Consider the following 144179-nt stretch of genomic DNA (forward strand, 5'->3'; position numbering starts at 1 on the left):
CCAGAGCCAAGGACCCCGTGTGTGTGTGTGTGTGTGTGTGTGTGTGTGACCAGAGGAGGTGCTTACCTTATCCAGCTGAGAGAGGATGAGGGTTTGAACTGGGGCAGGTGTGGGAGGATGGGAAATGATGCTGTCTATACATGTTTAGTAGGAAACGAGGATTTAGAAATAGACTGACTACTGGTGATAATGGAGGAGGAATCAGGGCTCTGGTGGGGTGTGTGTAAAGGAAGTCGATGTTGGGGACTTGCCGCGTTGGAGGCGGCGCTGGTGGGACAGGCAGCAGGCCTAGGGCAGGCATTTCAATATCCCCCAGAAGCCAGCCTCTGGGAGGGCTGAGTCCCACTGTCTTACTCTGAGTGGTAAGCCCTCTCGCTCCAGTGGCTGTTGTTGGGACACAGGATTCCCACAGCGTGGACCCAGGCATCTCTGGGGGTCGGGGTTGGGACCCCACCCCTCACCCTAGTTCCCGAGTGTTAACATCTCCCTCTCCCCGCTCCCTGTGTGCCGGGGGTTCCCTCTGCCACTTCAGCCCCGGAACGCGGGAAGCCCCCGCGCCGCCACGGTCCTCGCGGGTTGCAAGCCCCTCCCGCTCCCGGCCCTGGGCGCTCGCGCCCCTCCCCCAGCAGCCCGCGGGGCGCGGTGTCGGCGGGCGATGGCGGCGCGGGTGCCGGCGGGCGCCCTGGCCCTGGCGCTGTGGGGCTGGGCGCTGTGGCCCGCGGGGGCCGAGGACGCCATGGGCCCTCACGCGGCGATCCGCCTGGCCGAGCTGCTGACCCCGGAGGAGTGCGGCCATTTCCGGTCGCTCCTGGAGACGCCCGAGCCCGACATCGGGGCGGAGCTGGCCAGACTGTCGGAGGAGCGGCTGGCGCGCGCCGAGCCGCGGGAGCCCTGGAAACCGTCGCAGGCGAGCGCCGGGCCGGGGCGGCGGCGGCGGCGGGAGGCGGCCTCGACGGCCGAGTCCCCGGGGGCCGCCGGCGGCTGCCGGGAGGCGCTGGCGGCCTGGCTGGCTGCCTCGGCCCCGACCCTGCCCTGGGACCGCGTGGCCCGGGCCCTGCGGCGCTGCGGGCGTCCGGACGTGGCCCGGGAGCTGGGCAAGAACCTCCACCAGCAGGCGACGCTGCAGCTGCGCAAGTTCGGCCAGCCCTACCTGCCGCCGCCCGGCGCCGCCCCCGCCGCCGCGCCCCCGGGCCCCGCCCCCGGCCCCGCCCCGCGCCCCGGCCCCGCCCCCGGGCCCGCCCCGCGGCCCCGCCGCGCCCTGGCCGCCGAGCCCGACTGGGACGAGCTGGAGCTGGTGGTGGAGCGCCTGCCCCAGGCCCCCTACGAGCGGAGCCCCACGGGCTGGGCCGGGCCGCTGGCGCTCGGCGTCCTCACGGGCTTCCTGGGGGCGCTGGGCACCGGCGCGCTGCTCACCCTGTTCACGCTGTGGTTCACCGGCGGCGACGGGCCGCGGCCGGGCAGCCCCAGCCCGCCCGCCACTCCCCTGCCCAGGCGCCCGGGAGGCGGGGCGCCCGGCTTGTGGGAGACGAAGCCGCTGCTTGACCCGAGAGGGCTCGCGCCCCCGGGCCCCCGCGCCCCCGCGGCCTGGGCAGCCGCTGGGCTAGAGCCTCCCTTCCCTGGGTGCCCCCAGCTGTAAAATGGGAGCACAACCTTGGTGGAGCGCTGCCTTTGACGTATTATAAAAATTACGAGATACACAGAGGAGCGAGCAGTCGGTGGTTTTATTTCCTTGGAGATGCCATGTAGCCCGTGGGGCTGCCAGTGGGAGAGCTGGACTCCTTGGTGCCAGCCTACAGCGGGTGGGAGGCAGGCCCTCCCGACTTGTCAGCTTTAGTCCCTTCTTCCACTAAAAGAGCTACCATTTATCCAGCACGAACTGCATGCCAGGCCTTATGCTAAACAGTTACCTACCTTATTCCTTATAATCCTCAGAACCCAGTAAGGATGGTATTATCTCCTTACAGTCAACGGAGATAACTCTGGTGGTCACTAGTCGGGTTTTGGAATCTTTGGCTCCCTGACCTGAAAGTCTGAGCTCCAGAGGGAGTGGCCTGGGGTTAGTAAGGGGGCTTGGGATACATATTGAGGACCAAAACAAAAGATGCATCCCCCTCCCCAGTCCACTCAGGCCTTGCTGGTGTGTGCCCACTTCCAGGGGCTGCTGCCCCCCAGGTGCCTTCCCCATTCAGATGAGGCCTCCCACCCACCTCTGAGCTGCCGAGGCACTGACAGTCCATCCAAGGAGCTGGAACAGGGTGAGCCTCGGTCCCCTGCCGCGGAAGGGAGGAGGAGCTGTGTGGCGTCCTGCTAGGTGGGAGCGTTTGACTCCCCGCCCACCCTGGGATGGAGGACTCCGGTGTGAGAGCAATGACAGAATGACAGGCCAATTCAAGAGGAGAGTTGAAAACAAGATTGACGTAACCCTTTATTGCAAATTCTAAAGTAAAAAGATGTACAGTACAAAGTAAAATTGAAATTTCAGACTATAAACTTCCAACCCACTTATACATTCTCATTTCTCAAGCATTTCTGCCATTTCCGCAAAAAAACAGAACAGGGAACAAGTCGAGGGGGTGAGGAAAGGAGATACAGCAAGGGGAAAAAAGTATCTAGAATAATCACAAACCCCAGAAGCAAGTGAAAGGAAAGACATTTTCTCGACCTGCTGTCCTGGTGATGAGAAGCGGGGGTGGTTGGAGCAGTGCAGTTTAAAATGGCTCTCAGAATAGCAGCATTTATGGTACCATTTCATCTTTCTTAAGTTCAAATAACACTTTGCCCTTCCCTAGTGCCTTTGCCTCTGTATCTCAAAATGCTTTACAAAACATTTAGTTAAAGCCTCACAACACCCCTGTGAGGTAGGTCAGTATTATTATCCCCATTTTACAGATGGGGAAACTGAGGCACAGAGAGGTTAAGTGACTTGCCCAAGGCCACACAGCGAGCCAGTGGTCGAGCTGGGGATGGAACACAGGAGTCCTGTCCCTTTCCTGGAACCACTGGACCACACTCCCCTTTACCTATATACATTCTTCACACGCATACACACCACACGTGCACACCCGCCCACCCCACCCCACTTAGCCTCTATGTACAGCAAACAGCAGTGGGGGACAGGGGCAGGGGGTGCCTCAGGAGTGTCTGAATGGAGGAAATCTTGGCAACCTTGGACAGGGAATCCAAGAAAGCACAGAGCTGCACGACAATGTAGTAGACTCTGGTGCCAGCCTTGGGCCCCTCCAGCCCAGACTTCCTCTTTCCTCCTGACGTCCCCTCGGCTGCCCAGTTGCAGCCGATTGTTTAGGGGGTGGGGGTACCTGAAAATGAACGAAGCTTTTTGCAAAACTTTGGGCAACATCTGAGAAAAGAAAAGAGGCATCACTGCAGAAGATGCCCGGGACTCAAGTCACCAAGCCGTAACCCAGGGCCGTCTCGCCTCCGCAGCAGGCCTGGAGGCTGGGGGCCGAGGGGAGGAGGACGGGGACTGACCTACCAGCCATCTTTCTCCAGAGTGCAGCTACTGGAGCAGACCAGCCTGGGCACTTCAAGATCCTCCTGAGAGTGTTCCTGGACCAGGAGACAGGGCCGAGACAGAGATGTCCCCACAGGGGGGCAGAGGGAAGGGGCGGGACACTCCCCTGCGGCTCGAATGTGGGCGAGCCCAGCCCTGGTCTGCGGGACTGCCGTGGGGGCGATGAAGGGCCAGGGCCAGGGTTCGCTAGCAGAGTGGAGGCTGCTGGGCATCGCGCACGCCCTAGCTTTGGGGTGCTGGGGTAGTTTTTGTCCTTAACGTCCTGGTAGAAAAGGCAGAAGCAAGGCCAGTCCAGCTGGGCTGACTGACGTCATCTCTGGGGGCTCTGCCAGGTGGGCTGCCGAGGGTTCTATGGGCCTCTGAGCACTGGCCCATTAGGGGAGGAATGCCACACGCAATGGAGGAGTGGGGATTTGGGGGAGTCAGAACCTTGCTTTTCTCTCTAATCTCTACTTCCCAGCCAGAACTCTGCTTTAGACCCTCTGACTTCTCTCCTTGCCACTCCCCTCCTTTCCCCAAATGTGCTAAGGTCCCAATTCCCAGACCCACCCAAGACTCAAGAATTGGGATAGTCAAGCAACAAATGCACACCAAGACAGGCTTCCCTTGTACAGTAAAAAGGGCAATTTTTATTTTGTTTCCTTTTGGCTTATAGTAGTGATGTACTTTTTAAATCACGTCTCATTTAGAGCAGTGTTGGCCTCCATGCATTCACTAATACACTAATCTTCACTATTGGTCTTTTAACAGGTTTACATTGGTTGCAGCGAAAATTAAAAGGGCTCTGGGCACTGTTACTCCAGGGGTTTTGACTGGGAGTTTTCATTTATTTCTCCCCAGTCAACTTCTAATGCCAAAAGTGGCTCGTTTATTAGAAAGGGATGACAGAAGGTCGTGTTGATTTGGGAAGTTTTTCCTGCTCTCATCCTCTACTTTAAATGATTGGATCTCCTCCTGCCAAGCAACAAGGAGGTCAAGGAAAGAAGAGGGGAGAAAAGTATTTTTCACACACATATCAGCAACCATGTCAGCTGCTGCTCAGTGGCTTTGGCTCTGCATTTTAAATTAACAGCATCACACGTGACTTTTTGCTTTTTATTCTTTTTTCAAGGTGGATTGTGGAGTATAAATACTGCACCAAGGACCTGGCTACAAAAAATAAATATTTATATTTATATATTTATATATATATATGTGCAGTGATACTGTGGCTGCTGCTGCTTTTTGATTGGCTTTGTTAATATCTGGCAAAGCATTGCCACTTACCCACTTAGTGAAGATGTACAAAAACGTCATCATTGGTTCTTTCAGTTCAATGCCTGTTAACTGCGGGTGTAAACTGCTGGTGATGGTGTCATTTACTACCAAAGAAGTGTGGAGCAGGGGGGTGAGTGAGTGGGTGGGTGGAGGGAGAGTGGGTGAGGGCAAAGTCAGTGGGAAAAGTTAAAAAAAAAAAAAAAAAAAGAAACATCAAATAGAGTAGCGGTGGCTTTGTCCCTATGAAGTTGGTTGATGGGTGTCGGATAGCGAGGCCCATGTATTACTGAGGAGCTAGCCTGCTGGGCTGGGATCAGGATCTGAGGGAGGAAAAAGGTCAGATCTCAGAAAAATCTCATCATTTGCTCTAGTAGCTTAATGACATCACTAGCATGAGCTCTCTGGGTACCGGGGTTATCTTACAGCTCTGTTGCCCATCTCAAGACGTAAGAACAATTATGAAGTTTAGCCAAATCTTGCATAGAGTGGTTTAGAATTTATTGCACATTGGAAAAAAAATATATATTTTTTCGTTGTTTTGGAAAAGACCATTAGCAATAAAAAATTTTTTGTCTGTCTGTCTGGTTTGGGGATGTACATTGGCTGACAGCATCTAAGTTCTAAGAACAAAGAAAAGTATAAAAAATAAAAATAAACATGACAATGGCATAAGCCAGAAGCCATTTCCTATTTAATTAGTTAATAATTTGTATTTACAAAAAGGCATGCTGATAAAATAAAATTATATATTACAGTATTTATAATTCTCTTAAAAAGAATAACCGCATGTGTCAGCTTCTGTTTTGTACTGTTTACAATGCAGCCTGTACATGTTACTATACATTCATCCTAGCAGTTAGCAGGGTCACCAAAAGAAATGCCTTCACAATCTGGTATCAGGTGTAGTACAAAAATTCTACGGATGATGCCGCAGAAGCAGGCTTAAGAGAGCTGGACAGAATTTCTAGTGGTCCAACAAGTTGGAAAGCTCTGCTTACTGACTTGCTGTGGTCTGTTCTATGCAAAACTAGTCAGGTGGACTGTGAAATTACATCCAAAGTGCTTCTACTGCAAGGCAGATTGGTGTGTCTGATAGTGGGTTTTCCCCCCTCTCTATAGGATGGTTCAGGAAGAATTTATTTTGATTTGGTTCACATGCTAAAATTTCTCCTTATTCTTTGTTTACACTTCTTGACACATTACAACTGCAGCATCTTGGCTTTGAAATCTAGTCAGCAGATGACAAACCCCTGGACTAAAAACTGACTTCCCTAAAGCAGGAGATGGAATGGAACATATGATGCTCCCCCAAAAGCCCTTCTCCAGCAACAATGGGCAGGTCACTAAGCAGATAGCAAAACTGGCTGACAGGGAATGTGCTGGGGGAAGCTGGAACATCCTAAAGAATTACAACGAAATCACTTCTGCGTGAAAACCAGTGCAGTCAAGAAACCAAGTAGGCTTGGTTCAGAGGCGGCTCCACCTCTACCTCAGGTCCCACCAGTGACTATTTATACTAAAAGTAAATTTAAGAACCCACAGCCATAGCCCCAGTGCTGCTGCCCGCCCCCGCCCCCGCCCTGTGGGTTAGGGAAGCCCTGTTTGGTGGGAAAATGTGATGGAGGCAAGAGGTATCATGCAGTGTGTGAGCTTGTGACAGCCTCTCTCCAGAAGAGAGAGGCTAGTTCAGAATACCTGAACCCCTCTCCTTATCGACCCAAATCCAGAGAAAGCCACAATGCAGAAGGACATGAGACGAAATGAAGTGAGCACCCCTTAACCCCCAACGAAAGGTTGTTTTAAGTTCCCCAAATTATCCCCCAGAGATAACATGCTACTTTGAAATAGCACTTTTATCTCTACTCCAAATAAGTGTCAATTCTCCAGTATGAAGGCTACACACTCATCATAAATTTCGCAAGATACAAATGAACTTTTGTTTTGTTTTGTTTTGTCTTTAGCCCTAGGATTTGGTTTTACATGACATTATTAATACAAGCCATTCAGGATCAAAGTCTCCCAATGTACGGGACACAGAGTAGCATTAAATAGTTCATCTTTCGAAATGTGCAATGATGGCTGTATGTTAGAGATGTCTGTTAAACATATACACACAACGGATCCATCTGCTTGTTGGTTTGGGTATTTTTTTTTTGTTGGTTGTGGTCAATTGGTTGGTTATGTTTCCCTACCCAGAAGGAGTATTGAAATATTTTTAAGAATTCATAAAGAATTGTAGTGGGTATGGAATTCTTACCATTTTCTCCAAATACAGTGAGCGGTGCAGGGCTGGGTCCTGTCCAAAGGCTGACCCAGTGCAGGGGCCAGGATCAGGAGTGTCCTGTGGTGTATGGTTCTCATGCATGACTTCTGATCACGGCATGCCATCATGCAAATCATTTCTACGCATTGAACGAGCACAATGTTTGTAATTGGCCTGAGCAAGTCCTCCTCAGCCTGAAGAAACCTGATTGTTTTCCCCCCACCCATCTCCAAACCACGTGAAGCCCATGTGGAGAAGATGCGGTTTACATCAAAGAAACGGACAATTAGATGACATGGGCTAAATGTGAGTGTATGTGTTTTTTTTTCCTTTTGCTGCTTAGCTTAACTAATGTAAGAATGCAAATATAGTTTGCATGACCAAACAAACTTTTAAAGTGATGTTTTCTGCTTCTGAGAATCTACAAAATGAAAAAATAAAATCCATTTGGCTGCAACGGAAATATGCTGGTCCCGGCAGCCTCTCCTCTGTTTTTGTATCCGGTTAGTTTTGTCCTAAGTTGCATTGACTGATGTGGAACATGCAGTAACCACCTGCCCAAGCATTAGAAAATCTGTGAGTCCAGGGAGCAGGGTCCTTTGCCCTTGGCACGTCACTGCTCAAGATGCAACAGTGTTACATGGTAAGCAGACTACGTTTGGTATTGATCTTCAGGTTAAAGTGTCTCCACAGCTGTTCTGCATTGATAAGATTCAGGAAATTTGTAAACAATCTTTCACTTGCAAGTTGTAAATCTGTACAGTACTGATTTTTTGCTTCCCTCTAACACTTGGATTCTCTGACCTGTTTTTGTCTTTTGGCTCTTTCCCTTCTTCCTTCCTCTGCCCGCTGCTGTTTCTCCTTTTCAGGTTTAGTTACACTGTCATAGGATGGGAGGGAGGCTGTGGAGGGGGTGCTCTCTTTTTTCTCCCGGTGTGTGCCTCCATTCTCTAGCTTGTTGGAAGTTGTCTTTTTGCAAATGAAGCCCCGCCTCGCTAAATGTCCCCGGTAGGCACGCTGCAGGACCACCGCAGACACCTCCTCCTGCTTGCGTCGCAGAGTGGTCGTGATTGGTTCGTAAGACACTTTGGAAGGATTGGATGCCACGAACCGCTCCTCCATCTGCTGCCGAAGGATGTCCAACTCCCCGCTGTCTCCCAGGACCCGCTTGGTGAAGGCAAAGAGGATGTCTAAGCAGTGGATACGATCCCCACTCACCATTGGCAGATCCATGGCGATGAGCTCGATGGTGTTTGGCTTGGGCACTCGGAGTGGGTGCTCCAGGGCATCTGCAAAGTCTGCCAGCTTACAGTACTCAATGAATTGCGTGGCATCGGGATCAAACTTCTCCCAGATCTCATAGAAGGTCTCGAAGTCGTCCTCACTCAGAGGGTCTGCACTTTCCTCTGTGGCTACACTGAAGTTCTCCAGGATAATGGCAATGTACATGTTCACAACAATCAGGAAGGAGATGATGATGTAGCTTACAAAGAAGAAGATGCCCACTGAGGGGTTCCCGCAGTCCCCTTTAAAGCCACTCCCTGGGTGCTCCTTATCCAGGCTGCAGTCAGGGGGGCGGTTTAGGATGGGCAGCAGCAGGCCATCCCAACCAGCCGAAGTGGTGATCTGAAATAGGCAGATCATGCTGTTGCCAAATGTCTCAAAGTTGAACATGTCATCGATGCCAGCCTCGTGCTTCACGTATGCAAAATTGGACATTCCAAAGATGGAGAAGATGAACATGACCAGGAAGAGCAGAAGGCCGATGTTGAACAGGGCAGGCAAGGACATCATTAAGGCAAAGAGCAGGGTGCGGATCCCTTTGGCGCCCTTGATCAGACGCAGGATGCGCCCAATACGCGCCAATCGGATGACTCGGAACAGAGTGGGGGAAACAAAGTATTTCTCAATTATATCAGCCAGGAACATTCCTAAGAAGAGGACAGAAAACAAAAGGTTACTGAGACTGGAGATTTCCCTTCTCTTTGTTTCATGTGGTCCTATGGAGCCCTCAAGTTCAAAGGGCCTTATATAATAAGGGCCTTACTATTTAATCGAACTCTCATAATAAGAAAAAATTACATTTCAAACTTAAAAGTAGAGAAAATGATAAAAATGATAAATGACACCTTTGTACCTACCTCCTGGATTAAACAGATGCTAACATTTTTATCAAATTTGCTTCCTCTCTCTTCATCCCCAGAAGCAACCACAATAACTGAAGATAAAGTCTATCATTCTAGTGGGTCTTTATGGTTTTCCTATGTAGGAATCCATAAATAATCTAGTTATCCTACTGCATTTAAGAAATTATACTGTGTGTGTATACACATATATATATTTTAAAGATTTATTTATTTCTCCCCCCCCCCCCCCCCCATTTCCCCCGTTGTCTGCTCTCTGTGTCTATTCGCTGTGTGCTCTTCTGTGTCTGCTTGTATTCTCATTAGGTGGCTCCAGAAACAGATCCTGGGACCTTCCGGAGTGAGAGAGAGGCAATTACTCTCTTGTGCCACCTCAACTCCCTGTTCTGCTGTGTCTTCTTATTTTCTCTCCTCTGTGTCTCTTGTTGCATCACCTTGCTGTGCCAGCTCTCAGCATCAGCTGGCACTCCCGCACAGGGTGGCTTTCCCGCATTGGGTGGCACTCCTATGCAGGGCCACACTCCTGCATGGGGTGACATTCCCACGTGGGCCAGCTTGCCCTCACCAGGAGGCCCTGGGCATTGAACCCCGGACCTCCTATATGGTAGATGGGAGCCTAATTGGTTGAGCCACATCCGTTTCCCCTGTGTCTATATTTTTACCACTTGCTTTTGAGACTTACTATTATGTTTGTGAGATTCATCCCTGGCATTAAAATAATTTTAGATTATTCATTTTCATGGCTGAAAATGAATCCATTTTATGAATAGTTCCTGTCTGTTTTCCTATTCATGGACAATTAGTTTTTTTTTCCCCTTTCCAGATCTGTGCATGTGCAACTTTCCTAAGTGCTACTGAACTGCTCTTCAAAATGCTATCACATTTCCATGCCCACAAGCAATGAGTGAGGCCCTGGTTCCACCCCACTGCCTCACTACCCTTTGGTTCCACCAACTTTCAAGTATCTTCTTCCTGGGTCTGAAAGATCATTTTTGGTTTCTTGTTGCCCCTCCCCCTCTACCCTACCAAACTGGCCTAGAAAACTAGTGAAATATTGCACACTGGCATCCCATGTGTGGTTCACTGAGATCATGCTGGCTCGACACCTTTCACCTTCCCCAGGGAAGGCTTTTGGGATTAAGGGCAGATCTATGAGCTGTGCTTTCTTCTTCCTGAGTGAACGGATTATTACACTCTTTTTTACTGAGTTCTCTCTCCTGTGCAAAGTTTTGGGCCTTTTATGTTGGTGAAGCCTTTGGTATTGATGGGTTTGGGATAGACAGGAAAAGGTGACAACTGAGGGTTATGCCTGTTTTAAGTGTTAATGGGTGAGGGTAAAGGGGTCACCTTTATGACCCCTTCATGGTCCAGCAAAGTGTGTTGAGATGGAAAAGCCAGCAAGAGTCAGGGCAAAAGCCAGGCCAGAAATGAAGAACAGGCATTTCAATGGAGTCTCTCCCCCTTGTCATATCTCTTAGGAACCTACATATGGTGATATGTAGCAGAGTGGAAGACACTTCCAGCCAAGGAGAGAGAATCCTCAATAGACAACGTAAAAAAAATTCAGAGAGATGGCAGTAAGGGAGATACAAGAAAATATTAAACAGACCCAATGTACATTTAAGTCCCTGATTAGATAATCATACTCAGCTTCTTCAAAAAGAACAAATTCAGGCCAGATTCCAGAACTGACTGAGATTACTGACCGACCTCCCCACTGCTGTGCTAGTTAGAAGCGTGGCCTGCTTTCTCTCACGGGGAGATGACTCAAATACCCAGGATGCACGGGATGGGTGGCCACTGCGTGGGAGGCGCCCTGCTGAGAAACATCTTCTGTGTTCCCACAGCATCCCGTACAGCGCCCTAACCCAGGACTGATAAGGAGGTGGGATTTACTGATTTACTCATTTGTCTCCCCCTTAAAGTCCCTGAAAGTTTCCAAGAGTGGGGTTATGTTTTATTCTTTATATCCCTGGCACCCACCACACTGCCTAGCACATAGGAGGTATTTCCTAAACATCTGTGGAGGGAATGCATGGGTCCATGTCACAGCATATATATGCATATTTAGGTGCAGAGACAGAACAAGGTGGGGGGGTTAACCTTGTCTGGGGCTGAAATGAGTCAAGAAGGGGTTAAATGGACAAGTAAGCCTTAAGAGACAAGATGATGCTTTGTGTACGGTTTTTTGTTTGTTTGTTTGTTTTTGGAGGTACTGGGGACAGGACTGAACCACTGAGCCACATCAGCTTCTCTGAGTTAGCTTTTTCATTTGTTTTGCTTGCTGTTTGTTTTTGTTTTTTTTCAGGAGACACCGGGAACCAAACCTGGGACCTCCCATGTGGGAGGCAGGTGCTCAACCACTTAGGCCACATCTGCTCCCCTGTGTAAGATTTTGAAGGATGAATATGAATTTGTCCTCACAGAGAAGGGGAGAGAAATGGGAAAAAGAGCAATTCAGATAGCGGGAACACCAGTGAAGGGATCCTCTAGGAGGTTCAGGGCTAATGTTACCCTCATCTCCCTTTAGTTATAAAGAAAAAGAAAAAAAGAGAGAGAATACTATACTTACGTTTTATTAACGATACTTAATAAAAAATCTCAATCATCAAAAGTAGCAGCATTTTTCCTCTTCATTTTAGAGTACCGTCTGAGAAGAGAGGGGATGGTTTGGACTGTGGGTTTTCTATCTCACCCAATGATGGGTGGGCAGAAAAAATTCAAGGAGTGGACAAGAGCAACACTGACCATGTGTGTTTTTTGGGGGGAGTAAGAGCGAGGACTTAAGCAGGTGGCTGGGCTCAAGCACCAGTGCACTCCCAGCCACAGTTCTGTCTCGCTGGGCCTCAGTTTCTCAGGCTACCTGAAGGGTTGTTGTGAGGACTTCATGAATTAAAGCATGTAAGGCACTTAGAATTGTGACTGGCACATAGTATGTGCCATGTAAGTGTGAGGCAGCATTATTATTACTTGGAAAAAAGGGTGCTGAGGTCAAGTAAAGGTGGGATGGTATGTTGAAGTTAAACAGGATTCTTTCCTGCAGGACGGCCAAGAGGTTTCAATCAGCTAAAGTGTGCTGTGATACTCCACAGGGAAATGCATTCAATATACGGTGTTTCCCAAAGTAATTTGATCACAAGATTCTTTTCTTGGGGAGAAATTTGTGGGATTAGTGTTCCTTTATCAACATCCTTTTGGAAATGCTGCTCTGGTGGCGAGAACAAGAGGGTGTCACAGGCCAAGGGGGAGGGCTAGCTGCCTGCTGGAACCCGTGGTCACCACCTCACTAATTCAGCCTGGTCACCTGAACTCTGAGGGTAGTTCCCACAGCTCTTAGGCACTCTCCCTTTGCCAGAATAGGTTATTCAAACCTACTTGGAACCAAGGTAGAGTTTCACCATTTCAGTTGCCTTTCAGGAAAGTAAGGATAAGTTAGAGCAATCAATAGGGCCACATTTCCTTTTGTCTACCTGTCAGCAAGGACATCACCCCCTTAGATGCCTTTAGGATGGAGGGAAATGCTACGTAGTTGCTGTTAAAAACACAGACTTTGTAGTTACCATTCCCCCCCTTATGATCAAGGTCTTTTTCCAGGTGCATTGCTAGTTGGCACTTGCTAATAATTCCTTAGTGCCAGCCAGGGAGGCTAATCCCTGGGAGTCATGGCCCTCACAACAGGGAAGGTAGTGCATTTACATGCTGAGTTTGGCTTAAAGAGAGGCCACATTTGAACAAGAAGGAGGCCCTGAGTTACCTCAGGAGGTAACGCTTAGGCAACATGTAATACTAGGCTAAGTTTCAGTTTCCAAAGAAAAGGTTCATAAGTACAATCAATATTAAGGGCCCAGCACAATGGTCCATCCTTCTTCACTAGGCACTGCCTGTGTACTTGGGGGATTCTTGCTGTTCCATTAGATAATGTAGCAGAACCTCTGGGATGGGGATTTCAAAGTAAGTCAGGAGGTCACTCCAGAGGTTACACTTATGCATGTCTCAGCAGGATTTCATTGACTGCCAAAGTAAATAGTGCCTCAAATAGTGGGGCTCCGGAGGGTTCCAGAGACATCCAGATACCATAGGTAGAGGAGACAGCTCAGGAGTTTGGTGCCCTGCCAGTGGGTCTTATCTTGAATTTATGCTCCCCAGTGTGACAAAGTTGGATTCGTTTGTGGTTTCCCTACACATGGCTCTACTGCCATTTCTATTTGAACCTGTAGTTAGTACTATACTTGACAGGTTTATGTCCAAAAGATTTAAATCTTTGGTCTGTTCATGTGCCAGTTGAGCCCTAAATCTCAGCAGAGTTGCCACACCTACTCTCCAGTTCATTGGACTCACCCAGGACAACTAACAAGGAGATGATGATGGAAAACACCCATCCCAAGGAACAGAGAGAATCTGCAACTGCAAGCAAAATAGTCCCATCCATCTGCCCTGTGAGAGCTAAGCTCCTCTCAATTAGAGGTAGAGTGGGCATCACTGTTCCAAAATCCTCAAGATTGGGGAATGAACAATGGATTAAAGTAGACTTACTATTATTCATTATTCCATTTAGCAATGGAAGAACTTTTATTACTGATGTGGAGGCAGTGGTCACTGGAGATTCTGAGGGGAGGGAGAGGGAAACATAGGTATAACGTGGGGGCATTTTGGGGACATTGGAATTGTCCTGTATGATGTTGCAATGACAGATACAGGCATTACATATTTTATCATTACTTACAAAATTGTGTGAGACAGGGTATAAACTATAATGTAAATTATAATCCATAGTTATATGTTCATCAATTTTAACAAATGTATCACCCTAATGAAGGATGTGGTTCATGTGGGAAAGTGTGGGAGGAGGAAGGAGTGGAGCATATGGGAATCCCCTATATTTTTTATGTAACATTTATATAATCTAAAGTTACTTTAAAAAACAAAAACAAAAACATGGACTTCGGGATCAGATAGGCCTCAATTTGCATTCTGCCTCTGCTACTTCCTTGTTGAGTGACCTTGGCCATCTCTACAGTGAAGATAATAGAATAGCCTATTTCTGGGGACTACTGTAAGATTAAATGAATAATCTCTCAAAATGTACCTGGCATATGGTAAATTCTCAGTAAATGGGCATTTCCATCATCATCATCATCACTACCACCACTACAATATTTCTAGATTTCATTAGTATCAAATCTAATACTCTTACTGTTACTTTTTCCACTTTTTCCTTCTATTGTAGCCATATATTTGACAAATTTCTTTTACCTTTTTTTAAAGGTAAAGTAGTTTTTTCTTAAAAACTATTTGGAAGCAGTAACCAAACCTAATCTCCCCACGCCCCCCTAGAACCACAGAATTTACGATCCAGGACTACAACGAATGCTCGATAGAAACCTATTCACTGTATTACCTGTTAGGCAGGCCCACATGATGACTTAGGGGCACACATGGGTTTAAACTATGAGGGGAACCTGCCTGCACTTCGGACCTTGTGGAAGTTGTTGCTCTCCAAGGAATGTCATCCCCAAGGCCAGTCAGGTCCCCTGAGCCCTCCCTTCCTGCCCCACTCACCCACAATGGAGAGGATGACTACCACGAAGTCAAAGATGTTCCAGCCAATGGTGAAGTAGTAGTGCCTCAAGGCAAACATTTTGAGCACACACTCACAGGTGAAGAAGATGACAAAGACCAGGTTAATCCAGTAGAGAATGTTCTCCATCTGCTTGCTCTGAGTATCTGTCTCTACCATCATTGTCACCATGTTAAGGCAGATGAGCATCATGATAACAATGTCAAAGGCTTGTTGAGTGACGAAGTCAAAGATGATACCTTGGATTTTGTTCTGGGGAGGGAGGGGAGGAAAGATAGAACAGGATTCATGACAGGCTGACCAAGCAGACCCTGTGGAAGCTGACATCCTGTTAATCAAGTACTTTCTGATGGCCCACTCTTCCTGCTCTACCAGGAACATGGAGAGAAAGCAACATCAATACTACCTCACAAAGTTTTCTAAAATCGACATTCTTCTCTTTTGCATCTATGTTATCACACACTTCTGGGTTTCTTCCTTCCTTTCTAGCAGCCCTCTTTAGTCTTATTTGCCACCCATTTCTTCTCTTACTTGATCTCTTCTTTCTCTACACTTCCTTTTCCCTGCTTACATAACATATTTATGTTTATAACGTATTTATGTTTCTCAGTTTTTTTCTTCTCCGGCCCATACTTTTCTCCTCAACTCCAGTGTTGTATTCCCAATTGCCTACTTGACATCTCTCCTTGAGAACTACTAGGCATCTCAAATTTAACATGCCCAGAGCTGCACCCTACCTCAACGGTTCCTGTCTTGGTGTTCCTCATCTCAGCTATTCATGCAGCCCCTCAAGCCAGAAATCTGAACATCCTCCTTGTCTCTTTCCTCTCCTTCATCTCTCATCTAATCCATTGCTGATCTGGTTGATTCTTCCTCCAAAAATGTATGGAGGAAGAATCAACTTCACTCCACCTCTTTTGCCCCCAGTCTAGCTTAAGCCACCATATCTTTCATCTGGGCTTCTGTAAGAGTCTCCTAACTGGTCATCTTGCTTCTTTCCTTGCCTTTATTCAATGCAATCCCCACAGAATAGCTTCTCACTGGGCTTGCAAGAAAATCCTTGTTTATTAATCTGGCTTAAAAATGCCTTTCACATTTTCATCTTGCTCATCTCATGTCCCCTCCTCTAGCTCATACCACCTGGTCCCACTAATCTTTCCTGCCTTTAAGGTCCTTTTTACTCTCCCAGGACTCTCTTCTCTCTTTAGCTCTTTGGATACTTCTCATCTATTCAAATGGGCCCTCATTAGTGAGGCTTTCTCTGACTACTCTATTGAAGAAGCCTCCCTCTACTCCAACTCTACTATTCTCTTTCGTGGCCCTGCAGTGAGTTTTTTTCCCACAACATTCCACATTTTATAATAGCTGTTTGCTTACATGTACTCTATCTCCCCATATATGTTGTAGATTCCTTGTTGGCAATGTCTAAATTTTGTTCATCATTCTGTGCCTGATGCCTGGTATATAGTAGGATGGCTATAAATATTTGGTGAATGAACAAGTGAATGGCAGCAAAGATTCCATATGGTTCACAAGATTACTTTTTCCTTCTGCTGTCCCCTTCTCTTGGTTGTTCTTGATTAATGTTTCCTACCACACTAAACTTTTAGGTTCCTACATGCAAAGTATTGAAGAGAATTTTATAATTAACTCTAACATTAAGAAATACAAAGAATATTTTCTTTTCTTTAAGATCTCCCCTGAGTTGTTTAAGTACTTAAGCACTTGGGCTGGTACTTATATTCAGGATTACATTAACTATAATTTTCAAATGGTTCTACAAAGCCCTACGATTTCCTTTTTCTTAGAGGTTGGGAGGTGCGAAGGTAAGAAGTAGGGAGGGGGAAAAGTGGGGAAAATATTCTGGGACTCCTACTTTTGATTCACACAAGTAGCTCTACTTTTATTTTTACAGATTGGGTTGCCAAGAAAGCTATTATTATTTTTTTCTTTTTTTAGGAAGTATTGGGGGATTGAACCCAAGACCTCGTACGTAGGAAGCAGGCACTCAACCACTGAGCTACACCTGCTCCAAAAGCTTTTATTTCAAGGGCATTGTGATTTCTTTAAAAAAGTTGCTTTAAATAAAAGTTACAGGAGAAGGAAATGTGGGCCTGGCTTTTGGGGTTTATATCCCCACTCAGCTAGAAATATAGATTCCGTCACAGAAACAATAGGACAACCATGAAAAGAAAGGTAAAGTAGAATCTCAGCCCCAAATCTGTTTCTCAAAAGGGTCAGTTCAAGAGAGGAAATCAAAGCATCTTCTCTGCTAGTTTTAACCCCATCGGGTCCCACAAACAGCCAGAAGCATTATTTTAAATTCTAGGCTCATTCTGCAAAGACGCATTGTTGGGTAGAGAAGCTGAGAAAATAATGGACAAATCCTCTCTCATATGGGTGGCAAAAGAGATCAGTTTTCCTTTTCCTTTGTTAATCTTTGGAAAGGAAAGCCTCCCCAAGGAAGTCTCAGAGGAAAGCTCGGGGGTAGTGGAAAAGCTACCACATACCCGCTTCATCAGATCTTTTGGATGGGGTGGCTGGGTGAGGGTTGGAGGGCACCAGGCCATCAATCACTGACCCCTTTCCTTCCTTTTCAGAAACCCCAGCTGTGTCTTTCCCCAGTTGGGTTCCAGCTCTGCCCTCAGCCTGTGCAATGCACTTACCAGGGGCCGGGGAATGGGCTTCTGTGGCTTCTTGGAGCCCAGCTTTTTCATGGCATTGTAGTACTTCTTCTGTTCTTCAGTCATGAAGATGTCCTGACCTCCAAAGTAAAGGAGGGAAGAAGAAAATGGGTAATTAAAACTGCTCTCATAAACCAAGGGTTTGGACCTATGGTAGATCTAGCCTCTTTCCTTTTCAGAGTTTGCTTAGCTAATAGTTGTCTTAGTTGTCCCAGAATGTAGGCCTGGGACAACTATTCTAATTCAAGGAGATAACTGCCTGTGTCTTTAGCTTGGGATTACTGAGATTTGCTAGTCTCTAGGCAAAAAAGAAATGGACTACCTAATTACAGAACCCTCAGAGAAGACAACTTGAGAGCACTGACCGTGAAGCAGTCACAGCTTCTCAAGGACTAAGAAAAAATTTTGGTCTGCTTTCCTGATAAAATTCTAGAAAAAGTTATTTTAAAATAAAACGTATGTTCAAGTCCAGGCTAATGACCCATTTATTTCAGGTGATAGTAACAACGTAGAAATTCAGGTACAAAAAAGCAATTTGGGGAGTTCCTTTGAGTTTGTAAGGAAAGACTTGACTTACAAAATGAATGACAACAGTAATCTTTTCAATTTGCCTCGGAAAAACTGCTGATCGTCTGGGTGCAATGAGCTTTCTAAGGATGGTCTCCAAAGTCCCAATTTGTTAGTGGCACCAGAGATTAACACGGGGAACTACAACTCTAGACAATTTCTACTTCTCAGCATAGCTATTCATCTTTTGCTTCTTTCCTTTTTATCCCTGTTCCTAGTGGCACTCTCTGATCCTACCTAGCTCTGGTGGGAGGCCAAAACCAGTAAGACCTCAAGAATAAAAGAGAGCTAGTAAATGTGATAAACACATGCTGCAAAATCCAGCCAACAGAAAAGGCTCGTTGGAGCTAATGTACAGTGGGACAAATGTCACAGTGAGTGACAATATGGACTTCAGAAAAAGGAAGACAGACATTTTTTCTTTAGAGCTAGGGACAGAAGTGCCTCTCATCTGGGTTGACCTCCGACCACTGGCAACGAGGGGAGACCTATCTTTTTCTTTTGTTGATTGAAGTTATCAATGATGACACCAATGAACAGGTTCAGGGTGAAGAAGGAGCCGAAGATGATGAAGATGACAAAGTAGATGTACATGTAGATGTTGTCCTCATACTTAGGCTGTTCATCAGGCTGTTAAAGGACAGGAGAAAAAGGGAGAGTCATCTCTGAGCTTGAGGATCAGGTGGAGGATTCTGACACGCCAAGGCCATCAAGCCGTAACGGACCACTCGAGCGGCTGAATAAGCTACAGCGAGGGCTCTAGCTTCTCTCTATCTGTCTTTTTCTCCACACTGGCAGTTCTGGCCCTGAGAAGGCACTATCCCTGCCATGACTTAATGTGGAGATTATGCAGATCACAAGGTAAGGGGCAAGGGAGGACTATCTGTTGGGAGTCACACTTTTATTTCAAAGCAGGATGGAAGAAAAGATCAATTGGGGCCAGGTCAAAATCAACAACATAATCATCTGCAGCCAATGTGAGAGAGTGATGAGTTACTGAGAGGAGGAAAATGATAATAACAATTTAAAAAGCAATGAATGTCCACATGGAAACTACAACTCCTCCATTCTTCTCTCTCCCTCTCTTGATGAAACTCACCATGCTGCTTGCTTTGTGACCAGCTAAGAAGGCTGTGGGTTCTCTGTGTACATCCTTACCTTGCGGGAATCTACAGCTGCATACATGATGTCCATCCAGCCTTTGAAGGTTGCCTGGCAAACAGAGGCCATCATTAGAGTGTGCCTGTTAGCAGGTGGATGGGAGTTGAGGCAGGGGTCCCAAAGGCCAGGCTTAGTTTCAGCAAGAACACAGGACAGGGAGTTTGGGCACAGCCTCACTTGGACACAGAATTTTCTCTTTGTTAATACAGGTCCCAAAGGGATTTTGTGTAAGTACCTGAAAAAAACTCAAAGTTTGGCAAAGAGACATGATTGTAACTGGGAAATTGGCTCAATACTTTGACAAGAAGCCTTTAAAAGAGGCCTGAGAAGGTTGCCTAAGGATAGGGTAAATTTCTACTTCTGAGTGAGCACCAGGAATCTATGGAGGGAGGTCAGAACTTAGCCTTCCATGCAGGAGTCATTGAAAAAGAAAATGGTGTTAAATAAGCAATGGAGGTCTAATTCACTATGGAGAACCACTTAATATTTCCTAAATTTCATTTGCTCAACTAGCTTCTTAGATTTTTCAGGGTATGGGCAGTGCTTATTTGTCTGATGGCCATATTACTAACAAGTGCAGCGCAGTAATTGGTTAAACATCAATTTTTAAAATATTCCCAACCACTGTATGATGTAGGTGAGATTATAATCATAATAAAAATACGTAACAGATATTAGCATTAATTGAGCACTGCTACACGCAAAGTATTGTGCTAAGGATTTTAAACAAAGTACCACCAATTCTCTCAACAACCATGCAAGGTTAAGTATTATTGTCCATATTTAAAAGATAAAGAAATAAAGACTCAGAAACGTTGAGAAATTTGTCCAAAGTTACATTTTGGTGCCTGACTTAAACCTACATCTGTCTGAGTCCAAAACCTGAGCTTTCATTGTATCACACTGTCTTGTCAAGCATTCCAAAAAATCAGTGATAGAGGAATACCAAACTAGGTACGATGGAACGAAATTGGGCAAAAGAGAATTATCTTCATAATTAGAGTAAATCATTTCTTATGGAGGCATTATTAATTTGAGACCTTTCTCTGGGGTTGCGCAGACAAAAGCAGCAGCATATCTTTCCCATGTTCTTGCCTTAACTTTAGCATAGCTCTCAAAATTGCCACCAGTTTTTTTTCCCTCTATGCACTTTTTCTTTCTTTGTTTACCCAAACACTCTGACCAAAGGAGAGAAGATGATCTTTCTGTAACTTTAGTATGCTGCAGGAATCTTTATTTGTTGCTAAGTTGAACTCTGCTTCTGAGCACAAGATTCCCTTTCAGTGAGAACTGGTAGAAATTGGACAGAACTTGGGAAAGATTCCTCTTGGGAACTGGTTTGGGAAATGGCACTGCTCTCTTGGGTCTACTAAGAGTAATTCTGTTTCTGGAAACAAGGTTGAGAAGGAACCAAATGGGATTTTGGCTAGCTGTCTAAATTTCATAGGACTGAAAAGGAACAATACTCACCACTTGGAGAAGGGCCAGATATCCTGCCCCAACATTGTCAAAATTGATCTTCACATTCTTCCATCTGATTTCTGTTCTGTTTCCTTCCATTAGCCTTTCACACTCAGTTTTATTGTTGACATCTTCAATCTCAAATCGGATTTCAGAAGTCTCATTAAAGCAGTAGTGGTACTTCCCCGCAAACAGGTTAACTCCCATGATGCTGAAAATCAGCCAGAAGATGAGACACACCAGCAGCACATTCATGATGGAGGGGATGGCGCCCACCAAGGCATTCACCACCACCTGCATTGGAAGGGGAGGTTGCTGAGTGTTGGGAGAAAGTGGGAATAAGCACATTCTTTTGATTTCCAGGAGGGGAATGACATTGTGCGGCTTGTTCTGACTATGGAAACATTATGTTTCCTTTGGAGTTGGAGTAAACTGGACAGATTCGCAGGTAGGGCCAAAATTTTCCAAGTCTATGAACTATATTTTGGGGCGTGATTTAAACAAATTACATCTTTATTTCAACTAACATAAATACCCCTGCCCAAGTTGACCAAAGACATCTCTCCTCGGCACCAACTTGGGATAGAAAAAATCATTTTAGTCCAGTCTCCTTCCTGAGTCATAAAATATGGCCGCATGGGAATAGCTAAGTAATTTCAAGCTCACCAGTTGCCTTTCAATAGGCATTCCCCCTCTGCAAAACAAAGTATATGATTGTTCCAAATCAGAGAACCACCCTTTGGGCTTAGCAGTCAATCAGTCAACAGTACATAAAGTCTCTTTTATGACTATGCAAGGCCAGTTTTCTTATTCCAGGCAGTAGCTGAGCATGCATATTTTGCAGGCTCAAGAAAATAAAAAGCTATATTCCCTCTACCAAACAGCATAAAATAAAATCTGAACAGATGTGCTTTTCACTCAGGTTATTTGTCAGCCTTAAAAATTTTTTTTTCTTCCTGACTCTATATGCTTCTAAATCTAGGAGTCCCCTGCTTGGCGGACCAGCCACTAGACAATTGAGGGCAGGCTAATGCGGAGGATTCTGCTCAGTCCAGGGTTTGACTTGATCCTTCACAATCTATTAGAAAAAGGAATGACTTAAGTTTTTTTGAGAGTTTTGGGTGGCTAATAGCACTGCTCTTGCAACCCCCCAAACTGGCATATTGCTAGAAATCACTGACTACAGTAGCACAGGAATGAAAACACCAAGGGAAAAAACCTCTCAGGAATCAAAGTTTTGGGGTTGTTTGTAACTTTAGGTAAGAATAGACAATTTGGGCACTGTTGCAGCAGTTTTTACTACAGGAGTTCAAATGCTTAGAAGAACAACAGTTCAGCTGGTGGGAGAGAAAATAAGGCTGGTACTCAATATCCTCATTTTTGCCCTGATTCTCACATGCTGTTGTCTTAAGCAGGAAGGCTAAGGCCCAGAAAGGTTACCTGAAAATGGGAACAATGTTTCTTCTTTTTTTCTGGTATGCTAGAAATGATAAGTGAAGTCTATCTAATGATTTATTGGAAGGAGGTGACAATTATCACCAGTTGCTGCATCAATTTTTCAGGGCCGCTAACAGACATGTGCCTAGCACAGCACCCAAAGGGTCCCGCTGAGGAAGGAGCTTCCAGGTTCTAACTCAGGTCCTAACTAAGTTCTCCTTCTGCTTTTTGTCTGAGATTGCAATGTCACTCATTGGAACACGTGGCTGAGAAGAGCTATCTGTTCTGTCCTATTAAAAAAGGGGCAACGATATGCTACTAAGGACTCACTCTTCCTTTTAGATTAAAATATTAATTTTGTGTTTCTCCAATTTATATGTGAAGGCCTTTAGATTGAGAGGCAGTTATTTCTTAATTCTTAGACCAAGAAATCTCTTCTAGATCTAATAGCTCTGTCATAAATTTTTGAGCAAGGAAAGCCAGAATATCTGAAATGTGGAAAATCCTCAACATTTATTTTGGATAATAATATTAGTATTTATTTATTTATTACCAAATTCTCTAGGTGATCAGATCAAAATTTTCTCTCTTCATCCTGTAGTTGCTCCCCCTTTGGTGGTGGTGCCAAAAAGCAATGAAATGTGCAAAAGAAGAGGCAAAAGGAGAATGATCCACGAATGGAATAATCATTTCCCAAATAATAAGAGAGTAGATTATATAAAGATCCAAAGGCTCAAGTCCATGTGTCAGCATTTTGCAGCAGAATTTATGTGGGAGATCACGATCTTCTATTAGACCATCAAAGGTGTATAATAGGGAAGTAGGCCCCAAAAGCAACCGAGAAATGTTTTGTATTTCAATTCAGAACCTACCTCCTCCAGAAAGTCTTCTGATATACACAGGATGAACTTAGACTTCTATACAAACCCAGATTAACCTGCCCTATATGGTTTCTATGTGTTACAGTTAAATGTGGGGTAATATTTATAGCAGGGAAGAATAATTAGTTAATTGACTGAGTGATCTTTTCACATTTTTATACTCATGGCTCTGATCAAAGGAATCAATACCCAAAAATATATACTGAGCCTTGATCTGACATGACATAAAAATCCTATAAAGTCTAAAGCACTTGTAAACTACAAATGTACTTTTCATTATTATCAAAGAAAAACATTTTACCTTAGTTTCATGAATAAAACAGTAAACAGAGTTGATGAAATGTGCTAATTCTTCCTTGCTGTGAACATTAGCTGACAAGCTGCAATATGTTGAACAGAAATTGTTTAATTGTGCTCTGTATATAACTGTCTTTGTGCTGTTATTCTCAGCAACCACAGACAAGAAACGTTTTGAACTCTCACACTAGTTATTTTATAAATGACAACTCAAGTTTCCCTGGATAGTCACTTAATAAACTGGATCTCTTCTTCTGCACTCTAATAACTTCCTAGTTATTATTCCACATTGTCTTTATGAGGAAATTCATTACCATTTAAAAACTAGATAGAAGTAATATCACTCAAAGCTGGGTTCTATCAACCTATAAAAAGTTACTTTTTTCAATGGAATTTTATATTTAGTTTGACTGACTGATACAAATCTCATTCAATTGGTGGAAAAAGTCCAATGGATACTAAATTCTTACAGCTTTTCGGTCTTCTCTATACTGCCTTGTACATTAATGTTGCTCAATAAATAAGATCTGTTAATTAGCATCTAATATCTGGCAGAGGGAACATGCTTTAATGGACAACTGTGTACTGACAACAAAAATGCATGCATGTCTCATAGCATTACTATTATATGCCCTCAAAAATTTAATAGCACAGCAAAATCTTTAAATGAAGATTACTATGGAGGAGAGAAAAGCAAAGAACTACATGAAGTATTCCTTTGCCAATAGCACGACTATGTCAATTTTCTGCTCTTTGGTTTGAGGTAGGAGACTTAAGTCAGTGTCCCAGGACAGGCAGGGCTGTATGTTCCCTCTCAGGCGAAGGTCTGAGCCTCTACTGGAGCAGCACAGTGACAGTTAGGCCCATCTGCATTGATGTATTTAGCTCATGAAGATCTCTTAGTAAAACATTTCTAAGGGTAATCTCTCTCCATTGTTGGCATTCAGAAGAACCCAAACCAAAGAATGAAAAACAATATGCATATGCCCCAATAGAAAAAGAACATGTAAGTAAAATGTACGCACCTAATTCTGTTTATTGTTGGGGAACTTACTATAAGTGTGGCAAAATCCAACCTTCTCTTCTTGCAGTTATTCTTCTGCAAAAGGGCTGGCGAACAGCAGGATGGGAATGGATCCCTGAGCCTTCTCCACCTGCCCAAGCAGCTAAGGGCTATACTACTGGCTGACCAGAGTCAACCAAATGTGGCTGCACTCCTATGCAAAAGCTTAGCTCACTGAACATTGACTCTCCGAAATTCCAGCTTTGGGTTCAGACCTTTTCTTGCCCATATCACCTTATTTGAAAAAAATCTTCATGTAGGCATTTCACTTTCTGGAGATTTTCAAAAAAAACTTTAGTGCTCTGCTCATCCATTCCGGACAGCTGAGTCCCTAAACCTCTTGAAGGTAAACAAGGAAAAGTTTCTTAGGGGAATGGGAACCAAGAGTCCAGGGAAGTGTGGAAAAGAGCTAAAGGGAAGACGCATAGCCACCAAAAAGGCTCCTGCGTCTGGAATATTCAAATAATTCCTCATGAGGAAACCGGCACCAGCTGGTTAATGAGGACACAGGGACAGGACTGACAGAAATCAACATCTAGATGAAGAAGGTTCATAACAAATGTCAGTTGGGCATTTCCCCTTGGCCTTTCCTCAGGTATTACCAATGTCTTGTGAGGAGCTCCAGGATCGCTGTTACGGGATGGTGGAGGGCCACAGGCTACTGAGCTCAAGTGGGGTGTTCAAAGTATCATCTTCAGTAAACTTCTTTTAGCTGAATCTTGTCTTCAGTTTCAGTCACCGAAGTGGATTATCATCTCTATCGCAAAACTAGTATGATAAAAGATTTAACTAATTCCTCTTGAAATGAGTAGGAAGGTACAGGGGGAGGCGGGTAGAGAAGAGCATTTTAATAATATTTTCAAAAACACCAGGGCCATGTAAAACACTGAGTCCCCTACAATACTCTCTCTCTCTTTATTTGGCCTGAGCCAACAAAGACTTTATTGCACACATTCTGAAATCTCTCTCATCCATGGGAGAAAGACTTGGAATCCCAAGTTTGTTTGTTTTAATTAAAATAAATTTCTGCTGCTGTGGAACCATCTTTCCTGCAGATGGTTTCAGATAGGTTGTGGAAAGCCTACATTCAGTAAACCGAACTGTGACTGTGCTACAGAAGAAACAATTCGTTACAGAAAGCATTTGCCTGAATAACTGAAATAGAATAAAATTTCCAGTCCCAATGAAATTTTCACCTTCCTATACAACTGTGGATGGCTTCATGGAATAGTGACCAGTGATCACAAGTGAGGAATGAATGAAGCAGCACTGTCCTGGTATCTAGTTTCTCCAATTAGTCTTGCTTCACGTGAACTATAGCAACAGTTTAATTTTTATTCCTCTATTCTGAGATTTGCACATTTAAAACCATATCCTCTGGTTTGCTCTCCTGCATGTATTCAACATCTGAATTGAAATGAGTTTTCTTGGTCTCGTTAAGTATAACAGACCTCTCTAATTACTACAGGACAACTATGACCACCAAAAGCTGGTTGTCCACTCAGTATTAGGAAATTGACTTTTTGATGTGTTTGTGGGTGTGCCTGCACACACACACAATTATCTAAACCAAAAAAAGGTAAAAAAAAGGCACCAGAAGAGGAAGCCTTATTTCTAGGTTGGCAGGGTGACAGTACCCTGTATTCTTTGGATTTGGGTGGAGTAGCCCCAATAGGAGGGGTCAAGAAATTTTAGGAGAACTAGCTAATATTCAGTCATCTAGCATTGTACCTGGTTGCTAGGATAGGGGGCCATATAGCATGGGCAGAGGGGTAGAGGGTGAGGAGGAAAGCTTTGCTATCAGACAGAGGCTGCCAGTCCTTATGGGACTGGGCTGAGAACAACAAGGTGCAAAAAGAGGAATCAGAATGGAAAGAAAAGCATTTCTTCTCCCAGGGCCATGCCAAATTCTGCTCCATCCCCACTTCCAGGCCTGTCATCTTGTATTCAAGCCCCTTCTTAGCAGCTTTCTCAGTGACCCCAAGGCCACAGACCCCACCTGGTTGATGCCCCTACACAGCACTCTCCCTGCCTTTAGCCTATGCTTTTCATTGGGTCTGTGGGTTACAATTCCCCTTCTTTGCACCTGGTGATTCTCCCTATTAAATCAACAGCCCAGAAAGCCGCCCCAAATGCTACAGGTAAGCCAGGCCAAATGAGAATAGCCAATGTTAACATGTTCTGCAATGGCAAGTTGTTGGGGGTGAGGCCAGTATCAATGTGATGAGGCAGCTTAATGCAACTCCCCTTTGCACAGGGCTGGTGCGGGAGAGAGAGAGTGGAGGATCAAATCAGCAGCTGCATCACAGAGTTCATGTTTGAATGATCTTTCCACCATGTGATCAGTTCTAGCATGCTTAAACAGTTTCCATTGGCATGCAGAAGGATCAGCTGCTCTTAATATCTTACCCTCATCCCTTCAAATCGTGATAAGGCTCTTAAGGGTCTCAAAGCTCTTAGGGTCCTAAGGGACTTTATGGCACCTAGTTCCGAGTAGCCCAGGGCATTAGCTATAAGGCTGACTAAAGAGACCTACACGGAAACAGAAGAGAAAAACAAAAACAAAACAAACAACAACAACCAAAAAAAAAAAAAAAAAGAAAGAAAAGAAAGAAAACAGAGGTTCCAGAATGTTAGAATAAAGCCCCTACCACTGATTACACAGATTGGGCCCCCCACCCCCAGGGAGAGCAAGTGGGTAACACCAGCTGCCTATTTCAACTTGACTCAAACGACCTGGAAGGAAAGGTGGTTGAGAGGCAGAAGAAAAAACACAAAGGGAAGAGAAAATTGAGAGAAGGCGGTAGTACATACATAACAATTTGGAAAAGGGAAGAGGCTGAAGGGGAGGGAGTGAGGAAGTTCCATTGGAAGGAGAGGAGCCTGAACAGATGACAAGAACCTTACCCTCGCCCTTTACAGTCTCTGCTGGTCCCAGAAGTTCCCATTAAATTAAGGCAGACAAATTTAAAGGTACCTATGGAAAAGAATACAGATAAATACACACACTCCACACAAGCTGCCCCCTCCTCAGCTCATTCACCGTTGGATTTCCAACAGACAAGTTCTTACTCCTGGTTGACAAGAAATCATTTGCTTCAGAATTTGATGAGTTACTACATCAACAAATGAAATATATTCAATAAGGACCACAGCTGGCTTTGAAGCTCCCAAGAAGAAAAGAAGCAAATGAGGAAATGCCTTGACAAAGTTTTGGCTCCAAAAGACTCAAGTAATTCTGTATCTCACTTTTAACTAGAACCATGATCCCTTGATGGCCATGAGAATTTGGGTGAGTCTGGACAACTGAATCCATATTTGTCCTTCCTTCTGGAAAAGCCCCAAATGAGTAAGGTCTACCACTTCCAGGACAATCTTCTATTACCCTCATAATTAGAATAACAGCTGGAAGGAATCTTAGAAGGCTAAAAAAAAAATTAGGGGAGTGGATGTAGCTCAAGTGGTTGAGCGCCTGCTTCCCATGTACAAGGTCCCAGGTTCAATCCCCAGGACCTCCTAAAAAAAATAAAAAAGAAAAAGAAAAAAAAAATTTATAGCTGAGGAAACTGAGAACCATTCACAAGAAAGAATTTGCCTGGTGTCACATCAGCAGCTCTGGGGCCAGGACTAAAGATCCACACTTCTAACTCCCAGGCCAGTGCTCTTTCTTCCATGAGCATATCACCTCCCTAATAGGCATGGTAGATAACAAATACCCCAACAGGATTATTGATGTCTGAACAATCAAGAACTGAATATTTTGCTAAACTGGGGAAAAGATGCCTGCAGGTGCCCAGGCCTAGACCCTTGGCAAAATGCTTTCCTGATTTTTCGGAGGCAAACTACCTGGTTCTACAAGAACCCTCACAGCAGCTAAGGTGGTGATCCCGAATACTGAATACCAACTACCTTAGGGCTGCCTAGGTCTGACCTGAGAGAGACAGAGCTCCTCAGAGGGCACAGGTCTGAAAAGAGCTTGACTTGATCAGGTTCTAGGATGTTTGGGTTCTGGGTTCCCTCCAACAGTCTCTCTCTTATACTGTATCACAAATCCTAGGATAGGTTAAGATGTTCCCAACCATGGTGCTTAAATTCCCGCTACTGGGAAGTGGTAGCTGCAGATCTGCTTGGTTCCCATTATTGATGATACTGTAGGGCAATTTTAGAGTGGGGGAGAAAAGAAACAACCCACAACTTAGTTTCATTTGTTGGTCTTTTTCTCTCTATCCTAGGGCTTTAATTCTTTGATTCTGTATCTCCAAACTACACAAAGCTTTTTTTAAAAATGAAGATATAAGCAGCAGGACATGCGGTAGGTAGAAGAGGAGGGTGGGTGATGTGGTGAGGGTGAGGGACGTGAGCCTTCATCTATGCCGTGCTCAGAATTCTCAGGCTAGGTATCTTCTCTGGAGTCCTTGGCACAGTGTCCAAAGCAAATCGGGGAATAAATGATGTTGTTTTAGGCTACTCGTGTTTGAAGGAGAGAAGGTCCAGAGTTCAATCTCCGCCTGAAACAAGGGTCTCAGAAACCTCATTAAGAACCTAGTACACCAACCAATTATTTTTCTCTCCAGCCTTCATTATCAGTAAGAATCTATAACGAGGCGTCTTTTTGCCTCCTATTGCCAAATGCAGTCCTAAATACTCTAAAATTGCCAAATCCTTTGTAAGACCTTAATAGGTACATCTGAAGGTAAACTTTTTCAACTCAACCAAGTACCTGGGTTCAAAAGACCCTTGAGTCAGCTTCATTCTGTGAAATTATACCAAGTAAAGGCTGGAAAAATCCAAGCCTGACAGGCTTCGAGTGGCTAGAGGTCTCATACAAGGTAAGGGGACCCCAGCTTTTCAGGGTGGGTGGCTTATCTGGTAACAATTAGGCCTAAGGTGGGGATAGTGGTGGAAGAGGTGCAGAGGCCAAACCAGAGGTTGCTGTGGACCAGCTGGCTCCAAACCAGAGAGAGAATCTGCAGTACAACTGATCAACCTGGCAGGATCTCCCAAGGCAGGATCCGATGCGGTTACAGCTTAGTAGCCGAGGGCTCTTTTTAAACCCTAAGTCTCCATTTAAACCCTTACTGGAGATACTGAGAACACTGCTTAAAGGGCTTTAAGGAAAGAACCAAACCTGGAAAAAAAAAAAAGAGTTGAGGAGAAGAATTCAGAGTATGAATGGCTGCAAGCCCTGAAAAAAGGGAGAGACACTGCAGTGCTGAGTAGTGTTTGAAGTTCCCATCCCTGGAACCGATAGGCTGGCTCACCCAGAATAGGATAAGGTGAATTTCCCTGGGGAAAAGATGAAAAGGTTCTTTTACAGAACAAAACTTCCAGTGCAGCCAAGAACCTGAGCAAAATAAAATGTGGCCCATTTAACTCGCATGGCATATAAATGAAGAGAATTCACCTCGAAGTTGTCTGGATTACACATGTGACTCTGAAAAATGCCCTTAGTAGCAGTTAATAAACTTCAAAGAAGAACGAAAAGTCATCAGGAAAACATGGTGATGAATAACAGATTCAAACACCAAGTCACCAGTGGATGAAATGGGAGGGAGAATCTTACAGAGAAATTTTACCCAAATGGACAGCAAAGACTCTGACAGTTCCAGCTGTTCAGGTATCAGCCCACGTCTCATTCGCCACCTGCAACTCAGAAGTGGCAACCAGAGAAGATATTGTGCTGCACCCCACAGTAGCCATGGCTGTTCCCCCTTGATACACTCTGCTCCATGCTGTGGCTCTTTGTGTATGCAGCTCATCTTTTTAAGCCCTTACAGAGAAGTATCCAGATTTTATACTTCCTGTATTCCCAACAGCTGGCGGGAACCTTTGCATGCTGTGGGTGCTCAATAAACATTTGATGAGTAGTGAAGAATGAATGAGCAGTTCTGTCTGAGACAAAAATTCGATAGAAAGGAGGTTCCTGGGAGAGCCTTGTTCCCAGAATGCTGGATTACCACAAGCCTGGAATTAGGCCAGAGCTCCCCTACAAGCTTAGTGTAAAGTCCCAAAGGGCTGGAGTCATGCCTGCTTGTTGCTCTGTAATTTCCTATGGTTGGAACATGCTACGCAGATAATGGTATTTGATTTATATTGTTTACCAACAACTGGTAGAAGACAGAGGCATTCTTCAGAGCACTGCTAGGCCCCACAGCAATATAGTCATCCAGCAACTCCCAAAGGCTAAAGGGATTTATGGAAAATTGTCAGTTGGCTACATGCATGCCTGCTTATGCTTCTTTTTATCCTCCTGCCACCAAGTATAAAAATGTTCGCAAGGTAAGTGGTAATGTGTAGGATGCTAATGCTTTAAGCAGCCATTTGGGCACAAGAGGAATGTGGGACACCTGATCAATATCCTCGAATTCTCGGGTGAAGTGGAAGGGAGTAATTCAGGTTAGGGTAGAGTGGAGGGAAAGATCAGAGTAGGGAAGACTTCTTCCAAATCATAGCTTCTAGGGCAGTTGGGAATGTGGCAGTGGAGCTGTTGTCTCAGTTCTTCAAAGGTCCAGGTGACAAGGAGCTTCAAGGACTCCCACAGGTGCCCCACATGACTCTAAGTGGTCCTGAAGAGTCAGAGTGAAATGAAGACCCTCTGACACTTCTCCTGTTCTCTAGAAAGAGTTGGCCCAATCTCACCTTAATTCTCTGGGCTTTATCCCAAGCCCATTCCTTAAGTGTTAGCACTTAAGCTTTCTGCCTATGGGAGGCAGAGGTCCTCCCATCATAAGGGTGTATCGAAAATTGCTGAAAGGCGTACTGAAACCTCTTGCTAGGGTTTCATGCTGGCACCCTCCGGGGCTGCACCTATTTGGTTCACTTTATGGGCAGAGGGTGAGCTCCTCAGGCCACTTAGACATTTTTCCCAAAGGCTTGCTTTTCGAAAAAGAGAATGCAAATGGGGGCATAGTGATAGCTCTTGGAAGGAGTTATTAACCATGGAAGTTGCAGGCACTGTATGGGGAAAGTAATGCAATTTATAGATCAGAAATCATTGTTTGTGCAAAGTGCTCGGCTCTTGTTACCTAAAAAAGATTCCCATGCTGTTCTATTCTAGATCCCAGAGGCACTCTATAGGTCGTTCATAATACAGTAATGCAACCTATATTCTAAATGTATCAACCTCGCCTCCAAACACTCCACTTCCTGGGCACTTCTCTGCCCTTAGAAGGAAATGAATTCATAAGCCCCAATCCTGCAATTCCCATTCACACTCCCCCTTCCCATTTTCCTTTAAATACTGGTTGCTGGAAGAAAAAAGCCTTAGTTATTACACAGAATAAGAGACAAGTCATCATTGTTAGTAAAGCCGACAAGAGCTGATGGGGTGAGAAATAGTTATAGCTGATGCAGTTTCCAACCTGAAAAATAACAGGAGGGAATGGCCATCAAGCCTCGGAGATGGTCTTGGAACCTGGAGAAAAAAAGATTTTTTTCAAGTTTGATCATCTCTTTGGAAGATGGCAATGTGTGGGAAGAGAGGGACTTTTCTAAGATTGCTTTCTTAAAATGACAAGGGTTAGGCCTTTTTAACTTTATTTTGGTATGAAAAGCACCCCCTCTCCCCCCCCCCCCGGATGAGCCTGGGACCAAGACTTGAGTTAAATGGATGTATCCATGGGAATGGCTAGCAGAAGAGTCCACAAAGAGCCCACCACCACCTCTGCCCCAGCAGCACCCACCTCACTCTCTCACCCTTCTCCTAGCAACAGAAACAGGATGTCCTGCTGGTCTGACCTTACCAGGGGCTTTGAGAACAAGGATTACTAATCTTCCCATTCTTAAACTCTGAATCTTTTAAGCCAATCCCACCAGAATAAAGAGTTGGTTGGTCAGTCCCTGGAGTAAATGCAGGGACTTCAGAGCTCCCATCTCAAAATTAAGATCTGAGTGCTCTGAAAGAAACTTTACCCAAACCCACATCTACATCTCCTTATAACCTGGGCCCCAGGCAACTCCAGCCATCAGAAGATTGATCCCTGATTCTGCTTTCCTGCTAGAAGGGGCGGGAAGTAGAAAGCGGACACGTACAGCCACAATGAGGAAATCCAGCCAGCACCAGGCGTTGGTGAAGAACTTGACGAAGCCATAGGCTGTCCACTTGAGCAACATCTCCAGGATGAAGATATAGGTGAAGACTTTGTCAGCATATTCCAGGATGGTACGAATGGTCTTTCTCTGTTCAATATAGATGTCCTCAAAAGCCTGAAAGAGAAGCAGCAGCTGCCAATTGTGCCTAAAGCCAAACAAGCAAACCTGGAAGCACTGCCATTCTTGGGCAGTTTCTCCCACATGTGGCTGGCCTCCAACCAGCTTCCTGTCTTGTTCACTTTACCCCCCTGCTATAAAACCTTGGTTTTTTTTTTTGTAAACAACTTTATTGAGATATGATTCACATGCCATGCAACGCACCTGTTTAAAAGGTACAGCTCAATGGATTTTACTAGATTCAGAGTTCATTCATCATGGCACTCAATTTTAGAACATTTTTACTATCCTAAAAAGAAACTCCACACCCCTTAGCTGTTACCCCCCATCACGCAACTCTCCCTAGCCCTGGGCAGCCACTAATCTACTTTCTGTAATCTACAGATTTGCCTATTCTGGACATTTCATATGAATGGACTCACACAATATGTGGTCCTTTGTGACTGGTTTCTTTCACTTAGCATAATGTTTTCCAAGTTCATCATGTTGTGGTATTTACCAATATTTCATTTCTTTTTTATTGCTGAACAATATTCTATTGAATGTATATACTATATTTTATTTATCTTTTCCTCTATCAGTTGACACTTAGGATGCTTCTACTTCTTGGCAAGTGTGACTAAAGCCACTACGAACATTCGTGTACAAATTTTTGTGTGGACATTTGCTTTCATTTCTCTTGGGTATTTACCTAAGAGTGGAACTGCTGGATCACATGGTAACTTTATGTTTAACCGTTTGAGGAACAGCCAAATTGTTTTCCAAAGTGGCTGTACTATTTAACATTCATACCAGCAGTATATGAGGGTTCCAATTTCTCCACTCTTGCCAACATTACGCTTATTCTTTTTATGACAAAAACCCTTTCAGCCCCTTGACACCACAGACAGAGGGTCACAGGGGTGGGAGATGCTCAGGGAAGGCAATCTTAGTACTACTTTCTTTTTCTGGTATTCTTGAATGAGGAATTCCCTGATAAGAAGGGATGGGCATTCCCATTTGCAGAATGGTGGATGGCACAGGTGTGCTGCTAAGAAAATTCCTAAAGCTTGAGAAAAAACTGTAGAGGTGGAAAAAAATCCCCTGTCACTCAATGGGAGCTGCTTGCTCTGCACAGTTCCAGAAGGAAGGACAGATTTGGGCTGCCTGTATTCTCATCTTCCAAAATGGAAGCACACAAATATAAGGTGTTCCAGTTTCATCACTGGGCAGTGGGGACGGAAGACAGGGGTTCCACTGTCCTTCTCAGGGTCTTGGTACAAATAAATCCTCTCTGCACAATAAAAAAACCTAGTAGTTGCCATTTCCACTTCTTAGAAATCCATTCTATAACTCAAGATATGTGAGATGCCCAAGACTGAGATATCACTGGGGTCTCAAATGCCCTTCTGCTGAAGTCTCATTATAACCACATTCCAGTCTTTTCTTGGCCATATTAGCTGTGGCTTCACTTAGCTATTCTGCTAGAGCATAGGGTGTTTAAGTTCTGAGCCAAGAATCCTCTGTTTAGTCAACTATGACAAATAAAAATTGTCAAAGGTAAACAGTAAAGAAAGCTCAAACTCTTGTTTCACTGCTGCTTTTATTTTATTTATTTCTTGGTAAAGATGGGAGGAGAAGGATGGGGCATGTTGTCTGTTTTAAGTTTTGTTTTTTATTAGATTTGAAGGATAATGATGACAACTATAATACAACACCTTCCTCCAATCACTGCCTTAGTCTGCTCTTCCCTTTTCTCAAGGATAGAGACGCACTGTCAGCTTGGGTCCCCCTCCCCAGTGCCTCAGGAAGTGCTGAGTGAATGCCAACGGATGCAATAAATGACCCAGTGGCAGGCAGAGAAGCCTGGCTCCTCCTCACTTAGGGTGATAGTTACCAAAGTATCTTCTTTGCCTCCTATTTAAATCCCGAGACCATATATATAAACATTCCCGATTTCCCATGACTGAACGTGTCCTCTTTGTCCTTGGGATCTTTTCTATTGTGCATTACCCCCTTTCTCACTCTCCTATTATTCTAGCCCACATGCCAGTAAAACTTCTCAAGCTACTGGGATCTTTATCACTGATTTTGGAGATTCTCCCTTGTTACATTTTGTATTCCAGATTAAGCTTTGATTTCACACATGGATGTGCCCTCCTTCTCTAAAAACAGTTCAAAATTGACTTCTTCACCTTTCCCTTAATTAGAAAATGGAAAATATGTGGTGTCTCTAGTTCCTGCTGTCCTCAGATCCACTCAACGAGAAGATAGCTCCTCACATTAAACTCTGTCCAGATCTCCTGAGTTATAATACAGCTAAAAATAAAAACAAATGCCAAGGTAATTAGTCCTGACAGGGGAGTGGCTGTGTGTTTAGTGCCCAGGAGGCTTCACTGACTAATGATAAGCACTTACAACAACGTGAATATAAATAACCCTTGTATTAGTCATCTTACTCTCCAAATCCAGTAGGGTGTCAAGGAAGAGTGGGTGGGGGAATACCACCTCCCTTCCATCCTGAGCAACTAAAAAGTACAGAACAAGGGATTTTGGGTGTTAGGTGAGAGAAGGAAGTTCATTTTAGGAAGTTGCTTAGAGTGGGGCAAACCAAGCAATAAAGACACTTGGTCATGTGTGTTCATCCTGATGAAAAGAGGATCTAAGGCTTGAGAGGGATCGTGCTGAGCTTAACAAAGATCAGGATGTAGACAAATATGGATTCTAATTCTGAAGGTTCAAAACATCCGCCCAGAGCACTTTAATAGACCGTTACCCTGGGGATCACAGTCAATCTGTGTTTTCAGAAAAATTAGGCTTGGGCCCCATCCAGCCTCTTCCCATTCATTTCTCCAAACCCTTTCCCAGTCAAGCTCTCATCATACTCTCCCCTGGGCCTTACCAGGGCACCACTGCTGAGCAGGATCATGAAGATGATGAAGGTCTCAAACCAATTGTGCTCCACAATAAGGAAGCAGGTTTTCCGCAGGATCCACCAGGACTTCCCTAGCCCTTCCTCAATGTTGACCTGGCAGCACTTGAACCGCTGGACACAACCTGGCACCAGTGGGAGAAGCAGGTCAGACCATGGTGCGTGTGCCCCGCCCAGACCTGCCCTCTCCTCCATCAACCAGGCCCTATCAGGTGCTGCCTCACCCACAATGTGGTGTACAATGGCTGAATCAGAATGTGGAGTTCAGACATGGAGACTGTGGTAGGGTTGAGACTCTACTGTGAGACGAGCAGGGCAAGGCCTTCTGGAGTCTGGAAGATCTTTTACAAAGAAGCAGTGTGTGGGGTGGGGTGGGGAAAGGGTACGCAGGAAGCAGGCACAGCCAAGACAGAGGAGGCCTTTCTAATGGAAATCAGATGCCAAGTGAAAGTGAAGGAAGAGTAGTTTGAGAATAGAAAGTTCCTATTGGTCAGAATCGAACAGGGAAACAAGAGTTCTTAAGTTCCCCGCTTCCTTTTGTGCAACCCTTGACCCGGACAGAAATCTGTCTGTGAACAGTGTAAGTACCACATGCTCATCCCCTCTCTTTGCCCCTTTCACCTTCTGTGAAGCAGGCATCTGGATCCAAGTATTCCTCAGGCTGTTCCACAGGAACTTCTTCTACTTCTGGTTTGATATCAATGGTGCTTCCTTCAGAGGAGCTAGTATCATCCAGTTTCTAATTATATAAGGAAAAGGGAGATCAAGCAACTTTGCAGCAGCACGTTCACTCAACACTGACAACTCTAGCTCCAGTAGGGGCGATGTTCCAGCTATAATTCTGCTCTACAACTCTTTTTATAAATCATCATTGTCCAACTCATGCTTGGTAAACAATACCACAAGGGCCTCAAAACTCTTCTCAGGATGGGAGTTTAATGTTAAAACCCACCCACAGATGACATTCCAAACCCCATGTGGCTGCAGGTTGGTCTCAGGGATATAGCTCAGAAGGATTAATGGCAAGGAAGTACTCAAGGATGTACTCTAGCCTCAGATCCAGAAGACCCAAAAAAGATGGAATTAGGTCCAGAAACACCTCAGGAATCTAGGTCATCTAGGCAAGGCCTAGAATGATATTGGAGGGGGAGGTGGGTTTGCAAAGTGAGTTGACTTGGAATCTCTCTCCCAAGCCCGCTGCTGAACCAATCCCTGGGGCTGACAGAGCCTTGTTTGCTCTCACACAGGATCAGGGTTGCTCACTAGGCTGCTCTCTAGGCTGGGCCCTTACATCTTTGCTGCCTTCAGGATCCGACTCGCTGCTAACGTCCTCTGTGTTGAGGTTCTCAAAATCAGACTCGCCTACTGCAATGGGCACCCGCACAGTCAAGTTGGGGTTGTTGATGAAGGACATGTGGTCCTCGTCAATGATGTATTTCTCCACGCTGCTGCCAATGCCACTGGTTGTGCCATTGCCATTCTTCTGGAAGTCACCATTCCGGTGAATGTCTGCACCAGTGTGGTTGGCGATGCAGTTGCCCTTCTTCTCGTATAGCTCGTCCAGAGGTTTCACTTCATCGGCCTCACGCTGCTTGAAGTGGGCCTGCATGAAGGCGTGCACCTTCAGTTTGATCCAAGCCACACCCTTCTTGATGCGGATTACTGAGATCTGTAAGTTGTTCATTTCCCCATCGTCGTCTGTGGCTGCCAGGTTGTCTGCACTGAAGGAGCTCAGGAGCAAGGCCAGAAATAGGTTTAGTACCTGCCAGTAGGATTAGAAAAAAAAGACAATGAATGGTAAGTGGTGTTAAGAAAAGTTGTCCACTAAGCTCGGGGCTGCACAATGGCAACCTGCAGACTTTCTGTGACTGACTCGGGAGTTTCTGTTCTGTTTTGTTTGACCCACAGAGTGTTTCAAATGCCCATGTCACTAGGTGGGCATTTGGTTTCGTTTGGGTTAACATAAAAGGAGTTTAGCACCTCTTTTCTTGGTTCTTTTATGGCTTTAAATACATTTTTGTAATTACTTCTTTTATAATCAGAAAAAGCAAAGGCTGTATGCATTTTGGAAGAAAATTCCCCAAAAATGAAAACAAAAAGGTGAATATAGATCTTTGGGGAGGTTCAAAGGGTGTGCAGATACCATGTGCTCGTGAGCAGGGGCTAGGCTAGAGGGCAGGACCCATGTTAGGGAAAAATTTGGCTTGGAGAGCCATACTTTCTTTTTCTTTCTTTTTCTGTTAAAGCAGTTTAATTGAGATATTATCACACACTATACTGGAGAGTCATACTTTCATACAACAAAGTCAAGAAGGTCAAATTGAAATATATGCCATGTGGTATTTTAAGAACGAATATTGTTTTCCTAATATTTATTGAAATAAAAGTTTTAGAAAAAAAAAAGGGAAAAAGAAAAGAAAAAATAAAAAAAAAACAAGAAAAAAAATGTTTTAGCAAGACAGTGATGATGACTTTTGTGTTCTGCTGTGGAACCAAGTGTCAAGCCATCAAAGACAAGCTTTATTTATTTTTTAAAACTTTTTGTTTAATTTCCTATTGGACATTAAGATTAATTTTTATTAAGACTTACTTTTGAAAAGTGGGAAAGGTGCTCACTTCTTAATTTACACTTGACCCTTCCTTTGTAATACTTCTGAAAATGAGTAAGGCATTCATTTTAGGTAGAGATAATATATGTACATATTGGGAGGGATGGGAAGAATAAATGAACTATATGTGTTTGGATGATCTGGGCCATTTGTAGAAGCAAAAAGGAATAATGGTTGGTAAATGGGAGTGATGTGGAAGAGGCTTTGAAGGCCAGGCTGAGGAATTTGAGTTTTATTTAATTGGAACCACTGTTGGTTCCTGAGTAAAGGAGGCACAGATGATAGAGATTTGAGGAAGTCACTCCTAGTAGCTTCATATAGACAGACATGGCAAGTCAGGAGGTTGTCACATGCATGAGTTGATAAGGGTCTGGATTAGGCTATAGTGAGTTCAAACCTTAGCATGCACAGCAAGCTCTTGGGGGCGTGCTTGTTAACAATGCGATCTCCTTGGCCTCACCTGAAGAGATTCTGATTCAGTAGATCTGGTGCAGGGCCTGGGACTCTGCCATTTTTTAATGAATATGAACTGGGTGAATGTGATGCAGGTGGTCTCCAGACCACACTTTTAGAAACACTGGAAAGGTTATAGAATGGAAAGGAAGGGGCAGGCCTTAGAAATACTATGAAGAAAGACATATAAAGAAAGATGTATTTAAAACACAGCAGATATTTGCCAGGAGTGGAGGGAAAAGAGATGGAAAAGACTCCAAAGTTACAGGTTCCTAGGGACTAGACAGGTAGGGGGATGGAGCAAAGGGAAAACTGGAAAGGTGCCATTGGGGGAAATGAAGAAGTAACAAAGCAGATTTCTGCCATGTTCTTAGGTATCTGTACAGTCCTGGGGCGATGTTCTTGAGACAATGTTCTTGACACAACTGAGAACAGGAGATGGAAGAAAAGGGTGGCAGCCAGTGCTGGAAATGTCGATCACCCTCTGTACCACAAGGCAACAATTGCTTTCAGTGAAGGAGTGGAAGGACTGGGAGGATTAGGACCGAGGGCAAGGTGGCTGGGAACGGAGAGTGGGGGGATTAAAGAAACATTACACTGGCTGATTTTATAGCCCAAAAGGAAGAGGGCGGCATGGCTGGTTCAGGGGCTGGTGAGTGGGAGCCTTCTACTAGCATGCTTCTCCATGGCAGTGAAGTGAAGAGAGCTAGTTCAGATCACTTTGACAGGGTTCATCTGAACTTGCCTTCTTCCAGCCCTCCTTGCTCTATACATGCAAGAGAGATTTGGAGGTCTGATCTATAATTTTAATGTCCATATGTATCACCTGGAGATCTTGTTAAAAATGCAGATTCTGAGTCAGCAGACCTGGGGTGAGGCCGGAGATTCTGCATTTGTAACCCAGTTCCAGGTGATCTTGCTACTAATTCTGTTTACACTTTGAGAAACAAGGCGTTAAAATCTCTGTGGATGAATGTTCTGTATACGGAGGCAGAAAATAGCAGGCTGACAGATTAGAGTAAAGCAAGAAAGTTATTTGCTATTTACACAAATTAAAAAGAACCCTAAAATGGTTTAGATCAGTGGTTCTCAATGGAGGCAATTTTGTCCCTTAGGAGACATTTGGCAATGTCTGTGACATTTTTGATTGTCACAGCTCGGGGTAGTGATGGTGGTAGGGGGTGGTTTGCTACTGGCACCTTAGCAGGTAGAGGCCAGGGATGCTGCTAAATACGTTACATGCACAGGACAGCCCCCTCACCCCAATAAAGAATTATCTGGCCCCAAATGTCAATAGTGCCAAGGTTGAGAAATTCTGGTTTAGATGAAGGAAACTTTTTATAGAAGAAGGAGCACAGACTTTGGAGTCAGGCAGATCTAGGTTCAGATATCAGCACTGATATTTACCAGTTGCCTGGCCTTGGGAATGTCACTTAACTTTGCTGAGTTTTGTTTCTTTAACTATGAAAAAGAACTGGCAGGTTGTAGAGGTTATGACATAGTAAGCACTCTATAAATATCAGTCCCCTCTCCTTCATTTGTATCTTAGTGTTCCTGGGCCAAGAAAGAATAAGAACAGACATAGCCATGGAAGGTGGTAGAAGGAACAAGCAAATTGGGTTTCTGGGCCAAGGGTAGGATGTTCAGGCTAAAAAGCAAAAGATCTACAAATTAGTACTAACCACCAAGTTGCCAATAACCATGACCATCATAAAGACAATGAGGCACATGGCCTGGCCTGCCACCTCCATGCAGTCCCACATGGTCTCGATCCATTCCCCGCACAACACTCGAAAGACAATGAGGAAGGAATGAAAAAAGTCATGCATGTGCCAGCGAGGGAGGGTACAGTCCTGGTTGATCTTGCAGACGCATTCTTTGTAGTTTTTTCCAAAGAGTTGCATCCCCACTACAGCAAAGATGAAGACAATAATGGCCAGCACCAGGGTCAGGTTGCCCAGGGCACCCACGGAATTTCCGATAATCTTGATCAGCATGTTCAGGGTGGGCCAGGATTTGGCCAATTTGAAGACTCGGAGCTAGAGGAGGAAAAAACACAAACAAAAACTAAATGATACTCAACCATTTTCTTATCAAATGGCTAAAATAAAAACATTTAAAACTAATAAGATCAATTTAAATTTATTGAGCACCCCTGGGAAATTCCCAGGACTTTCTACAACAGCATTAGACTAAAAAAGAAGAAATTGAGGCAAAGATGAGGAAAAACGGATGAGGTTCACAGTAAGTGAAAGAATTAGAACATGGAACCAAGAATGCTGTCTCTAATTCCATGTATTAATATTATAGTCCCTGAACCAATCTGCTTTTTAAAAACCAACCCACGAGCATACCACTTTCTATCGACTTTCTCTCCTTGACTTTGCAAGGGACATGTGAAGGACAATGTGATTTGTAGGGAACCAAAAGACCAGTATGGTAAGGACAGTGAAAAAAATCATCTCTTTAAAAAAGCAACTATTGGAAAATTCTGATTAATCTCCCTTATTGCTTGCCAATAAATAAGCAGTGGCTGAAATGAAACTTTTGTAATATGCTTGGAATAACTTGGAGGAAAAGCACAACTTCCAAATAGGGGCAGTTCCACATATATAAACATCTCATAGAAAGGGGCTATACTGATACTAATTCAGGGGACAGAACTTTTAGTACAAGCCAATCATGCAATTCTATATTCTGTAATGAGTTGGTTTACAAAGTCCTGGTGAAGAGTCTAAGATTTATAATGCACAGAGCCCATGGTAGCTTGGTCAATGGAATAGTAATGAGATTATCATTAGATGTCTTATGTTGATAAATAACTCACACATAACATAGTAGGAATTTTATTAGAAGGCATCAGCATTAACTTGAACATTATTTTCCTATTGAATACTTGAGTCTCATGGGAGAGTTCAAGGCTTACCAAGTGTTGCTCTATGTGTTTATCTGGGCCACTCAAATTTTTTTCCATTCTGAATGGCTTTTAATTTATTAAGAATATTATTGTTAACGCTTCTGTCTCTCAATCCTTCCTTGTCTTCTAGATAATAATACTCACAAAATGTCTACTGTGGGTTGTAGCCTAATCAAAGAGCCGTCAGCAAAGGTCCCAGAAACTTGGCAGATGTTATTTTTTGGCCTGAACTAAGTGAAATCTGTTTTAGAAAAGTTTCACTCAATTCCAATTCTCTTTTTTTAGATTTGCTGAATATCCCAAAGAAAAAGCCTTAAATCCTTTCGGTTGTCAGTGCTTAGGTATTTTCCCCACGGGGAGAGAAAACCTGAGCCAGTCCTGATGCCAGAAAGCGGTATGTGAGTTTTGTCTGAGGGGTTACCCCCAAGGTAACCCGGCATCTCCAAGGGCTTCATCAGGACATCACTTATGCCTGCTGTTTATGGGCAGCTCTTTCGAGGGCATCATTAACTACTTTTTCAGAAAGTCATTTTAGTATTTTAAATATAAACTTCTTAAAAAACATTAATTAAAAATCCTTCTTAGCTAATGATATGGAAAACAAAGCCACTGTTCAACAACTAATTTCAATGTAATTGTCAAAATATTATTTACCCTTATTTTCTGGAAGGGGCCACCATGACAGAGGAAATGAGAAAAGTCATTTTTTAGCAAGGACAAAGTCTTGTCATTTCAGGGAGATGTTCAGATAAAGAAATAGGTTTGCCTCACAAACACAAATTAGACCTCTGTAATACCCCTCAGGAGTCCTTCCTCTTTATCTAATAAAACCATTATTTTTGGAGGAACTTCCTAAAATTAATTTTACTAGCTAAGCCAAATAACTAGCCAAGTGGAATAAAGCTAAGAATTTTTCATCAGCAAATTAACTTGCATAAAATCCTCTCTAGCAGCTACAAGATAGAAAATGTAAAAAAGAAATTGGAGAAATATGGAATACCAATCGGAAAGAGCGCAGCACCGAAAGCCCCTCCACGTCTGCTAGCCCCAGTTCCATTAAACTGAGGGAGACAATAAATCCGTCAAAAATGTTCCAACCTTCTTGGAAATAATAGTAGGGATCCATGGCTATGAGCTTCAGGAACATTTCTGCTGTGAAAATTCCAGTGAAAACCTAAAGAGGTGGAGGCAGGGGGTAAGAGAAAGAATAATAGAAAAGAAAAAGCTTTTATTATTCCCTTCATATACAACATGCTTGAGAAGGTAAAAGAGCCAGCCTTGGCTGAAGTCTGCATTTCAGGATATTGTTCTTTGGTTATCCCATGACTACTCCCAAAACTACACGATGCAGGAAAATCTTCTTTTCCTCTTGAATGAAGTCCCCAGCCCCAGAATTCCCATCTTAGTTGGCAAAACCACTCAATTCACATTGTTCAAGAGAGCAGTTAAAAAAATGTTCTAAGTAATGGCAATACCACCCAAGGTGAGCCTTTTTAAAGGATCAGCAATCATTTGAATGTGCTTGCTCGGGATGTTTGCTTAAAAAATCACTTGTTATGCTACAATTACATTAGAAAAATAAAGTGTTATTCCTAATTTGACATTGTGTGTCATATCAAACCTAGATATATGATTCAGGATTTCTTGTTTTTTTTTTGAGGTACTGGGGCTGGGAATGGAACTGGGACCTTGTATGTGGAAAGCTGGTACTCAAACACTGAGCCATATTGGCTTCCGAGTTGGTTTTTTGTTTATCTGCTTGTTTTTGTTTTTTTTAATAGGAGGCACCGTGGTTGGAACCCAGACCTCCCATGTGGGAAGCAGGCGCTTAACCACTTGAGCCACATCTGCTCCCTTGATTCAAGATTTCTTCCTTTCAATCGTAAAAGCAATAGAGCATTGTCAAAAGTATACAAAATGTAGGAGAAAATATCCATACTCTTACCACCTTTCACACAATTAACATTTTTATGTATTCCCACTCTGACTTTTGTGAAGCGCATAGAGATTTTGAAAGAGTTGTAAAACCACAGAGTATATATATTATCTTGGATCTAATTTTCCATATATCATGACTATCCATGAAGATACACAGTCTTCCTAATTCCCATTTTTAATGGTTATATAAAATTCTGTTGGGTGACTGAATCTTGAAAGAATTTTCTTATTGTTGTAGACCTTGGTGCTTCCTTCTAATTTCTCACTGTGAAAATGAATTACGTAATACGTATTTCTAGATTTGTAGCTTATGGAGCACAAGATTGGGATCTTTGCTATGTTACCTATCTCCTACTTTTCTGCCTGATGGAGCACCTTATGTTTCTCTGTGCCTTCTGAATCCTGCAGACCTTAGTAACACAGAAAGTCCTAAAAGAGTGTAAAATCCTATGAAAGCCAGTGTTGACAACAAGACTAATATCCTCATTCTAGGTTAACCATGTAACATGAGACTCTTACTGAATATTACTACATTTTTAGGGGAAAGGAAATTTTTAAAACTTTCATAATAAATTAGTACTGGGAAGTGGATGTGGCTCAAGCAGCTGGGCTCCCACCTACCACATGGGAGGTCCCAGGTTCGGTTTCCAGTGCCTCCTAAAGAGGATGAGCAAGACAGTGAGCTGATGCGACAGACTGGTATGGTGAACTGACACAACAAGATGACACAGTGAGAAGATGCAACCAAGAGACACAGTGAAGAAACACAATAAGAGATACAATAAACAGGACGTGGAGGTGGTTCAAGCAATTAGGCGCCTCCCTCCCACATGGGAGACCCCTGGGTTTGATTCCTGGTGCATTCTAGGAAAAAAAAAAAGAAAATGAACAGACAGCAAAGTGCAAACAATGAGGGATGAAATAAATAAATAAATAAAAATAAATAAATCTTAAAAAAAAATTAGTACTTGTTACTAAATACCAAACTAGTTACCAAGTTTACATAGAAAGGAGTTTAAGGAAAATGATGATACGGTCTAAGGACTGAATTAAAATAGTAAAAAGTACTGAAATTATAGATGCTGTTTGAAAATATACCGAATGAATGGATAACACTAACGAAACAGAATGACTTGATAGAAATATATCAAAATGGATATACTGGGCTATATGCTTTTGATGTCTCTATATTTTCTGTGATTTCCCATTTTTCTAAGTTGAAGAAGTAGTGTTTAAAATTGAAAAAAAATTCCCCATAGAGATCCAATTAAGAAAAAACAATGTTCATAGTGCAAGCTAAGCTTCTTTAGATATAACTTTCCTCTAATGAGGGTAGGGAAAGCAAGGACAGCTAATCAATCCTGCCATATATTTCACCCTTGGCATAAATGCATCAAAGGTTTCTCTACATAGAAAGGTTAGCCCATTTAATGTACAACGTAAACCAAGTGAAGACTGAGTACAGCATGTAGAGATTGAGTTTGTTATCTGATTAGTTCCTGGTGAGCACACAAGACATGCTCAATAACAAGTGCTTGCTGATTGATGGTGGGTTACCTATGTACTATGAGAACTCTGGTTCCTAAGAGAAAACTGGCAATGGCACAGTTATGCCTGTCAATGGGATGAATGGCCTCCAGATGTGCGGCAGGAACTGCCTGTGACAGAGGTCATCAACATGCTGTTTCTACACATGGTGTGCTGCCATCAGCCGGGGTGTGGGCTAAAATAAATTTGTAACTATTAGTTGTGTGAAGGAATTACTTTTTAAATATCAAGAAGAGCAGATTTTACATTATCCCTATGATGTCATGCTAATGTGCACTGATAGGCTTCTCGAGGAGGAGAAGAATGGGTAGAATTAGAAGCAGCATATCAGCATTTGTATTTAACTGCCACTTCTGTGAATGTCAATCAAATAGTCACCTAAGAATTTATGTTCTAATGCAGCAGTTCTCAAAGTGCAGTCTAGGATCCCTGAGGTCCCCAAGACCCTTTCAGAGGGCATGAGGTCCTCCCTTCTCCAACTACGATTCTGCTGAGGCCAAGCGTTCTTCCTATACTTCAACCGAAACAACACATCTCAAAAGACTGAATGCAGAAGTAGATAAGAGAATCCAGCTGTCTTCTATTAAGCCAGACATTAGAGAGATTTGCAAAAATGTCATTTTTTTCTCACTATTTTTCTTCCTTGGAAAATGTAGTTTTTATCCCATCAAATGTTATTTGTGTTCATTTGCAATGGGTATAATATTGTGATTTTTAACAAATAAGTGAATATTTTACTTAGTTTTAATTCCAAACATGATAAATACCAATATATGGCCCACATAAACAAAAGTTTTTTTAGCATTCCTTAAGGGTATAGGGTTCCAATGCAAAAAAGTTTGAGAACCACTGTTCTAATGGGCTGTTCTGAACTCACAGAACAGCCCATTAGGTTGGACAAGTTCCTTGGCACTGGCATGACAACTTGTGATGTCAGCCTATCAACTAAAGGCTACAGTATCCTGAGATTGGGGTATTTCACTTGGGGATTACTCTAGGGTTTGGGAAGGGTTGGGGAGAAGTGGCATTCCTCCTTCTGCTATAAATGCATTTTCAGACAAAATTCAAGCTCAGTGGGGCATGACTGGGGTTTAGCACACTCCTCTCTTTGTTCTCAGAAGGCAGCTAATGAGTTTCTGTTCTGTAGTGGACCCTCCCTTGAAGTTAATGAAATTCGATTCAATAAACATTCACCAAAGCCCATAGGAACCACAATGGAGACATGAAAGAAAAAACATCAAAAACAAACCATAAAACAAAAAACAAAACCAAAAAAACCCACAACAATACATGACCATAAAAAAGAATGGCTGCTTAGGAACTCAGTCACCAGGGCATAGGGTGACCAACACTTCCCGGTGTGCCTGGAACTTCCTTGGTGTTAACACTTAAAATTCTACATCCCAGGAACCCCACAGGCCCCTGGAGATTGGGACTCTTGGTTACCCACCAGGAGGAGACAGGCACAAAAACTAAAATGTCATGTAGTAAATATTATAATGAGGTAAGCAAAGGGGCTACAGGGATACGATGAAAGAAAAATAAAAGCCTGAAAAGAAAGTTAAGAAATGCTAACATTCATGTGTGTGTTTGGTAAAGGATTTTTCTTTTTTCTTTCCTTTTTTTTGGCTTTGAATCTTGGAAATTACATCTCAGGTAAAGGCCCCGCCAGTCCTTCCACATCTCCTCCCCAAACAGTGCAGTCCTAAAGGTGCCCACTGGAGGGGAGATCTGGTGCCAGTGTCAGAGTGCCAGCAGGCTGAGGAGGGTATTCGGCTAGAAGGCAGCCAGCACAGGGTGTTGAGGCCCCAGGGCGATGGGGAGGGTATCCACACTGGAGGGGACTAGGGACCTGGAAGACAGATCTAGAGCTCAAGCAGGGAGATGTCAGAGCCCAAATGGGTGAGTAAGATATTCACACAGAGTGGTGGGTATCTGAGGATGTAGAAACAGGGGAGTGACCTGGTACTAGAATTAGCCATCGAGTTGGGAAAAGAGAAGTTCCAGGAGGAAGTGGGGCCTGGTGGAGGAAGTGAATGCCTTAGTGCAAGGGTTCTAAACGAGGGGTCCATGAACTTGAAGCGAAATTCAAAAACACATTTTTCTTGTGATTCGGGTGTAGTATATTTATTAAACAATACACAGTGTGATGTGGACTTAGTAAGGGGTCTGTGGTTTTCATTTGACTGGCAAAGGGTTTTGTGGAACAAAGAAGGTGAAGAACCCCTGCCTTAGTGGGATGAGGACACAGTCTGGGTACAGGGCTGGCAGGCAGTAGAGCCTGGGCAGGGGGAAAAGAGGGTGGCCTGGAGTGGGGGGCAGAGCTTAAGCAGGATGAAGACAACTTTCATGTTGGGGGAAAGACTGGGGGCTGGAGGGGGTGAAGAGGGTGTCCACTCATGGGCAAGGCCTGCTGTGAGGCATCAGAGTCCATGTAGGGTGAGGAAAAAGCAAGGATGTGTGCGGTGGCCTAGTGTGTGTGGACAGAGCCTGAGCGTGTGAAGAGTGCATCTACATGGAGGAGAGGGTTGGTGTGGATGCCGGAGGCCAAGCAGGGCAAGAGGGCATCCAAAGGTATGGGGGACAGGGGAGGCCAAGCTGGGGAGGCAGGGCCTGGACTGGAAGAGGGGAGTTTCCACAGTGTAGGAGGGAGCAGTGGCTGTTTGAACAAATCAGTAAATATATAAAAGATAATGGCAACTAGGTTTCTCATTGTTGGAGAAGGTGTCAAAATACAGAAAGGGAGAAAACCAGAATGCATCTTACAGTACTAGATTAGAATTTGAGGGGAGAGTGTGAATACAGCTAGCTCAGTATCACAGCCAGCCTTCTCCTCAAAAGACATGGAGCAGAAATATTCCAATAACAACATGCCTACCTAGAGCCCAGAGCTTGACTTCTAAATGCCATTGTCCACTAAAAGAACCAGAACTTCTTCAGAAATGGCTGATTCCAGGTCTGGGGCAAAAATAATAGAAAATTAGCCTGGAACATCTTGTGGGACCAGAGGGCAAGGAAGGGACAGGTCAAAAGGACACAGAAGTAGGAAGTGGATGTGGCTCAAGCAGTTGGGCTCCCATTACCATATAGGAGGTCCAGGGTTTGATGCCCAGGGCCTCCTGGTGAAGGCAAGCTGGCCTGTGTGGTGAGCTGGCTCACGTGGAGTGCTGCACTGTGCAGAAGTGCTGGCCCATGCGGAGAGCTGGTGCAGCAAGATGACGCAACAAAAAGAGACACAGAAGAGAGACAATAAGAGACACAGCAGTACAGGGAGCTGAGGTGGCGCAGGAAAATGATCGCCTCTCTCCCACTCCAGAAGGTCCCAGGATCAGTTCCTGGAGCTGCCTAATGAGAATACAAGCACACAGCAAATGGACACAGAGAGCAGACAATGGAAGGAGGGGGAGGGAGGGAGGGGCGAGGGAGAGAAGGAAGGGGGGAGGGAGGGAGGAAGGAAGGGAGGGATTGGTGAGTCTGATTTAAAGTTGTTACTGGTATAAACAAGTGTCAATTTAAAAAAAAAGGACACAGAGGCCAGTTTGAAGGGACTACGACTGACCGAGTTAGGAACAGTTTAAACATCAAAACTAATAATAGTAATGGATTATCACCTACTGGATAAAATAAAAAACCACAAGTCCATACTAATATAAAGAAATAAATAAACTGAAAGTTCAATGAAGAACAGGAAATTTAGATAGTACTTATGCATTGTAAGGGAAGAAAAAGTGACTTCACAGGGGTGAAACTTACAGGTACCTCCTGAATCGTGTGATAAACTGCACATCACCAGGAATAAGACAAATGGAAATCTTGGGCCACCTCGAAGATGTAGTAAGAAGAGAGCCTCACTTCTGTGATATTTCTGTCCAAGATGCAGAACTCAAATTGAGCAACATTCTACAAAATAATTGGCCTCTAATCTTTAAAAATGTCAATGTCATGAAAGTCAAGGGAAGAGAGAGGACCTCTCGAGACTGAAGATTAAAGACATAGGAACTGCATCCCTTGTTACAAAGGACATTATTGGGATTACTGGAAAAGTTTAAATGAGGCCTGCAAATTAGTATGAATGTCACTTTCTTGATGTCGACGGTTATACTATGGTTTTGTATTTGTTTGTAAAAAAAACACACACACTAAAGTGTTTGGGGCGATGGGGTTATGTCAGCAATATAGTCTCAAAAAAAAGTTTTTACACTACTTGAAAGTAACTTTTCTGTAAGATAGAGATTATCTTAAAAATCTCATGTAAACTCAGTGTTGTGTTCAACTGGTTGTAAAAAATTCAAGAAAAGAATCGTTACATTCATTTACTAAGTAACACAAATTTGTGAGAGTCACAGCTTCCCTGGGCTTCAATTTTCTCTACAAGACATGGGGATGTGGGACCAAATGACCTTCAAGTTTCCTATTATTATTTCCTATTGCAGGGAGGGCAGAAGAGGAAGGGATGGTCTGTTTACAGAAGACTGCTCTCATCTTCCCTCAAAAACATGCATCTACGACCATATAATATATTGATTTTCGTGGTAGATGAGGATTATGGTTAATAATACAAATACAAGAATGTTCCTCTATTACAGGGTGTTAAGAATATGGTGATACATGGGAAAATACATCTATGTAACTTACAGACTATAGTTAACAATACTATTGTAATATTTTTGTAGCAAAGGCAAAGAAGGTACTGTATCAATGTTAAAGGTAAAAAAATGGGATTTAGTTTTATGAGATGTGAATATGATTTTTTGTTTTTTGTTTTCCATTTTCTTCATTAACAAGGAGACCTTGATGATGTCATTTAACTAATTTGTGCTCACTTATTCATCTTTTGGAACACTGAAGAAACAACTGCATTCATTTTTAGGATTAAATAAGATAAATGTGCCTGAAAAGAATTTTACTTCCATAATTTAAGTTACCTTTTGTCTGTTATTTTATTTTTTGAAGTTGAAATAGTTTAAAAACAACAACATCTGTATGTCCCGTGGACAAACAAAATTTAATTTGTTATCCTGCTTAAGAAAAGCCTCCCTCACATTCCAACCATAAGGCAAGCAAACACTATTTTGCAAACTCGCCAATCACACTTTTTCACATCTTCTTATTCTTAGGTTCAGCAAAAGGCCCTATCCAAATTGCCAAACCTTTGAAAATTCTCCTACTGAATTCTATTTATATAGTGCCTAAAATTTGCACCTTTAAGTATTACAAAACTTCTGTACAGGTTCTCATTTTATTCTTTCACTATCAGTGACATGGTATTATCTCTATTTTATAGATGCAAAAACATTTCTGCACAGAAATCAATGACTTACTTAAGGTTAGGTTGTATCTAAAAGAACTAACACTCAAATCTTGACTTGGAATTCAGTGTTCTATCTCTCACACTTAGCACTGTGTAGACTGGCAGCAAAGTATATCTTTGTTTCTGATATTGCCCAGATGATGTACTGATATTAGTTTCTCTGATGTCTAGCATCTATTCCATGACCTGCTTTACTCCAGCACCTCCTCTCAGGGCATAACATTGCACACTTAATATCGCTCAAACAGAACTCTTCATCTAAAACTCCAAATCTGTTCCTGCCATCTCCATTTTCTGCTCAGTTATTAAACTCTCAGCCCTAAACACCATTCTTGACTTCTTTCCCTTTCTCTCCACATCCACTCCACTGGCCAGTTCAAAGTATCCTCAACCACTTATTACATTCTTTGTTGCTAACTGTATGTTTACCCTGCCCTCGACTCTGGCCACCAGAATGCCTTCTTATTTTAAAAACTGGTTCAGGTTGGCTTGTCTCCTGGAGTCCCTGAATATTAACTGGACTACCTTTTCTTCTCTCCTCTTTCCTCATTGACAGTCCTGAGCAAAGTCTTCTGAATGCTCACAACTCTAATTTAGGAGTTACCCTAAATCCCTGTAGCTTTTGAAGGGAAAAAAAGAACACTATTTTCTGGACTGGTCTGAGGAAAGTTCTGGTGGTAGTAGGTGGAAAGACCTCTCAAAATCCCTTGGAAATAAAGGACTGATTCTGTAAAAAGTAAGGAAAAATAAAGACTGCAAGCAAAACAAAAGACTACAGGGAATATGACAACTGCAATAGCAACAATAACAGTAAAAAGTATCCATTTGTATTTTTCTTACTTATTAACCTTTGGCTATTAAAATAAAGCTTATATCTGCATGATATCCAGAGGCATCATTCAGAAGCAGTTGGGAGACTTCCTGGGCAGCCTAAGGGAGTTCCCTGTCTCAAGACTGCAAGCATTTCCCCTGGTTGCGCAAGAGGCTTTACGTCATAGCAATGGGCCTGGAGCGTGTTGCTAACTCCAGACACGAGAGTGGAAAGACCATAGGATCACCTTGGAGGTACCCCCAGGAACACAATAGCCTACAAGGCCTAGCCAGAAAAAGGATTTCTTTGGTCATTTGTATTTTTAGAATCAAAACTAAAAAATAATAACACTTGAATACGAATATCAGGACTTAAGGTAGAAATTCTGAGTGTGAGTGTGTGGGAAATATACTGGGCAGAGATCATGCTGAAATTAAACAAGTAAATGGTAAAAATCTAGATTTGCACATGCCCAAGGTGCAACATCTAAGGAAAAATGAGGCCCAGATGACCTGGAGGATTTTTTTCCAACAAATTCATTGCTATCTATTAAAATTTAATCAATTACTGATCTTTGTACCAAAGAAGTGAAACAATAATCCCCAAATCACAACTACTTAACGTTAGAATACACTGCGCAATTTAGTTTTTAAAACTGCATACTTTTCTTCTAAATAAAAAATTAAATATGTGAATTAAGCTAACATTAAACTAAATTTGGCACAGATCAACTGATGGCAGAAACTGAATGATAGCCCAGAAGTTGGAGGGGAGGGGGAAATTAGTCTAAAATGAAAAATTTCCCATAAATAGTTCCCATATGGACAGTTAAGATCTGACAGTGCAAGCAGATTTATAGTTACACTTAATGTACCAAAAGAGCTTCCCCATTTTGTGGTGGTTGTTACTGAAGGTGAAAGGGGAAGAGATTTGCTGGAGCAATGCAGGAATCAATAAGAGAAACAGAATGAGAAAAAAATCTAGAAGTCCTTGGCTCAGCTGTTGAAACCAACCCACTAAATCAATCCTCCCATTTTGTCACCATGGTTGGTTTTCTGCCAATAGCTCCTAAATGATGTCTTCAAAGTTCTGTAGAAAGAGGAAACAGCCAAGGATCACAAGAATGAGCAGAAGTGGCTGGTGCCACGGCATATGTAGAACATTTGTCTTCTAATTAACTATTAACTTTCTTTTCAACTAAACTCCAGCTTTCAGTACCAGAAAAAGATGTCCTATAGGCAAAACATGTTCAGATAATAAAATCAGTGCTCTATCTTACCAGATTTCCTACAGCCAAGACATGTTCAAATTGTGGTGTCATAGGATGGTGCTCCATTGCCATAAACAGTGTATTCAGGACAATGCAGATGGTGATGGCTAAGTCCACAAAAGGGTCCATAACTATCAAGTTCACAATCTCCTTCAGCTTTATCCAGTAGGGGTGACACTCCCAGATGAGGAAAGTGTTGGCAAATTTATACCAGCATGGGGGGCACTTTCTCTGAGACTCTTCCAGCTCTGTAGTAAGTGAAAAACAAAGATGGCCCCTCAATCACAGAAAACAGGAGATATGCTCATAATCCTCATTGGGTCATTATTACTGCTACTAATATGAGAATAAAGATTGCTTGAGTATTGACATTCCTAAGTGCTTCTCTTCTCTTTAAGGTCAAGAGGAGGCTTGATTAGTCCAAGGTCCCTTCTTTGTTAATAATGATCTAGTTATACCTCACAACTCAAGCTATCAGTGTGGGGAGTACAGCATAGTGGTAAGGAGCTTGGGCTTTGGAGTCTGACTCCCTAGTTCAACTGGCTTCAGCACTTACAAGCTGTGTGAGCTCAGACAAGGCACTAGACTTTTCTATGTCTTAGGTGCCTCATGTGTAAAAGAGGGTCCCTTCTTTTAGGTTAGAGGAGAATTTTAAGGATTAAATGAGTTGATACATATAAAGGAGCCAGCATGGTACCTGGCACAAAAAGGGAAATGCTCAGCAAATGGGAGGTATTGCACTATTATATTGTACTTTTTATTATCACTAGAGAGAGAAGCAGTCGAAAAAGCACACATTCTAAAGCTAGGCATACCTGGTTCAAATACTGGCTCAGACACTTGCTCATTGTGGGAACTCGAGTAAGTTACTTTAAATTCTGTGAGGATTAAATGAGTTAAATATATATAAAGTACCTCAAAATACCCTAGCTAATATATGTACTACAGAAGTGTCTGTTACTATTACCTGCAGCAGAACCAGCACTGTTAACTAAGCCTCAGTGTGGAAAATATCTATTAAGTACTCAAAGAAGTACAAGTTACTGTCACTACTTTCAATGAGCTTACAATTTAGTTAGCAAATAAGTCACATTCCTTTCTCCCGCTTTTCTTTTTTTAAGCTCTCTTCATTTTTCCTTCTCTTTTGCCTTTTTGCCCTTTCCTACTCGCATCATTTCCTTCTTTCTTTACCTCTTTCTATCCTCCTTCCCTTGGTCTCTTCCTTCCTTTCTTTTTCTTTCCTTTGCATCCTTTGTACTTTCCCTTCTGTCTTTATCTGTCTATCTCCTTCTCTCTTTCAACAGCAGAACCTGTTTTTTCAAACAAGATCTTATGTGACCTCTCAATATGTTAAACAGAAGCAGCAGCTGCTCTGGTTGAAGCAGGAATAGGGGCTTTGAGTCCGGTCCAACCGACTTCTTCCTTCCCTGGGGTACTTCCCTAGAACCCTAGGACTCTGATAAACACAGGCTGAAAATCACTGGTATAGGTGATTTCTAAGGTGGTTTCTAAAGCTAAGATAAAAAAGAATTATTAGATGCTATAGGTAGAGAGACATTCAACCAGCAGTTATAGCAATCAAGGCATGAGGTCTTGCCCAACAAAGCTTTCCTCAAATTAAGTATAAAATATAATAAGCTAAGACTACAAAATTTAAGGACCTTGAACTAAGAGGATAGTCTTTATGACAGGTAACTTTGAAAACCTGTCGGGAAGATAATCCTTAGAAGCAAGGTTGGGATTTAATAGTTTCTTTCCCCCTGCCCGAATCTGCTGACAAAATAAAATCATTTGGAGAATAAAAAAAGTTTTCCAATATTTCACCAAGAATAAGATGGCTGCCTTATATTCATCTATTTCCCCTTATTCCAACCAGCTGGATGGTGCCCATGGTGATGGTTTTATTCTAGATGAGGTGGTTTTGGTTAGGTTTCTGATTGGCTCCTTGGTTGCTAAGAAAATGGTTGCCTTGGTTTTTCAGATTTAAGGGCCACAGTAAGCGCCACGTGGGAGTCTGCGTGGGAAAGGAAGTCTGCGAAGAAAATTTGCTTTGGCTTCTTCCTCATAGAACTCCCTCCCTTCCCAAGGTAAATTTAGTTTTCTTCCCAAAAAAGAAAATGAAAAGGTTCTCTTATTTCCATAAATTTTTATAGTACATATTTGGAAATTTGGTTCCGTTCCTTTTTATATCTCCTCCCTTCTCCAAATGTCTGCTGCTTGCCGGCACATGAAAGTTGAAGCAGTGACTGTACGCATTTCTGACAGTTGACACAATTGTAATGTTTTATAATGAACTAGGCTCCAAGTCTTTGCCAATGAGAGAGGTTTCCCTATCCTACAGGCACCAAGAGGATTCCTATAGGGACACTAGAGACCTCTCATCCACATTTAGTAAGAGGGAAGATTCTCAGAATAATCCTCTGTGCCCTAAAAAACTGAAAAAAAAAAAAAAAAGGAGCTTTAAGGGCTAGAAAAGATCCATTAGGTGAACAAAGAGGTTTGTAAAGTGACTCACAACCTGCAAACTGTGACTGGTCCCCACATGCCTGGAACGGATGAATATTTGGTATGGGGGAATGGGCTAACATAGGGGTTTGAGATGTCCAAAGGTCTGTGGGGCTTCCTTTCCTTTGCTCCTGGACATTTTCCCAACCTCAAGGGTACTGGGAATTATTTTTAGAGAAGGCCTCATAATTCCACCAAGATGGGTGCCCTGGTGGATCACCACGTTTTTGAAGGTGGGTTCCTCTCAATTTAATTCAACAACCTTTATTATTTTTTAAAAAAAGATTTATTTATTTATTTCTCTCCCCTTTCCCCCTGCCCCGGTTGTCTGTTCTCTGTGTCTATTTGCTGCGTCGCCTTCTTTGTCTGCTTCTGTTGTTGTCAGCGGCACGGGAATCTGTGTTTCTTTTTGTTGTGTTATCTTGTGTCATCTTGTGTCAGCTCTCCATGTGGGCGGCACCATTCTTAGGCAGGCTGCACTTTCTTTCGCGCTGGGCGGCTCTCCTTATGGGGCGCGCTCCTTGTGCGTGGGGTTCCCCTACAGGGGGGAGACCCCTGCGTGGCACAGCACTCCTTGCGCGCATCAGCACTGAGCATGGGCCAGCTCCACATGGGTCAAGGAGGCCCAGGGTTTGAACCACGAACCTCCCATGTGGTAGATGGACGCCCTAACCACTGGGCCAAGTCCGCTTCCCTCAACAACCTTTAAACACCAACAATATGTTAGGCACTGGAGAGACTCTGATGAACAAGACTATCACTGAGTTTACAGCCTTGTGGGAAAGGCAGCCTTGTGGGAAAGTAATTGTACAGACACTTTGTTTGTTAGTTGAATAAAGGAATGAATAATAGTGGCAGCAACCGCTATGGCCAACTGTCTCTATACATAACGCCAAGTACCATCACTCCTTCCTCATTCTTTACTTAACCAACTCTCTTCCTTTCTCCCACAGTTCTACAGCTTTGAGAAAAAGTGAGACTATACTATTCTTTGCCTAACTACACCCCACTCCAGACCTCTGTTAGATCACCAAAGCTTGTAGCTGTGTTAGCTGTGAATTTTGCTGAGCTTATTGGATCCTGGTAAGAATGTCTGTAACAGGGTAGTGGTGAGTCAGAGAAGGCCGGATTTTATTATTATTGCAAGGATTCTGGAATTCTTCACTGATTTCTAAACCATTAGGTGGGTGGGAGCCTATTTCTTTAGTTTTAAATAATAATTATTTTAATTTTTGGATTAAAATAAAGTCAGAGTTTCCTAACCAAATTTATAGGAAGCAGAAACAATTATTCATTAAATGCTGGCTTTTAACGTTTTAGCATGCATTAAATATAATGGGACCAATGGTTAAATAGGAATGGATCTTTCTTAATGTCCTTTAATTTCCTCTCACATTATTCAGCTCCAGCCATTCATTGCTCTCTGCTTACAGCAGTTCTAGCTCATCAGCTCTAACAAAGCAAGCCAAATACTAGGAGAGGGGATAGGATGACTGTCTGAGAAGGTAACAGCAGGATATGGGAACATCAGGGTTTAGAAAAGGGGAAGAAGAGCTGGAATGACTTCCTACTCATACTGCAGCTGTCTCTCTCTCCTGAGCTGCCCTTACATGTATTTCTTTTCTTTTGATAATTAAGTTTTTTTATTTTTAAAGAAGATTTAGATCATATATATGTCACATAAAAAATATAAGGGATTCCCACATGCTCCCCTCCCTCCCCCTCCCACACTTTCCCACATTAACAACATCCTTCCTTAGTGTGGTACATTTGTTACAGCTGATGAACCCCCATACTAAAGCACCGCCACTAACCATGGACTATAGTTTACATTATAGTTTACACTTTGTCTCGCACAATTTTCTAAGTTATGACAAAAAAACAACAATGGCCTGTATCCTAACATCTATGTCTTTTATGTGTGTCCTGGTGTGTGGAGGGTAGAGAATGAATAGAGTGGGGCAGAAAGAGAAAGAAAAGGACAGGGAAAGAGGAAGAAGAGAAAATTTAAAAAAGACAATGGTTTGCATCTAACTCACCAGAAGGATGGAAGTGCTAAGGCCTCCAAAGGGAAACCTACAATACCAACACTCTCTACCATTCCCAGCATGGCCAAGTTCAATTTGACATTTTTTTGAGCATCTACTTTTGCCAGACCCTGTGAAGGGCAATTGTAGATAATAAACAATTGCTACATTGTTATGGTATCTCTGCCAATAATAAAACATGCCTGTTGGAGGTTATTGGTTTTTTCTTTCTCAACTGCCATAGATGATCAGAGAAATCCTATCTTGGTCTCCAAGTGAATAATAAAAGTAGCTGAGGTTCTTAAGCATGGCTTTTGTACAGTCTGCAGTTATTTGCCTTAGTCTCAATGTATAATCTACAAAGCTTAAAGATGTTCTATTAAACAATGATCTCAGTGGAAATGAAAGAAAATAGTAGTTAATAGGTATCTGAATGCAGGTAGTTCAATATTATTTTTATTTGATACATTCTCAAGATTGGTTCTATAATTATGGTCTAACTTCTTGCACATATGTGGGGATATAAACACCCTAGGGGGGTTCCTTTCTAGGGAGTCTCTTTCCTCTGCAAAACCCTCTCCCAGCACACACCCATGGGCATATAGAAGAAGTGGTGCTGGGGCTTAAGTGGCTAAAAAGACACTTGTCCCAAGGACAGCAGGATAATTTTGAGTTTCCTTATCTCAGGGACTCCTGGTTATTGCTGGGTGTCTGGACTCTGAAGAACAGCAATCGGAGGCCTCAAGAACAGTCTGGAACCACAATGGGATGATTCAGCTCAATCAACATGATAATCAAATAAAGAGGATTCATGCAAGGCCCTGCCCAGATCAAGGTGGCAGAGTACAATAGTTCTGGGATCCTTCCCCTACAGAAGCTTTGAAAAACCAGCAAGAATGGGCAGAAACAGCTTTCTAAAAACTCCAAAAAACAGTACAAGGATTGCAGTAATAGGTCTTTAACAAAAGGCCACTGAAAAGCAGTAGGATCTTGTGAAGCCCTGGCTGGCCCCTCATCCACCCCTCACCGGCTCAGTGCAGAGCTGACCTGTACCCCCAGTGTAGAACCCTCATCCTGGATCTGGAGGGAGTGGAGTTACCCTCACGCACATACATCTGGCCCAATTTGTCTGGTGGTGGCCTGATGATTCTCTGTCCCAGAAAATGCCCTGCAGGTAGAAGGAGGCATTCCCAGCTCTTCTACAGAACACTGTGGGAGAGCACTCAATCATGCTGCCTAGGGGAAGGGATTGCTGACTGTGGGACAGAGAACTCAGTTTCTGGGACTATGAGGAAAACTGTTTCCTAGAGAAGAAAGAGGGGACATTTGTGTCCATGTAAATGTGGGGATTCCTATGGCTGCACACACATACCCAAAACAAGAGGCAGGCTCAGAAAGATTCTGGGAGGCCCCCACTCTTTGGCCAGAATCTATTCTCCAAAGACATTAGATGGATGACCCCTGAAGAAGAGCACTTGTGCAAGTTAATTTTCCAAGACTGGGAAAGGAGTTTTCTTGCTTTCCTTTTTTTTTTTTTTTTCCCCCTGACTCCTGTCATTCAAAGAAAGCTCTGCCATAATACTAGCTAGTTATAAGCTTAAGGAACATTAATTTCAAGGTCTAAATTCCAGTGATAACACATTAAAATATCAAAATACCCAGGTTTCAACACAAGATTACGAAACATACCAAAAAAAACCAGCAAGCAATGGCCCAGGCAGAGGAGAAGCTTAAAGCATTAGAAATCATCAGTGAGGAGCAGCAGGCCTGGGACATTCCAAACGAAGACTAAACAAATGGTCCTAAATATGTTCAAAGAGCTAAACATAGATAAAGAACTAAAGGAAAGAAGGAAATTAATAGATGAACACAAAAAGAATATCAATAGATGAAAATTATGAAAAGGAACCAAAAAGAGCTGAAGACCAGAGTAACAGAAAAAATTCCTGAGAGGGGTTCAACAGTAGATTGGAGGCAGCGGACTTTGCCCAGTGGTTAGGGCATCCGTCTACCACATGGGAGGTCCACGGTTCAAACCCTGGGCCTCCTTGACCCGTGTGCAGCTGGCCCATGCGCAGGGCTGATGCACGCAAGGAGTGCCCTGCCACGCAGGGGAGCCCCACGCGCAAGGAGTGCGCCCTGTCAGGAGAGCCGCCCAGCATGAGAGAAAGTACAACCTGCCTAAGAATGGCGCTGCCCACATGGAGAGCTGACACACAAGATGATGCAACAAAAAGAAACACAGATTTCCGTGCCGCTGACAACAACAGAAGTGGACAAAGAAGACGCAGCAAATAGACAGAGAGAGCAGACAACTGGGGTGGGGGGGGGAAGGGGAGAGAAATAAATATAAATCTTAAAACAACAACAACAACAACAGTAGATTGGAGGTGGCAGAAGAAAGAATCAGTGAACTTGATGATAAGGAAAGAATGAAGAAAGTGAACAGAGCTTGATGAACTTGTGCGACACCATCAAGTGTACCAATATATGCATTGTGGAAGTTCCAGAAGGAAAAGAGAGAAAGGGGCAGAGGGAATATTCAAAGAAGTAATGGCTAAAAACTTCCCAAATTTAATGAAAGACATGCATCTATACATCCAACATGCTCAATGGACTCCAAAGAGGATAAACCCAAATAGACCACACTTTGTGACATGTTTTAACCAGTCTGTTGAATGCCAAAGTAAAGAGAATTTTGAAAGCTGTAAGAGTGAAGCAACATGTCATATACAAGGGAGCCTCAATGGCTTAAGTACCGATTTCTCATTGGAAGGCTGTGGGAAGACATATTTGAAGTGTTGAAAGCAAAAAATTGCCAACCAAACGTTCTGTATCTAGCAAAATTGTCTTTCAGAAATGATGGCAATATTAAGACATTTCTAGTTAATCAAAAGCTGAGGCACTGTCACCACTAGACCAGCTCTGCAAGAAATGCTAAAGGGAGTTGCACAGGTTAAAAGGAAAGAACACTAGACAATTGTTTGAAGTCACGTGAAAAGATCTCTGGTAAAGATAATGGCATGGGTAAATATAAGTACCAGTACTACTACATTTTTTAATGTAACATTTTGTGTGATCTTTGTATCTTTTTTAAAAAAAGATAATAAATAAAAAAAATACCAATACTACTGTATTTTTGGTTTATAGCTCTACTTTTCACTTCCTAGAGAACCTAAAAGGCAAATGCATGTAATGTAATGGAAAATTAATCGTTTTGAACTCATAATGCATAAAAATGTAATTTGTGACAAGAACTACATAGAAGTGGGAAGACAGAGGGGTATAGGAACATAGTTTATGTATGCTATCGAAGTTATGGTGGTATGAAAGCAAATGAGATTGTTATAGATTAAGGATGTTAAATTAAAGAAAATATCAGATGATATGCAAACTCACAGAGACAGAAAGTAGAGTCCAGGTTAAGCGGGACGGTTGGGCAGGGTCAAGAGAGAGTAAATGCAAAAGGAGTGCTGAGTTTCTGTTTGGGGTAAAGGGAAAGTTATAGTAATGGGTGGTGGTGAGGGTACTACGATTAATCCCACTGAATGGTGTGCTTGGGAGTGGTTGGGATAAGAAGAGTTATTTTATACAAATGTTTCCGCAAATTTTTAAAAAAGAAAGAGAAACTAAAGAGAAATGACAATTAAATGTAATACACGATACTGGATAGGATCTAAAAATGGGGGAGAAGAGGCTCAAAAAGACATTTTTGTGACATAAAAAATTCGAATATAGAATGTAAACTTTAGACTATTATCTATGTAGTGCAGCAGTGCCCCAAATGTGTTCACTGAGTGCGATGAGTGAGTCACAATGATGGGGGAGGTTGCTGGTGTGGGAGGAGTGGGGTTGGGGGTTGGGGGGTATATGGGAACCTCTTATCTTTTTTAATGTAACATTTTTTTTGTCATGTACATATCTTCAAAAAAATACAATTTACAAAAATGATGAGGTGGGGGGGTGGGGAGTGGGTTATATGTTTTCTGTTTTTCTTTATGTTTTTTAATGTAACATTCCTTGTGATCTATTAACTTTAATAAAAAAAATACATAGGAAAAAAAAAAAAAGAATGTAAACTTTAAATGAACATCATATTTCCTGAACTTGGTAACTGCACTTACATAAGTGAATACCCTTTACATAGGAAATGTACATGAAAGTGTTATGTGTTCAAGGAATGTGTGTGCAACCACTGTCAAAATCGGAAAATAGGTAAGTAGATGATAGATAGAATGATATGGTAAAGATAGAAAAATGTTAAAATTGGTGGGTCTGAGTTTCTGGGAGAGTGGGGGTATGTTGGGGTTCTCTGGGGTATTATTTTTGCAATAAGCCAAATTATTTCAAAATAAAAAGTTAGTTAAAAAAGACTAATGAAGAAACAATAAGAATATTGTGAGAGAAAACCTAGTCACTGAATCTACCTCCAAAGAAAGCATGAGGAGCATGGAATAGACCACAATTGGATAGAAAGCTTCTGCTGATACGAGGTAAGGGGATCGTGGGATAATGGAAAATCCCCAGATATTCCTCAGCATGCTAGGCTGTGACATGGAGGAACTACCTGGTACAGAGAATTTAGGCACTGACAGCTAACATCACTGAAGACATGCTATGATTCAACAGTGGCTGCTCTTTCCCTGTGGCACAGAGTGCCCAAATTAAGAGGGGTTTTGGCTTACCTAGTCACACATCAAATATATTTATGGATATGTGGGAGTGTTTGAAGAGAGGCAGAATTAGGTGCAATCAAAAGGCACAGTAAATTCTTCCATAAAGGAAAACCAAAAGGGCTGTAAGTAGTTAAAAAGAAAAAAAGAGGTAGGAAAGTATTGATGTAGAGGATGCGAGGGCGATTCCTTGTCCTTTATCTTATTCTTCAGTCTCTATTCCTTGATGCCGCACAACCTCCCAATGGCTCCTTGGGATGATTACAGACTTCTTGAGATCAATCTAGTTCACTGTTATGTCATTCCTTCCTCCTTCCTACCTATTTGTGTACAATGCTAGCAGTGTTTGTGAAATCCTTATCTGATTCTCTGCATGTAGATTCAGGAACAGAACTTAGAATGCTGCTTTCGATAACCAGTAGGCTCTATTCCTAAAACTCAGAGACAATTTTTTTTTTTTTGCAAAACTCAGATCAAAGAACATTATGTTTATCATGCACACTACATATTTATTTATATCTCAGCAGCTAAGACTGATGTCAGAGGGCACATACCTTCCACTAGTGTATTTGTAACAACACTCAGGATACTGTTGATTCTGTCCTTTCGTCCATAGGAGGCCAGTTGTTCCATAGAAACTAAGAGAGATCCAGGGCCTTTCTTCTTAATTTCCACCTCAGTTGTAGCCTGAAAAAAAGAAAAGCAAACAGGGTGAATAAAGTCTTATAAATGTAAGGTTGGGCCCTACTGGATAGACATTCCAGAGTGTAAGCAAGAACATATGATCTCATTACATTTTTTATCTTGCTCCTACAACCCTATTCTCTTCAAGAAGTAGAATGAAGCAAGTTGGCTGTTGATCATCCTTAGTTCTGTAGATAACAAGACCGGGCACCTTAATGGTAGTTTGTGAAAATCTAGAATGAGCCCAAGAGTCTGGTTGGGACCCAAATACTTCACCTGATCAAGTTGAAAGACTAGATTCTCAAGGGGCAGTGCCAACAGAAGTGGACCCTGAATTTTCCTACCTATTTCCTACCACAGCATTTAGCTAGAATTGGACAACATGATAAAATGTGACATTCACCTCTACTTGAAATTTTCATTAAGAGCCACGCCCCTGACCACTATTACAGATGCTACTTCTTCCATGTGTAGGAGAATCGTCATTCTATCAACTACTCCTTCTAAAAGCCATTCCTGCGCTTAATACATTAGCAAGTCAAGGTTCTATCCCAAATCCACATTTAATCCATAAAATTTTAAGAGGGCAAGATAAACATGTATGATGCAATATATTTCAATTAAAATAGCAAGATCTAACCACACTGAAGGAGAAACACATGATGATCTAAAGGTTATCAAAATAAAACCATATCAACTATAATGTTCAAATTTCCAGCCAAGCAAAAATGCCAGAAAACGTTATTAGATTGACATACAAAATAATTTGTCACATACTCCACTCTGGGTAACACTAGTAGGGTGGATCACAGCAAAGGGATTCTGAATGTCCTTTGCTTGTGCTTTTTGTGCCAACTGAATATTCTACATCAGATCATGCTTAGTTAAGTGGCTTGAAACCTAGTTCCCTAGAACAATGTCATCCACACCTGCCCCTTCCATGGTAAAAGTAAGAGGGCAGAGAGAGGAGGCCAACATCTTAGTAGTCATCACCGCTCAGAGTACGGAGAAGAGATACGTTTATATAAGGCTGGAGAAGCATATGTCTGTTTTGAAAAGAAAATAATTATCTCTGAGGAGCAATATCAGTAAGTCCTTCTGTCCCAAGACATGGTTATATTTTAAGGACTGTAGAGAAGAAATTTCCTGGAAGATCACAAGATTTATTTTATCAAAGTGTTTTATCAAACTGTTTCAATGATTCAGACATTTGGCTCACCTCAGGGTTTTGTTCATTTGTTTGTTTGGAAGAGCTACTGAAGAAACAGACATTTAATAAATCAGATTAAACTATCATTTTTTTTAGATGACAATGATCTGAAAATAAGCATTAGAAAGCCTTATACAACAGACACTCTTATTTCCAGCATTGTTCCCAATTTTTTACTGGGATCCCAAATTTCTACTGGGATCTGCAAATCTATAGTACATGGTAGATAATTTTCATAATGCTGTCCCCCAAGTACTATAAGAACTGATGGACCAGTAGACTCATCAAGGAAGGATGAAGCTGCATTTAATATGGCTTTGGTGCTAAGTATATCTTGCTGTTTTCTGGGCTTGTTGGACATAACAAAATATAAATTCTTCAGACTTTATTAATATCAACCTTGAAAAATGAAATTTATGCAGTCTAAAAGACCTGGTAAAAATCATTAAATTATCATTTGGTGATTCCTATCTGAAAGCTAAAGTAAGCTTTAACTTGGATTTGTAAAAATCCACATAAAGAAAAAATTATCCCAAAACTTAATATTAAGACAGCACAATTGTTTACTTATATCCTTCTATATAAAATGAAGTAATTATTATAGAAGGGATATGTGAAGACACAATGTTAAATATGTTCCATAACTCCCTTACTATAGAATATATTTTCACTTTGAATCAAGAAATAAATGAAAGAAGACATTAAGAAATGAAAATTTCAAAGCCTATCCTTAGGAAAATTGAGAGAGTAAAAGGAAAATTTCATTTTATGTAGACAACAGCATTTAGCACAATTCAAATAACTGATTCCATCAATAAATATTATGGTAACAATAAGAATATCTAGAAAAACCCCAACGTATTTGTTAATTAAATAACATACTTCTAAAAATCCATGGATTAAAGAGAAATTAGAAAATATTTTAACTGAATAAGAAGAGAAACATAATTCACCAAGATTTATAGGACACAGCTAAAGCAGTGTGAGAAATTTACATCTTTAAATGCTTATAGTAGGAAAAAAGAGATATAAAATCATATAAAATCAACACTCTAAGCTTCCACTTTAAGATACTAGAAAAATAAGACTGAAGTAAACTCTAGGGGAAAATGGATGTAGCTCAACCAATTGGGTTACCATATAGGAGGTCCAGGGTTTGATGTCCAGGGCCTCCTGGTGAGGACAAGCTGGCCCACGCGGCAATCTGGCCCACATGGAATGTTGGCCCAAGCTGGAATGCTATCCCACACAGGAGTGCCCCCCTGTGTAGGAATGCTGCCTAGTACGGGAAAAGCAGCCCTGCACAGAAGTGCTGGCTGACACTGAGAGCTGGCGCAGCAAGATGATGCAACAAGAGACAGAGAGGAGAGAAAATAAGAAGACATAGCAGAACAGGGAGTTGGGGTGACACAAGAGAGTAATCACCTCTCTCCCACTCCGTAAGTTTCCAGGATTGGTTCCCAGAGCCGCCTAATGAGAATACAAGCAGACACAGAAGAACACACAGAGAATGGACAGAGAGCAGACAATGGGGGAATGGGGATGGGGTGGCTGGGGGGTGGGGGTGGGGAAGAAAAATAAAGTAAATCTTTAAAAAAAAAGGGATTAAAGGGATTATCTATTTTAAGTAAACTGTGGTAATAAGATAAAAGGAAATAACGAAAATAAGAGTGGAACTCAATGAAGTGGAGAATGGACAAACAATTGAAACAAATAAGTCAAATGTTGGTTCTCTGAAAAGATTAATACTGATAATTCCCTATTCAGACTTTTCAAGGAAAAATGAGAAAAAACCCACAAATTAGCATTATCAGGAATAAGAAAAGGGACTCACTGAAGATCCTACAGACATTATTAGAATAATAAGGCTCTAGTATGACAAACAGTATGCCCTTTCATCTTGGACAAAATAGATAAACATCAAACACAACTTATCAAAAATGACACTAGAAGAAATAGAAAGTATTAGCAGCCCACACCAAATACAGAAACTGTAATCCAAAACCTTACTACAAAGAAAACTCTAGGTCCAGAAAGCTCTACAAGTGAATTCTATCAAATATTTAAGGAAGAAATAATACCATTCTTACACAAATTCTTTCAGAAAACAAAGGCTAAAGGTAACACTTCTCAATTTGCTTTCAAACATAACACTGATACCAAACCTGGTAGAAACATTACAAGTAAAGAAAATTACAGACCAATATCCCTCATGAATAGAGATATAAAAATTCTTAACAAATAGATGCAGCAATATATAGAAGTGATAATACTTCATGACCAAGCAGATCTTCTCCTAGGAAAGCAAGATTAGTTTAGCATTAGAAGTCAATGATATTCATTACATTAGCAGAATAAAGGAAAAAACCATATGTTCATCTCAAAGATGCAGAAAAAGAACATTTGACAAAACTCAACACGTCTTCAAAATAAAAATTCTCCGCAAACCAGGAACAAAATGTACCATCTTCAATCTGATAAATGATATCTTACGAAAAACCTATAGCCAACACCATACTTGGTGAAACAAAACTTTTTCCCTAAAATTGGGAACAAAGCAAAGATGTCTGCTCTTATACCATTTAATCAATTTTGTATTTGAATTCCTAACTAAGCAAGAAGAAGAAATAACAGGCAAAAAGATACACCGCATGTGTATATAAGAATATCTAAGGTATTTACCAACAAAATAAAACACCCAATCTGAACTAAAAGAACTAATACGTTAATTTATCAAGGTCAAAGAAAGTAAGGTTAATACAAAAAATTCAACTGTATTTCTGTATTCTACAAACACTTGGAAAATAAAATATTAAAAATGAAACCTTTTACAATAGGATCAAAGTATATCAACACCAAGGAATAAATCTAATGAAAAATGTGTAAGATCCCACTACAAACCAAACAATTTTGCTGAAAGAAAATTTAAAAGACCTAAAAAATGAAGATATATGCCACATTCATATGTTGGAAAATTCAATATAATAAAGATGTCCATTTCTTCCTCAAATTTATCTATATATTTAATACAAGCTCTATCAAATTCTAGGCTTTTTAATTTTTTATTCTTTTTTTTGAGGCTTTTTTGAAGAAATTGACAAGATGATTCCAACATGTATAAGGATATGCAAATGATCTAGAATAGGAAAATCTTTAAGGAGATTACTTTTTTTCCTTTGGAGGACTTATACAATCTCATTTAAAGACTTATAAAGTTACAGTCATCAAGACAAACGTAGTATTGGCATAAGCACAGAAATATAAGTCAAGGGAACAGAAGAGAGTGCCGAAATAGCTCCACATATTTACATCAATTAATTCAATCAAGACACCAAGTCAATTCAATGGGGAAGAGAAAGTCTTTTAAACAAATGGTGCTGAAAAACTGGTTATCCATACAGGTTTACCATATTTCATTTCACACCCAAAAATTAATTTTAAGATTGATATCATTGGGAAGTGGACTTGGCCCAGTGGATAGGGCGTCTACCACATGGGATGTCTGCGGTTCAAACACTGGGCCTTCTTGACCCGTGTGGAGCTGGCCCACGCGCAGTGCTGATGTGCGCAAGGAGTGCCCTGCCATGCAAGGGTGTCCCCTGCGTAGGGGAGCCCCATGCGCAAGGAGTGCGCCCCGTAAGGAGAGCTGCCCAGTGCGAAAGAAAATTTAGCCTGCCCAAGAATGGCGCCGCATGCATGGAGAGTTGATGCAAGATGATGCAACAAAAAGTAACACAGATTCCCATGCTGCTGACAACAACAGAAGCGGACAAAAGAACACGCAGCAAATGGACACAGAGAACAGACAACTGGGGCGGAGTTGGGTTGGGGGGGAGAAACAAATAAAAAATAAATCTTATTTTTCTTTAAGACTGAGATCATCAACATGGCAACATAAGACATCCTCTGAAAAAGCCTCCCCAGAGATTTAGTGAATAAAAGGACAAATTCCACTTGCTTAGAATTCTGGAAGACAGTAGAGACTGAAGGACTCCACAAATAAATATTATGGTAACAATAAGAATACCTAGAAAAATCCCCCTTTTCCCCTCCCCTTCACTCACTCTTGAGTGGCTTGGAATTCACACAGAAGCAGCATAGCCTGGCACCCTCCAACCCTGGACAGAGTATAGACAGATTCACAGCAGCCAGTTAGAACTCCATGCATACCTAAGCATGGGACCTAAGTCCATAGAGACCCAGGGAACAAGAGAAGCCAATGAGGAGTGCTGCATACAAAAGGGTCCTGGGTGGGAGGGGGTGTGGGGGACAGAGGGAAAGTGCCACAGAAAGGCTAGTATGAACTGTTGTGCCCTCATACAATCAAGTTTCAATTGGCTGGACCACTTTAAGGCAAAACAGACTTTTCTGAACTTTTCTTAATTGATGTACCTTTCTGGATTAACCTCATCTGGCTCCTTGGGATAGTATGCCCTAAAAGGAAGAAACTGGAAGCAGAGAAACCTCACAGGAAAAAGGGGGGTTAAATTGAACTGCTCTAAGATAGGATGGGTCCCAGAACTGAAAGTGTAAAGAAAATAGGGCACTAAGTGAGGGAGTGAATTTAAACAAATCATAGGAGCTGGGGAGAAAAGTCTGCACAAAAACAAACAGATCAAGATTCCCAGAGAAGGAAAAGAGGAAAAAAGCTTTCTCCTAGAGATAAAACAATTGCACAAAAAGTACAATCTCAATAATACATTAAGAAGAAATAACATTTTAAAAAAATGAATTAAAAAAATTAAAAAAAAAAAGAAGAAATAACAATCAAATATTTATGCACCAAACCACAGTGCCCCAAAATACTCAAGGCAAACAGAGGTAAAAACTGAAGGGAGAGGGAGTGGACATAGCTCAAGCAGTTGAGCACCTGCTTCAATCCATGGTACCTCCTAAAAACAAAAAACAAAAAACAAACAAAAGAGCCAACTCTCTTGGGGAGCAGATATAACTCAGTAGTTGAGCACCTGCTTCCTATGTACAAGGTCCTGGGTTCAATCTCTGGTACCTCTTAAAAAAAAAACAAACAAAACAAACAACGACAACAAAAACTGCAGGAAGAAATAGACCTCCACAATAACAGTTGGAGACTTCAATAAACCACTCTTATCAATAGATGGACCATCTAGATGGAAGATGGATAAGGAAAAAGAACATGAATAATATGATAACTGAACTAGACCTAATAGATATATACAGACTACTGCACCCCAAAATAGCAGGATATACATTCTTCCCGAGTACACATGGATCATTCCACAGACCACATATTCAGTCACAAAATTTAGAAAGAGTGAAATCATACAAAGCACCTTCTCTGATTATAATGGAATGAAGCTGGCAATCAATAACAGGTGGAGAACTGGAAAACCCACAAATACATGGACGTTAACACTCTTAAACAGTCAGTGAGCCAAAGAAGAAATTTCAAGGGAAATCAGTAAATATTTTGAGAAGAATGAAAATAAAGACACAACATATCCAAACTTATGGGATGCAGCGAAAGCAGTGCTGAGAGGGAAATGCATAGCCCTGAAAGCTTAAAAAAGAAGAGCTAAAATGAAAAACCTAACACACACCTGGAGAAACTAGAAAAAGAACAGCAAACAAACCACAAACTAAGCACAAGGAAAGAAAAACAAAGATTAGAGCAGAAATAAGTGAAATTATTTATTTTTAAAAAGATTTATTTTTTATTTCTCTCCCCTTTTTCTCCCCCACCCCAGTTGTCTGTTCTCTGTGACCGCTTCTATCCTTATAAGTGGCACCGGGAATCTGTGTTTCTTTTTGTTGCATCATCTTGTGCCAGCTCTCTGTGTGTGCGGCGTCATTCTTAGGCAGGCTGCACTTTCTTTCGCACTGGGCAGCTCTCCTTATGGGGCACACTCCTTGCACATGGGGCTCCCCTATGCGGGGGACACTCCTGCGTGGCATGGCACTCCTTATGTGCATCAGCATTATGCATGGGCTAGCTCCACATGGGTCAAGGAGGCTCAGGGTTTGAACCGCGGACCTCCCAAGTGGTAGGCGGACGCCCTATCCATTGGGCCAAGTCCGCTTCCTAAGTGAAATTAATAATTAAAAAAAATAGAATTAACAAAACCAAAAGTTACTTCTTTGAAAAGACCAACAAAATTGACAAACCCTTAGCTAGACTGACAATGAGAAAAAGAGAAAAGATGCAATTAAAATCAGAAATAAGAAGAGGGACATTACTACTGACCCCACAGAAATAAAAAGGGTGATGAGAGGATACTGTGAAGAAGCAGATGTGGCTCAAGGTCCTGCCTATCCTATGGGAGGTCCTGGGTTCAGTTTCAGATGCCTTCTAAAAAAGATGAGCAAGACAGCAAGGTGATGTAATGCGATGGTGCTGCGAACTGATGCCATAAGATGATACAAGAGTCAAAGGAGGAAAACATAATGAAAGACAAAACAAAGCAGGGAGCAGGGAGCAGAGGTGGCCCAAGTGATTCAGTACCTCCCTCCCACATAGGAGGTCCTGGGTTCAGTACCCAGTGCTTCGTAAAAGCCACACAATGAACAGACACAGCAAATGCAGACAACAAGGGGTGGGGAGAAATAAATAAAATAAATCTTAAAAAAAAAAAAAAAGAGAGGATACTATAAACAACAGTATTCCAAAAGATAGACAACCTAGAAGAAATGGACAGATTTCCAGAAACGCAAGAACAACCTGCACTGACTCTAGAAGAAATAGGAAACTCAATAGGCCAATTACCAGTAAAGAAATAGAATCAGTCATCAAAACATCCCAACAAAGAAAATTTCTGGATCAGATGGCTTCACAGGTGAATACTACCAATCATTCCAAGAAGTCTTAATACCAATCATCCTCAAACACCCTCCCCCCTAAAAAAAGTGAAGAGATGCGAACACTACTTAACTCATACTATAAGGCCAACATCACTGGAATAACAAAATCAGGTAAAATACAAAAAAAAAGAGAAAATTACAGACCAATTTCTTCTATAAATATTGATGGAAAAATCCTCAACAAAATATTTGCAAATTGAATCCAATAGCACATCAAAAGAATTGTACACTATGATCAAGTGGGTTTTATCCCAGGCGTGCAAGGGTGGTTCAAACATAAGAAAATCAATTAAAATAATATATTGCATCAACCAAAAGAAGGGGGAAAAACATGGTCATTTCAATTGTCCCCAAAAAAGGTATTTGACAAAATTCAGCATCCTTTCTTGTAAAACACTTAGAAAGTTAGGCAAGAGGGAAACTTCCTCAATATGATAAAGGGCATATATGAGAAGCCCATAGCTAACATTATACTCAGTGGAGAAAGACTGAGAGCTTTCCCTCTAAGATATGGAACAAGACAAGGAAGCCCACTGTCACCACTACTATTCTACATAGTATTGGAAGTTCTAGTCAGAGCAATTAGGCAAGAAAAAGAAATAAAAGGTGTACAAGTTTCATATGGTTACGAAGTCCAAAAATAGACACTGGATTATGTTTTTAATCTGGTCTGTACCTGGGCATGATTGAGTTATGATTAGGGCTTTGATTGGGCCAAGTCATTAGGCTGTTGAGTCTCTACCCCTTGGTGGGTGGGGAGTCACAGATAAAAGGCATGGCAAAGGTCAGAGTGGAGGGTTTTCTGATGTTGGAGTTTGATGCTGAAGCCTTAAGCTGGAGCCCCGGGAAGTAAGCTCAAAGAGGAAAGAGAAGCCAGCCCCAAGAAGAGAGGAACCCTGAGCCCAGGAAGAAGCAAGCCCTGGGGAAAAAAGGAACCTCAAACCCAGAGAGAAGCAAGACCCTGGAAGGGAAAAGCCCAGGAAGCCTGAACACTCGCAGCCACGGGCAGCCATCTTGCTCCAACATGTCAAAACAGACCTTGGTGAGGGAAGTTACTTATGCTTTATGGCCTGGTATCTGTAAGCTCCTACCCTAAATAAATACCTTTATAAAAACCAACTGATTCTGGTATTTTACATCAGCACCCCTTTGGCGAACTAGTACAAAAGGCATCCATATTGAAAGTAAAGAAGTGAAACTATCCCTACTTGCAGATGACATGATCCTATATATAGAAAATCATGAAAAATCCACAACAAAGCTATTAGAGTTAATAAATGAATTTAGCAAAGTGGCAGGGTACAAGATCAATACCCAAAAACCAGCAAAGAATAACTGGAAGTAGAAATCAAGAGAAGAATTTTACTCACAATAGCAACTAAAAATAAATTAAAAAAAAAAAAATCAAATATCTAGGAGTAAATTTAACCAAGGATATATATAAAGGACTTGTACATGGAAAACTGCAAAATATTGCTAGGAGAATAAAGAGCTAAATAAATGGAAGGAGATTCTGTGCTCATGGACTGGAAGACTAAATACTGTTAAGATCTCAATTCTACCCCAAATGATTTACAGATTCAACAATATCCTAATCAAAATTCCAACAACCCCCTTTGAAGAAATGGAAAAGCCAATTTTCAAATTTATTTGGAAGGTAAGGGGCCCCGAATTACTAAAAACATCTTGAAGAAGAATGAGTTGGAATATTCACAATTCCTGACTTTAAAGCATATTACAGAGCTACAGTGGTCAAGGATAGATAAATTGACCAATGGAATGGAACTGAGAGTTCAACAACAGACCCTCACATTTATGGCCAATTGATTTTTGACAAGGCTGCAAAGTCCACTCAATTGGGAAAGAATAGCCTCTTCAACAAACGGTGCTGGCAGACTGGACTAGTCATATGCAAAAGAATAAAACAGGACCCTATCTCATACCATAAACAAAAATTAACTCAAAGACCTAAACATAAGACCCAAACTATAGAACTCCTAGAAGAAAATGTAGGCAATCATCTTCAGGACTTAGTGTTAGGCAGTGCTTTTTTTAGACTTTACACTTAAAGCACAAGCAACCAAAGAAAAATAGATAAATGGGACCTCCTAAAAATCACAATTTTTTTTTCACATCAAAGGGCTTTGTCATGAAAGTGAAAAGACAACCTACTCAATAGGAGAAAATATTTGGAAACCACATATATGATCAGAGTTCAAGATTCAGAAAATATAAAGAAATCTTATAACTCAACAATGAAAAGAAAAATAACCCAATTGAAAAATGGGCAAAAAACTTGAAAAGACATTTCTCCAAAGAGGATATACAAGTGTATAAAGAGTATGAAAAGGGAAGCGGATGTGGCTCAAACAATTGGGCTCTTGTCTACTATATGGGAGGCCCTGGCTTTGCTTCCCGGGGCGTCTTTGTGAAGGCAAGCTGGCCCACGCCAGCGGAGAGTGGCAGAGAGCTGACGGCCCGCACCCACAGAGTGCTGGCGCAGCGGGATGATGCAACAAAGAGAGACAAGCAGACACAGAAGAACATGCAGCGAATGGACAGACAGCAGATAACAAGCAAGGGGCGGGGGGGGGGGGGGGAATAAATAAATAAAATAAAATCTTTTAAAAAAAATATGAAAAGATGCTCAACACCACTAGCTACTAGGGAAATGCAAATCAAACCACAATAAGATACCATTCCATACCCACTAGAATGGCTAATATTAAATAAACAGAAAATTCCAATTGTTGGAGTGGATACAGAGAAACAGAAATGCTCTTTAATTGCTGATAGAAATAATTGCTGATGCAGGTGTGGAAGACAGTTTGGCAGTCCTTCAGGAAGATAAATACAGCATTACCACAGGACCCGGCAATCCTGCTACTACTCAGAACCCCAGAAGAATTGAAAGCAGGACATCAAACAGATCTTTGCACACCAATGTTCACAGCAGCATTATTCATAATTGCCAAAAGATGGAAGCTGCCCAAGTGTCCATCAACCTATGGATAAACAAAATGTGGTATATACATATGATGAAATATTATTCAGCTGTGTAAAAAGGAATGAAGTCGTGATGCATGTGACAATGTGGATGAACCCTGAGAACATTATACTGAGAGAACTAAGTCAGACAGAAAAGTATAATAGTGTAGGTTCTCATTGATATGAACTAATTATAATAAACTCATAGAGTTCAAATCTAGACCAGAGGTTACCAAGGAATAGATTGGGGGTAGAGAAGGGGGAGCTGATGCTTGATTTGTACAGAATTTTTATTTAGGTTGATTGTAAATGTTTGGAAATGGATAATGAGGATGACAAGCATTATCTTTTAATTATTTAACTGCATTGAATTATGTGCATGAATATGTTAAAAGGGGTAGTTTTGGGTCTTGTATGTTACTAGAACAAAGTTAGAAGATAAAACATGGGACTGTTTAACACAGTGAACCCTGTTGAGGACGACAGACTGGGGTTAACAGTACAAGCATAAGAATGTTTTTTCATGAATTATAACAAATGTATGACACTATTACAAGGTGTTCATAATAGGGTTGTATATGGGGAAAATACACCTAATGAAACTATGGACCTTAGTTAACAGTAATATTCTAATATTCTTTCATCAGTTATAACAAAGGTACCACACTAATGCAAAGCATCAAAAATTGGGTATTATATGGGAATATTATATGGGAACATTTTATATGACTTTTTTGTAAACCTACAACTTCTCTAATTAAAAAAAAAACCAAACACTAACAAAAACATGCTAAGTGAAGGAAATCAGAGACAAAGTACTACATATTGTACAATCCATTTATATAAAATGTAAATATAAATAAATCTATGGAGTCAGAAAGAAAAAGATTAAGTGCCGATTTCTCATCAGAAACTGGAGGTCAGAAGGAAGTGCAATGATATATTTATAGTGCTGAGAGCAAAAAGGTGCCAACCAAGAATTCTGTATCTGGCAAAACTGTCTTTTAAAAACGAGACATTTGCAGATAAACAAAAGCTGAGGGACTCTGTCACCAGACTGGCCTTACAGGAAACGCTAAAAAGAGTTCCACAGATGGAAAGGAAAGGGCACTAGACAACTGAAGCTACATGTAGAAATAAAAACTTACAGTAAAAATTAAAAAAAAAGAAAATTAATTTTACATGAGTCAGTGATCTGAGTACAAAACCCAGAACCATAAACTTTATAGAAGCAAAATATCTTCATGACCTTAGGTAGATAAATATCTTAGGCACAAAACAACTTCAATACCATAAAAGAAAAAAATTGATATACTGGACTTCAACAAAATAAAAAAATTTATATATTTAATAAAGGACTTGTATCTAGGATATATAAAAACTCCAACCAATCAATAATAAAAAGTCAACTCAGTTAAAAATGGGTAAAAGATATAAGCAGAAAATTCACAAAAGAAGACAAATGAGAAGCCCATAAGCACATGAAAAGAAGCAAATCATCTTTAGTCATCAGGGAAATGCAAATTACAATCATAATATAACATTTTATGTCTGCTAAAATGCTAAAATGAAAGAAAACAACACCAAATGCTGGCTAATACGTGGAACAGCTGAAACTCTAATATATTGTTGGTGGAACTATCAGAATGGTTTAACTATTTTGGAGACCTGTTTGGTAGTTTTTCATAAAAGTTAAACATACATTTACCATAGGACCCAGGAACTTCACTCCTAAGTATCTATCCAAATTAAATGAAAACACTTATCCACAAAGAGTTGTACAAGAATGGTCACATAAAGCTTATTCATAATAGTGAAGACCTGGAAACAACTCAAATGTCCATCAACAGGAGAGGAGACAAAGTGTGTTATATTTACACAGTGAGCGACAACTCAGCAATAACAAGGAATGAACTACTAATACACAAAACAACATGCATATATCTCAAAAACATCTTGGTGGTTAAACAAACTAGACAAAAAAGCCCCACAAAACCCCACATATTGTAGGATTCCAAGTGTACAAAAGGAAACTTGTTTGTGGTGACAGAAGTCAAAAGTGGTTGCGTGGAGGGGGAGGGACTGACCTGGAAGGTATATGACTGTACTTTCTGGGAGAGTCATGTAAAGAGGGATTTAGGGAAGAATCCTCAACTGGTTCAAGAGCTCCTTCTCTACCTCTTTTTTACCCACAAATTTGGTAACCCTTGGGTGAGGATTACCTAATGTACTATTGCAATATTGATGATGAATGCGGAATGCAGTGTGTGAAACATGCATAAAGCAGATAGTTATCTGTATTTGTCAGATCAGATTGATTAATGGAGAAAGAGCAAATCTCTGCAAACTGCATAAGATGACAAACTAAAACTGCTTAAGAAGGACATCATTTAAAAGTGCTAACTAAGCACAAGACAGTGCCAGAGAAAAATATATTTGCACTACTAAGGAATCTAATCTTTAAAAAAAACACAGAAACCCAGAGTATACAGAATACTAAGCTTGGTGGGCAGTCTCTGGAAGCTCTTCCTCTCTGGGTGAGGGTTTGGAAGTTGGGACTTTAAGTCCAGGCTCTTGGATATTGTATGTTTGTTTGTTTCTTTTCTAATTTTAAAAATTTGAGATAAATTTCACTTAATTTAAAATTCACCATTTAAACCATTTAGAGTGTGTAATTCAGGGGCATTTATTATATTCACGTTATAAATTTACATATGTAAAATAACCACCATTATATAATTTCAGAATATTTCTATTACAACAAAGAGAAATCCTGTACCTGTCAGCACTCACTCCTAATTCTCCCCTCCCCTAAGCCCTAGACAACTAATAATCTACTTTCCATCTCTACGGATTTGCCTATTCTGAACATTTCATATACATGGAATTATATAATATGTAACCTTTTGTGCCTGGCTTCTTTTATTTAGTATGTTTTCAAGGTTCATCCATGTTATTGCATGTATTAGGACTTCATTCTCATTTTTACAGCTGAATAAAATTCAATTTTGTTTACCCATTCATCAGGTGATGGACATTTAGGTTGTTTCTAATTCTGGGCTATTATGAATAAGGTTTAATGAATGTGTACAAGATTTTGTGTGAACATATCTTTTCACTTCTTTTGGGTGAATATCACTTCTTTGGGTATATATCACCCAAAGAATATCACTTCTTTGGGTATATATCTAGGAGTGGAATTGCTGGGTCTTAATTTTCTGAGGAATTGCCAAACTGTTTTCCAAAGCGGCTGCAACATTCCCACGAGCAACACTGGCTATTGTTCTTTGTATCAGACCTTACCCCACTGAAGGGATGAAAACCAGGAAAAGACTCTCTTCTAGGAGAAGCAGTTTCATAATGGACTCAGATGCTCAATTCTTATCACCTGGAGGTGGAGAGAGGGCTTCTTCCTTCAACTGGGCTGAGACCCAGGGGCCAGAGGAAATATCACATCCCCTTTCCCTCCTCTTCCCTATCATTTCAGGTCATATTTTGGTGGGTAAATGGAGGGATATGATTTTTGTTTTGTTTTTTTGGGGAGAGGGAAAGAGTAGAATAAACAACCTTTAAAAGCAAGGAGCCTCTGTCTACTTGTGCTCAGCGCCTAAAGAGGTTTGAGGCAAAACAGCATAAAAAGAAGTGGCTAGAGCCCTTAGTTCTTCAGTACAAGTTTGTTCCATTTCTCTTAACCCAAATGCAAAGTTTATTAGGGCTAATTTAGCCACTGACTTCCAACCTCCTAAATTGTAGCTGTCCTTCTCAAGAATATTCTAACAAAATGTACAGATTCTGTACAAGGAAGCTCAACTTGTTATTGATTCTAAATTTGCTTTCAAATGGAAATATGTACCTGGAAATTTATTAGCCAGTCATGTTTCTTGGAACTAAAATTTGAGCATTTTAGAAACGGCCTTAGAACTAGCCATCAATTAATCTCCTGTTCAAACCTTTCTCAAATTTTTGTAGTGTTCTGCTTTAAAATAATTGTACAACAATTTCTCTTTCTCAAATAAAGGATCTTTAGAATCCTAGCAGGAATCCCACCCTCTCCAAGTCAAGCAATTCAGTAGAAACCCCACTGTCTACTTCTCAGTGCTGAAAGTGTTTTTAAAATGTCAGGGAAAGGATTGGAAATGGGCTTTCTGACATCGAGAATAGGCCAAGTAGTATGCTTCACACTTTATATATATTATTTCATGTAATCTTCACAATAGCCCTATAAAACAGGTATCTGTACCTCTTTTTTTAACAAAGAAATGAGTTTGGTGAGCTTAAAATAATGTCCCCAAGTCAGATAACAAGTAAGTAAAGAACTTGGGCTCTGGAGTTAGTGCAATGTCATGGTTAATGGTTAAGGCTCTGGAGTTAGCCTGGATTGAAATCCTAACTCTGTGGTTTACTGTATAATCTTGGACAAGTTACTTCATTTCTCTAGACTTGGTTTCCGTATTGGTAAAATGCAGCTAATAGCAGTATCTCCACTGGCTTGGACTGCTGTGAACCTTAAAGGAGATAATGCTTGCACATGCCTATGTATTTGCAAGCTAAGTCAACAGGATTTCTGAGTTATGTGTAATTTTGGATTGTTGGGGGCACCTGTCCCTTTATTGGTAAAGAGCAAAGATCCTCACCTACTTTCCCAGCACAGAGATGAGACATAAGGAAAAAAATCCTCTTATGCTTTGCTTCACAGCAAGAAGCAAAAGTCACATTTCCCTAAACTATCAAAAAATCATCACTATTCAATCACAACTAATAATTAATGAAGGTATGATATAGTGTTTGATGAGACTCTAATGAGGTGATGCCTGGAAGGTCTTTTTTCTTAGTGAATATTATATTTCTTGAGTCTGAAGGAAAAATAAAAATGTGGGCATATCCTAAGCATTAATATTGTGTGAGACCAGCTTGGGAACCATCAGTGGTTCCTTAACATCTCCAGGAAGTATGAGTGTTTGTAACTAAAAGCATTCTAATAGCTCAGGTGAAAACAAGTTAAGTCTTGGCTGAAGATGCATCCAAAATGTTTCACAGTAAGAATCACTAAATCCTAGCCCAAAGAGGCATTAATGACTTATCTGGCCTGTTTTGCATATAAAATTACTAAAATATTGTGTCGTTCCAATTCCACTTCCCAGAGGGGCTACATTTAAGCTGTCAGGAAGTTCTCTTTGGCATCAGAAAGACCTTGGTTCAAATTCCATCTCTACAAGCCACTAAAACTCTGAGTCTCATCTGTTAATAGGATAAAACTACCTAGCACATAGGTTAGTAATAAAAGTTAAATGAGCTCATGTATGTGAAGTGCTTAGCAATGTATGGTAAGCACTCAATACTTGGTACCTTTTATTATTATGCCCATCGTAGAAAATGGCAAAGTCAGAACAGTGTAAAGAATCAAAATAAACAGTAATTTCCCCCCCAAAGACAAGTACTGTAAACTTTAAGACGTCATATTTTTTCTACAGTTTCTTTATATAATTGAGGTCACAGCATATAAACTTCACACATCTTTTTTTGTTTTTGTTCTTTTTGTCCTATTAAGAAACCTTAGACATTTTTTCTACACCATTAACAACAAGGAAGTGCTTATTTATGGCTTCTAATAAAATAGATTTTCTGAGTTAGGAGACCTTGGAAGTGGTATAGTTGGACCCACCTCCCCAGCTTTTGCTTTGGGATCTGACCTCCTGGCCTTGGAAGGCCTTCAGTCGGCCACCATCACCACTCGGAACCACTGCAGAGAATCTCCTAAGTGCTCACAAGCTGCTGGCTCTGCAGGTCCCCCCAAAATCTAAAGGTAGAATGCTGGTGTAGACCACAATGTAAGCCTTACAATCCACAGCCATCTGTTCAGCTGCCTCTCAAATTTTTCTCCCACACAGTACAACAGAAGCTGCTAAAAAAACACAAAACACAGCCCCCAAACCTGCTCATCTGCCTGCAGCTGAAGTTGAGGCTCCTTCTTCCTGGATACCTTCTCTAACACCTTCTCTTCAGACAAAAAGATGTATTATTTGGCTTAAGTATTTTTAAAAACTGTGAGGACATCAAAATTCAATTTGGTTGTCAACATTCCAGCTGCCCAAGCCCCTTTCTCCCTTGATATTGCTTATCGTTTTGCTTCTTAGGTTAAGGAATACAATTATCTAATTGTGGAGCCTCAAAATTTACTGCTAGATGCAGAATAAATGAAAATGAAATGAATGTTAAGGTAAAGAAAATAGCCTATAACATTTATTTGGCCAACTCTCTGGGGTTTGTTTTGAGGGGGGAGGGGGCCTTTGGAACCCCAGTTTATTATCATTGTTGTTGCTCTTCTTGATCCTCAACAAACAGCTCTCCTCCAGAATAGCAATGGCATGTGACTATATGGAGGAAACATTATAATTAAGTTAGAAACAGAAGATTTGGGTTTCTGAAGGGTTGAAGATTCTGGCTCTACGACTGAGGAGCTGTATGATTTCAAGGAACACAAATTCTCTGAGCCTGCTTCCCCATCTAAAAAACAGGAATAAAAATCTCAATTTTGTCAGCTGTACAAAATTTTGATTCAGATCAAATTAAATGATGCATGTGAAAACAATCTGTAACATTTAAAATGCTACACAAATGTAAAGGGGAAAGTAATTTGTTTTTAAGTAAAAGGACAGGGAGTGAAAGTTGCTCTTAAACACATTCAAAGCGACTTTTGAATTTTATCTGCACAGTCAACAAATGCCCAAGAGTATTAAAAACAGATCATTCTGAATAATTTCATCCATGATTGTCCAGTTTTCCTCCACATGCATCATGCTAATTAAAGGATTGTCTATCTTCATGCTGTGTTAGAGGAAATGGAAGTGTTAAAACAAAATTGACTGACATGCTATCTCAAGGAGCTTAATTCAGCTGACGGAGGGACCGAGGGAAGTCAAGGAATTAAAGGTAGGAAGGATTAGGATCACTGAAGTTGTAAGAATTTAAAACTAAAAAAAGGTATAAATAGCTTAGAATTTAAAGAAATGTTAAGAGATGGCTTTTCCCAAAGCGGGAAACCACTATACAAACTCCTGGACAAACGATTTTGTGAAGCTATTATATGCGACTCCTCCAGAGCCTGACATTTGATTACATTAAAAATTTATCGTTTGCTTCCCTTTTCCTTCCTCCTCCACACACCATGCGCTCTAGCTCCAACCTCCCACTTTCCCCTCCTTTGACTTATTTCCACTGCAATCCATTTTGAAAGTCGAGGGCCAGGTTCACCCTGGTTTTCTTAGCCTCCCCTTGCCTACTCCACCTCGTGCACACCCTCGCACCCCCAGCCTCAACCTCACATTCCTCTTTGGAAAAACCCCATCTCATTCTTGCAGAAGAGATTTAGAAAATTGTTCAAAACTTCATTACTTTTCCTTAATAAAAAGACCAACGCTTTAAATTCCAAGCTGTTTCCCTAGGAGGGGAGAGGAACTGAGGGGAAGGGAAAAGCAACGTTGGTTGCAAACCCGCTCAGACGCGGTCCCTGGGGCCAAGGCCAGGCTCTCGTTGCGTCCGCGCGGGATGCGCGCGCCGGCGGCATCCAGTCCAAGCCGGTGCGGGCGGGGAAGAGGGCAGGCAGGGCATTGCGGGACCGGGAGAAAGAAAAAGGCGAACTCAAGGGAGGGGCTGATGGGGGAAGATGGAGGGATGAATGAGGGGAAGGGGAAAACAGGGAGAGTACAAGGGGGAAGGGCCGAGGAGAAGTAGGAACAGGCCAGGAAGGGAGAACCTAGGCGGCGGGGTTGGAGAAGAGCCCGGGGCGGGGCGCGGGAGCTGCCATGCCACGCCTCCGCCGGCGGTGGACTTCCTTACACTGTCCTCGGTAGCTGCCTTATCTATTTTCACCTCAGGCAGGAGCCGCCCGCCGACGTGGGAGCCGGGGCCGCCGAGCAGCGACACGACGCCGTTGCAGTCCACCGTGCTGTTGCGCTTGACGCTGCGCCGCAGGCTGGGGAAGATGCGCGACGAGCGGCTGCCCTGGCTGTAGCCGCTGTAGCCGCTGTAGCTGCTGCGGCGCTCGCGGGCGCGGATCGGGAGGAAGAGCGAGTCGCGGCGGCCCTCGCTCTCCTCCACCGTGCTGTGCTCGTCGTCGGCGAACTCGTTCTCCGAGCCCGGGTCTCGGAACCGCCCGGGCCCCCGGAAGCTGAAGATGCTGCTTTTGCTGTTGTGGCGGGAGAGGAACGGGGAGCCGGGAATGCTGAGCAGTGACTGCAGGAGGCAGGGGGGGAGAGAGAGAGAGAGAGAGAGAGAGAGAGAGAGAGAGAGAGAGCGCGCTGAGGCGGGAGTTCACCTCAGAGGCCGAGCCGAGGCCCGGGCTCCCCAGACCCCCCCCACACCCCGCGTCCCAGTTTTATCACAAGTGTTTCCAGAAAGAACTCCTGGAGGCTGAATGTCTGCCTCTTCCTCGCCGTTATCGCTCGCGTCGCTTGCCCTTTTGGCCTTGACATACATCTGTCTTTGACCAGTTCATGAATAAAAAATTCAACTCGCTGGTCATTCATGCATCAATAAAATGCTGCTCACAGCTGCTCACAGCTGCTCACATCGGAGTGTCTATTTCTCCTTACTACGGGCTCACCTTTCACTTGCTCAAGTTAGGCTGTACCGCACACTTGCCAAGAGGCAGAGAATTTAAACAGCCGCCCCGTCCCTAGCCGTTCTCTTAATGAGGAGAGGCCCTGGAGGTGAAGTACTATTTTAACAGCGGTCTTCACGCTTTTTTGCTCACAGATACGCAAGAAGAATTTTAAAAATTACGTATGTTCCTGGACTCCATATGAAAGTCAATATAAAAAATATTTTCCATCAAATTTAAATAGTAGTAAATTATGTAATCTGCATACTGTAAATGTTGATATTTAAAATACCCTGTTTAGAAATTTTCTATTTCTTTTTCTCCTTCAACTCGTATTTCCATTCCATATTCACTAGACACTTAAATACTAATATATATTTTTATGCTTTAATGTATTTTATTGATCACCCGTGAATACTTATCTGCAGCAAAAAAGTGATAAATGGTACTTAAATTTTTTAAAAAACTTTTGTGACCATGAGTCTCTTTAAGAATTAAAAAAAATTCTCCTAGATTGAGTTGCTGAGGGTTTTTTGTGTTTGTTTTTTTAAAGATTGGTTTTCATTCACACTTTTTTTGTTGTTTAAACTCTGTTACTATCATCATTTTTCTAACTGTTGAGTTTAACCTTTGAAGACCACAGACTGCTGGACTGAGTTTTATTACAATTCCTAAAACAACTGACCAAAGCTACACAAATATACATTTTTTTAATTAGTAATCATTAAGCCTAAAAAGGAAATCTTCATAAAAAGGCATTTCTTAATGAGATGGTTGAGTTTTTTTTCAACTGTTGTTTAAATATATGTAGATATTACTTATTAGAATGAGATAGGATTCAACTATTCCCCATCCCCTTTTAATAGCAGATTTTAAGCACTGAGAACTCTTATTCACATGAATAAGTTGGAATGGAAGAATTTTGCTACAGCAATGTTACTCAATTCTTTGAACTCTTTCCAAGTTATGTGCCAAAATCACATAGTATGCTATCAGCAAAACTGATTTTTTTAAAGCAAATTTTATTTTAATGGCCTATTAGCTGACAGTTCATTTAGGTCCTCTTTGGATTTTGTTGAAAGCAAAGAACTAAAAACCACCTTATTGCCCAAGGATTTGTTTGTTACCTACTTGTTAGAGGCATTCCATGTCTCAATTTCTGGGAAGGTTACCAAAAATGTTTATGAAATGTATCAAAATGACTAGTAATTAAATAGGTTACTCTTTTACTTAAAGGCACCATGTTTAACCCAACAGAAAAGGCTGTAATAGTAACTCTATTGGTAACTTCTATACACCACTGTCAACATTTATTTTTAAATAAAATGATTTTATCTTATCTCATGCTTGAAATACATTTTCATCAAAACTTTAAAGTTCCAGATTTAGCTCATTTATGAACATGTTCACCATATCATCTAACTGGCAAAGGCAGCCCTCACTGTGAAAACAGTCAGCCAACTCAGACTTACCTTCACTAGAAAAAGTCTGGCCTCATTTTTCATTTTTAATAAATGTACTAAAATATATTCTAAGGACAACTATCCCATTCTTGAACTTAAAACATCCCAACACTCCAATTATAACTGTACATTTCACTTTTAGAAACACTTAAGAGTTATCTCAGTAAATTTAGGAAGGCTTACAATGGATTTAAGGTTTCTTGATTAAAATTTGTAGACTACTATTTTCAATCATCCCTTTGTTTGGCACCCTAAAGATTTTTATACATTAGGGTAATGCACCACAGTAAGATTTAGGATGAGTGAAAGGTAGGCCTTCCTTTTGTAAAGTGGGAAAAAGTTAGTTGTGAAAGGGGAAGTGGGAAAGAAGAACTGGTAAGACTCTGGAGTACAGGGCTAATCTTAGGTAAAGGAATATGTAAATTAGAGATCTGAAAATTGGGTTTATTAAAACTAACTGTGCTTGAAAGTCTTCATACGCCCCAATGGGATGCACCCCCAGTGTGATGACCACAGTTCTAAGAGAAAAACTTGAAAAATAGCTGCTCTTTCAGACAATCATCCTTACCACCAGGAGATACTCAGTGTGTCCAACAATGATCTTGAAGGAATTTTCAAAATAATTTTTAAATTATTTAAATTATATGAGACTTTGCCCTAGTGTTTAGGCCTTAACCCTTTTGTACAATGATGCCACTGTGAAAGTTCTGTGGGTGGAAATTATGCCAATACAGTGCAAATATTATAAGTAAGTATCAAATATTTTTAAAAAAATAATACTTTTGATGATAAAGAACCCTGGGATGGCTATGGGTCTCCTCTTAAAGATTTCTACCTATGTCTTTTTGCTACCTAGAATTCCATTTCTGCTTCTAGACTCAAAATGCTTCTAGGTCCTGTCTCTTCTTCTAATGTACAGAGGGCCCTGTCTCCTGATCAGTACATTTCTTTGACTATTTCTAGTTCCATAATATTCTCCTCCTCTCTATTCTCTCTTCTGTTTCTTCTCCTTGTGGCTTTTCCTGCCTTGACTCTAAGGAATTCACAAATCTCTGAGATAACAGATGAATTTGATCACTGTGGGCCACATCAAGAAAACCACTAACCACAGATAATTTTACATATATGTCATTAGGAAATACGTACCATTTATTAATATATATAGGCCTCTAGAAAAGAGGATACAGGTATGCAACATCTCTGACACCTTTTCTGAGCACCCTGACTTGTTTTCTTCTTCCATCCCTGTACCAGAGAGGAGGGGCTTCAATTGGTAGATTTCAAAGCAGAATGTTGATTGACCTTGTTTATGAGTGGATCATGTGGCCGGCCATGTGTTAAAAGGGCACATACGTGGCCAACCCTTATACTTTCTTCTTCCATGTTGATGAACTGGTAAAGGGACAGGGCCTTCTCCAGCTCACAGCTCATTATTCCTCCTCCCACATATTTATGTTTGGGCACCCTCATTCAGTCCCTAAATCAGTTCTACTCAAAGTGTGATTAACAGACCAGTGCTAGTGCATGACCTGTTTGTTACTGGTTTCCATCCTAACTACAGAAACTGGGAGAAGCCTTTAGAAACTTATAGCAATTTGACATGTGACAACATTTCAAGAATGATTTTTAAAAAAAAATTTATTGTTATAGTATTTTATAATAGTGCCAATTCATGAAGAACTGGGAAAAACAGAAATATGGCTCTAAACAATGTGGCTGGCTAGAAGATGGTAAATGCCAAGACGGGGTTTAGGGGGAAGAGGAGGCCTGCTTAAGTTTCTAGCCACATGTTCAGTTCACTTCAATGTAGGACACTGAGGTTCAGGCATAACCCCAGCTGTTAATAAACTGTGCCTTGGGTACATCTATCTCCCTTAAGGGTCTCATTGGGGGAAAGTATGGCCAGGACAAGGCAGGGCTCAGGCGCTCCTGGGATCCTTTGCTAAACCCCAAAATCACTCTTAAGATTATCATTCCATCTCCTAAGAATGGCATACAAGACCCCCCCAACTTTGACTCTTATTTACTCCATTTTATTTTTTGTGTTTCCTTTCATATCCTCTACCATGCAGCCACTCTGCCTTCTGGTCTTTATTTTCTCCATCTCTAGTGCATACTTCACTTTCAGTTGTGGAAATCCTCTCCTTTTCCCACAGTGCTTCCATTGCTGCTGCTTCTACAAACTTTTTTTAATCCTTCTACAGCACTCAGTTCCTTTTTCAGAGTATTTACACCCTACTTTTTACTACACTTCTTTATATAAATGTTTTAACTTTTCTTTTTAACCTACTACAAGCTCTTTGGGAGCACAGTGCCTGATTCATCTTTGTATGTCCTGGAGTATGTTGTACAGAGTAGTTACAGTGTTTAATTACCATGTATGTAGATTATACACTACAAATTAGCTACCCACCTTAGCACTGTTCCACACCAACTAGTGCATTGGGGTCACAGCCTCACTTCTCACAGCAAGGTTTCTTGGACTGAATTCATGGTTTGCCTTAGGCCAATGCTACGAGTTGACCCTACCTGGTGCATTAGGTCTCCACATTAGGAAAAAGGTTTTATTTGGTAAATGATTATTAAATACCTATTGTGATGGCATGCTAAGTGATGTGGATACAGTGGTGAACATGACAACAACATGGTCCCAACTCTCCTGAAACTTGTAGCCTAGCAGGAAATACTATTAATATATTCTATATGAGATCTAATACACCAGACTATCCTTAACCTTAAGGAAAGTGATTGGGAAGATAATGACCAATTCAGTGACCTATGAGTACTTAGCTTCAGGATCCTGAGATAATTCATACCACTGAGAAAACAGTTATCTGTGTTCGTTAATTCCTTTTTCTACTCTTGGTAAAAGAGTTGACTCTGCAATGAATGTGCAGGGGGGGCAAGATGACTTGCCCATTTTTCCTTGTACCCAGTATTCAATCTTGATCTAGCCTGTTTCCTGAGGAAAAACATCCTGAGATTAAATCCACCTCTCCCCTACCATCTCAGCTTCCGAGGGCTGAAGGATTTCAGGGCTGTCTCAGATCCATAGCTTTATTAACTCCTAGGATCCAATCTAGTTTAGGAGATGGGTAGGCCTTATTTTCTGTTTTCAAAATCTTTCTTGTTAACCAACCAGAAGCTTCTCGTCCTTTTCAGAAAGTTACATCACAGTTAAATAAAAATACTACCTTAGGTGGGTGTTTGCTTGGGGGAATGGCTCTGGGGTGTTCTGGTTTTGAGAGGGTGGTCATCAATTCCACAAGAAATCAACTGTAGGGATGTCCATTGGGATGAGGTTTGCAATGACTGGGATGCTGGGAATGTGACAAACTGATGATTTTATACGCTCTACTTCCATGACATATTTCAGTTTTTCTTCATTTCACTTTTCTTATTTACTAGGACAGTGGTTCTTATGTGGTCTGGGGATGCCTAGGGGTCCCTGAAAGCCTGTTAAGGGGCCCATGAGGTCAAAATTATTTTCCTAATAATAATAAAATGTTACTTGCCTTTCCACCCTCATTTTTTCTCAGGTAACCAGTGGACACTGTGAGCTTGACAGCTTCCTAATATTTAAAGAATTTTCTAGCGAGACTGGTGGGAATAATAATGAATGTGATTTTTAAATATTGTGTGCCAGTATTTGGAAGATTTGAGTAACTCAGCAAATCAATATTTTCCAAATGATCGATGAATGATGCTACAAATCATTAATGGGTAAAAGATCTATGGTACAAAATAGAAATGGGATTTTAATGAAACAGTACATGAAGTTATTGATATAGTTTCAAATTCCACATTGCAACTAATTTTAAGAAACTATCTTTGTTGAGTTTTGAAATAGTAGCAAAGAAGAATACCCACAATTATCGAAAAAGCTGTTAAAATACTGTTCTCCTTTCCAACTATACATCTCTATGAAACTGTATTTTCTTCAAATATTTCAACCAAAAAAAATTTGCAAGATTGAATACAGAAGCAGATATGATACTCTGGTTGCCTTCTATTAAGCCACAAATTAAAGAAATTTGCAAAAATTTGAAAAAGCACCACTTTTCTCACAATTTTTTAGAAAATAATTAAATTTTATAAAAAATATACTTTGTGTTAAGCATGTAATGAGTTTATCATTATCATTTAAAAACAGATTAGTAATAAAAAATGTTTAAAGTTCTCAATCATAAGTTCCAACTGATAAACGCACTTAAAAAAAAAAAAAACAACTCTCTGTGATCCTTCATATAATGGAAAATATAAATTGGTCCTGAGACCAGAAAGTCTGGGGACTACCTCAATACTTAAAATACTTCACAAAATTGGACTCAACCTAATATTTACAAACAGTCCTAAGCCCTAAAAACAGCAGTAATTTTATAGAGAAATGTCTATGAAATTGGTTGGGTAGGATAAACCTCAGATCTAAAAATAAAAGTAAAGGCAACTGATATACCTGAAATACGCTGTGGTAAGACTGAAGCCACATTCATTATTTAAGTCAAGAGACGAGCTGGCTGTGTATGTGTGATGTGTGGGAAGGGGGCTGGCTATAGACTGTGGTAGATTGAATTATGTACCCCAATTCAGACATGTTCTTAATCTTAATCTGCACTCTTGTGGAATAAACCCATTGCAAATAGGATCTCTTGAAGGTGTTATTTTAGTTAACGTGTGGCCCAGCTGAATGAAGGGGGGTCTTAATCCAGATTTCTAGAGACCTTTATAAGTAGAAGAAATCCAGAGAGAGGCCACAGGGAGAAGCTAGAAGTCAGCATGAGCCAGAATAGAAAGGAGAGGACATCACCACATGACACCAGGCAGGGAGACGAGCCAAGGAACCCCGAGGCATTGTTGGCCAGCCGGAATGCTACTGACACTGGAAGTCAGCAAGCCTTCTTGCTGATGCCTCAGTTTTGCACTTCTCTAGTCTCAAAATGGTGAGCCAATAAATTCTTGTTATTTAAGCCATCCTATTGTGTGGCATTCGTCATGGCAGTCTGGTGAACTAAGACAGGAGCACAGATGGACCTGGGTTTGAATATTGGCTCTAATACCTACTAGTTAGATAACCTTGGATGAATTAATCAATCTCTTTGGGCCTCAGTTTCCTCAGCTGTTCTTCCAGATAAATTTAGACAAACTGCAGGAGAGTCCTGGGACAAAGTACATTATTACACTCCGGCTTCTAAGCAAGGCTTGGCAGTCAGCCAGGGCCTCTAGGAATGAAGTCTTTTCAGATGGGGAAATTGGAGGAAGTGAACATTTTCATGCAAAGCAAGACATCTCAGAAGGTAGATTTCATTTTTTTAAGCTAGGAGCAATCAGTGCAACTCTGTGCTAAAGCCTACAGATTAATCAGAGACTATTCAATACCAAAGTGTTAACAATACTAAGGTATTCATTAACTAGCCCAGTGGTGGTTCTCAAGAGGTAGGAGTCCCATTAACAGCAAAGCTTTGATCATACTGTCCCCCGAAAGACGCTGAATAGGAGAAAGTGTGTGTGTGTGTGTGTGTGAGAATGTGTGTGAGTGTGAGATTGAGATGGCTCCAGGCCATAGAGAAGTCTCAGAAGGGGTTAATGCAGATTTCTAAAGCTCTCTGTTAATTCGTTCAACAGATATCTGAATTGGCACAGAAGACCTTGCCTTTAGGACTTTATCTAAGAGAGAAGATGATATGAATCTAAATAAATACAATACCAGATAGGGTAAAAAGCAACAACTAACAAGGTATATATAAAACATAAGGAAAGATGAAATGATAATTTTCAATTGGGTGTGGAAGGGGGCATCAGGGAAAGTTTCTGAGAGAAAGATATGAAGAGTAAGTATGATATGAACACTTAGGCATTTTAGAGGGAGTATTTCTGGAGCAAACCACAGAGGGTTGAAAACAAAGACCCATGTATGAGAAACATCTAGTAGTTCACTCGGGTTTAAACACAGGGCGTCTGATGGGGCATAGTGACAAAAAAGATTTAAATGGTTGGCTGTGTCCACACTGGGGCCGAGGAGGTGCACCATGAATTCCCTAGAGTTGGTACTTGACTGGTAAACTGTGAATCTGATTAGAGGAATTCCATCCCCTACTCTTCTTACTAACTATTCTAAACCTTCAATATTTTCTGTAAACTCTCTATCAACCCCTCATTTTCTACATTATTGAAAATATAGAAACTGTCAAGTGTCATCTTCCTCAACTTACTATTCCCTATATACAAACTTATCCACACCCTACCCTGCCTATTTTTTCTGAGGTTTTGGGGGATAAGATTCCCTCTTCTGTTAGAGACTACATCTATTTTCTCATCTTCCAAGATGGTACTCTATTTCTATTCTATTCCTACTCCCTCTTCTTCTGGCTATTTTCCCCACAGATTATAAAAATGCTTATTTTCATCCACACTCTTTAAAGAATCGTGAATGAGAAATCTACACTCATTGTCTCCACTTACTACTCAATATGGTATCTATCCTTAGTCTGGACTGAAATATCTGTTTGTAGTCACCAATGACTTTTATATTGCCACATCCAATAGACATTTCCAACTGTAATCTCACTAATCACTTCTGTTAAATTTCAATCCATTGATCATTCTCCTTTCTTCCCCAACCCTTCTTCACGGTTGTCTTCACTACCAAGCAGTCTTTGTGTTCTTGGTACCTCTAAGACCATTCCTTTGTTTTCCTTCATGAGCTCCATCTCCTCTGCCCATGAACACCACTGGTTATATGTTTGGCCCACTGTTCTTTCACCTAACACTCTTTTTAAGTGATCTCATCAAGTCTCATGGTTTCAATCATCATCTCAGCTTATAACCCTCCTCCCAGAGCTATCATTTGATTATCTATGTGTCTAAAGACCTTTCTACTTGATGATACAACATGTAGTTCAAACTCAGAATGTCTAAACTGGAACATACTTTCCTTCTTTTGTTCTGTCTTACTGCTCACTCACCATCGTACACATGCATTACTTGACTAATTCCTATTTATCCTTTAAACCTCAATTCAGATTAATTTAGCCAGAAAATCTTTGCTGAACCTCCAGGCTGGGATAGATCTGTGTTCTCAAAAATGCCCCTGGCATAACTCTATCATGGAATAATACTGTTGATGCTATGAAAAAATTATTTTGAGAAAAAAATATATATCTGGCTGCTCCACTACACTGTAAGCTCCCTAGGGCCAGGACAGTGTTTTAACCACCTTTTAATTTCCAGGGCCTAGTACAGTTTTTGGCACATGGTAGATACTTCATAAATGCTTGCTAAATGAATAATGAGAGCTATGCCTTAGGAAATGATCTGCCAGCAGTATATAAAATACAAAAGAGAGACAGACCAGAGGAAATAAAACTGAGTGGACAACTGCAGTAGAATAAAATATTACAAAAACCTGAGCTAGGGTAGGATTAATAGGAATAAAAGAAAGGGGTGGACATGAGAGATTTTGCTGTGATAAAATGAGGAAGACTGGCAAAGGACTGAACTTGGAGGTGGGTGATACAAAGAGGAGGCACAAAGAATCCTCTCTAGGAAAGAAGACACTGGATACACTGTCATATGAGTAACTGCAATCTATAATCTATTCTACACGAGTCTATTCTCTGGCATTTCTTTAACATGGGGAATTATTAATAAATTGCATTTTGTTGGCTTCTTTTTTGAAATCCAAAAATACCTATTATAAGATGGTATTTATAGTAATAGAATGCTCAATAATCAGCTCTAAGTCCTCTCTCCTCTCTTTCTCTGTTTTTCCATTTATAAAGAGTTGGGTAAGATTGGAGGCTTTCAATCTACCAAGGCTAATTTATTAGCATGACACTATATATATAGAATAATTAATTACTAGAACTTGCCATGCTCAAATAAGGTGATCTAAAGAGCTTCATGATTCCTATTTTTTTCAACCTACAATTAAATTTTGATTTTCAGGTGCTAAGAGAAGTTTTTCCTGGTGTTTTCAAACATGGGACTTGCTAGTGTGACATAGACTTTACTGCTGAAGCAAGTCCACCAAAGGAGATCATAATCCTAGTGCTGGCTTCTAGAGCAGAGAAGAGAAGGCAGGATCACAGCAGAGGATGTTCCGAATATACCTCCCAGAGGAGAACAACATGAGCCTGGAGTGGTAGGACTGGGGATGTTGGGTCTGGAAATTGTAAGGGCAAAGTAGAATTTGAGAATCAAGTGGGATAAGGAAAACCTGACATTGTTAAGCTTATCTGACACAATGCAAAGAGTTTACCTGATTCATGATAGAAAATTTTCTCCCTATTCTGTTGTCTGGTAGCCGAAAGGCCTTCCTTCTCATTCCGTCTTCTGACTCCGATTTAAACACCTTCTCAGGATCTCCTTTTTCTTCGCCTTCAGAGAGTTCCTTTTGCTTCTTCTTCTTTCTCCTGTTACGTCTTTCCTTGGCACTCTTTGAGCTGAGTTTAGACATCTCAGATGAGCTCCGAGGAGAGCCTCCCCCTTCCTCACCTTCTTCCTCTATGGCATCTTCTGAGACAGTTCCTGCTGAAGTGGCCATGGCAGCAGCCTAGGAAAGGAGCCATAGCAGCAGACCAGATCAGAAGCAATTAACATGAGCTACTCAGAAGCCCAATAATTAAGGCACAGCATTTCCTTTTCCAAAGACAGGTGGTGCAATAAGGAGTAGGGGAAAAAGGGAAAACTAGCCTCTTAGAGGAGACAGTGCCTCCATTTTTCAGGTGAATTTGTACGCTGGCACACAGCCCTAAATAGTAAGAGCAGAAACCAAGTCAGGAGAACTTTGGGTTTTATTCTCTTGAGCATCTCAGGCAAGAACTTGGCTGCCTTTTTGGTACCAAAGGATCCCTTCTGGGCAACTCTGAAAGTGAATGCTAAGAAAGTGTATTATATATTATTGGTTCAACACTGTAAAAATACATGCATAGTTGGGTTAAGTATTAAAAAGTAAATTATTATGGTGGTGGGATCACAAATTTGTTTTTCAAATTTTAATATTTTGCCTCTATCTTCTTTTCCATTAGAAATAATACTAAATAATCACAGAGCATTTTTGAAGATCCTCATGTTTTCCTCATCAAAAAGGTATGCTTATATGGGGCACTATATAAATCGTTCTGGTTACTTTTTTCTCCCCAGCCATCATAGTAGTTGAACATTAAACAGTTGAGGAATTCAATAAACCATCATATTACCAAACAATTCAGCCATTAAAGACAAATGGAATAATTGGACCAGCCATTTGTAGTTGTTACTTGGGGCATCTTAATCAGATCAATGACCTCTATTTGACATGCACCTAAAAAGAAAAGGTCAACTGGATTGGCAAACAGATGGAGCTCTGGCAGGAAGGCCTGTTTCAAGGAACTGATCACCAACCTGTGCCTCTTCCTGTTGCTTCTTAAGTTGCTCCAACATTGCTTTGAATTCAGCTTCTTTTTGCTCTGCCTCCTCCAGTGTTGCCTGATTCTGTTCTTCATAAGCCATGGCCACCACAGCCAAGATCAGGTTTACCAGATAGAAAGAACCCACAAAGATGACTAATACAAAAAAGATCATGTATGTTTTCCCAGCAGCTCGCAAGGTCTGTAAAGACAAAGACCATTTTCTAAGTCCCTTGCATCAAATGAACCAGGCTGAAAACAACTTGTGCAGGCACCGTGAGCACTTTGGGTATGGCATCCTTTATTATGTGGCACTCCTTCATACTGTAGGACATTTAGCATCCCTAATGGCCTCCCCTCTCTGCACTTCTCCTCCCCTAAATGTCACTGGTACCTCCAATTCATTGTGACAAAAAAATCCCCTTATATTTCCAAATGATCTCTTATATGCCCATATCATATAAAAATGTTTGATTTTTTTTTTTAAGAAATAATTCTGGGCTAAAAAGTATATTTGACTTCTTCAGTTAGTTCTAAAACAAATGTAAAGAAACAAATATAAGACTTCAGTTCATTTATTAACTGATCCTCAATAAAAAGCATTAATAGTCAAGTTCCATCTTTAGGATTAGGTACAAGTCACAGGAAGTCCCCATCTTGAGTGACAACCTTCCTTACCATTTTGCAATGTGATGGCTTTAAAAAGAGGGATATAATGTAGTGAGGAGGGGAAAAAAAAGAGGGAGGATACTAGGTCTATTCTTTTCATTAAGAGGGAGCAAATAGAAGAACCAGGTTTTGAGTTATATATATACAACCTACTATTACTAAGATTTTATCTTTATTCTTTTCAACCACAAATACTTATTGTAACTTTTCATCAGCTACAAATATCTCATGAGAAAGATTCACTTGTTCTCAAATCTAAGGAAATTCTAGGCTGCCCAATAGAAAAGTAAGAATTAATTAGGGGATATGACCTAACAGTTTCCCTTAAAGGTATTCTTTCCTGCCTGAGAGGGACATTCTCCTCCTCAAACTAATTGGCATCATCAAATACCAAAGTCAAATAGAAAATCACAGATTATCATAGAGTTTCTAAGAAGGAAAAACCTTAACAATCATCTAAACCAACTTTTCCATCGCTACCAGCCAAGTTAAATGAATTACCCAGAATCACCAATGTAGCCCAGCAGAATGATACTGACCTTATTTTTATCTCTCTCAACTGTTTGAACAAATCTAAATGTGTTATGAATCTCAAAAATGTTGGCATATTTAGATTCCAAGGTCCTCATGGATAGCAATCCTACTTGTTATAATGTTTAGCCTAGTGCTTTCTACAAAGTAGCAGCTTAGTTAATATTTCTTAAACAGATGCCCTAAGCCCAAAACTCAAAATGCAGATATGCTGCAGATGGTCTGGTGAAACAATAGGAAGCAGGTAGAGACAGATTCCCAGGCCAGGCAAGAGGCTATCAAGGCTGTGAGCTTTTACAGCTAGACATAACTGAGCATTCAAGAAAAAGATTAATTTTGTAAACTACCTGACTCTGGGAAATATCATACTAAGACCCTGTGTAGTGCTTCCACTGATGGCCTCTGACACAGAATGTCCCTACCCCACATACCCTCAACAAACAGAAGAAAAAGAGATATTACTCACCAACTGATATAAGTTTTCCCAGTAGTCCTGGGTCATAAGGCGAAAGAGTGCCAAGAAGGCCCAGCTGAAAGTGTCAAAGCTTGTGTAGCCATAGTTGGGATTCCTTCCTGCTTTCATACATTGGTATCCCTCTGGACATTGCCTGAAGAGAGAAAGGGAAATTCAGGGCTTTTCAACATAATTCTACCCAGTCATCAGCTAGAAGGTAAAATCCATGGTTATAAATAACCATCTATACAGCCACACCAACAAACTGGAAGAGGGAAAAAAAAAAATAAGAAGAAAAGTAGCTGGGTCAAATTTTCAAAAAATGCTGTCTTGAGTACAGCCTAGGATCATAATCTCCTTTGATGCTCCTTAATAACGCAGACACCTGGACCCTATCCAAGACCCAGGAATTAAAAGCTCTGGACAAGGGACCCATGTCTAAAATAGACATTTTAGAGAGGGTTGCCAGGTGATTCTTCTGCATGCCAAAGTTTGAGAATCACTGTCCTAGATTTAGATCAACACACAATTTGACCAAATTCAATTTAGCTACTGTGACAGTTTGAAGCAATTCCCAAAAGAAAAAGATTATGCTTTTGAACTAATCCATTCCTGTGGGTGTGAGACCCACTTGGTTGGACTATGTCAGTGAGGCATGACTCAGGCTGAGTCTCCGCCCCCTTGCTGGGTCTGATATAAATGGAGACACATACGGGAAAGGAAGCAGTTGCATTATATTGATCCTGCCATGTGAGAGAGAAAAACAGAAGTCCTGAGAGGAGAGCCCAGGCCCAGGGAGAGGAGCCACATGCCTGACAGCTCACAGCTGAACTAAGGAAGACAGTGGAGCAGCCAAGACTGAGAGACGAGGCCCAGAAAGAGACAAGCCCTATGCCTGGCTGCCCACAGCTGAGCTCCAGGAGCTGGTAGATTCTGGAGGTCAAGGCAGGGACCTCGGCAGGTCGGTGGCCATCCTGCTTGGCTATGTGGTAGGACCCTGAGAAAGCATCTCTGCTGATGCCTTGATTTGGACATTTCACAGTCCTGAGACTGTAAGCTTTTTTGCCCTAAATTCCCATTATAAAAGCCAACCCATTTCTGGTACTTTGCATTGGCAGCCCTTCGGCAAACTAAAACAGCTACTATTCCAAATGACAAATGGCTAGAAATTCTCCTTAATTGTCTCTGTTCTTCTCTTAACACTCACTGTGGCATTCTAAGTCAAAACGGGGATTTCAGTGACCTCGATGATAACATTTCTTCTGCTTTTAGACTCACCAGATATTTATTTCAATGCAATTTCTAGTATCTACTACAATATAGAAATTGAGTGGACTTCTAGATGCCATAGTCATCTTAAAACACCCATTCCTACAAGACCAGTAAACTCTGATTAATGAGACTACCACCCTGATTTATGTAGCACTTTCATGTATACTTATCTAATTAGATTCTTGCAATGACCCTGTGAGGAAAAGAAAGCATGACTTATTAAGTCCATTTTATAGATGAAGAAATTGAGGCTTACATGAGTTTAGTGGCTTGTAAAGGTCTCAGAGCTAGAAGGAGCAGAATCAGGACTCAAATGTTATATTGCTACTCTTCCCTCCTTCATTTTGCCAGGCCTAGCATATTTTGGGTCATCCTTGGATCCTTGTCCTTACTCTATATTATATTAATTGTGTTAATGTAGAATGAGAAGAGATTACAAAGAGTTAGATATTAGTTTTACAGATTCTATCTTTAGCCTTTTACATCTTAAAGTTTGGCCTGAGACTATACGTATATTCACCTACAAGTAAAAAATGTCAACTTTGGATAGAATAATATGAAACAGAAAGAAAATCTGAATTGACTAATAGGTCTCCCAATTAGGGTCTACTACATGAACATAAAGAAAAGGAAAACTTGAAATAAAGTTTACTAATTTTTAAAAAAAGAAAAAGAGTGAAAATATTGCCTGTTTTTCATCCAAATAATAATAAATACATTATTTTAAAGGAGGAGAACAAAATTCAGTGAGCTACTTACCCAGCATCAGAACTGTTCCCACAGAGTAAAGGTTCCAGCATGCCAGTTGGCGTGAAAAAATTTGCTGGAAAAGTTTGAAGAGGCAGGAAATGAACAAGGCAGATTTAAGTGAATGAGAGAATAAGGTTACACTGTTCCTAACTAGCCCCAGCAGAAACTGTTACTGACTTTAGCTCATATAAATCTTTTCTGGCAGCAGTGAAACCTGATAAGAATTCTTTCCCATTAATGATTTTCCTCTATAAATTTAAATTTTAAAAGCATTACCCTAAAGCCCTGATGCAATGCTTTTTTCACAGACACCTGACTTTTATTTGTACTTCAAAATTATATGCCAGGTTTTCAAAACTATATGCCAGGTTCTGGAACTTAAATCAAAGGGTCTAAAAGTGAGTTGTCAGAGTTCTTTGATCTCTTTACATACCTTTTTTTTTTTTTTTTTTTAGGTACTGGAATTGGGAATTTACACAACTTTTTTTTTTTTTTTTGAGGTACTGGGACTGGGGATTGAACCCGGAACCCTGTATGTGGGAAGCTGGCGCTCAACCAATGGACCACATCAGCTCCCTTGAGTTTGTTTTATCGTTTGTTTGGTTTTTTTTTTTTTTTAAACGAGGCACTGGGAATTGAACCTGGGATCTTTCCTGTGGCAGGCAGGTGCTCAACCACTCCAGCCCCAATCGCTCTTTATACATCTTTCTTTTTCTTTTTTATTTATTTCTCTCCCTCCCCCCCTCCCCAGCTGTCTGCTGTCTGTGTCCATTTGCTGTGTGTTCTTCTGTGACCACTTCTATCTTTATCAGCGGCCCCGGGAATCTGTGTTTCTTTTTGCTGCGTCATCTTGTTGTGTCAGCTCTCTGTGTGTGTGGTACCATTCTTGGGCAGGCTGCACTTTCTTTCAGCTGGGCGGCTCTCCTTAAGGAGGCACGTGGGGCTCCCCTACGCGGGGGACACCCCTGCATGGCAGGACACTCCTTGCACGCATCAGCACTGCACATGGGCCAGCTCCACACGGGTCAAGGAGGCCCGGGGTTTGAACTGTGGACCTCCCATGTGGTAGGCAGATGCCCTAACCACTGGGCCAAGTCCACTTCCCACAACTTTATCTTTCTAACCTTATAATTTCTCTTTATCAAAGATATTATAGAAATCCTCACTCACCACTAGTTTCCATGTCCTATTTTAAATTAGAAGGTGTGTTTCCCTTTCCTACCAGTGTCCCTGAAATTCCCTCTGCAACATTTTCTTAAGGTTTTTAAAAAGTTTTTATTCTAAATATGTACAACCTAAAATTTCTCTTTTAATCACATTCAAGTATACAATTCAGTGATGTTATAGTCACGACATTTTTCTTCCATCACTACTATCCATTACCAAAACTTTTCCATCAATCTAAATAGAAACTCTACAATTTAAGCATTAGCTCCACATTCCCTACCATCTGCACCCCACCCCTCCGCCTCCAGCACTGGTAATATTCTTTCCAGTTATTCTAATTATTCCTATCAATATTGCTAACTTTTCCCCATTATTTTATAGAAGTACTGCTACACCAAATTTTGCTTTATGTAAGGCCCAACTGCCTTGGTTCCTCAAATGGCAATGTTTGAGAGCTTACGAATACAATCCCACCTTAAAGAAAGCGAATAACTTTGCAAGGCTATTTCCAGTAGCACTGGCATTCCTTTCTGGCCCCAACTACTGTTTTAGGCCCAGTGGAGGCTTTTGATTATGTTAACTAGGAATGGACTTTCCTTTATTCCCTTTTGCAGTGAAGGGGCCACCTACTTTTATTGTTGATATACTCTTCCCAATCAAAACCTCTGGTGCCATTTTCAAGATAGCTCTCGTTGAAGTTTATAGGCCACACAACACACTTGTTTCGCAGGTTTCCCATGAAGAGCTGCAGTCCAATCAAGGCAAAAACACTCAAGCAGAACACTGTCAGGATCATTACATCTGACAGCTTCTTCACAGACTGAATTAGGGCACCCACAATTGTCTTCAGGCCTGAGGAGATAGAACCCCAGAATCAGAGTCACCTCAAAGCTCTCCCCACCTCCCCCAGCCTCCCTCTTAGCTGCTGACTTCTCCTCCTCCCCACAGCATGACCCTTGAAATATGGCCACTTTATTTTTACACCATGAGGAGAATAACAAAGGGTCAGCAATATTATCAATTTTTCAGAAGTATCAATGTTTAAGTCAATAATTTTTTAAAATAAAAAAAAAGCGCCTTCTATCAACATGAGACTCCTTTCCTTGAGTTTTTCCTGCCTCTCACGGCTCTTTAGCTCCCAAGTGAGCGGAACTCTTACTTGCCTCAGGGCCTTCCTCTGCCTGGAACGTTCCCTTCCATTCCCTTCTCCTACCAGCATCCTCTTCATCACAGTTTAAACAGTAATTCCTCCCCTGTCCTGACTTCAGAACTGTCTCCCCCTCCAATTAATATCTTAACAGCACTCTATACTTTCCTTTGTAGCCTTATGGTTACAATTAGTTACTTCTTTCTTGTTCTCAGTTATTATCTATAGTGTCTCGTCCACTTGGGTACTCAATAAATACTTGCTGAATTAAAAAAAATAGAAAAACAAGGGTTGGAAAGGGAACTACTAGGAAGTTTAAGAGCCAATAATAAGTGAGAAGGTACAATAATATTTTCCAAGGACTCTGGCAATGCCAATGTACTGAAAAGATTATTTACTGTCGATCCAGGATTATTGGCTTGTCTTTTCATTTAAAAGTGCTTCTTCTCTGTTCCACATGTATGACCTGAACTCTACAGCTGGCTTTTTTCTGTCCTTCTGGATTAAAAACAACAAAATGCCTATAATTCATTTGGATTTCAGGTTTAAATGCAAGCCGCTGATTCAAATTTGAAGCTACAGGTAGATTTCTTAATTGCATGGAAAGAAATCAGAGTCAGGAGACAACAAAATATAGTTGTAGGTTCATGATGTTTGGGTCAAACTGAGTCCACATTTGGCTCTCCTGAGCACGCCCAGGCACAAGGCTACCCATGGGCTATGACCAACCAAGCTCCGAGCACTCCTGGTGTGCGAGTGCAAAGGATGGACAGGAGGCAGACGCTGCACCCTGGCTCACAGGACTCACCCCCAACCACTTCTGAATGCAAGAATACTGGACTGGATTACAGGGAAAACTCTAATCCTGGTTTTGAAGTATGAGGTTAGAAAGATCATTACTAAGCTTAACCAAGTTATACCATTTACTTTGTCACCTGAGCAAGACATCTAACCTCTTAGAAACTGGCTTTTTTCCCCCATCTTTTAAACGGGGGTAATTATAGTTGAATATGATAGGGTTGTTGGGAGGATTAAGCATGATTCATATAAAGCACTTAGCACAGTACCCGGTACACAGTTAATGACTCAAATGTTAACCATTATTGCTGAACCTCTGTTTACTCATCTGTAAAAAGAGGTTTATAGTACTGACCTCAGTGGGTTTTTGTGAGGTTTAAATAAGATGATGAATGTAAAGTACCTAAAAAGTACCTGGCTCATTAGCTGGTACTCAGCACCTGTAAGCTATCCCTATTACACATTTGTTGCCATTCTCAAAGAGATATGCTTGGGAAAATGACAGCCTACATGGCTGACCTTACATGATATTGACCTAATGGGGGATAAGGACATGACTCTTCTTTTGCTGTATTTTGCAAGTAACCAACTAAAATTTTCAAGAAATGTCAATCTGAGTCCAAGACAGTAATGGACGCTGTGCCTAGCATAGGACCTGGCATTAAACAGGCATTTAATACATTTTTATTGGAGGAGTTCAAAGAATGAGAAATATTCTCTCCTCTTATACAGATATCCTGATAGGGACATCAGGGAAATGAAAGGAAAAAGAGCCAAGAGTTAGAATGCAGAGAAGCAAAATAGAGTGTGGAGAAACTTATGCTTCCTTACAGAGTGGGCCTTCCACGGAGACTGTAGCCTCCAAAGGGATTAGGAAGAGCTTTCCTGGGCTCCAGAAAACAAGGCTCTTCTATTCTGATTCCTTTCCTACTTACTGGGATGTGCAGAAAGAGCATCAGACAGGGAACCAGAAAGCAGGAATTCTGGTCGTGGCTCAGTCACTACTTTTGACCTATCTTTTTTCAGAATGGATTTAGAGTTTCATTTTCCCATCTATAACAGGTAGATAAACACAGAACTACATGGCAGAGGACATTATGAGAAGAAGCTAAAGAATCTTACCTAAAATTTTTAAAAACAGGAGAGAGATGTGTATTTGTGTGAGATTAAGTAGCTGAAATTTCAAACTATCTTTTTTTTTTTGGTACCAGGGCCAGGGATTGAACCCGGGACCTCATATGTGGGAAGCCAGTGCTCAACCACTGAGCTACATCAGTTTCCCTGGGTTGGGTTTTTCATTTGTTTTCCTTGTGGTTTTTGTTTTTTAAGAGGCACCGGACACTGAACCCAGGACCTCCCATGTGGCAGGCAGGCATTCAATTGATTGCACCATATCCACTCCCTCAAATTATCTTTTATTCCTAAAGGCTCTGGGAAATAATTTCATAATTACACAGCTAGGTAAGAATGTATCAGTGGTAAAAAATACGAGGCAGTCACAAAGAAGTAAAAATTGTTCCAATGTGATGGACCTTATTTCATTACTGTTGCTGAGGAAGAGAAAAGTCATTTGGCTGGGTAGGGATGGGTCTGTATTGGGTCAATAATTCAATTCTAGGCTCCTAAAATTATGCAGTTTTACAGTTTTCTTTTCTTTTTTTAAAAGATTTATTTATTTATTTCTCTCCCTCCCCCGCCCACCCCGATTGTCTGTTCTCTGTGTCTATTTGCTGTGTCTTCTTTGTCCGCTTCTGTTGTCAGCGGCACAGGAATGTGTGTTTCTTTTTGTTGTGTCATCTTGTTGTGTCAGTTCTCCATGTGTGCGGCGCCATTCCTGGGCAGGCTGCACTTTCTTTTGTGCTGGGTGGCTCTCCTTACGGGGCACACTCCTTGCGCGTGGGGCTCCCCTACCCCACACGGGGGACACCCCTGCGTGGCAGGGCTCTCCTTGCGCACATCAGCACTGTGCGTGGGCCAGCTTCACATGGGTCAAGGAGGCCCGGGGTTTGAACCGTGGACCTCCCATGTGGTAGATGGATGCCCTAACCACTGGGCCAAGTCCGCCGCATAGTTTTACTGTTTTCAAAGTCAAAGGATAATGGTTATAAAATTTCCTTCCCTGGACTTCCTTATGAAGCGCTGTCTCTCCTGAACTGTTCAGACAATCACCTACCTGAATACCAGATGATATTTCAAGGTCTTTTCTACTTCCATTTTAACTGAATTGAGAAATGAACTATAAGCTGTCATTTGTATTAAGAACAAGAGTACCATACTCCAAAATATTCAAACTAGTGTGAAATAAATTAAGTAAGTAAAAGCAAATAATTTGAGCAGGAGTCTAATCTCATTTTCCTGGACTGGGACCTCTTTGGACAATTCCAAGTCTGTATAAAAGGAAATTCCAGGCTTGTGAGCTCAAACTATCTCCTGCTCCACAAGGGTGGGCTCCCAGCAGCCATGTTTGCATTATAGATGCAGGATTATAGATGTCAGGGTGGACGTCTGACCTAGATTAAGATCCCTTTCTCCAGGAAGGTGGAACAGTTTGAGAGATAACTGGGTAGTCTTTTCTCGTGGTGGGCATGGTAATTTAAAAATTTGGGAGCTAAGTGGTAGCCATATTCTGTCCTCATAGTAGGATGTGCCTGAGAAGTTGAGGCAGTTAGTATAGCGAGAGAGAGAGAAAAAAAGAAAGCAGATACAAAGAGAGAAGAAAGAGAAAAAGTACTTCCCAGGTACCAGACTCTGGCTCTACATTCTGGTTTCTAGTGACTTCTAGAGGCCCAGAGGCATTCCAGTTCTTTGGTTCCCTGAATTACTCCTGTGTCCTTTTACTTGCAATCCATTCAGTATCCATACCTACAACCATACCTACAACTCATCACTTTGCTGGGGATGGACCTGAATGCTCACAATCGGCTGATTTAACATCTCTTCTCCATAAACCAGATGCCATTGCTAAAGAAATCTATAAACATGAGTTTAGAAAGCTAAAAACAAACACATGAAAAAAAATTCACAAGTGTTTTGCTTTGAAGTTTTGAAGTCCAGGTCTTAAATCATCTCCTTGGTGAGATTTCTTTTAGTTTTCAAGAAGTTTAAAGCAGAAATTTAAGTTTGAAACAGTATTCAGTTGCTCATACCCCACAGTTGCTCAAAAAAAAAACAACTCTAAAGCTAGAATAACCATCTAAATAACATAGACTATGGCCATCTAAAAGATTTACTCTAAGATGCTCATCCAGGTTGCTAGGAGAAAATAAGGAGGGCACAGGAAAACGAAAGGTGATGTGGCTCAATGTTTGCAATTGAAGGAAGGCACAGGATTACAGACCAATATTAAGTACAGACAGGCACTGAATTATACACTGGTCTCAGCCAAGACTCTTCTTTCTAAAAGAGTCGATAATTGTGAAATGACCAGACTTGCAGGCATCAATGCCAATTTTTGGCCATGATGCCAGCAATATACTTCCTAAGCTCAAGCTGTAAGGTCTTGCCAGCAGTGGCTGCCTAATGTACCAGTGAAATGCAGCCAAGCAAAAGTGCTCCCTGCTACCACAATCACAGGTCAATAGAGGCGAGAGGCTGCCGGTGGAATTCCTGACCTGATGCGTGCGAGAATGGAGAATGCCACTGTTCTGGCTGTGAAGAGAGGCTGTCTTGTTTCTTCTGTTGGCTCACAACACCACATGCTGGGACAAGCAAGATACTGACTGAAAGCCTATCATCAAAACAGAGCAGAATGCTCCTTCAGATGACTCCTACACAACAGAGTGTGCAACAGAAGCCATGTGGGGGCAAATTGGACAGCAAGAACTCTTGGAAAAGGCGAGCATTACCGAGCACTGGGATGTATCTAAGCAGAAGTAGTTAATACATTTACTACAGAAGGAGAAAAGACAGCTGGACCCAATGGACAGCAAAGAACAACTACCAGAGAGGAAGTTGGACATTTAAGGAATTTTGAGAAGCCGGTGAAGCCCCTGCCACAGAATTCCATTCTACTCTATGTCCAAAGGCACTTCTGTACCTCCCACCACCTGTCATAATGCCCACCAACCCCCTGAACAAACAAACAAACAAACAAATAAACAAAGCTGTTTCTGTGCTAAGTGCAGAGAAATCAGCCATGCTTATTGGGATAAAAATCTTCCACTATGGTGATGACCAGATTATAAACCAAGTGGTTTTATATTCTCCTGTTTCTGGCTCAGGCTGGGAAATCTAAGTGGTTTGAAGCAACACAAGCTAATTCTTCTACAAAATTAATATTGCAACAGGCCTCCGTGGCAGTAACAAGCAGTTCTCAAGGGAGGGGAAAGAACAGTTCCCCAATTCCTAAAGTCTGGCTTGGGTCTAGAAAGTCCTAGGGTGAAGCAGTGCCAGGTCAACTTTCCTGCTGCAGATTCAATGCTCATAAGGACAGTTCTTGAAGGTTTTCATAAAGGGTACTCTAGGAGAGATTTGGGGGTTGTAGGTTTATTCGTCCTAAACCAGAGTCACATCACAAAGTCAGACCAAAACTAACCAGCCCTCAAAGATAGCTCACGGGTGTCCTGTAAGCCTCAGTGTTTTTCCACCTGGGACCAGTGTCTTAAATATTAGTTCTCTTTCCTGACAAACAATGTGGGGAAAAAAGAGAAATAAAAGAGGCACTGGATCAAAACCTAGAATATTTTAAAAAGAAAGCAGGAATGTGAATATAGTCTTTTTTTTAAAAAGATTTATTCAGCTCTCCGTGTGTGCGGCGCCATTCTTGGGCAGGCTGCACTTCCTTTCGCGCTGGGCGGCTCTCCTTCTGGGGCGCACTCCTTGCGCGTGGGGCTCCCCTACGCGGGGGACACCCCTGCGTGGCAGGGCACTCCTTGCACGCATCAGCACTGCACGTGGGCCAGCTCCACACAGTCAAGGAGGCCCCGGGTTTGAACCGCGGACCTCCCATGTGGTAGGTGGATGCCCTCATTAGGCTAAATCCGCTTCCCTGAATATAGTCTTAATACACTTTCTATCTACCTTCACTATGTTGCAGAAATCACCACATTCACAACATAGATGCTTAAAGAAAATGCTTTCCTTGTTAATGCTGAGGTGGGAAGGAGAAGGGCCCATCATTTTCCCTGCTTCCTATCTGATAGCACAGATGTGGAATGAAAGTAAGAGAAATGAAAGCAGAGAGATAAACTATCCGAGACAAAAAGGAATCAGAAATTACAACTCTAAAATAAGCAAATGATATTAAATAAGTGCAAATGAGTAGAGAATAAGTGGTGCTTTTGTGGAGCCATATAAATGATGATGGGAATGAAAGGGAAATGCCAACCTGTTTTATTTCTATTAAGTGTTACCCTCTATGAAAAACCTGAGAAACCTCCTTAGAGATTTCCACCTTCAAGCACATTGGTCCTGAGGGACATGGTCACAGTATGCAGAAGGTAAAAGTTCTGACAGTCACTCAGAAGTTTTTTTGTTTTTCTTGAGGTACTGGGCTGGGGATTGAACGAGAACCTTACAGTTGGGAAGCCGGTGCTCAACCACCGAGCTACAGCAGCTCCGAGTTGGTTTTTTCATTTGTTTTTGTTTTGTTTTAAGGAGGCACTGGGAACTGAACTCAGGCCCTCCCATGTGGGAAGTGGGGGCCCAACCGCTTGAGCCACATCCACTTCCCTCAGAAGTTCATTTTTGTGCCCAGGCCCAGATAAAGGCAAGGTGAAAACAAAGTTTAAAGACATGCAAACTTTTAAATAGAATAGTTCAATGTCAAGTGGAAACTGGCCGATTTTAAACCAAAGAAAATATCTCCTCCTGAACTGATCCTTTTAGCTGAGAGTTTGGGAACACTGCTCTCAAGGCAACCCCTCTGAAGCAAAAGGGAAACCATGAATGACATGTGTCCAAGTCTTGAGTTAGCAAATAAAAAGGATCAGAATTTGGATTTGGTCTTTTCTAAGCTATAAGACTCTAAAGTAAAGCATTTCTTACACAAAAGACTGGAGGGAATGGAGGTGCCTTACTCTCCAATCTTACGGAATTCTTGGAAGCCTTGAAAAATTCAGAATATCTACCAAGATGCTAAGAGGGAGAACGGTGCCAGCCAGGTGAGCTGGGGCGAGTGCTCCAGGAAGGGGAATGCTCTCATCAAGGGAGTTGAGAGTTGGAGACCTTTGTCAGATCTTGTAGGCCCCATGTCAGTTCCATGGTTGCTCACACTTTCCACTCTCTTTTGGCAGTTCTGGAAAAAGTCTATACTCAAACTGGGAACACAAGGAGGCAAAGAGGGTAATGATTCCTCTGGAGTGACCCACGAGAGAGCCTTGTATACAAAACAATAGTTTTTTACTAAGAGGGAACTATTGCCGAGCTCTCCAAAACTGGACTCAAAATGACTTAGGTTTTCAAGCAAGAGATGGTCCCAGGTCCAGTGGTGCTTCTGTCTAGGAAAGAGACCAGGGCAACAGCCAGGTAGGCGTAAGACTACAGTGATCTGTGGGAAAAGTATAAGACAAGTTCATAATTTTACATGGGATGAGAGAAGTCTCTCCACGAGGGAGATACTGTTTACTAAACAGCAGATATCTGGGTTTCTCTTACTAACTCTAAAAGGAAGAACGGGGAGAGACAGAATTTGGGATTAAAAGTCACACTTCAAGTGCCAGTTATGCCACTTACTGAGACTGATCTATTATTGGCTTTATTATCCGTTAAAATTTCTTTTCATCCCAGCTAAACTCTCAGACCCAGCTCAACTGGGGATGCTTCCAGAAACAGGAATCCAGGAAGTATGCATCTTTTTCATACTCTGAAGCTGATGCCCAAATCTTGATACAAACCCTTTCTTCAGGCTTAGTTTTCTTTCTCCTAATAGTAACTGGTACTACTACACTAATTCATGGAGCACCACTACGGTGGCCAGAAACTGTGCTTTACGGATACCTATAAATACAGTGCTGCAGTATCAAGGATAAATAAAGTGACATCAGTCAAGAATTATCTCTCAGAAATGCTCTGGTCACAGTTAACCATACAGCAGAAGCAGAGGCAGAAGTATAAGCTAGACCAGAGATAGCATCTGGTGCCCTAGTTAGTGAACAGAATGCTGCTTTCCAATTTAATTCTGGAAGAGAAGTTTTGAGATCACAAGAACACGAAGAGACAGATGCCTTGCAGAGTACGCTGGGGGAAGCGAGCAGAAAACACGAGTTCATATTTTAAAAGGCCAGAGGAGAGAGACAACCCAAAGGAAAAATGCAAATAAGGACATGGCACTCCAGATGCCTTGAAAAATAAGGCAAGGCCCGCCGAAGCTTTAGGTTATCATCAGTTGAGACGTGTGACGCTGCCTGTAGCCCGAGCTGGGCTTTCTGTCAAAAGAATTTAAAAACCTTGATAAGTCAGGGTATAATTTCTTTTCCCAAGAAGGATATACTTCAACTAACACCGGGCCCCTAGTTGATAAGGAGTAGGTTGGCTAGTACTGCTAAAAACAAAGGAATCTGTCTTTAGTATATTCCAGGCATTAATTTTCTTGTCTACTCTGGCACAAATGTGTAAATGGAAAAACTGAGATGTAACTTCCCTGAGCTTCTTGGTAAGCCATATTCCAAATCTGCCCTCTCCAGGATTCTACCTTTGTGCTTTTCTCTCTCTTTTGTCTGATATTTAGATAATGTTGAGAAAGGGAAAAGAGAAATATCTCTGAGTCAGCCACGAGAGGAAGAGCCACCCGCTGCCAGTAATTGGACGTCTCTGTTCTTCACATCCCTGCGTCTACCAACTGCTGTGGGAAGCCTGCGCTCTAGGGAGTCTTCCAAGAAAAACCCCTGAACACAACCGAAGCCCAATCAGTCACAGCAGAGTCATGGCTTCTACAAAGTTACTGGCATTTTGTCTTAGGCTTGTGAGACTAAGGAAAACGTTTTTCATTCCAGGTTTCAAGCCTGGTCGTTAGAAAGACAGTATTACCCAGTAATAAGGGTTTAAATTAAACTAAGGGATCTTAACCTGGGGTCCATGGATGAGCCGGGGGGGGGGGGGGGGTGGTGGAGGGGAAGGGGTGGTCCGTGAACTTCCATCTGATTCTCAACGGGATCCAAAACCTTTGAAAGGTTAAGAACCATGGGGCTAATTCAACCAGGACCAAAAAGAAAAAGGCAGAATTTTCAGAGCTTGTCAACTACCTTTCAACCCACCAACTGATCCCTTTTTTTCTCAAATTTCTGTACTTTTTGTTTGCCCATACCTTTAGATAGTTCCCTACCTTTAGATGGTTCCCTGTACATGAAATGTATCTTACCTTTTTTTTTTTTCTAACAGCATCTGCTTAAGTGTTCATTAGGATTTACATATGAGAGAGATCCCCGAGTGTATGTACAGCAGATGCCTATTGGTTCTTATTTTAGTGACATAGACAGCAGTAGAATGTGGTAGACAGTGATTATTAAGGTTCAGTTCACTAACTCCAAGGCTCTTTAATTTATTAATAATACTGGACCAGTTAAATAGGGTGGGTCTCATCTGTGATTGGATAATTTCATAAACACAGTAACAGTAAAAGTACAATTATTTCAATGACATCCCATCAGCAAACCATGCGACAGGAAGCCTAAAAATCACAAGCAATGGAGTGATGGCAAATGTTAAAATTACTGTAATTCCATGAGGTCAGGAAGCAAATGACTTATACTCAGAGACAGCTAGCTTGGTGGCGGTTTTCTCCGGTATCATAAGGGCCAAGTGAGTCTTAAGCACGTGCTTTTTCAAACGCATAGATGGAATGGGGGCTGCATGCCTGGCAAGCACTGTCAGAAAATACTGCCTACGGACCAAAGGGCCATTCCAGAGAGCCCCGCCCAGGAAAAACATGCGGAATGCAAGGCCATATCAAGTGCCATTGCTGGTTTCCAATGTGGTGGATAAAATGAATGGAGGGGAAAGAGATGAGGCAAGGCCAGTTTTGTGTTTAAATTTTCTCACCTGGAATTACAGAGATAGTTTTCAAAGCTCGGAGAACCCTGAATGTTCTCAGCGCTGAGACATTGCCCAGGTCCACAAACTCTGTCACATATCTGTAGTAAGGGAGGTCACACACGGACACAAATGACAAACACAGACACAGACACAAACACCAAAGGAAAAACAAAACCACAACAAAACAAAAAGTACAATACGTCACGTCAGGGCCCTAACCCCACACCTAACACCAACCCCGGGCCATCTTACCTGGGATTACCGAAATAGTTTTCAAAGCCCTCAGTACCCTGAAAGTGCGTAGAGCTGAAACATTGCCTAGGTTTACAAACTCTGTTATATACCTGCAGAATCAAACCAAAGTTAACTTGTAATGGTACCACTGGGCGAGGGTTTGGGAATGGGGGGGAAGAAAGGGTCTTATACACAAGCTATGATTTCATTCTTTTTTTCCATGAAAAAGAAAAGTTTCAAAGCATAAACACTTAAGGAACACTTTTTTTTTGGTAATTGGGCAAAGTAAATTCAAATATATTTGAAAGAACTGATAGACCCAGAGGTTCCTGGGGCTTACTCTCTCAATTAGCATAGTGATATGCTAATTATAATCAGAATGACTTTACTCTCAGCCCTTTTCTTTTTTTTTTTTTTTTTTGAAAAAAGGAAGGCCAGGAGGTGCCAAAGAATTATGTTTCCACGTTTGGTAAACAATTTCTTAGAAAATTAGTAAAGGGAGGCAAATTTCTGCAGCAGGAGCCCCATAAAAACAAATCTATAGGAAAATAACTCCCTAGCTGAAAATGGCAAAAATGCCAAAATGTCTGCCAATATCACTTATCTAAGAGTTGCACGCATATCTTTGCAGTCATATCTATAGGTGACATACAAAAGTGGGGCTCAGGGAAATCTAGATCAGGGCATCAGAGCAAATATTGTGTTAAATGCCCATTTTATCATCATTTCTGTGTCTAGCAAGGACATAAATTTTAAATGAACACAATTATAATTCAAAATGGTGGAAAGCTAGGAACTGCCTTAATATAACAGAAAGTCAATATTCCAGTTTCAAATATTCAATGCATACTGTTCATTCACATTTTACAATTCAGAATACATCTTTCTACATGAGGTTGAGACCCATACTTAGATAAATGCACTCTCTCTCTCACATGTCTATACACACACAGACATGTACAAAACCTATATTTAACACCCACTCCTGCCAACCACAAAGCTTTTTCCCAAATGAGAAATAAACATAATAAAGCCTGCTATAACTCTGCTGTCATCAGCTAAGTTGCCCAAAGAGACACATTTTCACAGCTGGCACACCAATTTGGAGTTACAATGGTCTCTAGTGATAGCTAGAAGTTATGGCCAATAATTCTTAAGGTAGTGAACAGTTTGGATACCATGACTCTAAAATAGCTGCCTCATTAAATTACCTGTGACAGACTCAAGAAACTCATTTTCAGCTTAATATTTACAACTAAAAAAATCCAAGTCTTCACAGAGGCCTCCTTTTGATGGATGTACAAACCTCAGTGTTATAAAGGGGAAGAAAATATGAGGGAGTGTCAATGGGAAATCAGTGCCTACTTTATCTCCCAGCTTTAAAGCCTCTTCTTACCTTCTCCTATATGAAAGCGCTGCCGTTGCCTGGACTATAAGAGGCCCTCACAAGCAAGAGCCCATTGGACCGTACATAATTAATTATCACACAGGTGTGCTCACAAACGCATACTTAAAAACAGTGTCATACAAACATACCCAGGAGCACAACCACAAACACACACAATCACCCCAGAACAACAACAAGGTAAGCTGAGAACTTACGCCATCATGATGACACTGAAATCTAACCAGTTCCATGGATCCCGCAAAAAGGTAAAGCCATCTATGCAGAAACCTCTTGCAATAATTTTCACTAGTGATTCAAATGTATAAATTCCTGTGAACGTGTACCTGTCAAAGAAATGGAGAGCTTGAGGTATTTTCTGATCAGAAACTTTAAATGAGCCTTTTAAGATAACACATCCTGAAGTTCAGCTTCTGCCAAGAAGGCAGAAATGAAGTGAGGAAGAGAATGCTATGAATGAAACTTACTGAAATGCAAAAAAAAACATAAACTTTGGAATGTTACTTTAGTTCTGAAGAGTACTGCAAGGATATAACTCCATACTGCCATCCAGCACCTGATCATTTTGAACCAGGTGATGAGGCCCTGAGCTATTTTTTAAGTTTAGAGAAGTCAAAAAGGAAGGAAAACCTAATGTTGGAGAAGGAGGCATCACTATTAACTGAGGTTAAAAACATGATGAAGAGCTAGCAAATCAAAGGCACCAGCTAGCACAGGAAAGCACAGGGTGAAGGGTAGTAATTTCCAGAGCATACTTTCTAGAATTGACTTCTAAGGATTTTTCATATATCCCACATAGAGTCTCACTCCTCTCTGTAAATGAAGAGTGAGCAATAACTGAGTTTTTCCTTGACAGATAAAATGTGGCAAAGCAAGATTTAGTAAATAAAAATTTTAAAATAGACAAATAAATAAATGGACTACTTACTCCACATTCTTCGACCATTCAGGAGGGTTACTAAAAGTCATGAATACACAGTTGGTCAAAATAGTGCACATAATGATCATGCTAAATACTGTAGAGAAGAGTCAAGGGAGAAAACACAAAATTTGGCCTTTTTTTCCCATAAACCAAGCACATTTCACATTGAACACCATGAGATCCAAATCAATATCCTGCAAGGAGGCAAAGTGCAGAAGAGGAGGAAGAGGCATGTGATGTGGAAACTGTGGTCATCACCACCAACACAGAAGTCTGCGGTGTGTATCCATGCCTGACCAGAGAACTGTCACAGGCTGGCCATTCTCCTTTCAAAAGGGCTGTCACCCTTCTACTCCTTTTGGATAAACCATTTTCCCTCTGACCTTTTTTCATCCCAACTACAAAGTAAGCCTCTAAATAACCTTTGGATGAAGTAATCAGAAATCTCTCAGTCCATATGCTTTTCAAAGTCATCAGGTGAGAAAAACTGTCAATAATATTCACTTCTCATTTAGTATATAAGTGAATTACTGTGTATAAGTAGTTATTTGAAAATCTATATGTAATTAATGGGTTATTTTTTCCTTAGTCCTTTTAAGGGCTGAATTATCCTTGGCGGGCAAGACAAGAGCAGACATATGTTGAACTGGTCTGGTATGGGACACATGTTGTGTCATGTCAAGCAAGGATTTCAAGGATACCTGCACCACCACACTCCTAAGAATTAGATAATGAGGCAAATCTAGCTCATCTTTCTAGAAGTGCCCAGGAATGCGAATAGGTAGCAAGTCACTTTGTTGCCAATTCAGTTCCATCTAAGATCTTTCTCAGTTCCTTTGGTTCTTGGCTACTGAGAAAAATAAAACTGTTTTAGGTCAGCATGAGTTACTCAAACTCAAACTCACTTTAATAAGCATGAGAGCCATATTTCATTTGTTGTTAACTTAATCTCTCTTGATAATGGCATTCACCACCTTCATTCCACTAGTGAAGTTTTAAAAAGAAAAAACACCTCTTACAGCTGGATTTTCTAGTTTTCTTCAGGGAATAATAACACGCTGTTTGGAACCAGGCCAGGAAAAAAAAATCACTCTATCTTTTGATTCAACAGAAAGGGAAGAAGTCTGGGGTCACTCTTTAAAATGTCCTTATAAATCTTCAGATTTCAGATCTATGTTGCTTGTAAACACAGATTCCAGAATGAGGCTGCTAAATTCCTTAGAGACAATAAAATGTGGCAAAAGCTTAGCAAACCAATTTATTAACTGCAATTGCTGGTTTTATAATCCCTATTTGGTGGATACAATTCTCTTGGAAGCATGGGACTAAATATTGTTAAATTAAGTACCAATCATGAAAGTTTAAAGCTACTAAGTAAGGTTGCTAAACCCATCACATAATTGCTCACTTGTTAGTTGCTTTCCTATATTAATAAGATGAAAAAGTAAGGCCACATGAATTAAAGACATTTTCTGTTTAAGATGAGTAGATACCAGAAAAGTTTCATATCTATCCTGCAATCTGCATCTAAACCTCTGTATCAAAGAATCCATTCACTCTGAGAAAGTATCTCAGATACTTTCTAAACTCAGTGCTCAAGAAATAAAAAATATTCAAGGCAGATCTTTCATTCATTCGTTCATTTAACTATTTATAACTCAAGGAGTAGCTTTCAAAAAATTCTAATATTGGATCTTAATGCATCAAAAATGGAATAATCTGGCATTGGATGAAATTACTAAAATCTGAGCACTAAAAAGGTAAGACTTCAATAAAGGTTATCATTTCAATTTGTGCCCCTTAATGAAACCAACAAAATTCTAAGACTCCAATGACATCATCCTAAGGAAATGGATTTGTGGAAGCATGGTTTGGGATTTGGCAGTTCACTCTTAAACCCTGTGACTGGTGGAACAGTAAAATACACAGTTGGTAAAAAACCTTAAGTTGTCAAAATTAAGAAATGTACAGAAGCAACCATGCAATTGCTGCATTCATTTGCAGAAAAGGATATGAATGTATCAAAATTTTAATAGCTATTCTTCTTATCAGGTTAAAAGGACTTAAAATGTACAAGGCAGGCGTGGCACTAAATCTGAAGAGTGTTTTCCCTCTGTTTAATACTACAAAGGTCTGTGGAGAAAGAAAAAGAGAGAAATTATTAAAACATGGGTAGTAATCACTACATGAAACAACATTTTTCCAGCAAGAAATAAACTCAAATATACTTATAATTTTTACTTCCCAATTTGGTCTCTAAGGCAAGAAACTTCAAGACAATATATTTCCCTTTCCCATACCTCCCTCCTTTCCTGCCCCTGCCCCAGATTATATTACAAATAGCTGGCACTAATTTAGCAGTTTTGCAAGGTAATATTATGTCTTTCAGAATAAGCAATTTGAATTACACCTAAATTACCTATGCCAGCTAGGACAAGAAACGAAGTTCATTAATTTAGGATTCATTCACTCAACAAATGTTTACTGAGTGCCTACTATGAGCAGGCAATATTCTAGATGCTTGGGAAATATTAGTGAACAAGACAGTCAAAGATTACCTCCACAGCTTATTTCTAATGGGGAAGGCAGACAATGAACAAAAAAACATAGTGAATAAGGAAATTATATATAATGGGCTACATGAAAGATGATAAGTGCTATGAAAAAAAGGAGAAACATCTGGGGAAGTGGGATCAAGTGAGCCAGGGTCAGGGGATGGGTGGATAGAGAGGTGCTGTTTTAAAGAAGGTGGCCAGGGTAAACCTCATTGGAAGAGAGATTCAAGCTAAGACTTTAAGGAGGTGAGAGAGTTATTCATTCAACCAATAGTTAATAAGTACCTAGTAAGTATGCTCTATTTGGCTTTTTTAAGAACATCCATTACCAACACTGCTAAAATCACTCAAACATATTTCCCAGCATGTGTCTTCCTGTCTAGACAAACTAGTTATGTCCCCAGAACAAGTTAAAGTTCATATATTTGATTAAATTAAACTATCCTTTTATTTTTATTTTTATTTTTTCAGGAGGTACTAGAACCAGTGACTGGGACCAAACCTGGGACCTTCCAAGTAGGAAGCAGGAGCTCAGTGGCTTGAGCTACATCTGCTCCCCTAAACTATCTTTTAGCATCTATTTTGTACCAAACATTATCTCCAGGGATACAAAAGTGATTAAAATTGTACTTTTAAGGAAGACATATAGGTGAACTAGTAATTATGATGCACAGTGATAAGTACAAAGCCCAATAATAAAAAAAAATGTGTAACATATAAGAGGTAGCAAGAAGGATACTTTTTTTCCCAGAGTGGGGAATCAAAAAGGGAGAAGAGTGAGCTGGAAGGTGAGTTCATAAAAGGAAGGTAACTCATATTTGAATCGGGTACATAATGGGGGAAGGGATAGTAAGAAGAGGGAACAGCATACAAAGGCACAGCAGCATTTAACTGCAGTTTGTTTGCAGGGAATTGACAAGTAATTCAGTGTTGATAAAAGGTAAAATAGGAAAGGGGGAGCAGCAGACGGTTTAGCTGCAGAGAGATGTAGGAGTCTGTCAGGCTGTGAGTTCCTTCAGAAACAAGGTCAGTGGCAAATACAGAGCCCCAGCATCTCCCTATGTTGTTGAAAGAGCAAAAACCCTAGAGTCTTGCTGGCTAGTTTCTTTTTTAAAAAAATTAAAAGCAACACATGCTCGTAACTTTAAAAAAGGCACAAAAGTTTCCCAAAGATAACCTCAGTTGCTAGTTTCTTGTATATCCTTCCAGAAATTTGCAGTGTAATACAAGCATACAGCCATCTCCTTAAAAAGACGCAGACACATACATACATAGATTGGACTACAAATACTCTTGCATTAAAAAATGGACTGCCCCAAAAGAAAAGCCTAGGACCAGATGTCTTCACTGATAAGTTCTATCAAATATTTCAAGATGAAATAAACACTGAAGCTTCACACACTCTTCCAAAAAAACAGAAGAGGTGGGAACTCTTCCCAACTCATTCTAAGAGGCCTGTTACCAAAATCAGACAAAGACATCACAAGAAAACTATAGACCAATATCTCTTATGAATATAGATACAAACACCGTCAACAAAATACTAGGAACCATATAAATATGATTATATACCGTGACCAAATGGGATTTATCCCAGGAATACAAAGTTCGTTCAACATATGAAAATGAATCAATGCAATATGACTAAAGGGCAACAACTACATGATATCTCAACAAATACAGAAAAGGCATTTGACAAAATTCAACATCCTTTCATGATAAAAACACTTAAACTAGGAATAGAAGGAAACTTCTTTAACTTAATCCACATCTAATATTATCCTTAATATTGAAATATTGAAAGCAACCCCCTAATATCAGGAATAAGATAAGTATGTCCACTCGTACTAATTCTATTCAACTTTGTACTGGAGGTTCTAGCTTGGGCAATTAGGCAAATGAAATAAAAGGTATCCAGATTGGAAAAGAAGAAGTAAAACTATGCTGATTACATGATCTGGTATATAGAAAATCCTAAGGAATTCATATACATACTATTAGAGCTATAAGTTCAGCAGGGATGCAAGATACATGATCAATATACAATAATCAGTTGTATTTCTATACACTAGCAATGAACAACCTGAAAATGAAACAAAGAAAATTCCATTTACAAAAGCATCAAAATAATAAAATACTTTGGAATAAATGTAACCAAAAAAAAAGTGCAAGACTTACATACTGAAGACTATAAAACATTGTTGAAAGAAATTAAAGATGACATAAATAAGTGAAAAGGCATCTAATGTTTATGGAATGGAAGACCTAATAATATTGTTAAGATGGTAATACTCCCTAAATTGATCGCCAGATTCAATATAATCCCTATAAAAATTCCAACTGCTTTTTTGGCAGATATTAACAAATTGATCCTAAAATTCATATGCAAATGCAAGGAACTCAGAAAAGCCAAATAAATTTGAAAAATAACAAAGTTCTTTCATATTTCAAAATTTACTACAAAGCTACTGTACTATGGTACTAGACTAAAGATAGATATATAGATCAATGGCATAGAACTAAGAGTTCAGAATCCATATATCTATGTTCAATTGATATTTGACAAGAAGGACAAACTAATTTAAAGAGAAAGAATAGTCTCTTCAAAAAATGGTGTTGGGGAAGCAGACTTGGTCCAATGGATAGGGCATCCGCCTACCACATGGGAGGTCTGCAGTTCAAACTCCAGGCCTCCTTGACCTGTATGGAGCTGGCCCATGTGCAGCATTGATGTGCACAGGGAGTGCCCTGTCACACAGGTGTGTCCCCCACGTAGGGGAGCTCCACGTGCAGGGAGTGTGCCAGGTGGGGAGAGCTGCCCAGCACAAAAGAAAGTCTAGCCTGCCCAAGAATGGTGCCGCACACATGGAGAGCTGACACAACAAGATGACGCAACAAAAAGAAACACAGATTCCGGTGCCGCTGATAAAGAAAGAAGCGGTCACAGAAGAACACACGGCGAATGGACACAGAGAGCAGACAACTGGGGGCGGGAGGCGGGGAGAAGGGGAGAGAAATAAATAAAAAATAAATCTTAAAAAAAAAAAAGAAAACCTATGTTCAAACAAAAATTTGTACATGAATATTCCTAGTAGCATTATTCCTAACAGCCCCCAAATGAAAACTATTCAAATGCCCATTAAACGATGACTGGATAAACAAAATGTGGTACATTTATACAATGGACTATTATTCAACTCTAAAAAGGAGTGAAATACTGATACATGCTTCACATGGATGAACCTTGAAAACAAGAAGAGTTTTATGTTTAGTGAAAGAAGCCAGACATAAAAGACGACATATTTTATGATTCCATTTATATGAAATGTCCTATTTAGCCAAATCTATACAGATGGAAAGTAGATTATTGGTTGCAAGAGGTGGGGGTTGGGGTGGGAATGGGGAGTGACTGCTAATGAGTACAAGGTTTCTTTTGGGATTGATGAAAATGAGGAATTAGTGGAGATGGTTGCACAACCTTGTGAATACTGAAAAAAAAACCCACTGAATTGTACATTCTAAAATGATGAATTTTATGGTAGGTGAATTATATCTCAATAAAAAACCAAAAAACAAAAAAGTGCCACTTAAAATATTTTTAAAAATGGTATAAAGAATGATGATACCACAAACAGCTATGTATCCGTCAGTCAGCCTAAGAAATAATGCCTTACCAATAACTCGACTTTCTAGACCCCTCTCCAATATATATCCCTTCTTCCCATAGAGGTAAGCATTATTTCTGTTGGTTTGAAGTCCCACTTCTTTTGTGATTATATTCAATTACTCTGAGCCCTCCTTTTCTGAACACCTCTTGTACTTGGAATTTGTGCCTTTCTACTAAGCATCTGCCTATTTGCTGTCTTTTATTATGCTCCACAATTTTTTTTTCTCAACTAGATTTCAAGCTTTTCATGAGCAAGGACCAATTTTACACTTCTTCCCACAGTGCCAATATAATGCTGAGCCTGTGAGCCACCCCCCGCCCCCCCAAAAAATAAAGTTGTTAGCAGATTCTTTAAAAGTTCTCTTTCCTCCTGTTTTCTATTATTTCCTCCCCTAATCTGCCAGAGCCATGCCATTGTCTCTCCAGTAAAAAAAAACAAACAAACCATTGCTGGTATTGAGCTCACTGCACAATCCCCAGTGGTTTGATATGGTGTTGCTATAAAATTATTTCTGTACTAGAGTTTATTGGCTCTGGTGGGGAATACCATAGGAACAGCCTAATCATAAGGCAAGGGAAAGCAGGAGGCCTGTGGGGTTAGGCTGAAACAGAGAAAGAACAGAGCTATGGCTGTTCCATAGAAACAAACAGCCAAGGACATTCCCCAAAACCCCTCTCAGAAGCACGTGTACCCCTCTGTGTTTCTATAGCAACTCTATGAAAACACCAGGCCTTTTAAATAACTTCCTCATTCATCCTCATAATATTCCCAAGAAGTATGGGTGAAGGAGGGACTATTATCCGCTATGTATTTTACAAAAAAGCTCAGGAGAGGAACACCACCTGTCAAAGGTCATGCAAAACAGAGGCAATATATTATGCCAAGGCTAGAGTCTCTTCACAGCTTCTACTGTGCCAGTTTGGAAAGCAATTTAGTGGCAATATGGCAAGAATGAAGCTGGTGTGAGGGGTGGATTCTCTAGTCAGTGAGAAATTAGAACCCGCAGGCTATGCTGCATAAAGCACCTAAGCAACAATGAAAGAATCACTGGCCCAAGTCCCAGAACCTAAAAACCACCAAGCCAGGTCTCTCCAAAATCATCTGCAGGATTATAAAAAGCAGTGTACTCTGCACCTTTCTTTTCTCTTGTCTTTTAGAGTGGTCATCATGGAAATATGGCTTTAGCGATACCTCTGTGGGTTTTCCTTTCACAGAATCAGAGCCTGCACAGAGTCAGACATGTTGCAGGTGCTCAGGAAGTGTCTGCTGATTGGTTAATGAACAAATGCTGGGTATTGTCCGAGGTGAGGACAAAGGAGAAGATGAAAAAGAAAAGGGAGAAATTAGGAAACTGAAATTGTTATACTTTGGTTGTAACAAGGTGGCTACTAGGTAGCTAGGTTTGAATGAGTACAATTATGACTGTGCAGGTAGGAGACTAATGAGGGGAAAGAGATCTGCTCAGAAAATTTTAAAAATATGGCTTTGTAAGTATAAAGGTTTTATTAAGGACATTTTATGTCTAAAGTAGAAATTTCATAATTTGGGTACTGAATACTGCACACAGAATAAAAAGTTTATCACCTCTTTCTAAATATTTTATATCCTGTATCTTCATTAAGTATAAAAAAGGAGATCTTTTTTTCTATTCAAAGAGAAATAAACATCCAGTCCATACTACACCTCCTGAAATAAAGGCAAATCCTCCATATTTTAAGTAGCAAGTTGCACTACAATAAAACATACTTTGTTAAAATTAGATTTACATATATTTAATTTATATGCAGTTTATCGCAAATGAATTTTTTAGCATAAAACAAGATATCCTTTGTTCTAACACACAGCTTACCTCACTAGGCATCTCTCCTTAAACGCTAGTGCTTGCAGCATTTATATGAGAGAGAGCATATTAGGGGTCAGCAAACTTTTTCTGTAAAGGGCCAGATGGTAAATATCGTAGGCTTTCTGGGGCATACAGTACTGTCACAACTACTCAATTTCTGCCACTCTTGCACAAAGGCAGTCGAGGGCAATATGTAAACAAATGAACATGGCCATGTTTCAATAAGAGTATTTATGGACACAGAAATTTAAATTTCATATACCTTTCATGTCACAAAATATTTTTCTTCTTTTGATTTTTTTCAGCCATTTAAGAATGGTAATAGCCACTCTTAGCTCTTGGGCCATACAGAAACAGCAAAGTTGATCTGGTCCAAGGACCGTAGCTGAATGACCCCTGGTATACAATAACACCAGTTTCCGATGGAGGCCAGACTAAGAATCAGCTGAGTAGCCTTCTTAAAAATGCAGATTCCCAAGTGCCATCCGAGAAGTTCTGATTAAATGAGTCTGGAGAGGAGCCCGAGAATCTGTTCACCCAGTTTTGGGGACCAGCAGACCATCTCTCAGGTCACCTGGGTACTCCTTCTTCATCTGCCTTCACCTAGCTGGATGTCCAGGTATCCTGTGAGCCACTGCATCTCTCTGGATTTCATTTCCCCCATGTACAAAATGAGAGAGAGGGCTGTGTGATGGGCCTCCTCAGGCCCTTCCCCATTCTGACATCTATGATTCCGTGATTTAGAAAACACACAGAGGGAAACGGACTTTGGCCCAGTGGTTAGGGCGTCCGTCTACCACATGGGAGGTCCGCGGTTCAAACCCCGGGCCTCCCTGACCTGTGTGGAGCTGGCCATGCGCAGTGCTGATGCGCGCAAGGAGTGCCGCGCCACGCAAGGGTGTCCCCCGCGTGAGAGCCCCTCGCGCAAGGAGTGCGCCCGTGAGGAGAGCCGCCCAGCGTGAAAAGAAAGTGCAGCCTGCCCAGGAATGGCGCCGCCCACACTTCCCGTGCCGCTGACGACAACAGAAGCGGACAAAGAAACAAGACGCAGCAAATAGACACCAAGAACAGACAACCAGGGGAGGGGGGGGGAATTAAATAAATAAATAAATCTTTAAAAAAAAAAAAAAAAAAAAAAAAAAAAGAAAACACACAGAGCATTCAAGATTAAGTGCAACAAAGCATCCAACTACTACTTTTGAGGATCAAGCCTATTAATATTTATTCTTTTACATTACAGCTTGGTAACGGCTTTTTTTTTTTAAATTTTTTTTCTCTCCCCTTCCTTCCCAGTTGTCTGCTTTCTGTGTCCATTTGCTGTGTGTTCTCCGTGTCCGCTTGCATTCTTGTCAGCGGCACTGGGAATCTTTGTCTCTTTTTGTTGCATCATCTTTCTGTGTCAGCTCTCCGTGTGTGTGGCCCCACTCCTGGGCAGGCTGCAGTTTTGTTGCTTGGGGCGGCTCTCCTTGCAGGGTGCACTCCTTGTACATGGGGCTCCCCTACGCAGGGGACACCCCCGTGTGTCAGAGCACTCCTTGCGCACATCAGCACTGCACGTGGGCCACCTCCACACGGGTCAAGGAGGTCCTGGGTTTGAACCTTGGATCTTCCATGTGGTAGGCGGATGCTCTATTCATTGAGCCAAATCCGCTTCCCTATGGCTTCTGAATTAATCCTTTTGCTCCCTTAAGTTATATTCAGTTAAGTCCAGAGTCAACAGGGTGTTGCCACCCCAACAACTATGCTATGTCAGCAGCAGGCAGCACGGAGCAGTCCCGTGGCAGAACTGCCATTTCCCTGCACTCTCCCTGCATTCTCCCAGCTACTTTTGTCCTCTGTTCTTGGCAGAATGGTGAATGGGGGAGAAGGCATGAATAGGGATGACTGGTGATGTGTTAACTTTAAAAAATATAAATATATATAAATATGAAATTTTAAGGCATTCACAAGGCTGATTAAACCTGTAATCATTGTTCAACTAACTGCTGGTGAGAATCCAGAAAAGGAGGCTGGTCAGTGCTGTGCTCTAACACCAGATCCTTCAAAGCCCAGATGGAGAAGGAAGGACAGCAAGCTTTGGATTCTTTCAAGAATCGTTAAGCAACAATCACTTGGTGCCCATAAAGTCCAATAATATTTTACCTAATCTGTCTTAAATTAGATCTTTGTGAAGTAAATGAGTTAAAAGGGAAATTGAAATTGAATTGTGGTTTGCTGCCCAGGGGGAAATATCAGTTAATAACAACAGCCACTGAATGTGTCTGAGCACAAGGCCCATTAAGAGCCGTGGAATGGCTCTTAACACGTTATGGCATGAAGTATTAATAAATGTGTGCCGGCATAAATGAGCCTTCTGAAAAGCACAGTCTTTTCATTTCTAATTAGCACTGTGGGGCTTAGAGCACACGATGCAGATGTCTCACCATTGACAGTTCAGTGTAAGATGTCTTCTCTTCAGGGTTCACAAGTGTGCAAAGTCAGGTACAAGAATATTCCTCTACAGACCAAACTAAATCCTAGTGTACTGCGAGTATAATACATAAATACACACACTTATCACAGCACTGCAGTGCAGCCAACTTATTAGCACTTCCCCACTCTGGGACTGGAATGACTTTTTAAGATAAATTAAAACTAAAGAGTGCATAAATATGAAAGGATTTTATGCAGAAGAGTACTCGTGGGAATATCACAGAACAGAAAGCTTCTAGAGAAGTGTTTGCTATGCAGCCCCTGGTTTGCTATGGGACCCATGGTGCAGGAGATTGGCTCTTCCCTCAACCAAGTGCCCCCCCCCCCCACTCCCAGAGCCATCATCATCTCAATCAGGACAAAGGTGACCTGCAGGCATCTGATGATCTTCTGGCTACATGAACACATTGGGGCTCAGAGAGTTAGCTAATCTAAAAGAGGGCAGCCAGGAACAGAGATCCTTTGAGTCTATCTGGCTCTATCTGTTATTGGAACTGACTTATGACTGTCACCCAGAGACCCTAGATCTTATCTCTTTTGACATCTGAGACTGCCTGACCTTCTTGTTTTTAGCTTACATCTGTAACCTTAAAATCTTGCCTATACACACATATAAACACCTTTTTCTCCCAGACCAGTGTACCTCTTCTGACCTAGGCAACTGGCCAGTCTGACTTACAGTAGTTGTTAGGTCTTTCCTGTCCAACTATGCATTCTTAATTTTGGTACATTCTACTAGGGGCAAATCTTCTCTGTCTAGTGCTTCCAGAGTACACATGCACAGAGAAGCACATTTCTACCCAATAATAATATAAATACAGCTGATCTGAATAACAACTATGAAGTGAAGACAGACAGTCACCCACTAATCAACAGCAATTTTATACTCGCTTCTGAGTTACAACCTACAGAGCCAATATAGCAGGCAACAATAAATGTTCTTTCAAAATTTCCCTGTTTTGGGAAACGGATTTGGCTCAATAGGTAGAGCATCTGTCTACTATATGGGAAGTCCAAGGTACAAACCCAGGGCCCCCTGATCCATGCGGTGAGTTGGCATGTGCAGTGCTGATGCATGCAAGGAGTGCCATGCCACTCAGGGGTGTCCCCTGCATAGGGGAGCCCCAAGTGCAAGGAGTGCATCCTGCAAGGAGAACCATCCTGCATGAAAAAAGTGCAGCCTGCCCAGGAGGGGCACCACACATGTGGAGAGCTGACGCAGCAAGACGATGCAACAAGAAGAGACACAGATTCCCAGTGCCACTGACAGGGGTGCAAGCAGACACAGAAGAATACACAGCGAATGGACACAGAGAGCAGACAAAGGGACTGGGAGGAGGAAGGGGAGAGAAATAAATAAATTAATTAATTTAAAAAATCTTAAAAAAAAATGTCCATGTTTTAATAAAGGGAAATATAATGCAGTATCTAAATAGATTCCACCTCAGGCTCAGAAGCTGATCCCCTGTAAGTCTTCTACTGTCCCAGGGACATTCTGGAAAGAAATAAATGACCTGTACTATCAAAATGACTATACCATGTTGAAAAGTCTTTATGCCTTTCATAATACTAATCTGCTTAGGGACTGCCTCAATTAAAAGCACAAGATAGGTTATATTGCTGCAATGTGTCACAGAAAAGGCTTCAGCAAAGGTATAATTGGCCTGTATTTCCAGAGTACTAGTGGCCTGGTACCCAGCTGCCTTTAAAGATACTGAATAGAATATGAGAATAAAGGCAATTTTTTCCCGAGGGTTTGTACTTCGGTTAGAATTGTGTGTATTTAGGAACCCTCATGGTCTAAGTCTCTATTCTAATATACTGAGAACTGGGCAAGCCATACCTCTAAATCCCGTGTTTTTTTAATGTTTTATTCCTTTTAGTCATTGATAATTTCACCTACAAGTCTGTTTGAAGAAATAATAATATTTAACATTTATTAAGCATTTACTATGTGGCAGGCACACTAGTAAAGGGCTTTATATAGTAACTGTCTCATGGCAACCACTCTCTGAGGTAGGCATTATTATTACCCTAATTTTATAGATGATGAAATTGAGGCAGAGAGGCTAAGTAACTTGCCCAAGACCACATAGGCAGTAAGTGGTGAAACTCAGAATTGAACGGGCAATGTAACTCCAAAGCCTCTACTCTTAATTATCAGACTGCACTGCAATTAAAAGAAGCTTCCAAACTATAATATTAATCGTGTCTAAGTCCTCATTTCACAGGCAAAGAAATCATTTTGCAGACAAGCACAGAGTGCTCTGCCTGAGCTCAGGTCACAGTGCTAATGAGCAGGAGAAAGGGAGTTACTGAGGTCCGGCTCTCCTGGCATCCTTTTTGAGCTCTTTTCACCACATTAGGTCATCTGGTCCAGTCCTCAGACTAAGGAAGGAATCTCCTACTTAATCCCTTTATATCTGGCAAAAAGTAAAGGCCCTGGGTATACCTCAATGAGCACAGTACTGTTTAGGTTCTTTCCTCCCAGTTGAGCTTGCTAAAGATAATGCTAGCACAACATTTGTCTGTGGCTTTACACTTCTCCAGGTGCTTCTGCATACACTTTCTCATTTGGTTTGACATTGTAACCCCTGTCTTCCAGCCCACATTTGAAGCAGCTGACACCCTTCCTGCCACGCCCCGGTCACAGGAAGCCACACCTGGCAGAACAGCAGCACTGTGCAGGGCTGGATCTCTGAGCCCCTGACGCTGCTCCCCGGGGCAAGGAGGTTCCAGACCTCCTGTGGCCACTCTTCCTCACTGTCCTTCACTGTGAACTTGCCATTGATGCCCTTTCCCCTGCACCCTCTTAGGGTGGGTAGAATGCAGCTGTTCCAGGGCAGAGCAAAATGCAAGTTTACTGCATAAAGCATAATCACCCCACTACTTACTGGATTCATATTTGAGAATCTGTTCTCATGCTCCTTTCTCTTAGAAAACAGCAAAGCAGAGTGGTTTAGAGGCGTTGAGGCCAGAGAGACCTGGGTTCAAGATCTATGGTGATCTCAGGCAACTTACTCAAGGTTACTTAAGGTTTCCTTACTGACACAATAGGGATAATGATTGACAGTACCTACATTCTCTGATTGTTGTGCGGAGTACATGAAAAGTCACTGAAAGGCATAGAATGATCACTCAACAAATGGAATTACGGTGCTGCCATTGTGTTTCACTCAAACTACTGCTGCTCCTTCAGCTCTTTGGTGTCCATCAGGAGACTCTAAGGGCTAACATTTGGTCAATTAGTTTCCATGCACTTGGCTCAAGCCACTAGGACACTTGTGCGTAAGCTAGATCAAGAGTCCAGAGGAGCTGGGAGGGACCTACAAGGCCACACTGACTCAAAATGGGCCCCAGAGGTTATTTCAAGCCTGGGAACTCTAGAAGTGGAAGAAAATCAAAACCACTTAGTATGCACACACGGGAATTCAACCTGACTTTCTAGCTTTATCTCCTGTCTTACCAAATCACATCCCATGCTCCAGTCACAACTAAACTCAGTATTTTAAAAAATTCAACCTTTGTACCTGGACCATTTTATCCCCTCTTCTCCAACAGCTTATATATATATATATATATATTTTTTTTTAACCATACTTTAATATTTTAAGGTCCAGGTCAAGTATTACTTCCTGTCCAAAGTAGCACCATTTAACTCTCTCAAACAGAATTATTTCTCCCTCCTAAGTATTGCCTCAGCAATTCTTCTATTGGAGCAGTTAACACAGCTTCTTGTCATTTCTGTTTATGTATCAGTGTCTCTGATACACCCCGAAGGCAATGGCTTTATCTTCCATCCACTGTGATTTTCTCAATTTAGCAAGTAGAGCACATGACATGGTACCCACGTGGTACATGGTAGACATTTCACACATACTTGTTGGATGTATGAATGAATCACGTGGATATGAGGAAATGATACAACGAAAATCAGCTCACCTATAACTATATCCAATTGTTGCTAGTTGTCCAACGACCTTTCCACCCATTAGCTCACCAACCCATAAAATTCATTAATTTTAGTTTTAAAAATCTTTTCATCTTTTCTATGTTTCAGACACAATGCCAAAGACATGGTATGAAACAAATGAACTGAAAAAAAAACTGTGTGCTAACTTCATGATAGGGCCATAAATAGAAGAGAAAATTATCTAAAAATTATAGAAGAAAACAAATACCAAAAAAAATCATTAAAAATCATTGAGCCATATATGCTAAAAAGACAGCAAGGTATGGTAGAAAGACTATGAAAATTGAATTCATACATCCTGGAACTAAACCTGGCTCTACTGCATACCAGCTGAGGGAATCTGAACAAGTAAATTAATGTTTTTGGGTAACACTTTTTTCTTACTTGTAAAAGTGCACGCCATTCTACTAAGATCTCCCAATAGTAGAGCTCTCAAGGACTATGGAAAAGTGGGGAGTCCACAATGACAGCTAGCATTTTGGTGGGGCCATCAACTAAAATAACAAATAAAAGAAGATAAGGAGGTTTGAGGGGAGAAAATGAGTTCAGTTTCGAACTACTGAATTTGAAATGCCTGTGGGAAATCCAGATAGAGATGCCTGGCAAGGTGTTGAATATTTAAGGAGCATTCTAGGCTGGAGAGACAGATTCAGGAGTCCTGTATTGAGAGAATGGATGAGATCATCCTGGGAGAGTGTGCCAACTGAGAGGAACATGGGCCAAAGACTGAACCAGGAGAACATCAACATTTAAGGGGAAAGTGGAGGAAGAGGAACCAACAAAGGAAAAGGGAAAGAATAGTTAGAAATATAAGAGGAATTAATCCAAGGATGTAAAGAGCTGCAAGAATCAGGGAGTAACCAACAGTGTTAAATATGGCAGAGAGGTTCAGTGAGATAAGAAGAATGTTGGTTAGATTTGGAAATTTGAGGTCATCTTGAGAATGTCAGTAGAAAAATGGGGATGCAGAGCCAAGCTGCAAGGACAGAGGGGAGATGTATAGGTAGTGATGGTGAGTAAAGACTATTCTTGAGAAGTTTCAATTGCATGAGAAGAAGATCAGACCAGCTGGGGACATGAGGACAAGTGAAGGTTCATTCAGGTGTAAGAGGACTGAGCACATTTGTAGGCTGCAAGGAAGGAACCAATGTGAGAGGGAAAGATGGAAAATGTAGAAAAGAGAGGGGATAACTGAAAAAGCGAAGTTCCAAAGGTAAGAAGGGATGGGATCAAAGGCACAGGGAAAGGGATTGACCTTGAAGAGTAGACAGCATACCTCATCCTCTGAAATTGCAGGAATCATTAATTCAAACTCGATTCTATGGGCCAAATTATGCAGCCTCAACAGTGTCAGGAAAAGGAGTCCAACTTCTGAGCTTTATCAAAAATTCTACTGCTAGAATCAGAGTTGGCAGAAATTGTCAAACCTAATCAAATTGTATCAAACAGGTGTTCTAAGTAAAGAATCATGTATATAGCCCTTACGTAAATGTGGAAACCATTAGTAAGAGAAGCATCCCTCTTTATAATTATGACACAGCCTTACTCTCCTGGAGTAAGAAAGGGCTTAAAAAATCTGGTTAATTATTGTCAGAATATGATCAACATCACTGTAGGTGTGAGACATCCTCCAACATTTAAGTGGTCATCATTAAATAACCCCAATCAATAGGTCAATTTTTATTAGAATAAGAAGATTTCATTCATAACGTGCAACCTGGAAAAATTATCAGAGACTATTTCCTAGAATAACCAATCAGAAGAATTTTATGGCTGAGGTGATTAATAACACACATCTCCTAGAATTCAGATTAAAGTCTTTTATACATTATGTGGCTCAGACTTTTAGAACCACAACTTAGTACATGAATAAGGACTTAAGGAGACCTGAAGCTCTTTTCTGGAGAAAATCCCCTGTAGCTCACACTGATGTGGAAATGTATTAAATACTTATCTATGCAAAAATCCAAAACAGGCAAACTCTCTCAACAGAGTCGCAATCCTGCTTTGACACAATTTGGAATATCTACATTATGGATTCTTTTAAAGACTGTCATCTAGTACTTCTTAAAGACCTGTTTAAGGTATTAAATATTTGAGAGAGCATATAACCTTTGATTCTTCTGGACTCTCCAATTTTAGTTTCTGTACCAAGTTAGAGCACCACAACCTCAAAAGTATCTATCTTTTCAAGTAGAGTATAATACTGTGGAGCAGCCATGAAAATGTACCACTCAGATCTCCTGCTGCAGGCTGTATAATTGACCCACGGCCCTAGCTGCTGCTCTCTGGAGCCCTTACCTTGTTAGCATAGAGGCCACGGGGTCTGTGGGTTGCAACTCCTCACCAGTGACTAAACACAGCAGGAATATTACGCAGGTCCATTCTAACAAGAGGTAAGACTCATCTAACGGGCTTAGGCTTCAGGACTCTCCACTGGCCTAGCTCAAACTTCCTTGGAATTGCACTGCAGTCTAAGACTTCCTACCCGATGCATCTTCCTTTCCCCAGATATGGGAATCTGCATCACAACCTGTCATTTCCTACTCTCCCTCAACACATTTCTTCCACATCTAATATAGTCTTGGAGTCTGTTTCTTAGAGGATCTGAATTAATACAAATAGTAAATTGACAACTGGACTTCTTAAGCCCTAAAGAGAGTTTTCCTTCGAGAAATTCTCTTTTCTTAAATAACTGTTGAAATACTTGCTTTTTATTTTAAAATTCTGCAGCAGCTGCAGAATTAATGATTAACTGGGAAGCAAGGTTACCAATAACCATGATGGTTCTAGGGGGTTCACGGGCAGTTATATTACTGATCCTTAAAAGCTGCCAGAGCCAGGTATCTCTCTAGACTGCACAGAAATTCAGGAATTAATGTGCGTGCCCTTAGGTTACAGAAATAAGATAGTGCTCATACCAAGTCCAAATGGAGGCATAAGATGGCTCACTAGGTAAGCACAAGCTGACTGATGCACTCTGTGAAATGAAAGGGCAGAAATGAATCAAACACAAAAAGAAAAGACTCTTGCTGATGAAGCCAGAACTTGTAGTCTGAGGTGGTTTTGTGGCATGTCATGCCACCCAGCCTCAACTGGACTCCCCCTGCTGTTCAGCAGTTTTCTTATTCATCTCCTGTTGACTCCCTGACCAATTCCCACCAGGAGTCATTTCAAAACTTTTCTATTCTCCTAGTAACGGTTCCCTAGACCCTTCCTTTCCTCCTCACTCATAAAATATTTTACTTTATGAAGAAGACCATCTACCCTGAACTATCTCCTTTTCCTTTTGACTGCTAAATCTTGGTAACCTGTCTTCCTGTTCCCTCCAGTTTCAAAGGAAGGTGAAAATTTCTATCTTTTCAAGGCTAACTCTCCTCTACCCCTGCTCTTGATTCCACCCACTACCCACCTCTTTTGAGACCTTGTTCTAACAATTATTTCTTCTTTTTCTTGAACCTTCACACTTCCAACTGACTCTTACTCTTCTCACTAAAAACTTGCTCTTCCTTACCACCACTTCCCCCAACCGATCACAAAATTCTATCAATTCTATCTTTATAATAATTCTCAAATTCATCAATTCCCTCAATTTCCACTTCCACCAGTACAAACAGACCCTCATTACTTCACTGCCAGTCTCTCTGTCCCAGTTCTTTTCCCCTTTTGCTCAATCCTACATATTCTATATATCATTCCACATTCAGCTCCCTGAAGCACAGCTTTGATCTCATATTGGTACCCCACTCAAAAACTTCAGTAGCTCTCTATTGCTTATCAAGTAAAGACCAAACTTCTCAGTCTAATATTCTGAGCCCCTTCCATGATCTGGCTCCAGCTCACTTTTCTCAGCCTCATCTCCCACTGCTCCGCAGTCCTTTCTCCACATTCCAATAAAATCAGACTATTAAGCATTTTCTTAATATATCCTTATGCCCATGTCTCTGAGCCTTCGTTATATTGTTCTCTCTGCCTAGAATGACTTATTCATCTCTCTATTCCAAAACCCAAGGCCTAACTCAAATATTGCTCTTACCATGAAGTCATCCTGGGGCCTACTGGTCAAAAATAATATCACACTATAAGCTACCACAATTATAAGCCCCTAAAAGGTAAAGAATTGACTTTATTAGTTTTTGTTCCCCCAAGAGAACTCAATGCCTCACATGTAAGAAGTAACCAAGAAATATTTGTTGGATAAATTGATCACATTTTATGTGAGGCAACCCAAACTGGTATATAATTCATGTCAGCTTATCTCGTTTCCTTTAAAGCCAATTAATGCAGAAAAGGTAACCCAACTCAAACAGCCAAGAAAAGGAGCAAGGAACTTAATGAAGGTGGACATGACAAAAGCACCTAGAACATTCAGAAAATAACATCCTTTTGTCTAATATAAACCTGAGAACAATAAATCAAGAAATGAGTCAAGCATTAGGTAGATGCTTTTACCTACTGATCTATAAAGTCCCTTCTAATTCTAAGATTCTGTGATTCTACAAGTGGAGTAATAACACTGGTGGCACCCAACGATAGTTACCCAGCCCTCTGAAAATATCTTAAAACCCAAGGAACCCTATTTCTTAATCCATTTCCTCAACCCCTAAAAGAAACCAATTCTTTCAGAAAGGAAGAGACATATTGGTAACCAGTCTTTTCCTCCCTAGAGTTCAATTCAGTTTGGTAGATGGGAAAATTTTCATGAGAAAAAATATCATAATGTCACCTTTCATGTCCGTGGCACTTAGGAAAGTATAAAGTGTATTCATATGCATTATCTTGTAAGATTAATTAGTTCATTCAACAAATATTGATTGAGCATTTACTGCAGGGGAGGCACTGCTCTAGCTGATGAAGACACAGGAAGACAGACAATAAGCAAATATAGTATATGTCAGATGACAAGTGATGGAGAAAAATGAAGCAGGGTTGAACTGCAGGCTGTTTCATTGTATAAAAGGTAGTCAAGAAATGACCTTCACAACCACCCAGTAAGATACGTGAACTTAATAGCTATTAGATTCATAATCTTCATTTTCTAGAGGGGAAACTGAGACCCTGAATGATTAAATGGCATGTCTAACTAAAATCACCTATAATTCGATGGGTAGGCAGCATTCAGAATCAAGAATTTCCAAACTCTTGGTCTATTATTAAGGCTTTTGTAAAAGAAGAATTTGATTTGGGAATATTTAATTAAATCCCTAGATATGGTACTTAGAGAATAGAAAAGAACACCATACATGCCCATCTAATGATTGCTCTGAGAATGATCTACTCCCAGTGGCTCACAGCATTTATCTTAATTTAGTTTGGTGAATAAAATAAGTTAAACATTATTTTGTTTTTTGATATGTTGCAAAATGCTTTTTTTTTAAACAACAGAATAGGGAAACGGACTTTGGCCCAGTGGTTAGGGCGTCCGTCTACCATATGGGAGGTCCGCGGTTCAAACCCCAGGCCTCCTTGACCCGTGTGGAGCTGGCCATGCGCAGTGCTGATGCGCGCAAGGAGAGCCGTGCCACGCAAGGGTGTCCCCCGCGTGGGGGAGCCCCACGCGCAAGGAGTGCGCCCGTGAGGAAAGCCGCCCAGCGTGAAAGGAAAGAGCAGCCTGCCCAGGAATGGCGCCGCCCACACTTCCCGTGCCGCTGACGACGACGACAGAAGCGGACAAAGAAACAAGACGCAGCAAATAGACACCAAGAACAGACAACCTGGGGAGGGGGGGATATTAAATAAATAAATAAATCTTTAAAAAAAAAAAAAAAAAGAAGTGGTAAAAGGAGTGATATCATCAGGATAGCAGTGAGACATGCTGGTTTATGTCCCTACTTAGAAACAGAAATCAAAAAAAAAACAAAAAAACAACAGAATAAGCCAATGTTTTTAAGAGTGTAGTGTATATTTAAAAGAGAAAGCAAGTATCTAGGCCTATTGTGCAAAAGCAGGCAAAATAACACTTCGTTAGCAAAATTTCACATCACACCTAATGAACATAAGGCTTCCTTTAACAGCCTATATTTGACTGCACACCTGCTGAAAGTGTGTGAAAACAGATGCAGCAAGGATTTTCTGCCAGGGGCTCATGGGACTACAGATATATGACATCTAGAATTCTTCATTTAAGGAAGCTGATGGCATTGATATTAGTGAGGTAAACAGAAGAGCATAAACATTGCTGGGACATTTACCTGCCATACCTAATGAGTTAAACTTGAAATCTACTCGTTCTCCAAGGTGGGTTTTAGAATCTTAATGTACTGTAGAAATTCAGGAGGAGGAGGAATCCGTTCTGGTGTAGGAGAATCAAATTAGGCTATCAGGAAGAAGAGGCCTCTGGGCTGGGCCAGGAAGAATGCGCAGAAAATCAAAAGGTGAAGGACAGAGAACATTCCAAGAGGGGATGGAGACCACAAAGCAGGGGGGACATTGAGCAAACGGAAAGTATTTTACCAAGGTTAAAATGTAACGTGTACTACCTCACATCCACGAAAAGCTATTATTTAAAAAAAGAGAAAATAGCAAGAGCTGGTGAGGATGCGGAGAATCAGGAACCCCCAAACATTAGGGATGGGAATGTAAAATGGTGCAGTCACAGTAGGAAACAGTTTGGTGGTCCTTCAAAAAGTAAAACACTGAACTAGCATGTGACCCAACAATTCCACTTCTTGGTATATACCCCAAATAACTGAAAGCAGGAACTTGGATAGATATTTGTATACCAATATTCACAGCAGCATTATTTACAATAGCCAAAAGGTAGAAGCAATGCAAGTGTCTACCAGCAAATGAATGGAAAAACAAACTGTGGTTTATACATGTGTCAGAGTATTATTCAGTGTAAAAAGGAGTGAAGTTCTGTTATATGTTACAACATGAATGAACCTTGAAGACATCATGTTAGATGACATAAGCCAGACAGAAAAGGGCAAACATTGTATAATCTCATTTATATGAGATAGTCAGAATATGCAAATTTGTAGAGACAGAAAGTAGATTACAAGTCACTAGGGTGTGTAGGGAAAGGGGAATGGGAAGTTAATTCATAATGGGTGCAGGGCTTCTATTTGGGGTGATGGAAAATTTTTGGTACTGCATGGTTGTGATTATGGTAGTACAACATTGTTAATGTAATTAACACCATTGAACTCCATATTAGAAAATGGTTAAAGAGAAATTTTATGTTGTATATATATGTTACCACAATTTTGATAAAAGGAGACTAAAGAAACAATGACAATTAAATACAATACATGATCTTGGACTAGACCTAACAAATGAGGAAAAAATGCCCAAAAGGACCCAAAAGGACATTATTGGGACAAGTGGAATAAAAACCTGTATACTTTCTATTAATGTTAAATTTCTTGAACTTGATAACTGTATTTAATGTGGTTATATAGGTGAATATCTTTGTTCTTAGGAAATATATACATGGAAGTATTAAGTGTTAAAGGAGCATGATGTAAGCAATCTACTTTTAAATGTTTAGAAAATAGGTAGGTAGATAGGATATATCAAAGGTGATAAAATGTTAAGAGCTGGCAAATTTGGGTAGGGGGTATATTGGAATTCTATGTGCTGTTTTTTAAGAACAATTTTATTCATACAATCCATTCAAAGTGTACAATCAATGGCTTTCAGTATAACCACAGAGTTGTGCCTTCATTGCCAAAGTCTATGTATTGTTTTTATAATATTTTTGCAAATTTCCCGAAGGTTTGAAATTAAAAAAAAAAAACAATATGTAATAGATAAAAGTGTGAAATACGATTAGAAAGATATATATCCAACTCTATTTTGTATATATTGTACACAAGGAAATTGAAGTTCAGAGAATTTAAGTGATTTGGCCAAGGGCAAACAAGAGGCAAAGCTGGAACATTCAAGGTTTTTATATTCCCAGCAGGTGCTCTTTCCACTACACCATTTGGACTACAAATTAAGACTAGATTTTGGCAGGTAGGAGATAATCTTCCTTTAAAAGTAATAAAATGTAGAGAGTTAAGTGAATTGCTCAATTATCACATGTCCAGTCAAATAGCTGTAGCTGTATTGATACTGAATCCAAGTCTAGGGCTGCTAGACTCTTCAGAACTCCTTCACTTTAGAAGATACAATAATGGGGCTAAATGTAAATGCTATCATTTGTCCTAGAAGCACGGCTTTCAGGACACATCCTAAAAAGGTTTAATAGACCACAGGGATTATTGGGGATGTAAGAGAAAAAGCAGTTTATTTTTTTGTATCTATATTTGACTGCCCAGCTTCAGAAGAACTGAGCCAATTCAGGCTGAGAATCAATGAAAAATTAGAAAAGTGGGGAACTAGAAATACATTACAATGAACTGAAAGTTATGGGCATGGGTTCTAGTCCTGGTTCTACCACTAACTATGGTAGTTGAATTCTGACAAAGTACATCACCTCATTTATAAAATTCATAAAATGAGGAGGCTGGACCAGATGATGTTTAAGGCCACTAAATTCTAATATTCTACGCATCCAAGCGGACTCCACCTTGCAGAAGAAGGTACACACGAAAATTTTAAGGTGAATTGAATTTGGGAAGCCATATATAATTTTTTAATGCAATAGCAAAGTGTTCTATTTAAAGGCACGTTAGTCAATCCTATAATTTAATTGTTATTTGTTTATAGGAGGTATGGGGGATTGAACCCAGGACATTGTACATGGGAAGCAGGAGCTCAACCACTGAGCTATATCTGCTTCCCAGTGAGAGTCAGTTTTTTCATTTGTTTTTAGGAGGTACTGGGGATCAAATATGGGACCTTGTACATGGGAAGCAGGTACTCAACCACTTAAGCTACATCTGCTCCCTATAGGGCTTTTTAAAATGTTTCTTTTAATAGAGAAGTTGTGAACTTACAGAACAGTCATGTATAATGTGCAAAATTCCCATTCATCACTCCTCCACCAACACCTTGCATTGTTGTGGGACATTTGTTACAGATTAAGAAAGAACATCATCAAAATATAACTACTAATTATGGTCCATAGCTTACATTTGGTATATTTCTCCATATGCCCTATAAGTGTTGTTGTACATGTTAAAGTTCATAAGAGAACGCTCTCATATTTTGTACTGTTAACCACAGTTCATCATCCACAATATAGTTCACTGTGTTATATGGTCCCATGCTTTGTACCGTCCATCCAAATGGACTCTCACTTTCATCAGAGCTGTGCAGTCATGGCCTCACTAAATTTTTCAGCATTCTCCTTAGTCCAAAAGAAAAAACCTCATAACCCCCTGTGCCAGTTTGATATTATTAATGAATTCCAAAAAGAGATATAGATTATGTTTGTAAGCTGGTCTATTCCTCTGGGCATGATACCCTTTGATTGTATTAGATTCAGCTGAGATGCCTTTGATTAAATTATGTTAAGATTAGGGCTTTGATCCAAACATTAGGGCAACTCAGTTTGAGTCTTCACCCCTTTGTGGGTTATATTAATGGACACTCTATCAAGGAGACACACAAACGCAGATACATGAGAAAAAAGAGAGCGCTCCATAGACATGGAAGACGACTTTGATCCTGTGACCCCAGGAAGAGAGATGAGGCATTCGCCTGATAGTCTGCAGCTGAAGAAAAGAGAGCAGCTGAGCCCTATGACAGCCCACAGCTGAGATCAGAAGGAGCTGGGACCACAGAGCCTTAAGAGAAAGAGGAAGGCTGAACCTTCGCAGATATCGCCCTTTACCTTGCTTCAACACGTGGCAACAGAGTTTGGTCAGGAAGTAACCTTGAGTTGGACTCTTTAGGGCCTTGTAACTTTAAGCTTTTACCCCAAATGAATACTCTTCATAAAAGCCAACAGATTTCTGGTACTTTACCTCAGCACCCCTTTGGCTGACTAATACACCCCCTCTTATTGATCATTGGCATTGATACAGTACCTTCTTTGACCCTGATGCATGATTATTACGATATGGCTGTCAACTATAGCCCATAAGTTACCTTAATTGTCTTTTTCCCTTGCATCATCATATCTTTCCACCTTATAATAGTGATGTGCATTTGTTCTAGTTGATGGAAGAACACTCTTGTATTACACTGTTAACCACACTCCTCATCCACCACCATGTTCACTATGTTACTCAGTCCTTAGATTATTCTTTAGCTTTCTTTCAATTGACATTTATATCCTAGATTGCCCCCTTCAGCTATAATCCCATATATAAACCAGCCGTGTCAGTTATACTCACTATAATGTGTTACTATCAGCTCTATGCATTTTCACACTTTTATAGTCAAGTTAATTAAAAAGTCTACAAACATTAAGCATCAGGTACCAAAAAAGGTACTATATCAACGCTAATGATCAATAATAGGGGGTTATAAGATTTTATTTTCTTTTACCATATACCTTTAGATTTTTTTAACCATGTAAAAAAATTTAAAAATTAAGTACCTTCTCAGCCTATCTCCTAGTAACCTATACACTAGATCAGGGGTTTTAACCAAAGGTCCACAGATCCCCAATTTATTATCTTTATTTTCTCTGACCTCCGAGATTGAGCACCATGAAACTATCTGCTGCTACATTTTGAGAAGGGGTCTGTGGTTTTCACCTGACTGGCAAAAGGGCCCATGAAACAAAAAAAGATTAAGAGCCCCTGCTCTAGATTTTAACTCCACGTGTTTGTTCTTTGTATTTTCCTAAGACAGTTGTTAGGAATACACATAGTCGTTTAAAATTCAACAAGTTATTATAAATACTGGGTGGTATTTTTTTGTAGTGAAGATACTTTGAGCAGTAGATAAAAAGTCCTTGATTTGAGTCACTAAAAAAAGTAGATGGAGGGGAGAAATGAACTGAGAATTTAGAGTGATAAAACTTAAGATTCTACAGTATGAAAGAAGGGAAAACAAGTAACAAAATCAGGAAGACTTCAATAGGTTTAAGAAAACAGTAGGAAGAAAACAAAGAACAAAGGCATTCAGGAATGTTTTGAGTTCCTTAATATGCATATTTGTCTTTCCTTGCATATACACAAAGAAGCTCTGGAAGATACAACTAAGAGTGGTTACCTGTGCAGGTAGGTAGGAAGTGGGCAGATGAAGGACAGGGGTAAAGGGAGACGACTTTTTACTGCATGTCTTTGAATTTTTAACTATGTAAATTAAATATATTGTCTATTTTTAAAATTCAGTAAATAAAAACGCAAATGTTCCTTAAATTCCAATATTTGCTACAAATGGTTGGAAACCAAGAAAGCCAAAGAAAAGGAAAAGAAAATTGAAAGCTGTGGCATCGGGAAGACTGTGCCACTTCAAAGACAGGATGGTGATCCAGGTTGCCTGCGGGGACCAGCTGGGAAAGTTGGTGTGGAACACAATGCAAACAGCATTGTGGGGAAGCTTGTGATTACTCAAACCAGCCCCAGCACCGGCTGGAACAAGAGGACCTTGACGATGGGATGCACAATGTTTAGGGCTCTGTCTTCCTGGGGAATGTGAAATCCCAACTTTACAAATAGGGAATGAGTCTCTCTAGCCCCCTAAAAAGCGGGGAAAGAAAATGAGAAGTTTCTTCAAGAGTCATAAAGATAATTAATCAGAAAATGAGACCTATGAGGAAAGGACAAAAGAATTCAGGAACTTGTGTCACACAGCACAGAGAAGAGATTCTATTTTGTCAGGGATTATTTAAGTCAGCCCTTGGAAAACAAATAGAAAGGAATGCCCTCTTAAAGTCATTTCTACTCTTTCGCTTTTTTAATTTGTAGGCTAATTCTCAGTGTGCTTCCTTGTAGGAACCGTCTTGCTAGTTTATAGTTTGCCTAGGGAAAGGCCTAGTTAGTAAGAAGTATTAGCAATGCCAGTGAAGTTTTGCACATAAACTTTAGCAAGCATATTATTTTTAATCAACTGAAAAATCCCCTCATTTAAAAGTACAATGGAGAAACGGACTTGGCCCGGTAGTTAGGGAGTCCGTCTACCACATGGGAGGTCCGCGGTTCAAACCCCGGGCCTCCTTGACCCGTGTGGAGCTGGCCCATGCGCAGTGCTGATGCCCGCAAGCAGTGCCCTGCCATGCAGGGGTGTCCCCCGCGTAGGGGAGCCCCACGCGCAAGGAGTGCGCCCCGTAAGGAGAGCCGCCCAGCGTGAAAGAAAGTGCAGCCTGCCCAGGAATGGCGCCGCCCACACTTCCCGTGCCGCTGACGACAACAGAAGCGGACAAAGAAACAAGACGCAGCAAACAGACACAGAGAACAGACAACCGGGAGGTGGGGGGAGAATTAAATAAATAAATAAATCTTAAAAAAAATAAAAATAAAAAATAAAAGTACAATGAACACTTCTGAATTGCTTGCAATGTTCTTTCTTGACATGGGTATCAGTCTGTTTGCTTTATAAAAATCATTAAGTATACATTTATGTTTTACGAAGTTTTATGTGATGGTATATTTCACAATTTTAAAAAAAGATTATAAAAAATACAATTAAGGCCATCCTTTCCAGAAAGAATTTACCCTTGTGAGGAGGCCAAGGGCCAAAGTCAGACTTTCTATCATGAAAAGCCAATTTCCAAACGGAGCTTCACCAGCAACAATTTGTTCTGATTAAGAAATAATACTGATTAGGCCCCATTTACCCACCCTCTTACTGTCCTTACTGTCAAGCCAGGTAGCTGAAATCTGAGGGAGGGAATCAGAGAAAAAGGCATGCAGAGGAAAAACTGGGCTCTGGCAACTAATGTTCCTATATATTTTTCACATATTAAGTCAGGTTTAAGAAAGTGAAATTACAGTTGCATTTGAATTGGAAAAATAAATAACAGATGTATTAAGAAAATTAGCTTTAGTCACCTGAAAGGTCAGTCAGTATCTAAAGGGCTTCACTGATCGGCTTATTGCTATGTACAGTACTATCTGAATAAGTTACATTAAATGGCCATATTTATCTAAATTGGTACAATCTGAACCCTGCCATCTGTCATATCTTTTGATCTCTGCTAAGATCAGGGATGCAAGGATGGGAGAGGGGGCAAATATATCAGAAAATATTTTAAAACGACAACAAATGAAATAATTTCTCAAAAACAGCCCGATATTCCATGTTCTTTTATTCACTAACCCAAGAAAGTTAAACTTCACCTCCTCCCTCACCCAATGACTTCCACATAGCAAAGGTCCAGACAAAAAATTTAGATGTTAAAAAGGAAGAGTAAATGGAGAAAGCAATGACAATTTATGAAAACTGTTTAGCCCCAGAATCGGATACTTGGGAAAAATCCTTAGAAATCCTTCTGTTTCTAAATGAGGAAATTTGGGCCCAGATTGGTGAAGTGACTTGCAAAAAGTCATAAACTGATTTCAAGATGTTTTTTCTTCATTTGTTACTTTCTTCTCCCACATATAATTAGAGGTGGTTTGAAAAACATATAAAAAAGAAAAATATAAACAATAAATATGGTAAATCATGGTAGAGTCAAGATTTCTTACACTAGAACAATCTACTGTTCTTTATATCATATCATGTTTTGTACCTTAAACTCTAAATTTTTCAGTGGCAAAAATAGGCTACTGGTTTCACTTTTTCCTATTACGTAGATGTCTGAGCTGCAACAGAAGTACATGGGTGAAAGACCATTTTGTGTTGAGAATGTCTTAACTGCTTTTGCTGTCATAAACTAAAAATGCCCCCACAACTGAAGCTAAGTGAAGAGATCTATTAACCTAGTCTTACTTCTACCCATCAGTAAGCCAAAGGAGCTGAAAATTATAAGAATAAAAGGCAATCTAGTTGACTGCTTTTATATTTGTAAATACATAATTAAATAAAGCCATTCCTTCCTTCCCACCCCTCAATCTGGCAAAGCATATCAATCTAGTTACTTAAATGATATCTGTCAAATGAGAGACAAAAATGGTATCTGATATCAGTCCTTAACATTTAAAGGCTAATTACTTGGCTGGTAATTACCCAGCGACTTTGCTTCTCTACTTGTTGCCTTATTATTAAAAGATAACCGTGAGAAAAAAAACCCAAGACTACGGTCAAATGTGTGTTAGGGAGGTTTGAAACCCTTGGCCAAATGAAAATTGATATTTCCTTCACTCATGCTTCCCACTTGCAGAAGAACAGAATTGATCCTAATGCAAGAATCAGTGCTGGCTCAATCCAAACAACTGCGTTAAAGGCCAAACCCTAGGGTCTATCCTCCCTGGCCCCGTGTGACTTACTTTCTTCTACTCCTGTCCCCAACAGTCATGCTCTAATATCATAAAGGAAATTGGAAATCCATTGTCTCGACTATATTAACAATAGGTTCCCCTGATTTTCCAATAATAACATTATTTTTACATTCAAAGATAGAATTTTGAACATTTGTGTGGCAGGTTATACATGGCTGAACCATCTTTTATATTTCTTGGACTCTAATTCATTTATGTCTTCTTTTTCTGACCTGGCCTGCAGTCAAAAAGAAAAGTCTTATTAACAGGTTCGAGAAGTGCCAAAACCAACAAATGACCCTTAGCAACAATTAAACTGAAAAATAATCCCCGTAATCCAGAACTGAAACAAAAGATTAACTACTTAACCAAACTTTGGCAAAAAAACACAGGACTTCCCATCTACCCTAAGCCTGTTAGGAAAGGAGTGTCTGAAGCTGCTCCTCCTCCTCCAACTCACTTTCTGCGTCAAATAGTATGGGTCAAAGTCCTCCAGGGGAACCGCAACCAGGCCTTGTGGGATGTCCCCATAGATGAAAGGCAAACTCTTCCCTGCTTCCAAGTCACTGTTTGGCTTGGGTTTGCTGTCCTCGTCGTCTTCCCGATGACTGCCATCGGCCTTTGGGGGTTTCTTAAGCTTGCTCTCGGCAATGCGCCTCTCAATATTGGCCAGTGACTCAGGGGTGAAAGGCTTGAAACTATCAGGGCCTGGTGGTGCAAGCAGCCGCGCTGCCATCTTCTCATCCTGCAGCAGCTTCGTTAGTTATGCTGCGTCCAGGACAGGTCAGCTCTGGAAGAAACAGCAACACAGACGCCATTAATCAATCGCTGCTCTAAAAGAGGCCACACAAAACTTTTCACTCTCAAACTTTTTCCACAACTTCCACAACACTGTGGGTCTAGTTTCTACCATGACATGGTTATTTTTCTCTTCAGAAAATCTGTGTCATGAATAGACTAGGGGATGTTTATAACCACCCTTCAAGAGAATGATCAGTGAGCAAGATCAAAAGATAGGGGTCTCCTGAATTGCTACCACTAAATATTTACTTAGATACAATTCACTGTTAGGAACCACATACAACAACAAAGATATATTCCATACCCTCAAAGAACTTTTAAACTAATAAGGCATATTTAAAAGTACCTTGTGGCATATGTTAGCTTTTGAGTCTTTATATGCTCATATCGCCTTTCTTTCCTAGAACTCTACTCCTCAAAGAAACTTTCTTTCTTCCAAGAGTGATACAAGAGTAAACTGTTACCCTTCTCAAATTTTAGTTTCTGAAAGCAAAATAAATCCTTCAAAATTTTGTCAGATGCATTCCAAGTAACTTTCCCCTTTTTACTTTACTTGATAAATAGTTGTTCTTAATTTTACTGAAATCCAATCTATCAATTTTGTTAATGTTTTCTTGTTATGTGTAAGAAATCCATCCCAAGGTGATTGAGCTATTCTCCTATGTTTTTCTTCTAGAAGCTTTATTATTTTACCTTTCTCATTTAGGGTTGCAAACCATTTGGAATTAATGTTTGTATATAAGGTTCATTTTTTTCTACATGGCTAACTAATGGACCCAACATGACTTATTATTTCTAGGGCAAAGTGAGATGCTTCAGGACTCCATCCCCCATAGAAGCAGCAAGAAGTGGAAGAAACAACTTTCTTCAGAAAACAGTAAAATGACTGCATGGAAAGAGCAACTTAAAATGGTAGGATTTTGAGTGATATAATCAACAAGGCAATGTAAGACATGTCCTGAAAAGCCTCCATAGAGATTCAGCAAATAAAAGGACAAATTCCACTTGCTTAGAACCCTGGAGGACACTAGAGACTGGATTAGAACTACACAAATACTGAATTGAAGAAACAGAAAAATATCAGTTGGAAAAGTGTGTCCTGGACTGCCAGTGGGTTTCCGTTTCACTCCCCTTCACTCAGTCCCTGCAGCTTGGGGGTTACACAGAGGAAGCACAGCCTGGTTCCCTCCTGCTGTGGGCAGAGATTGTAGAGACTCTCACAGCAGCATGTTACAATTCCACACCTATCCAGGCACAGGGACCTAAGTCTGCAGAGAACAGAGTAGAACACAAGCTGCTGAGGAATGCTGAATACAAAAAACCCTGAGGAATGGGGAGGGGAGAGAAACCGCAGTAGAAATGCTGGCAAGAACTGTTGTGCCTTACTCAATCCAATTTCAGTTGGCAGGACCACCTGAAGGCAAAACAGACTTTTATAAAACGAACCACCTTTCTGGGTTGAGCCCATCTGGCTCCCCAGTTTGGGATACCCTAACAGGGAAGAAACCAGATGCAGAAAAGCCTCACAGAAAATAAAATTTTAAAAAGGGAGGGGGACTTTAAAGTGGACTGCTATGAGACAGAATGAGTCACAGAACTTAAAAGTGTACGGAAAATGGGCACTGAATGAAGGAGAGAATTAAAATAAACCATAGGAACTGGAGAGAAAAGCCTCACAAAAACAAACAGCACAGATCAAGATTCCTGGAGAAGGAACAGAGGAAAAGAAGCTTTCTCCTGGATGGAAAACAGCTGCATAAAAAGTACAATCTTAAAAACTGTACCACATATCCAGAGCAAGAATCAGGTGAAGAAGAGCTGAGAAAATCTGAATTAAACATGGGCTAATCTAAAGGTCTAGAATAACTCAGAACAAGCATCAGAGAAGAGCCTTAACACAAAGCCAACCAACAATAAAACCCTAGGCAAGTTAATGCATCAAGATAATCAAATGCCTACATATCAGCAAAATATTCATGTCATACTAAGAAACAGGAAGATATGGCTCAGTCAAGGGAACAAATTAAAACTTCAGAGGAGACTCAGAAGTTGGAACAACTAATCAAAGATGTTCAAACAAATCTCCTAAATAAATTCAAGGAGATAAAGGAAAATATTCATACAGAGATAAAGGATAGTAAGATGACAATGTGTAAGCATAAAGAAGAATTCGAAAATAGAAAAAGACAAATTATGGGGATGAAAGCACAATAGTGAAGATTAAAAATACACTAGAGGCATACAACAAAAGATGTGAACAGGCAGAAGAAAGAGTTAGTGAACCAGAAGACAAGACAATTGAAGTCATACAGTCAGAAGAACAGACAGAGAAAAATAGGAAAAACTGAGGAGTGTCTTGGGGATTTGAGTGACAGCATGAAACACACACACTCAAATGCATCATGCATGCCCCAGAAAAAGAAAAGAAGGGAAAAGGAGCAGAAGGAATATTTGAGGAAATAATGCCCAACATTTTCCCATTTCTTATGAAAGATATAAATATATACATCCAAGAAGCGCAGCATATTCCAAATTGCATAAATCCTAATAGACCTAGTCCAAGATACATACTAATCAGAATATCAAATGCCAAAGATAAAGAGAGGACTGTGAAAGCAGCAAGAGAAAAGTGATTGTTACATACAAGAGATCCTCAGTAAGACTAAGTGTCAATTTTTCATCAGAACCATGGAGGTGAGAAAGCAGTAGTATGTTATATTTAAGGTACTAAAACAGAAACACTGCCAGCAACAATTCTTTGTCCAGAAATACTGTCCTTCAAAAATGATTGAGAGTTTAAAATATTGACTAGTAAACAGAAACAGAGAGAGTTTATCAACAAGAGACCTGCTAGATCTACAAGAATTACTAAAGGGAAAATGCAGGTTGAAAGGAAAAGACTGGAGAGAGTGGCTTGGAGTAGAAAGAAGAAATGAAGATCATGAGTAAGAGTAACTAAAAGGGCAAATGCAAGACTTAATAGTATTGGATCCTCAATATACAACTCTACTCTTGAATTCATATAAGAGACAAAATACAAATGAACAAGAAAAAGGCATTTCCTGATAGTAGATGTACAAAATACAAAGTGGCAAAGTGGGAAAGAAATCAACGCAAAGAGGGGAAACAGAGGGATATGGGAGCAGAAAACCTGTACACTACTGAAGCTAAGTTGGGATCTTTTCAAATTAGCAGGTTATAGATGTAGGTAGTATAATATAAACCCCAGGGTAAACACAAAGAAAATATTTTTAAAATATACAGAAACAGAAATGAGAAAGGGATCTGTCAGATACATCACAAAAGATCAACAATACAGAAAAAGGGGTTGCAACAAAGGAAAAGAGAGAAAAAAAAATACAATATATAAAAACCAAAGGACAAAACAGCTGAAGTAAGTACGCCCTTTACAACACTGAAAGTTAATGGATTAAACTTCCCAATAAATGGACACAGGTTGGCAGAATGGATAATAAAGCACGATCCAACTATAAGTTGTTTACAAGAGACTCATCTTAGACCCAAAGACATAGATTGAAAGGGAAAGAGTAGAAAAAGATAGTTCATGCAAATTGTAACCAAAAACAATACGATAAATGGAACTAGACCTAACAGACATATACACAACACTGTACCCCAAAACAGTAGGATATGAATTCTTCTCAAGT

At 40.9% G+C, this 144179-nt stretch overlaps 2 protein-coding genes across 3 annotated transcripts; one reads left to right on the forward strand and one right to left on the reverse strand.

The window, feature by feature from the left end:
- The first annotated feature begins 644 nt into the window (after positions 1-644).
- TMDD1 (transmembrane and death domain 1) lies at positions 645-1702 on the forward strand. The gene has a single exon (XM_058308202.2). The coding sequence runs from the start codon at positions 656-658 to the stop codon at positions 1634-1636; it is 981 nt and encodes a 326-aa protein (XP_058164185.1). The 5' UTR covers positions 645-655; the 3' UTR covers positions 1637-1702.
- Positions 1703-6934: 5232 nt separating this feature from the next.
- Positions 6935-111083, reverse strand: SCN8A (sodium voltage-gated channel alpha subunit 8). Of its 2 annotated transcripts, XM_058308204.2 has the most exons (24): positions 110999-111083; positions 110268-110396; positions 108438-108529; positions 98147-98368; positions 96359-96422; positions 94340-94481; positions 92669-92875; positions 91545-91838; positions 81062-81457; positions 62061-62193; positions 52311-52549; positions 42424-42597; positions 40189-40545; positions 36736-37206; positions 36066-36183; positions 35415-35569; positions 32357-32530; positions 26735-26857; positions 20657-20941; positions 19184-19237; positions 18518-18655; positions 17441-17545; positions 14756-15026; positions 6935-8983 (listed from the first exon to the last, which is right to left on the reverse strand). In XM_058308204.2, exons 1-24 carry the CDS (start codon positions 111076-111078, stop codon positions 7836-7838), a joined length of 5571 nt encoding a protein of 1856 aa, XP_058164187.1. In that variant the 5' UTR covers positions 111079-111083; the 3' UTR covers positions 6935-7835. The 2 variants fall into 2 exon arrangements, with proteins under 2 accessions (XP_058164187.1, XP_071074984.1); XM_071218883.1 differs by lacking the exon at positions 26735-26857 and having other exon boundaries at positions 81095-81457.
- Positions 111084-144179: the final 33096 nt, after the last annotated feature.

Source organism: Dasypus novemcinctus, chromosome 12, assembly GCF_030445035.2.
Source record: "Dasypus novemcinctus isolate mDasNov1 chromosome 12, mDasNov1.1.hap2, whole genome shotgun sequence".
Classification (NCBI taxonomy): Eukaryota; Metazoa; Chordata; class Mammalia; order Cingulata; family Dasypodidae; genus Dasypus; species Dasypus novemcinctus.

Excerpts from the sequence above, each read along its gene's own strand:
- TMDD1 (XM_058308202.2), top strand. The coding sequence starts at position 656 with ATGGCGGCGCGGGTGCCGGCGGGCGCCCTGGCCCTGGCGCTGTGGGGC.
- SCN8A (XM_058308204.2), bottom strand. The coding sequence starts at position 111,078 with ATGATCATTATGTGCACTATTTTGACCAACTGTGTATTCATGACTTTT. Across the intron at positions 96,423-98,146 it reads AGAGTATATCAACAATAAAA|CAAATTTTTTCACGCCAACT; the intron begins GTAGGTGGCCCC and ends AAACTTTTCCAG. Across the intron at positions 92,876-94,339 it reads GGGAAAACTTATATCAGTTG|ACCTTGCGAGCTGCTGGGAA; the intron begins GTGAGTAATATC and ends TTGTCTTTACAG.